Here is a 144,179-nt window from a genome sequence, read left to right on the forward strand (position 1 = left end):
GGTGCCGGGTACTCGTATCTGTGCACACCTGTACCTCGGTATGGTGAGGAACCGACTCTGTCCTGCTCCTCGGTGTGCCCCCTACGCACACGGGTAGCGTACCCCAGGACCTCTATGGGATTAACAGAGTGTTCCTGGGCTGGATGTCTGGATCCTGTGACGCCGACAGGGTTCACAGTCTCCTGATCCGAGTGACGTTTAACTCGGTCAGGCTCCTATTAGTTTCAGAGCCACCCAGCTCTGTACCTTCCGCCTAACCTTCGGGTTGCCAGCAGCTCCTTTGTCACCTGGAGCACTGTGGGCTCCGACTAGCGATTGGGATATATACCACCTTATTCTAATGTGCCAGCCCCCCTGTAACACTGGGGGTGAAGTCTAGTGAGTTGGGGACAGAGTAGCGTGAGACAGTTGGAAGGAGCAGTGGAGGAGAAAAGACCTGTGGTCTGGAGCTGGTGCAGCTCGACCCAGGCACGAGGCAGAAGGGGTCCTAGAGACCACGGGAAGTGCGCCATACTCCCGTGGCCTCATTTCACATACAGCATCAGAATGGAAGGACTTGGCCGCAGAACGGGGACTGGTCCCTAGGCTATTGTAGAAGAACCAATGTGCTCCGCAAGTAAAACCAGAGGCTGAGGACACATTTAGTACCAAAGCCAACTCCGCACATGAATCTGCTGGAAGGTGACCACATAGGGCCACAGGATAGTGCTTCAAGCCACCCGACAGGGCCCTCGGACACTTGCTCAGGGCACTGGCGGGAGAGAAGTCAGCACAGGAAGATGACCAGGGAAGGTACACAAGAAAGGTGTACCGGACTTGACCTCTGAACTACCCGGGTTTGGCTGAGCCCTTCACAGTTAAACTCCAGCAGTCCAAAGGTGGTCACTGATGTTGTTACCTTGGAACCTGCTACAGTGAGTAAAAACCTTGAGACTACAGCCCTGTGTCCCGCCGTTATTCGCCTGCGCCTCTGGCCTGCACCTACTACTACACCCATCCGCCCTGGGGCCCAGCTCTACCTGTGGAGAGCTATACCAACCAAGCTGCCTCACCATCTGTCCCGAGTGTCCCCATCCCTCAGCGGCGGCACATATCTGGCCGCATATCACAGGTGGCGTCACGAATAACTATCATCATCCCCTTTATATTTAAATGACACCACCGGGGTCACGGAACCGGGCCTTGCCACCGCAGCATCCCATAAACAGAACCATGGCCCGGTAACGAGTGCCCCACGGCCCCGGCGCGGGCGTGTCATATACTTATATCAACTTGCAAAAACTTATTACAGTGCACTCAAGCAATTTCATGTGTGATGTTAGAATAAAGAGAGGAAACATCTAATGTAAGAAATATGTAAAAGTCCAGCCCTTCTACCTCTTGAAGGATGCAAAAGAGCTGCATGAAATCCCTTATATGACTAGGAACATTAACAACATGAATATTCATGATTTCGTCAATATTGGAAGACAAGTTAGTTGCTCGTTAGGGATCTGATACCCGAAATGATGGGGTGGCCCAGTGGATTTACAAGTTTTTTATGGATTTTTAGTAATTGGAACAAAAAAGGGATGGTGGGGCACATGATAGTCAAAAATGTCTTCTCTTTTTTATTTAGAATATTATTAACACACTGCATCCAAAGCGCTGTTAACCCTGATCGTGGGCACGCAGACTTACATACATCCCCCATGGACATGTAGAGATACAGTACAGAGACGTGTACACATACACAGACATGAACACCCACACAACATAGACGAGCACACACAGATACAGACACGTGCACAGATATAGTCACATAGAAGCATCTACATATTTGAAGACATTCGCATACATATAAATATACCCATACATAAATAGACACAATCATATACACACAGACACACACATACTTGGGGGGTGCTCCTTTTACTGCTGATGATGGAGGACACTTCTTCTCTTATCTCCCATGCGGCCCACAGACTTGTTTGATGATAGAGGCTAAATCTCAGTGGGCTAAAGGACCTTGCTGACATCATGCCCATGTGATCAGAAGGGGTAGGGCCTCAGCCAACATAGCTGATACCAAGAAACAACTCCATGTGGTCCTGGAGTTGTTTATAATATAAGCAAGGGTCTGAGCATAAGACCCCCCAACTGTGAAGGGGTGCGAAGCCCCCTTTCCGTGATTATAGTGGACGGTAAGAAATATGGCCACGCCTACCAACCAAGCTGGACAAGCCCACTAACCAAGCCGGTGACATCTACTAACCAGGAAGGTCCTTCTAGCCACTGGGATTTAGCCTTGTTTGATGCATTTCTTCGGCGGGATGGAGGCAGCGCGCGCTGTATGACGCCATTATAACACACATGGCCACGCATTGTGAATTGCGCACGTCCGTATTTCCTGTAGTATCATGCGGCCTGCCAGCTTTGTCTGCCCCTTAAATGTCAGTGTATTGACCCTGCTGCTTCACAGTACAGGAGACACGACCGCACGCAGTTCACTGTGCGTGGCCATGTGTGTTATAATGACATTATGCAGCAGGCAGCCGACCCTCTACAGCAGCTGGGAGAAAAGACCGGGAGGCACTTACCCTCCTGCCTCCCGGACCAGTCCATGCCTGCTAAGTAGTCACATAACAGTAAAAGGAAGTGGCTAATCCATAACCAATTGACACCCTGGCAGAAAAATGTTGCACATAAAGTAATTGTGAGACCAGCAATGATATTTGCCTCCACTTCACATAATACTCGGGCTGATGAAAAATTTAGTGAAAGCAATGAACAAGGAAGCAGGAGGTTTTTGTTACATTAAGACAAATGTTTCCAAGAATAATCAATGCCAATATAAAGAAAGGCATTTTTGTTGGTTCAGAAATATGACACATCATGAATGACAGAAAAAAAGACTAACGGCTTACCCAAACATGCAGTGTGAACAGGTGCATAACTGAACATTACATACTATGGTAGAAAGACAGTTGCACTCTGTAATGCTAAAGCATGCAAACCATGAATGTACAAATATAGACATGCATTACTGTTAATAGAAATCTAAGAAAAAAATGAGATAGCATACAAAAATGGCCATTTCTATTTCTGTACTCAGAACTGAAGCTTCTCTCGGGGCTTAAAAACCCTCATGTGTATGGGCGAGTAGGACCCTGCTATAGAGAATAAAATCACCTGTGTCTAATGGGGGTATCTTATGGGTCTGACAGTCAACAAGTAGGCATTATTTTATTTTTACTCTATGAAGATCCACAGGCCTGAGCTTTTTATTTGCCTGAGGATTCTCTGGAGTTGGCCTCTGAAGAGGTATTTCTCTCGGCTCCTGGACTTATTTATGACGACCCTGATAAAGTTGCCTTAGCTGAGTCTAATATTCGTAGATTGGTTTAGGGAGGTCATAAAGTGGAGGACCACCACTCACAGTTTAGATATTGGGCTGTAGAGACCTCTTGGAATAGCCATGTTCTTTGGAGTCCATTCTGTCACGGACATTCTGATCAGATTAAGGACAAAATAACTTACAATTTCTCTCCGAAGTCTTTGCACCGGAGCTTTTGGAGTCAATCCCTTGCCCATGACTATTGCCCCGCAACAGCCTACACTTGTATATGTGATTCCCTGGACTATCAGGTCATCACAGGGTATTGTGCAATTTGCCCTTCTGTCCAATATCCACCTCCTCCTTGGTTATGGGTCCCCAACTATATGGTGTTGCTAACATCAGCCAGTTAAAATCCTAGGTACACTCTGCACCAGACACACCAGTGGACGGCCTGAGTGGAATAGAGTCACCCACTTGGGGGGTTGGTTGGGGAGGTCAGGAGTATCAGTCAGTGAGTAGTGAGTAGTGAGTTGGAGAGTGAAGGGTGAAGTGTAGGAGTGAAGGAGAGAGGAGGTCAGGAGCTTGGCTCCTTGGAAGCAACTAAGTAGCAGATGGTGGTCGGGGCCTAGTAGAAGCTGGAATCCCGGTAGCAGTGGATCATGACAAGGGGCACGGAACTGTCGACGAGGACAGCCGGCGGCCTTGTACCATCACCAGGCTGGGAACAGGGCACGACGGGGTACATGGACCCTAGGTCAGGGAGTAGCTTCAGGCAACCTGGCAATTTACCCAACAAGAACGGAGCCTTCAAGATCCGTTCTCCACCTGCTCCAAAATCGGGGTACTAGCGCAACGAGGGGGATAGGACTTTCCACAAAAACGGTCTAGAAAATCCCAAGCGTGACCCCTGAGAGCAAGCTCCCACAGCCACACTGGGGAGCGGGACCCAACTAGTTTTATGCTACCGGGACTAACAAAGAAGTGAACTAAGTGCCAGGAGGAAGGTCACAGATCATCAAGTAGCACCATCGGGGACGGGACCCAAACTAGCTCCCCTCAGCGGCAGTGGTGTACAGAACTTTGGTTTATCTAGTCGTCGGTGTCAGCTTTATGGACTGTGTGAGTACGAAAGTGTCTCTCTTTGCTCCCCACGGCACCCCCAACTCCCATCACTGAGTCCCGGTGCGTCCCCCCTACCCGTGGAGGGTTCTAACATCTGGCTGCCTCACTCCATCGCCCCAGGTACTCCCAACTGCAGTGGTGGTACTCCACATTACCACACACCACGGGTGGCGTCACAAACTCTAAACATAACCCCCTGTAAATACCCCCTTCATTTGAGTGGCCGCACGACCCCCGGGTCCGGTCGCTCCTTGATCCACCGCGGATCTGGATCCGAGCAGCCTGGCTGAGGACACGGGGGCAGCACATATACAGAGATCCAATTTATTTAGCAACACTGTAGAAGACTCTCATTTCAAACTTTCCTTAATCTCACATACCAACAAGTCTTTGTATGTGTTTATGATTGGTACCCCATCATAAGAGAAAAATGATGGTTGATCTTACCAATTTCTACAGTATCAGTTCCAGTTCCAATGTGAATGGTGATCACTCAACTATCACCTGCTGGCAAATATATAGGGAATTAAAGTTCAGGTTGGATAGATTTTAACATGCCTGGTCCTTTGTTCTTATGGTAGATAAAACTTATGCCCCTCTTCTCAAAAAAAGGCATGCAAGCATATCTGAACCAAGCATCTATGTCTATGGGGCAGTCAATAGAAATAACTGTTGGCTGAGTGAGTGGGCAGTGAACTTTGAGAAAATCGGGGGATTCACTCAAAGATGAGATCACTGAAAATGCACATTTTAAACAAAAATAATTGGTTGTAAGTTTGTTGTTCAAAGGCGTCTTAAGGCCGCTTTACATGCAACGACATCGCTAACAAGATGTCGTTGGGGGTCACGGAATTTGTGACGCACATCCGACCTCGTTAGCGACATCGTTGCGTGTGAAACGCAGGAATGACTGTTAAAAATCAAAATTACTCACCTAATCGTTGATCGTTGACCCGTCGTTCCTTTCCCGAATAACGTTGCTGTTGCAGGACGCAGGTTGTTCGTCGTTCCTGCGGCAGCCCACATCGCTATGTGTGACACCGCAGGAACGAGGAACTGCATCGTACCTGCGGCCGCCGGAAATGAGGATGGAAGGAGGTGGGTGGGATAGTCCGCCCGCTCATCTCCGTCCCTCTGCTTCTATTGGATGGCTGCTGTGTGACGTCGCTGTGAAAGGAGGCGGTTCGCCGGCCACAGCGATGTCGCAGGGAAGGTAAGTCCGTGTGATGGGTGTATGCGATGTTGTGCACCACGAGCGGCGATTTGCCCGTGACGCACAACCGACGGGGGCGGGTTCGCTCGCTACCGATATAGCAGCATGTAAAGCCCCCTTAGACACAAATTCATAAACTCATTTCCAACAAATCAGTAATTGAAGAAAAGAACAGATTTATTTTCTATTCCCTTACAATTTTAACATAATAAAATATTATTTCTACTTGGCAAATTTCACAGCTAATGACTAAGTCTCCTTAAATGAACTTGGCTAGCGTGTCAGGGCTGGTCTGAAATACAATATATGTCGTGAGATGCATACCGGAAAAATAAAGAAAAAGTCAATGACAGGCATCTGTCATTTTGGGGTATGTTTAATGAGAGACATTTGAAGTATCTAAATTGACCACGTCAACAATGTGTTGGTCAATATTGATAGCATATTCATGGCCTCCGGTGACTGAACACAACAGGAATGTGTCAAGGTTTTTACTTCCATTGCTCTGACAAGGTAATAACTTGTTAAGTGTTGGATGTACCTGATGGAAAGGGTAGATTACCAGACTGACTCAGTGAGGAAAATGTAATAGGTTGTGTTTCACTCAAATCCGAAACTAACCCCAATATATTATAGGGTTATCTTTAAGAGTGGTGCTGGTTTTGGAAAGAAAGCTTAGCAGATCCTAAATTCTAATGCCAGATGACTACTTTAAGCCTTTCATACAAATTAAAAATGCTGACATTGAGTTCAACACCCTGTGTTCATTCATTTACAATAAAGGTTAATTGGAGTTAGAGCTCCATTTTTCTAATACAGAGCCCCACAGCAATGTACAGGATCAGAGGGGATGTATCGCATGTAATGGGTAGATGATCAGATTAATTCAGTGAGAAAAGAAATGCAATATGTCAAATTTTACTAAAATCTACTACTAAGCAGAATATATAACTTAGCTGTATAGGAAAGTGGTGGTCTTCTTGAAAAGAAAATACAGTATTTTTTGTTTTATAAGATGCACCAGATTATAAGACGCACCCCAAATTTGGAGAAAAAAATGGAAAAAAAAATATATGGAGTCCGTTTTATAATCCGGCGGTGTTTTACCGGAGGGCGGGGGCGCGTTCAGCAGTGGTCATGTGAAGCCCCGCCGGTGCTGTGTCGGTGTCGGTGCATTACCTTCAGGGACTCCACGTTGCTGGATCTCCGTCACTGGTAGGAAATCTTCTGTTTTGATCGTGACGCCACTCTCAGTATTGCGGTCAGTGGGGACCGCCACTGCAGGTTAGGGGACGCCTGGGGCTGATGGTGTGTGCAGTTAGTTGGAATAGCCTCCTGAGAGTGAGGCAAGCCCCAGGGCCCGGTGTAGGTTTGTAGTACCACAAGGCGCAGAATAACTCCACACAGGCAGAATTGTCTTTCAAGGGCTTTACTCACATTTGATGGCAGGGTGAGTAGCCCGGGCGTAGCTGAGATGAACCAGACGGGAACCAGGTATCCTTCAGGCTGACTTTATGAGGGTGACTACTGACTCGCCTTCCTTAGCCCTTGGTGGTTTGGGGTGACCCCGACTTTGAGTCCCTATGGGGGTCACCCAGGGAAGATGCTCCAAGCCTCTCTCCCCTTCTTGTTTGCCGTGTGCTTGTTCCCCGGACCAGGCCACTCCAGCCTCTTGCCTCCTGTGACCTATGGGCCCTAACTTGCGGTTACGTGGCTGCGGCTTTTGTAGTGTTGTGGTGTGGGCTTTAAGAGCCCCACACCGGCAGGTTTAGCAGGGAAAGGTGAATCTATCCTCGCTTCGGGATCTGCCGCCCGGTTGGGCCTGGTGCTCTCTAGCAGTCTCCTTACTTCCCACTCCGTTGCACTCTCTAGCTGAAGCTGGCTTTCAGGCAGCACTCCTAGTTGACCGTTCTCCCCCGTCTGTAGCCACTGCGCGGACGCTGTCAGATTGCACAGCTCCAGGGATCTGCTCCTCACTTGAGCTCCCTGGACTCTACACTGAACTGGCTCACTGCTCCTCCTCTCCTGTTCTTGCCTACGCCACCTAGCAACCAGACTCTCCACCACACCCCTTGAGAGGAGATGGAGGCTCTACCCCCTCCACTATTCCAGTGAAGGTGAAGGCTTGCCCCCTCCTGGGATCCCCAGGGGTCCTCTCATGGGTACATGTGTGAGACCTGATCACTATGCGCCTGTGTTCCACACCCCAGTCAGCCTTCTGGATTACCTGTATTGTACTGTCCCCAGCATGGGTGCAGTACTCAGTGGTGCCTGACCAGGTCAGGGGCGCCACATTCCCCCTTAGTTATCACCAGCACGTCCTCGGGCTGCAAGACAACATTTTAAACGGCATAAAACATTAAAACATGTAAAACATTTTTAAAGCACCAGGTATCAGACATCACCACCCTCCACCCACAAGTCCGTTAACCCACCCAAAACCCTCTCAGGAGGCAGGTCACCGGTCCTTTTGGTAACCAGATCTGGGCCATCTACTTCCCCAGACCTTTCCTCCAATCTTCCTCTCCCGTTGGCCGCGACTTCAGCCACTTCTGGCAGGATGTAGAGGCGGCTTTCATGGGCTGGTGGTTTCAGGGTATACCTGGCCTGATGGATCCGCGCCGTCAGCCTCTTCTGGCAGGATTCAGAGGCGGCCTCCACAGTTGGTGCTGACCAGGTACCCTCTTTGTGGTGGTGAGCCAAGGCCCCATAAACAGGCGTGCTCTCTGGTCGCAGGTGAGCCAAGGCCCTTTTCTACGGACGGGCCCCCCTGGTTGCAGACGAGCCAAGCCTCTAAACAGGCTGGCCCTGGTGGTGGTGCCACTGGTGTAACTATTTACACTGCGAGAGTTTGTGGCTATAGCAAGTTCATAGCCTTAAGGTTTATGGTTTTCTCACAATAGTTTTTGTGGGCGCATTTCTTAAACGTTGCAAACAAAACTTGTCAAAACTTCAACTGGTAACTTGCTGTATTTCTTTACTTCTCTCTACTCTACTCCTCCGTTTCACCAGGGCGTGGGCATGTAGGGCACCGGCACCTGTGACTTTCTTGCTCTCCGTCGTCGTCCGTGGTTGTTTCATCTGTAGGATCTTTGTCTGTGGTTGTTTCATCTGTAGGTTCTTTATCTTTCCTTTCTTGGTCTTCGTCTGTTTCCTTTTCTGCATCTGTTTCTGTATCTCTGTCTTGTCTTTCTTGTCTTTCTTGTCTTTCTTGTCTTTCTTGTCTTTCTTGTCTTTCTTGTCTTTCTTGTCTTTCTTGTGGCATGGGATGGCTGTAGGGTTTGCTGGTACGTAAGGCTACGTCAAGTGCGTACAATCCCCTTTCACCTTGGTGCATGGTAAACTGTACCGAATCTCCCATTTTCAGATTTCTGCCAGGGTGTCCTCTAGGCAGGTGTGCGCTGACATCTCTCCTGTTAACAAATATTCCCTTTTTGATGCCAGGTGCTACAATAAATCCATAGCCGCTTCTCAGATTAAAGTCTTCCACTACGCCATAACACAGGGGTCCTCTAGCCTGGCTTTTGGCCCTTCTCAGGGACCGTTTCTCCTGTAGGTCTCTGGCGGTGACTTCCTTCTGCTCTGGAGACTGTGGGGCTGGAGCACACTGTGTTCTGTGTCGCCGTGTCTTGCGGGCTGGGTTCTGTAGAGGGCAGCTCACAAACTCCCAGGTGAGGTCTTGGGGCTGATCTTCGTCAACAGACGGTGTCGGGTCTTCCTCATCCCAGCGGGAGTATGGCAGCATTTCCGGCTCTGAATACACATCTGCCGCGGGTGGCACTGGAGTCGGAGTCAACCCTTCTGCTTCCTGGCCTCCTCTCCCCCTTAGTTCTTCCTGGCACTCCAGCTGTGGCAGTGCCGGGGATGGATGCTCTTCAGCCGGCCCAGGTGAGGGACTCCTTGGTGTAGCTGCTGCAGGAGTTAGCAGGAGACTCTTTGGGGTATGCGGAGGGGGTATGTACTGGCTCACCAACCATTGTGGAAATTTGGCCTCCAGGTCAGCCCTCATCTGCCAATATGCAGGGTCTTCACCCACCGTGGGCTGCCTATCAGGAACCTCTGTGGACCGGGGAGCGGTGTCTGCTCTGGCCTTACAGGCCGGGGTAAATGCTGAGGTAGCCTTTTCTTGGCGGGCCGCGCCCTGTATGGCGGCGGCCTGGTCTTGGCGGGCCGCGCCTTGTATGGCGGCGGCCTGGTCTAGCATCGCGGTTGCAGCTTGCGTTTCAGTGGGCATCACCACTGCGGCCAGTTCTTGGCGGGCCGGACTGGGCATTGCAGCCGCGGTCTCACTTAGCGTCGCAGCCTCGATGGGGTCCGTGCAGGCTGAGCCGGGCGTCGCTGCAGTGACCGTAGCTTGGCGGGCCGCACCCGGCGGGGCTGCGGCCTGGTTCAGCATATCACTTGCGGCGCGGACTAGCGTCGCTGCTGCGTTGGGGTCTTGGCGGACCGGGTTCAGCAGGGTGGCAGCCTGGGTCAGCGTCACACCTGCAGCACGGATGAGCACTGCCGTGGTGGTCGGAGCCCTGCGGGACAGGCGGGGCATGGCTGCAGCAGCCTGGATTTGGCGGGCCGCTTCTAGCGTGGCTGCGGCCTGGTCCAGCGTCGCCGCGCCGGGCGCCTCTTCGGGGACCGCGGGCGTGGCAGCAGGGGTCGGGGCACTTGCGCTGGCCGGGGCATCTCTGGACTCACCCACCGGTAGCAGCATCGGGGTCTGCGTCGTCGCCGCTCGGTCTGGCAGGCGTCGCGCGGCTCCCCCCTCGTAGGTCCGCACCGCCGCAGCCATCTCCAGGAGCTCCGTGCGTTCTTCTCTGATCTGCTCTATGACCCGGGTCTCCAGTCGGTCACAGAACTGGGCCAGCTCCCGATACCACCAGGCAGCGGAGCCTGGTTCTGGGTTCCTGCGGTCAGACGCCATTTCTTCTGCGCCGTCTTCTGCACGATCTCCCAGCAGTGGACTCTTCGCTGCCTCCTGTAACAAGCTGTCCAGTTTCTGCTCTGCCTCTTTCAGCAGCTCCTCTCCCAGCAGCAGGCTTGTGGCTCCCTTTCTGTTCCGCCGTTTCTCGACGCTTCCACACTCATAGCCGGCAAGGTCAGAACTCTGCAGGGGATCTCTGGGTAGCCACACCTCTTCGTGGGCGGTAACTTCTTCCAGCGCGGGCTGCTGTTGTTTTTCAGCGCGCTTTTCATGGTGGCAATATGGCGGCGCTTCCAATTTTTCAAGCGGACCGCCCAGGCACATGGTCACCTGTCTGAACAGGTCTAGTCCTTATCCTGTTCGTGACGCCAGATGTGAAGCCCCGCCGGTGCTGTGTCGGTGTCGGTGCATTACCTTCAGGGACTCCACGTTGCTGGATCTCCGTCACTGGTAGGAAATCTTCTGTTTTGATCGTGACGCCACTCTCAGTATTGCGGTCAGTGGGGACCGCCACTGCAGGTTAGGGGACGCCTGGGGCTGATGGTGTGTGCAGTTAGTTGGAATAGCCTCCTGAGAGTGAGGCAAGCCCCAGGGCCCGGTGTAGGTTTGTAGTACCACAAGGCGCAGAATAACTCCACACAGGCAGAATTGTCTTTCAAGGGCTTTACTCACATTTGATGGCAGGGTGAGTAGCCCGGGCGTAGCTGAGATGAACCAGACGGGAACCAGGTATCCTTCAGGCTGACTTTATGAGGGTGACTACTGACTCGCCTTCCTTAGCCCTTGGTGGTTTGGGGTGACCCCGACTTTGAGTCCCTATGGGGGTCACCCAGGGAAGATGCTCCAAGCCTCTCTCCCCTTCTTGTTTGCCGTGTGCTTGTTCCCCGGACCAGGCCACTCCAGCCTCTTGCCTCCTGTGACCTATGGGCCCTAACTTGCGGTTACGTGGCTGCGGCTTTTGTAGTGTTGTGGTGTGGGCTTTAAGAGCCCCACACCGGCAGGTTTAGCAGGGAAAGGTGAATCTATCCTCGCTTCGGGATCTGCCGCCCGGTTGGGCCTGGTGCTCTCTAGCAGTCTCCTTACTTCCCACTCCGTTGCACTCTCTAGCTGAAGCTGGCTTTCAGGCAGCACTCCTAGTTGACCGTTCTCCCCCGTCTGTAGCCACTGCGCGGACGCTGTCAGATTGCACAGCTCCAGGGATCTGCTCCTCACTTGAGCTCCCTGGACTCTACACTGAACTGGCTCACTGCTCCTCCTCTCCTGTTCTTGCCTACGCCACCTAGCAACCAGACTCTCCACCACACCCCTTGAGAGGAGATGGAGGCTCTACCCCCTCCACTATTCCAGTGAAGGTGAAGGCTTGCCCCCTCCTGGGATCCCCAGGGGTCCTCTCATGGGTACATGTGTGAGACCTGATCACTATGCGCCTGTGTTCCACACCCCAGTCAGCCTTCTGGATTACCTGTATTGTACTGTCCCCAGCATGGGTGCAGTACTCAGTGGTGCCTGACCAGGTCAGGGGCGCCACAGTCACAGGAGGCAGGGGCAGTGCTGGAGTACGGCAATGCTGTGGGTGGTGCAGAGGGGGCCCCAGAAATTCACTGTGGGCTGCGGCGCTGCTCTGTCCTGGCGCTGTAGCCTCTGCTCTGTCCTGGGGCACCAGGCTCTGCTCTGTCGTGCTGCACCAGGCTCTGCTCTGTCGTGGTGCACTGGGTGCCAGTTCTGTCCTGGGGCATCGGGTGCTGCTCTGTTCTGGGGCACCGGGCTCTCGGGCTCTGCTCTTTCCTAGTTCAATGGGCTCTGCTCTGTCCTGGGGCACCAAGCTCTGCTCTGTCCTGGGTCACTGGGCTCTGCTTTGTTCTGGAGCACCGGCTCTGCTCTGTTTTGGTGCCTTAGGTGCTGCTCTGTGCTGGGGTTTCAAAGAAATGGCGGCTGGAGTCGGTGCATGAGCTGATTAGAGCTTGAGCTGAGAGCTCCATCTGCGTATGCACCATTAGTTAAAGTGTCAGAATGACTCGTGCCTTGTTGCTGGCCACACAGAGCCACATGCAGGCCGGACAGAGCCCGGCCGCATACAGCCCCACTGCACAGAGCCTCGCCGCATGCCGCACTGAGCCTTGCAGCCTTGGCACAGAGCCTCGCAGAGCCGGCACAGAGCAGCACCAATGCATAGCCCCTACCTCCTGTGACCCCTTTCCACCACCCCCCGATAAGCTACATTCGGATTTTAAGATGCACTCCTCATTTTCCTCCCAAATTTTTGGAAGGAAAAGTGCATTTTATAATCCAAAAAATACGGTATATAGTGATGAGCGAACATGCTTGCCACTGCTCATTACTCAATCGAGCATTGGGGTTCTCAGGTGAAAATTGAGTACCGAGTATAATGGAAGTCATTGCGTTGCTCAATGGATGGGGAATGGGCGTAGCCAAGTGAGTAGCGAGCATGATTCTACTGTGTGCTCCCTGAGAAGACATAGAGCCAGGACTCAAGCATCCTGCGTTACAAGGAGAGGCAGAAAGAGGCTGGGATTAACCTTAGAAAAGGAGAAAACTTTCATTGGCCAGCACAAAAGGGGAAGGGAAGGGAATAGAGCATGGGACAACAGATAACCCTTTAGTGCCCTTCAGTGTGGACTAGGATGACTTTTGTCGGGTACTGTGATGCTAGGCTTGTTGAAGGAGAAAGGACTGGAGATACCAGGGAAAGTATCCACTGAGGAGTTGGAGAAGGAATTGTGTACCTTGTACTCTGGAAACTGAGCCTGCTATCTCACGTGTAAAGTTGTAATGGAAGATCTCTGCAAGTTGTTCAGTAAAAGACTATTGTTTAAGAACTTTTGACCAAGTGGCCAGCTAAAAATTATGACCTGCACCACACAAGTTCATGCACCTTGTCAGGATCTCAACCACCCTGTGAGGCGCCGGGGTAAACAAGAACTGTGCCATGCCTGCAGTGTCAGACTGAGCTGCCAAAGCCCCACCAGTAACACTGACTCACTGAGCCCACTGTTCAGCTAGCCTAATTAACACATTTATCTGTAAATGGCTCACTCCAGCACAGGGGCCCATTGGAGGATTCCCCTATTCCCCTATGGACTTTTCTGAGCCTGCTCACTGCGACTGCTGCCCCGTGCATCATCACACATAGGTATAGCAATGCATTTAAAATGCTAACAGTTCTGGCAGTACAAAAACAAAAATAAAGTTAAATAACAAAAAAGTTTAACAACCCCCCCAAAAACACACACAAATCAAGAGGATGTATAATATTGCAGTAATTATTAAAAAAGACACAAAAAGACAAAACAAAACCCATGCACATATTAAATATCATTTTTATAGCAATTAAAATAAATTTGAAACATATTTAAGATGTTTCAAGATTAAAAAAATAAACACATACAAGAGTTAAATTATTTATTTTTGTGAATCCTGCAAAATAAATAAGTAAATAAATAAATTAAGCAGATTTTAAGATTCATAAAAAACAAATAAACCTCCCACCACAAAGTCAGCAAAAAAATTGTGCCTTTTGAAATGTGTGAAGCAAATTAAAAAGTTATGCCTTATAGCCAAAATGATTTGCACATACAAATGGTGTAATAGTAGCTGCAGTAGATAAGAACATTGAACAGTCAAAATATTTGGCATCTAATGAGTTAACTTTTTTAAGTCCAAGTGGGTGTTTTCAGACAGCTTTCACTTGTGTTGTGTACTTATCCCTGTATGATGCTGACAAGTCATATATAGGCAGCAAAACTCAAAGGGAAGAGGAACACATCCCACTGTAGGTTAGAGGAGGTTTCTGGTGAGGGTGAGTTGTAATCAAACTTATATCTGTTGTGCTCATGGCAACTTGTAATCACTGTGCAGTGAGAGGAGAACAGGGTGACATTACTGTTCAGACAGGAGCAGTTTATTCTGGGCTACTGCTGTGTGAGATCTAATGAAACACTGCTTTGATCTCACTGCAGAGCAATTGCAAGTTGCCCCAAGGTTCAACAGTCAAAAGTCTGATTAGTGACACATCTTTGGATATACGGTGTGGTGGGGGGAGACAGTACTGCAGAAGTGACCATGCTAGGAAAGGAGAAATGCTGATAGAAGTGTTTGTAATGTGATACAACTAAACTCAGCTGCTGTACTTCCCCTACCCCAACAGGGACCTTATCTAAAAGGTGTCAGTCATCTGTGGTCTAATCATGCAGGAGATTAGACCAGGAGATTAAGGCTGTCATACTTCCTACAAACTGAGAAACCTGCTCTAGGCTATGATGGGGGCGTGTTCTTTCTCTAGTATGTTGCCACCTGCTTATGATTGGTCAGCATCATACGGGGGGAAAAAGTAAACGCCCCCAGTGAAAACTATCTGATGACACTCGGTCTTTAAAAAGACAACTCATTAGGTGCCAAATACTTTGATTTCTTATGTACCTGTAATGGAGAGGAGAATAAAAGTTTCATTCCACTTTTCAGCCAATATTATATTCAAAATGAAACATTTAATAGGTTCTCTTTAAAGGGAACCTGTCACCGGATGTTTATATTACTCACCTAATGGTTGGTGCAGAGCAGACTGGTCGGATGGGTGTCTCCGTTCTCCAGGTCCGCGCCTCCTCTTTCGGCCATCTTTGTCCTCCTCCTGAAGCTAGTGTGGATGATGCATTCTACGTCATCTACACTAGCCAACATTGAGGTCCTGCGCAGGCGCACTTTGATTTGCCCTGAGTAGGGCAGATCAAAGTATAGTAGTGCGTCTGCTCTGGAGCTCAATGTCGGCTAGTGTAGATGACGTAGAACACGTCATCCACACTATCTTCAGAAGAAGGAGGACAAAGATGGCCGAAAGAGGAGGCGCGGACCTGGAGAACGGAGACACCCATCCGACCAGTCTGCTCTGCACCGATTGTTAGGTGAGTATTATAAACATCCAGTGACAGGTTCCCTTTAAGATAACCAATTGGATAAAGTCTACACTCTGTAAATATTTAATGTTTTTTTTATTTCCTATTCAAAAATATTATATATGAATTCAATATAAATGTAATAAAAGTGGAAAGTAATTAAAAAAAATAATACTAAGAAAAAAAAGTAATAGAAAAAGTTACCAAGAAAATGTCACCAAGTTTCAGTAAAAAGACATTTTACTGTTGAAAATGAACCGATGTTAGTACGTGTACTGCCCGGCCTTTTCAGGCTGTAACAGATATTGTTAATACAAACACAAGGTGTTATAACTATCAAATTATCCGATAACATCTGTCTGCTTTCCGTGTCAGACTAAATCCTGTCTTCGTGATGAGGTAAGGGTGTCTGATTGGCAAAAGCCATTATCTGCATATTTGTGAGTTGTGGCATGCCATGCGCTCAGAGCCCTTCTTATCCACTTTAAGTAAATATTCATAAATCTACATTAAAGAAAATATAAAACTGAATCATAGATGCAGAAATAATGATTCGTGCTAATCCTTTTCTTCTTTTCCCAGACTAAAAAGATCACTCAGTACATGTTGTGAAGTAAGAATGTGTGGTATGTTAAACATGGTGACCACGATCTACCCTTTATATGAAACATATATCCTTGTTACCAGGAAATTTTTACCTGTATTATAAGCTTGTGATGTGTTTGTGTATGGTCAATTTGTCAATAAATATTTACCTTTTTTCAACATTATTTTCCAGCATAAAGGATTGTAGTATCAGCAAAGTGAATTAATTTCTGAAATGTTGTCAGACTCGGAGATGGTGAAGTCCGAATGTACCGTATGACACACGCGTTCAGACCGACAAGCATCTGACGCCCTACAAAAAACACCACAAACAAAGGGGGGGGGGCACCTGGGACACTATAACAACGGTGGGCCCTATTGCTAGGGAGACGGGTGAGGAGATGTGAAGGCCTAGGCTATGAATCGTTTGTCCAATATAATAATAAGATAATCTGTCCTTTGAATGCTTCATGTATTGCTTCTCCATATATACCTAATTGAAATATTAGCAGAATGTATAACCCAATCAAATTATGCTTAGGGCTAAGAAGAATAAGTTTTAGTTCATGAATAAGTAACTGACATTCATGAATTGAAGAGATGCTTGTCTGTGGTTTCAGATAGGTAACTAGCATTCTTCTATTCATAGAGGAATGCTTATCTGTAGTTTCAGATGAGTAACTGACATTCATGAATGGGAGAGAATAGGTAACTGACATTGTTCTATTCATAGACTCTCATCTATGTCTAAACACACTTGAATGTTTTGCTAATGAATGTTGCCAAGAATGTTCAAACAAGGAATGAACTATGCCCGGCTAGCTGGTTGGTTAATAGATAACGTGGAGGTATTGAGTAAGCTGTATATATATATATATATATATATATATATATATATATATATATATACACTATGTTTTCAATACAAGGGTCAGAAGAGCACTGTGCTTCCCCCGTATAGAGATATGTCTCTGTGTGGTCATTTCTCCTGATTCATATACATCTGCGCAGTTCTGATTCGGAATCATCCTCTGAGACCCGGGGGTCTCCCCCAACAGAGACACCTCCGGAACTCACCTCAAGCTGTTACTTGAGTTCCCCAGCATCCCTTTATGGGGTGTTTCAACCCATCGCCGATAATACCTAATACCTCACTAGCCCTGCAAACACACCTTGCTAGTGAGATGGCCAGCGGGAGACACTATTCCCACCGTTACACTAATAAACACAGAAGAAAAGGAAGGACAGACAGGGGGAATAAATAGAATAATATGAATACCAAAATCCACGGCAGCAGACAGACTCCAAAGTAGAAGATGGATAGGAACAGGGTAATTCCTCAGCAGCTCCTTCCACCAGGATGGCCAGAGTAGAATTAATTCTATCAACAGCAAGGAGTGCTGGGAAAACTCCATTGTTTAAATCTAAAGGGATGTGGACTCACATTAGCTACAGTTGGTCTGCACTGCTATGAGTTGCTGGCAACAAAACAGACATTAACTTATAAAGCACCAACAGAAAGGAAACTACTTTTAAATGAGTAGTCTAGATGGTAAAGAGAGGGTCCAGTCAAAAACCTGTCACAAGTCTCTAAAAATAGGGAGATGACCGTGACAGTTGTGCACACGCTGCTTTTTCCTTGCAAATTCTGACCAGCAAAGTGTTTTTTTCCCATCTTCAGCATGTCAATTCTTTCAGCGTTTTTTGTAACGTTTTTCACTCATTCAAATAAATGGGAAAAAATGCAATAACAACACACGCAAAAATGCAAGTGTTTCACTTGTTTTTCCTTATAAACCTGTTGCACTCACTGTTTGCACATATCTGTAAGAAGTTTGTATGGTCTCCCTGTGTTTGCGTGGATTTTCTCGGGTTTCCTCCCATAATCTAAAGACATACTGATAGGGAATTTAAATTGTGAGCCCCAATGGGGACAGTGTTGATCACATCTGGAAAGCACTATGAAAAAAATTGAGCTATATAAATGAATAAAATAAATAAAATATCCTTAAGGCCCCCTTCACACGTCCGTGAAACACGTGCGTGTTTGTTCCGTTTCCGTATATACCGGAGACACGGACAAACATGCACTAATGTTAATCTATGATTGTGGTCAAACGTGCGTTATTTCATTATGTCCGTGTGTGCGTGTCCGTGATCCGTATGTGTTTGCGTTTTGCACGGATGCATGTCCGTTATCTGCATGAGCACGCACACGTGGACAAAATGAAAGTCTATGGGTATGTGCACACACGTTAGTAAACACGTATGCATCTACCTATAGTCCGTGTCCGTTTGGTGTTTTTATTTCTAGTGATGTCGGCCATTCACTCTATTTCTGTGTATGTCGGTCAATCTCCCTGAGTCCGTCGGTCGGTCTTTCTGTCTCTCTATCGGTCTCTCTGTCTGTCTGTCCCTCTCTCACAGTCTGTCGGTCAGTTTCCCCCCCTCTCTCATACTTACCGTTCCCCGATCACCGGCCCGGCTCTGCACGGTATTCACACTGCTGCGGCGGCTTTTACTATTTTGAAAAAGCCGGCCGCTCATTAAACAATCTCGTATTCCCTGCTTTCCCAGCTCATCGGTGCCTATGATTGGTTGCGGTGAGACACGCCCCCACGCTGAGTGACAGGTGTCTCACTGCACCCAATCACAGCAGCCGGTGGGCGTGTCTATACTGTGCAGTAAAATAAATAAATAAATAATTAAAAAAACCGGCATGCGGTTCCCCACAATATTAATACCAGCCAGATACAGCCATACGGCTGAAGGCTGGTATTCTCAGGATGTGGAGCTCCACGTTATGGGGAGCCCCCCACCCTAACAATATCAGTCAGCAGCCGCCCAGAATTGCCGCATACATTAGATGCGACAGTTCTGGGACTGTACCCGGCTCTTTCCGATTTGCCCTGGTGCTTTGGCAAATCTGGGTAATAAGGAGTTATTGGCAGCCCATAGCTGCCAATAAGTCCTAGATTAATCATGTCAGGCGTCTCCCCGAGATACCTTCCATGATTAATCTGTAAGTGACAGTAAATAAACACACACACCCGAAAAAATCCTTTATTAGAAATAAAAAACACAAACATATACCCTGGTTCAACAATTTAATCAGCCCGAAAAAGCCTTCCATGTCCGGCGTAATCCAGGATGCTCCAGCGTCGCTTCCAGCTCTGCTGCATGGAGGTGACCGGAGCAGCAGAAGACACCGCCGCTCCTGTCACCTCCACGCAGCAACTGAAGACAGCCGCGCGATCAGCTGAGCTGTCACTGAGGTTACCTGGATCCAGCGGTGGTCGCGGGTAACCTCAGTGACAGCTCAGCTGATCGCGCAGCACTCTTCATTTGCTGCGTGGAGGTGACAGGAGCGGCGGTGTCTTCTGCAGCTCCTGTCACCTCCATGCAGCAGAGCTGGAAGCGACGCTGGAGCATCCTGGATTACGCCGGACATGGAGGGCTTTTTCGGGCTGATTAAATTGTTGAACCAGGATATATGTTTGTGTTTTTTATTTCTAATAAAGGATTTTTTCGGGTGTGTGTGTTTATTTACTGTCACTTACAGATTAATCATGGAAGGTATCTCGGGGAGACGCCTGACATGATTAATCTAGGATTTAGTGGCAGCTATGGGCTGCCATTAACTCCTTATTACCCCGATTTGCCAAAGCAACAGGGCAAATCGGGAAGAGCCGGGTACAGTCTCAGAACTGTCGCATCTAATGTATGCTGCAATTCTGGGCGGCTGCTGACTGATATTGTTAGGGTGGGGGGCTCCCCATAACGTGGAGCTCCCCATCTTGAGAATACCAGCCTTCAGCCGTATGGCTGTATCTGGCTGGTATTAATATTGTGGGGGACCGCACGCCGTTTTTTTGAATTATTTATTTATTTATTTTACTGCACAGTATAGACACGCCCACCGGCTGCTGTGATTGGGTGCTGTGAGACACCTGTCACTCAGCGTGGGGGCGTGTCTCACCGCAACGAATCATAGGCGCCGGTGGGCGAGGAAAGCAGGGAATACGAGATTGTTTAATGAGCGGCCGGCTTTTTCAAAATAGTAAAAGCCGCCGCAGCAGTGTGAATGCCGTGCAGCGTCGCGCCGGGGATCAGTGAGTATGAGAGAGGGGGGAAACTTCAGTCACTCGGGGGATTAGCGGTCACCGGTGAATCCTTCACAGGTGACCGCTAATCAGTACTCGACACAGACAGAGCCGCGGTATGAGGATGAAGTCGGGTGAAGTTCACCCGAGTTCATTTACATCGCGCAACTCTGTCTGCTGTCAGCCGACATTTATAAACAACATTGTGCATCACACACACGGACATTCCACGCGGATATTCCACGTACACATACACGTTAATTCCACACGCACACACGGACGTTCTACACACAAACACGCCTAGCATACGCAATTCACACAGATGCCACACGGACCATAAAAACGGACACAAAAACGGGATACGGACCCGAAAAACGGCCCGTAACACACGTGCGTGTTTTTCACGGACGTGTGAAGGGGCCTAAGGATGACTTTTTTTCTTTTGCGCACAAATGTTTAATTTCCGCTGCCCTAGAAATCTATAAATTCCTGGTGCCAGCGACATCTGGAGGCTTCTGAGGGATCATGGGCAGGTTATATGAAACTGATCATGTTAACATAGCAGCATGATGATCTAAGTTTTGTCAGCTACCCCTATCACCCAAGCCAACTTACAGGATTATGGTTGTATAGGGCTCTTCACATATCCCTAGTAGTTCGGCACCACTGGCCCAAAATGCCTGGGCTCAACGATTGCAGATATGGGGCTAATCTGTAGGTTAATAGTATTTGGAACCTGCTTGGCGACAACACATTGAACCCCGCTGCCTGGCGAAATGAACTTTAATCCTCAAAGCAGCATGCAGGTTATAATTGTGGGGGTGGCGCCACCGCCGGTGCGGATTCAGTCACTGCTCTGTGTATGGAGAGCGATGACTGAAGCCATGCCCCCAGCACTGATGAACAGATGCTCAGCATTGTAATTAGCTGTTAGACAGTGTGGAAGACGTGGTTACAGTCACCGCTCTCCAAACACAGAGCAGGGACTGAACCTGTGCAGGTGCCACCTCCATGAATGAAACTGGAATGCTGCCTGGAGCATTAATGTTCATTTCCTCCAGGCAGCAAGGTTCAATGTGTTGGCATCGGGCAGGTTTCATATACTGTTAACCTACAGAGTAACCCCATATCTGCAGGTTAATAGCGTTTTTACACATGACTGGTTCCCTTTAAATCCTGTCCTGTACAGTACCTTGTATCAATGTTCTGTTATGGTGTATCAAATAGTTCCCAAATTATACAATTATACAAAGTAAAAAAAAAAATCCCTACAATGCCCAAATAACATTGCCTAAAGGTGCCAATATAACACTTGCATGCAAAGTGAACCAGTTCACCCTCTTTAAGACTGTTTGTCTTCTCGGCGCACAGAAGTGTTACCTGCTTGGAACAGTACAGCAGGGGAAATAAGTATTGAACACCACTAATTTGCTAAGTAAATACATTTCTAGGTGCTATTAACATGGAATTCTCACCAGATGTTAGTAATATTCTACCCAATCCACACAGGCAAATCAGACCATAGATATCCATAAATTAAGTGACGTAATAATGAGAAATGATACCGGCAAAAAGTATTGAACACATGCAAAAAGAGATGTGCAAAAACTCATGCAAAGTCATCACACCAGCTAAATTCTATCAGTAATTAGAAAGCAATCCTGCCGCTTAGGCAAAAATAATATCAGCTGGTTCAACTGATGGCCAATAAAAAGCTGTCTCATTACCAAGGCGCCACACAAGAAACATCTCATGATGAGTAAAACCAATGAGCTGTCTCAAGACCTTTGCAGCCTTATTGCTGTAAAACATACTGATGGCATTGGTTACAGAAGAATATATAAACTACTGAAGGTTCCAGTGAGCACTGTTTGGGCCATTATCTGGAAGTGAAAGGAACATTATTTCACCATAAACTGGACAAGGCCAGGTACTCCCTACATGATTTTAGACAGTGGAGTGAAAAGAATTATCAAAAGTGTTGTCCAAGAGCTAAGGACCACCTGTGGAGAGCTACAGAAAGACCCGGAATCAGCAGGTACAATTGTTTCAAAGAAAACAATAAGTAATGCACTCAACCTCCATGGCGTGTATGCATGGTCACCACACACACACAAGACTCCATTGCTGAACAAAAAGCATGTTCAAGTGCGTTTATAGTTTGCTCAACAAGATGCCTGTGAAATACTATGAAAACATAGTCTGGTCATATGAGACCAAAATGTAACTTTTTGGATGCCACAATATACATCATGTTTGGAGGCCTTTAACACCATACGAACAGTGAAATTTGGAGATGGGAACACTATGGTGTGGGGTGTTTTCCAGTATAGGGCACTGATAAACTTCATAAATTTGAAGAAAGGATGAATGGGCACATGTACCAAGACATTCTTGATAAACATCTGCTGGCATCTACCAGGATGATGAAGATGAAACAAGGGTGGACATCTCAGCAAGACAATGATCTCAAACACACAAACTCAATTGGTTTCAGAGAAAGAAAATAAAGCTGCTAGAATGGCCCAGCCAATCACCTGAGCTGAATCCAATAGAAAATTTATGGAACGAACTAAAGCTCAGCGTTCATAGACAGAGCCCACAGAACCTTCAGGATTTGAAGAGTGTTTGTGTGAAAGAATGGGCCAAAATCACAGCAGAGCAATGCACAGCACTAGTTTATCCATACAGGAGATGTTTTGATGCTGTCATCACCAACAAAGCAAAGGCTTTTGCACAAAGTTTTAATTACTGTAAATATAATAAAATGTGTTCAATACTTTTTTCCCCTGTGTCATTTCTCATTATTACACATAACTTAATTTATGGACATCTATGATTTGATTTCTTTGCCTGTGTAGATTGGATGGGTTGTTGACCACATCTGGTGAGAAATTCATTTCAATAACATCTTTATAAATATATTTACTTAGAAAATTGGTGATGTGTTCAATACTTATTTCAGAACTTTTCTACAAACTGATCTTAAAGGGTCCAATCTGCAAACACCATGGTATTGAGCAGGGGGAACTGAATAAATTGATATATACAGTGCCTACAAGTAGTATTCAACCCCCTGCAGATTTAGCAGGTTTACACATTCGGAATTAACTTGGCATTGTGACATTTGGACTGTAGATCAGCCTGGAAGTGTGAAATGCACTGCAGCAAAAAAGAATGTTATTTCTTTTTTTTTTTTTTTTTTTTTAAATTGTGAAAAGTTTATTCAGAGGGTCATTTATTATTCAACCCCTCAAACCACCAGAATTCTGTTTGGTTCCCCTAAAGTATTAAGAAGTATTTCAGGCACAAAGAACAATGAGCTTCACATGTTTGGATTAATTATCTCTTTTATCAGCCTTTTCTGACTAATTAAGACCCTCCCCAAACTTGTGAACAGCACTCATACTTGGTCAACATGGGAAAGACAAAGGAGCATTCCAAGGCCATCAGAGACAAGATCGTGGAGGGTTACAAGGCTGGCAAGGGGTACAAAACCCTTTCCAAGGAGTTGGGCCTACCTGTCTCCACTGTTGGGAGCATCATCCGGAAGTGGAAGGCTTATGGAACTACTGTTAGGCTTCCACGGCCTGGACAGCCTTTGAAAGTTTCCACCCGTGCCGAGGCCAGGCTTGCCCGAAGAGTCAAGGCTAACCCAAGGACAACAAGGAAGGAGCTCCGGGAAGATCTCATGGCAGTGGGGACATTGGTTTCAGTCAATACCATAAGTAACGTACTCCACCGCAATGGTCTCCATTCCAGACGAGCCCGTAAGGTACCTTTACTTTCAAAGCGTCATGTCAAGGCTCGTCTACAGTTTGCTCATGATCACTTGGAGGATTCTGAGACAGACTGGTTCAAGGTTCTCTGGTCTGATGAGACCAAGATCGAGATCTTTGGTGCCAACCACACACGTGACGTTTGGAGACTGGATGGCACTGCATACGACCCCAAGAATACCATCCCTACAGTCAAGCATGGTGGTGGCAGCATCATGCTGTGGGGCTGTTTCTCAGCCAAGGGGCCTGGCCATCTGGTCCGCATCCGTGGGAAGATGGATAGCATGGCCTACCTGGAGATTTTGGCCAAGAACCTCCGCTCCTCCATCAAGGATCTTAAGATGGGTCGTCATTTCATCTTCCAACAAGACAACGACCCAAAGCACACAGCCAAGAAAACCAAGGCCTGGTTCAAGAGGGAAAAAATCAAGGTGTTGCAGTGGCCTAGTCAGTCTCCTGACCTTAACCCAATTGAAAACTTGTGGAAGGAGCTCAAGATTAATGTCCACATGAGACACTCAAAGAACCTAGATAACTTGGAGAAGATCTGCATGGAGGAGTGGGCCAAGATAACTCCAGAGACCTGTGCCGGCCTGATCAGGTCTTCTAAAAGATGTTTATTAACTGTAATTGCAAACAAGGGTTATTCCACAAAATATTAAACCTAGGGGTTGAATAATAATTGACCCACACTTTTATGTTGAAAAATTATTAAAATTTAACTGAGCAACATAACTTGTTGGTTTGTAAGATTTATGCATCTGTTAATAAATCCTGCTCTTGTTTGAAGTTTGCAGGCTCTAACTTATTTGCATCTTATCAAACCTGCTAAATCTGCAGGGGGTTCAAGACTACTTGTAGGCACTGTATATAGTTTTGCCAGAAAAAATTCAGTATAACTTATACTTTTTTATCATTTAAAACTCTGCTCCTTATAGGCTTTTACATCCAGTGGGCAGTCCTATCAGTGATTGACAACTTTCTTTGTATAAATGTGCACACAGAAATAGCTGTCAATCAATGATAGGACCTCCCACTGGACTGAAAATCCCAGATAGAGCAGATGTTTAAGTGATTAAAAAACAAAAGAGACTGAATCTGCTCTCACAAAGCTTTAGATCAATCTATTCCATTCTCTCCAGCTCTATAACATAATGCTTTCAGACTTAACTGCATTTTCATGGTGGAGGTTCCCTCTCATATAATAGTTGACAATTAAGCCTAGAGCCATGAGCTCAAGTATACATGAAAACCAGGACTCTACCTGCACTCTCTATATGATTATATATTATGTAGATCACGGGGGGAAGACTATTCTCCTTATAGAGACCTGACAGAGTTTGTCTCATTTCATGGAGAAACAATTTATACAGTACATACCAAAAGTTCTCTAGAACAACTGTTAAGAGGAGCCTTTGTGCAGCAGGCCTTCATGGTAAAATAGCTGCTAGGAAACCACTGCTAAGGACAGGCAACAAGCAGAAGAGACTTGTTTGGGCTAAAGATCACAAGGAATGGACACTAGACTAGTGGAAATCTGTGCTTTGGTCTGATGAGTCCAAATTTGAGATCTTTGGATCCAACCACCGTGTCTTTGTAGAAAAGGTGAATGGATGGAGTCTACATGGCTGGTTCCCACTGTGAAGCATGGAGGAGGAGGTGTGATGGTGTGGGGGTGCTTTGCTGGTGACACTGTTGGGGATTTATTCAAAATTTAAGGCATACAGAACCAGCATGGCTACCACAGCATCTTGCAGCGGCGTGCTATTCCATCCGGTTTGCATTTAACTGGTCTATCATTTATTTTTCAACAGGACAATGACCCCAAACACACCTCCAGGCTGTGTAAGGGCTATTTAACTAAGAAGGAGAGTGATGGGGTGCTACGCCAGATGACCTGGCCTCCACAGTCACCAGACCTGAACCCAATCAAGATGGTTTGGGGTTTGCTGGACCACAGAGTGAAGGCAAAACAAGTGCTAAGCATCTCTGGGAACTCCTTCAAGACTGTTGGAAGACCGTTTCCGGTGACTCCACAGTCACCAGACCTGAAACCAATCGAGATGGTTTGGGGTGAGCTGGACCGCAGAGTGAAGGCAAAAGGGCCAACAAGTGCTAAGCATCTCTGGGAACTCCTTCAAGACTGTTGGAAAACAATTTCCGGTGACTACCTGTTGAAGCTCATCAAGAGAATGCCAAGAGTGTGCAAAGCAGTAATCAAAGCAAAAGGTGGCTATTTTGAAGAACCTAGAATATAACACATATTTTCCGTTGTTTCACACTTTTGTAAGTATTTCATTCCACATGTGTTAATTCATAGTTTTGATGCCTTCAATGTGAATCTTAAATTTTCAGAGTCATGAAAATAAAGAAAAGTCATTGAATGAGAAGGTGTGTCCAAACTTTTGGTCTGTACTGTATATTATGTAGGAATTTGAGGATAGTGGTATCATTTGATAATTACCATAAGCAAGATTATATGCGTGCGACAAAGAAAATAGATTTATACTAATTAGAGTTGGGTAGGTACCTGCACATATTCGGGTTCGGCAGGTCCAGCCGGATTTAAAAAAAAAAAATCTGGTTCGGGATCTGACTTGAACTTGAACATCTGCCCAGATAGTTGCTGACTATCATCACTTCTTATGGCACACCGTTAGAGGAGGTGAGAAATCTGGGGTCAAATACCAAGAGTGTTTGCCATAGGAAGAGTGGCAACTCAAAAGAGTAAACAGGGCCTGGTCCGTTGTTAGATCCAAACAGTACGGATAGAGACAAGAGGGAAAAGGCAAAAGGATAGTCAAAAGCAAGGTCAGGCAGTAACAGATCAGAAAAGTAAAACGTGGCACACACTCCACAGAGCAAAGCTATTACCGTCACCAGCCAGCTAAATATCCGGGCAATCACGCTGAAAGGGGACATCTGGAGAAAGCCCAGCAGGTCCAGCTCAGGATTGGGCTGCTGGATGATCCAATCAATAATACTGAGAGCTCAGTACTCCCTTGCAATCTATTGGGCAGCTAAGCTAACACTCACTGCATCCCTAGGACACAGTGAGTGGCGGCTTCACGATGACATCAGGTTTAGTGAACAAAACATTAATATTTTGGGTCCATGGCCGATTCCCCAAATCTCAATTCGATTGAGAACCTGTGGTCCAACGTTTGCACCGGGCCCATCAGACTCGACTTACACCACTGGATGGTGAACTATCCTACATTGAAAACTGAAACTGAAAATTGATCTCCACAATAGCAGTGTGTTTTTCTCATGTGTGCATGGTTACATGTTTCCGTAACAGATTGCCTTCAGTATAGCACTGCGGTGTACATTCTTTCTGTGTATATAAATGTATCCATACTAATATAATTAGTGACATTAGAGAAACACTACACCTCGGCTGATCCCTGTGCTCAGCATTAGCCGACAAGCTGCAGCCTGTGTCATTGTTCTTATTACTGAGAATATATAGGAATAAGGTTCATTGTAAAGACAAACAATAGATGTCACATTAAAATGACTGAAGTACTAATACCGAGCTGTCACCCTGTCAGACTGCACTAATGTAAATACACTGGGGATAAGTGAAGCTGCCAGATTATACATTTATCAGGAATGCAGTGTTTATTTATAGATTTGACTCATATCCTTCTCTGTTATACAATAGGATGAAAATATTATCTATACAAAGAGCATTGCTACATTTATTTTATTAGTAATTATCCTGCAGATGTGGTATACATGTTCTGGATGGTAATATTCCTTTAACCGTATATACAGTGGTCCCAATTCATCAAGACGCTCCTGACTCACGAAGAGGCGCTCACCTCGTAATGTATCCGGTACATCTGAGAAGTGAAGCACCGACAAATTATGCGATTTGCATATAAAACCAACTTTTATTGAATATAAAACATTAAAAATGCCAAGATGTCTCTAGCAAACTGACCCCTCAAAGGGTAAATATGTATCAAAAAAAATATTTTTGTTGGGAGCACCAAGTCAAAGAATTATGCAAAAAATCACCCCGTATAGAAAAAAGAATAATATATATGTATAGATTAAGAGTAAAAAATGTTGGCACAAGTGTGCAGTTATAAATTTATAATGGCTACAATTAACCATAATCACAACAATATACCTACAGGTGAACAGTAGACAAAAGTAAATGGCGTCCCACACCCTCTCCAACGCACGTTTCGCACTTGTAGTGCTTCTTCCAGGAGAAGAAGTTGCCATCCACTCCTACTGAGTAGATAGCATTCTTCTCATCAGTATTCTGCCAGCACTATAAGTATAGGAACTTCCTTTACCTCAGTTCCAGCAGGGTATGCAATGGTTTGCCATTTCTATAAAACATCCTCCATGTTATGCTTATATTCAGTATTACAGACAGGAGAACAGCGGCAGAAAAATAAAGACATTTCCCCAATTCCTATAATCTGCTAAGGTGTCTCTGCTGCTACAGATGAATTACATTTGACAAAAGGCAGTGGATGGAAAATTATACAGAATGGAGTAAACCTGTGGTCAGCACTAAGGATGTGTGGATCAGGCAAAATAAATTCAAATTCGCCTTAAAATTAGATTTGCAGAAAAGTTATTCTCTGTTAATTGAATATTCTAATTACACTCTGGATATCCCTGAACATAATAAATGTTAGGTGTAAAAAAAAATACTTATACTCAAATAATCTCTCACCTCTCTAACCCTCCACTCCTGATCCTTGGCATCACGCTGTTCTGGTACTTCCAGCCCTAATGAGGCCTGGGAGGATTCTGCTGCATAAGTCTGCATCACATCATGGTTTGTGATTTTAATTCTCCATTTGCAGGTTTCTGTCCGCCCATAAATTGTAGGTTTTTTTAACCCAAAGAGAGACATTAGAGAAGGCAGGGACCCAACAATAACAGGTCGCCTTGTTGCTGGCTGTTGGGCTCACAAAAAACTGGCCATTTTTGTGTGCTAAGTATCTCAATGTTTACCTGTTTTTCATAGCAGTAATGCATGTCTATAGTCCTTTATTCATTGTTCCACATAACTTATCACTACAGAGTGCAGCTTTCTCCTTTTTATTACTATGGTTTGCACCATAAACTTGCATGCCCATGCGCAGAACTGTCCCAGAACCTCAGGATTCAATGCTCACAGAGACAATCAGAAGATGCAACAAGGCCTAGATGGAGGACAGTGAAGAGCAGAAGAGCCGAAGAGGTGACTAAGTTTATTTTGTTTTTTACCTTTTGATGTCACTTTACTGTTCAGCAAAATGATGGCTACCATGCGTCAATTTGCTGAATCTGCGTAGAGGTTAATTACAGAAAAAAAAATCTGCTTTTTGGAGAATGAGGAGTATTGGAAAATTCAAATAGAATTCAATTCCACTTGAATATACACTGGAGATCAAAATTAGAGAACAACATAATTTCCTCAATGTTCAGGTCATTGTGTTGTCCTATGTGATTATATCCTAACATGAGTAAACGCGCAGTATTTTACGCTTATTTCACATATTGAATTTATTCTAAAGTACATAATAAAAATGTAAGTGAGATAAATGAATAAAAACACTGATCAAAATTACAGATACCTGCAAGTCTTTGGTTTTAATCTGGCACCTGGTGCTAATTTTCTTAATTATCTATGAAACCCTATGTAACTGGTAGCCTTAAGCCTGCTTTACACCAGGCAATCTATCGTGCGATAGATCGTCGGGGTCACGGTTTTTGTGACGCACATCCGGCATCGCTGGCGATGCCGGCCTGTGTGACACCTCCTAGCGACGCAGTATCGCTCACAAATCGTGAGTCGGGTACTGCTCGTTAGGTTCCATAATATCGGTTACTTTAGTCGCCCATCGTTTCCGTGGTAGCACACGTCGCTCCGTGTGACACCACGGGAACGATGAGCAGCTCACCTGCCTCCCGCGGCCGCCGCCGTCTCTATGTGGAAGGAAGGAGGTGGGCGGGATGTTTACGTCCCGCTCATCTCCGCCCCTCCGCTTCTATTGGCCGGCGCCCGTGTGACGTCACTGTGACGCCGAACGTCCCTCCCACTCCAGGAAGTGGACGTTCGCTGCCCACAGCGACGTCGCACGAGAGGTAAGTATGTGTGACGGGGTTTAGTAACTTTGTGTGACACGGGCAGCGATTTGCCCGTGACGCAAAAAGGACGGGGGCGGGTTTGATCGATTGTGAAATCGCACAATCGGTCGTACCGTGTAAAGCAGGCTTAACTTTCAAGTTTGCACTGACTTTGCAAAAGTGGTGTGCTGTTCCAAAGTGACTGAAACCCTCTGGCAGCAAGTCGTTCAGACGAAGATCAAAGGGGTTACCTTATCAGCCATAACAAGAGACATTGGTCAGTACAAGTCTGTGATTTCGAGAATATTGCATCTTTACAACATCACATACTCTTTTAAGTTCCGCAAGAAGGCTGGTCGCCCTCGAAAGACAAAGACAGGACAGGATAATGCAGAGAATCTCCATGGGTAATCGTTTCAGCTGGAATTACTCACCAGTTCAGCACTGAACAGGGTAAGGATCTATCGGTTTGCTGGAAGGATGGCAAAGCGATCAGATGATGTGTCAGGTTCAAGGGCCTGAATCACATCACACATCAGCTAATTTTATAAAAGCTATTCATACAATCAGCTGATGCATCAGTGCAAAAAAAAAAATACACACACGTCCGTACTGACTCCCGTCCGATCACTGCAGGAGCTGCCGGTAATCAGCTGATGAAGTCTCCTGACGGCATCAGCTGATCGTTTAAGCTGACCGGGCGGTAAAAAGCCGGCGTCACTGAGAGACTTACGATCAGCTGATGCGTCAGGTGACCGCATCAGGTGATCACTGCCAGGTCCTGCAGCTGTCGGACGTGCCCGGGAGCACACAGACGGAGCCGGGGTGTCGGTACCGGGAGAGGAGCTGGGAGTGGACATGGCACCGGAAGTCTGCTGACAGGTGAGTATTATGACTTTTTTTTCTACTGTTCACTTTTGATTTCACAGCTGCCTCCACCTCCTGCCCGGACATGGCGCCCCACGGGAGTGGACATGGCGCCGGGCGGGAGGTGGAACCGGTGGTGGCGGTACCGGGAGGATACACGCTTCTGTGTTTATCAACAGAAGGAATCCTCTTCCTGTACACGTCACTGTACTACCCACCCCTTGCGTTTATAGCTGCGTTTTTAGTCATAGAAACGCAGCTATATTGCAATTTCCATTTTTGATTGCGTTTTTGAACATCCCATTGAACTCAATGAGTGAAAAACGCAGTGAAAAACGCAGAAATAATTGACATGCTGCGTTTTTGTGGTCACCACAAAAACGCAGCTACAAAAAAACGCTGTGTGCGGACAGCACTTATGAAAACCCATAGACATTGCTGGGGAAGCAATGTCACAGCGGTTTCTGCACAAAAATGTTATAAAAAACGCTGCAAAAAACTCAGCAAAAATGTCTAGTGCGCAGAGGGCCTAATTGTCAAGGGGCATGAAGTTCTAGATAATTTAACTTCTAGAGGCTGTCTTCACACTGTGTTCCATGGTATATCTAATGCTTGGGAAATATTTTTGTACTCTCTCCTGATTGATAGCTTTAGACAATACGATCCCTTTGCTGTGTTGTAAGCTGTTTAGGGAGTACCACTTTTGCTATAAAATGTAACTAAGGGAATGTCAGTAAAATCAAACTAGAACAGTTAAACTTTATGTGAGCTTAATAAGAATCATTGTGAATGATGGCATGAGTGTAAATGTGAGCAGCTAATTTTAAATACATCCATATCCCAATTATAATGGGGTGTTCACACTTGTACAACCACATTATTTTAGATTTGTTATTTATATTTCCCCTGGCATTTATTGTGTGCATCACATCAATTGACTAACACATCCTGGACCGCAATGGCATGAGCAGTTCATAGGTATCATTACACGATGAGATTATCTTTTAGGAATCTTTCACACTATCTGTCAGCATTTTTAAAACACCTGGAAAAAAAAGTAATATATTTCAAACTTTTTATGTAATTTTTTTACAAGCATTTCTGACCCTCTTATATATTTTATTAAAATATCAATTTTTATGAAGTTAGATCCCAATAAGAAGTCTACAGAAAAATTAACAAAACAAAAAATGCCACATGCAAAGTATTTTTTTTTAATAAATTGAAATTTCATGCTTAAAAAGCCAACAAAATGCCTCAAAACTGCTGTGTGTGAACCAAGTCTCAAGTACTTTGTGACTGAATTTTATCTTCAGCCCTAACATAACGCTCCAGTTACACCTCGGTGATATCATTTGTGTTCCATTTTTATTACTAAATTTATGATGTTGCTGTAATATGTTGATATAATCTGACAGAGCAGAGTGTTCTTGTAAAAAGCAAAAGACAGATTAAAGGAGAGAAATTCTGAACTTCGAGCATACCAGAGGCCACGAGAAAGTATTTGGAATTCAATAAACATTTCGGGGCTCTCGTGGCAGCTGTTTATAGAGAATGCTGCTGGTAACTATCTGTTAAAACGCCTCAGTACTGACATCAAAGGAAAACACATAGTAAGCGGCTTAATGTGGAATTACCTATGTACCGATTAGTCGTATTCCATTACTTATGTCCTCATCTTAATCTCATGTATTTTGGCTTATAACCAATGGATGAACAAAGAAAGTCAACTAATAAATTAATTTAGAATTTCACAATATTTTTTAAAGAGGTTGTCCGGGTCCAGGACTTGGTCTATACATAGGATAGGTCATCAGTATCTGATCGGTTGGGGTGCGAAACTAAAGCCAGTGCTATACTGGCTCTATCATGCTGATTCTAAACATGCCTTTATGTAGCACCCCTGAAGCCATCAGGGAGCTACAAGGTACTGCTTCCCCACCAGGATGCAGGGCCTGCCCCCCAGGGACCCAGAAGACCAGTGCCGGTAACAACCAAACATTCCAGTTAATCCCTGTTTTTCCCAAAATTCCCCAAAGCACTTGGGACAGACTAGGGTTGGACCCAGTGGAGGGCCACCCAGGGGTGGAGCTGATCCAGTCTACGAGATGACAACCAGGTTGGAGGGGACAAGGAGTTGGTCAGTGACCGTGAGAGTGAGAGGAAGCACTGACAGGAGTGTGACAGTGACCTTAGGGCCCAAGCGGTTGGTTGCCGGTGGAGTACAGTGGAGTACTCCTGGAACCATAGCACCAACGGGGTACAGAATCCTAGGTCAGGCAAATGCTCCAGGCAGACCTGATAAAATCTGCACAGTGAGGGGACCATCTAGGACCTCACTGACCTTAAAGTTCGGGACACAGTAGCAACAGGAGAACCGGAAAACAGGACCAAAGGAACCGACCCCCCAGGGTTCACGTGGAGGGCCCAACATCCAGGCTGCCACCAACACCAGCCCCAGTAGTGAGAACTATGCAGCGGTGGCTCCACTAAATAGCTGCAACCCGCAAGTGGCGTCACAATATAAACTTTTATCTAATCTCCTCTGTAAATATACCCCTCTTAAAAAGCATCCCCAGGGTCACGGAATCGGGCAACGGCCACCCAGTGACATCTTCCCAGCAAAACACCGCCTGGCACTGAATTTCCCATAGCCCTGGGTGACACATTTAGTTGTCAGCTTGGATGTATACTTTCTGAAATACAGGCAAGTAAAGTTTGTGAAACACACTGTTATTTGATTGATAGCAGCTACAGAATATCTAATAGGTGGGTTGGGTTTTGCTAGTTATTCCCGCCCTGTCTGCTGCCTGTCCTTCCACCCCCTGTGTCTGTTATTACAGGGGAGGAAGGAGGGAGGAAGGACAGGGGCGAGGAAGGACAGACAGCAGACGGGGATGGGAATAACTAGCAAAACCCGACCCATCTATTAGATATTCTGCAGCACCTATCAATCAAACAACAGTGCATTTCACAAGTCTTACTTGCCTGTATTAGAAATTTTACATCCGATCTCATAACTAAAGGTATGTATAGAATCAGCTTGATAACGCCGGTATAGCACATGGTTTAGTTTATATAGTAAAATCTCTCCCTGAGCTTCCCACTAATTGCTAACCCTTTTCTTTATCAAAACAATTGCAGCTCGCAATAGTTTTCACTATATACTCTATACATCAATGCAGCAACTTAGAAATGCATCAGCAAAGCACAATACAAATTTTATATGATATTTACTGGGTGCTGAAAATTCGCCCACTCTTTTCCGATATTCATACTTCTGGCCACAGTGCGACTAGATGTGTCCGCTCTTGCTAAATTTACCTTTATTGAGCGATGGCAGACACATCTTTTTGGCATGTGACTGCATGTATGCAAATTGCATACATGCAGTCACGTGCCTGCTCCTGGTGCAGACAAAGGAGAATCCTGACAGCATGTACACTGTGCACTGTTAGGATTCGCAAGTCTGTAGTAACATAAAGTAGACGTGTAGATGTTTGCAGCCCCTACTGTGGACGTTGCTTCCGTGCTTCCTGTATGTGTTGCAATATAGCCTTAAGGGACTGGCTAATCAGCAGGGGATAATGGTTTAGCCCGGACTTCCCCCCTGCTGCCTGAGCTAATTTGGTCTGATTGGGCTCTGGGAAATAACAAACAGGAAATGACTAGGAGAATTGCAAGTTCATGCTGAGAGAAGGCAGAGAAAATAGAGACAGAATCTGGCCTGCTAGAACTTCGTACCTGACGAACCCAGCTGTCCAGTGTGGTCGAGAGGAGAGTCCTTCATCGCCCTTCTGTAGCAGAGAGAGCACTTCCAGATTGTTTATGTGATGCCCTGGACTAGCCAGGTAGTCACAGATAGCGCCCCGCACAACACCAGTCCCTCACTAGGTAACACCAGCCAAACCATAAACCCTAGTAACCTCCCTCAGTGCTTGATGGACACACTAAGGGGGTGGAGCCAGACGGTTGGCCATGCCCACCGAGGAGTTCAGAGGGCCTGAGGCAGGAAACACAGAGTCTGATTAGTGACAGGAGTGAGTGAGGAGTGAAGGAGTCTGACAGGTGTTGGGGTTGGAGCCCGGGCACATTTGGCTAGGAGGCAGACGGTGGCCATAGCCTGCAGGAGCCAGGAAGATGGCTCAGTGGAACCGTGGTGGACCGGGACAGGGTAGTGGCCCGCCGGTACCGACCTGGGGAACCGACTGGAAACCGGAGCACACAGGGGGTACTCAGACCCCGAAACGAGGTTCAGAATCCACTGGACTGAGTTAATTGACTTATTGCGGTCTGGACTATAGGTCCTTTCCCACCCAAGTCCCAACTGAAGACAACAGCCCACCGAGGGGGATAGAAAGCCACCGCACAGGCAGAGAGATCCCATGGGCCAGCATCTGCGGTCAAACGGGCTCTCCCGACATATACACATATACTCCCATCACTGAAGCGCAGGCAGTGTACACATACACTACACGGTGCAGGAGAAAGGCAAAGACCACCGAACCAGGTGGGGGACCAGACGCAGCCGGCTGCGGGCACTGACCACCATCAACTTTGTTTACCAGAGACTTTTGTGTGTCAATAACAGTCAGTACAACAGTGCCATCCGGCTGCGCACCGCCCTGCACCACCCAGCTACTCTCTCTTTCCCCAACAGGTCCCGGGGCCATCATCCCTGCCCACGGAGGGTTTAACATCTTGCTGCATCACCATCTCCCCCGGGTGCCCCGTAAGTGCAGCGGTGGTATCTACACCTTCACCACATCCCGTGGGTGGTGTCGTGAACTCAAACACGGCTCTGCCGTACACCTACTTACCACCCCCCCTAAGTAGCACCCTTTCAGAGCGAAGTAACCCCAAGTACGGAGGCGCTCGAGCCACCCACCAACGAGCCTAGATCCGAGCGGCTCGGCTGCAGCCGAGCGCGGGGCGGTACACTTATCCTCGGAGCGGACGACCTGCGGACGGATACGTGTGTGAGTACCCGGGTTCGACGGTGAGAGAACCAGGATAGGCCTCCATAGTGAGAGTGCGGTATCCGCACGGCCTCTTTTAGTGGAGGCCAGTCACGTAGTGTATAGCGTAGTTTGTGTATAACGTTGTATTGCTAGTTGCATTTTCACTGTTTATTGTACTAGTTGTGGCAACCTAACCTTGCTGCCTCAGCTAATATATACAAGACTGTAATTAGAATCTTTGTTCTGAAGGCCCAGTCACACACAACGACTTACCAGTGATCCCGACAACGATATGACCTGATAAGAATCACTGGTAAGTCGCTGGGAGGTCGCTAGTGAGATGTCACACAGTCAGACCTTACCAACGACGCAGTAACGATGAGCGACTGTATAACGATCTCGGCGGATCGTTATATATCTTACGACCCTGTTAGGAGGTTGTTGGATAAGCGTCAAACACAGCGATTTGTCCTGCCCAGCAGGACATCGCCTTTGAAGAAAATAATCTGGATCATTCGGCATTGACTAGCGATCTCACAGCAGGAGCCTGATCCCTGGTAGGTGTCACACATAACGAGATCACTGGCAAGATCGTTGCTATGTGTCGCCAGGGGTTAAGGGGATACCCAGAACCGGGCCAAGGGGTTGCTTCTGGAAAGGGGATCACGGTGTCGTGACCCGGTCCGTGCTCCCTGGTTCCACAATAAAAAGGGGGGTTATGTTCGTGACGACACCTGTGGAATGTGATCAGAGATGACCACCGCTGCTGCAGAACCTCCGGGGGTGATGGAAGGCAGCTTGAGATGGGACGGCTCCCCACGGGTAGAGCCTTTTCCCCGGGGCAGTGTGTTAGTTTATGGGGGGAGTGCAGGACACGAGCACAATAAACAGGCAGACTCACGGTTTTTCAGTTTCTTTGTCCTTTACTGATGATGGTATTCAGCAGAGTACTGTCCACGGAGTCTGTGAGGGGTTCAGGGTTTCTCCCACCCAGCCGGGCCGTTTTGGCTTCCTTGCCTGCACTGTGTGTCTGTGGCCCTGCTGCTGTGTGAACTAGGCAGCCGGCTCTGCTCTGCTCCTAGGTACCGACCTGACAGGCAACTCGAGTCCTTCCTAGTATGTTCCTGAACTCTGCGTTTGTTGTTGTGTCTGTGGTACAGATAGAGAATGTGGAATCCTCACTTCTCTGGTGGTAACTGTACAGTATGTAACCTGCAGTCTCGGATCCAGCATCCGTTCTGTGTGCTCCACTGGGATGAGCTCTGCAATGCTCTGTCTCCCAGGAATGTTCCTCTGTGTCCTCTGTCTCCTTCCCTCAGACCCTCAGCTAGGCCTGGAATTGGTCAGTGGATCCTGAGGTGAGCTAAAGCCAGCTTCCAACCTGCAGAGATCCTTTCTCCTCAGTGCTCTGCACTGAACTCCCAAACTGAAACTACTGACCATTTCCGATACCCACAAGAATATACAGGGGAGCAGCTTGGTCTCCCCCTTCTGGCCAGGAGGTCTTGGTGTTGTGTGTGGGGAGTTAACCCTTTGTGTGGCAACCCTGGGGTGCCACAGCTACGTCACAGAAACCGTGACTCAGCAACAATCTCGTTAGCGATCTTGTTGTGTCTGACGGAGCCTTTACTCTTGTTTCCCTATTTTCCTTATCTTCAGCCGCCCGGCAGGGTATATCTGCCGCTCCATTCAATAAACATCCTTCTCTGGTTTACCCACTAGGTCCGTCTGATTCCGTGACTTGCTCGACAAAGCGAGGGCCCTCATTACATCACTTCAGACGTGTGCCCCAAACCTGGGAACTCCCATTAAGTCTCACTCCCCAATTTCCCTTCATAAAGCTGTATGAAAAAAATGATGGCTGTCTATATCTACCAAAAGAGGGAGCTCACTCCATATGGATTTGTACAAACATTGAACCATCTGGCAGCTCTCTAACCCATATGCAGTGTGCTCCCCCTAGTGGCTGTTGCAATTAGCACAAAATTTATGATTAGCTCCTTTAGCTCCAGCACTGGGACAAAGCTAAATATATTAAGGTATTGAATAATAACATGGGATTAAAATGATATTCAGAATTATTTCTGAGGGTCCAAAACAACAGCATTTTGGACCATGAGCAGTTGTAGGTTGATTATATATTAAGATTTAAGAGGAATAGTAAATGTATCATTAGAGTGAAGTTTCATGAGCTTTCAAGTACACAAAAAAAAATCTTTACTTCTTGACATGATCCCTATATTCTAAAAATTGTTTAAAAGAACAGAGAGTCCTCAGTGGTTGATACCTTTTAATGGCTAACTGAAAAGATGGTAATAATTGCAAGCTTTCGAGACTACTCAGGTCTCTTCATCAGGCATGGTATAACACAAAATCTGAAGAGTCACATATTTATACACAACAGGACTTAGAATAGTGCAGTAAAAAAAAAAAAAAAAAAAAAAAAAAAAAAGAACAAGTTATATGAAACAGAACTATCTCTATGGCAGGGGGACAAGCTGTTCTAGCCATAAATACTGCTGCAGTTCAGTGTGAAAGTTTTATTGTCCTTTGATAAGGGTCTGGTCCAGGGCTGTGACATGCTCGGATGGTCAGAGGAGCACATCTTTTAACTGATGTAAAAAGACATGAATCCATGAGACACATTCATTCCTTCTCTGAATGTGTCAAAGGTCATCATAAGTTTGTACTCCCATAGTCTCCTGTCTCTCTGGGACTTGAAGTTTCCTTTCAATACCAGCAATTTCATGTCCATGATGCTGTGGTCTGGGTTACAAAAATGTTTGGCCACAGGTAGATCCATCCTTTTTTCTCTAATTGTGTGGCGGTGAGAATTCATCCTTGTCCTGAGCTGTTGTCCTGTCTCCCCTACATACAGACCCCCAGTCAACTCTTTGTGATAAGTTTGGCAAATCAAATACATCACAAAGGAGATGCTGGGGCTTCTGTATATACATCACTTTGGAGACACTGAGACTGCTGTACATCACAGAGGAGGCACTGAGACTGCTGTATATATCACCTAGGAGACACTGAGACTGCTGTACATACATCCTATAGTAGACACTGAGACTGCTGTACATACATCCTATAGTAGACACTGAGACTGCTGTACATACATCCTATAGTAGACACTGAGACTGCTGGAAATACCTTATACGAGTTTGGTTTGGTTGCTGGAACTACTGCATATACATCCCATAGGAAAAGCTGGGACTGCTGTATACACTTCACAGGAGATTCTGGGGGCATATACAACATATGAGACATGGGGGCTATAGTATATACATAACAAGAGGGGCTGAGGCAAATTTAGAAGGGGAGGTTGGGGTGCATAGACATCATTACGTAGACTGGAGCATGTGTATCACTGAGGAGGATTGGGGCATAGGCATAACTACAAAGGCTGAAGCATGTACATTACTGGGAAGGTTGAGAGGCATAGACTCTAACGGGGTATGCGGCAGAGCAGTAAGGGACGCCAGGCCAAGGAACAATCCAAAGGGCTTTATTGGAACCACAAGATAAAGCACCAAACATAAATATAGATCCTTAAAGTCTGCAAGGAGTCCACAACAAAACAAAAGATCCAGGGGCGTCTCCCGGTATTCTAACGCCAGGGAAAATATGGCAATGGTCCTTATATGAGTTCCTTGAGTCCAACAGGGTGAGCAACAAAACACAATCCCACGTGGCCACTGATCTCCAGTCTGTAATAGTCCATACACAGGCCCTAGGATCCAGCCTCAGCTATAGATCCTAGTCCTTCTCCAGCCGAGATCCAACTAACTGAACTAACATGGGTCTCATTGTTCTTCCCTCCTGGGATCAGCCCCTTAGGTGGGCAGAAGAGTCCAACTCCGCCTGGACACTTGATACATGAATGGACTTTAGAAGTCCCATGCTGAGAAGAACAAACAATCCCCCACCAGTAGTACATACAGGACAGTCATGGAGAGATAGACTATTACACCATGAGCAAAGGCGGGAGAGGGACACTCTGTTACATAGACATCACTGCAGAGGCTGGAGCATTAACATCACTGAGGAGGCTGAGAGACATAGGCATCACTGAGGAGGGCTTGGAGGCATACCCATCACTGCGGAGGCAGGGGGCATATTCAGTTAGTTCCATATATATTAAGATAGAGACAACATTTCTCACATTTTTGCAGGCATAAACAGCACTGGGCGATAATGGGGCAGCTAATCCTCTATTCATCTGTTGCTCTCTGCACATGCACCCACCATTTTTACATAAGAAGAGGAGAAGGAGGGGCTGTGGAGCACTCAACGCTCATGATAGTACCGTGGGGGAGCTGGAGGTGGACAGGGAGTGACATGGAGTCAGATAGGGAGACCTGTGGAGGACTTTTGTATGTCAGATGTGAGAGAAATTAGAGGAGAAGGAGTGTTTTGGCGGGTGCCAAACTCATGCACCCACTATTTTAGAAGATAAGTAGGAGATGAGTGCCAGGGTGGGAGTTTGGCCACACCGGGAGGCCGGGGGGACTGGGGAAGGACAATTCTCTCCCATCTGAAATGTTTGACCATTTTTTAATGGTCCTATAATTTACTTTTACATTATCACCTTATATGATGTATAACGGCGAACACACGACTGGGGACTGGAAAAAATGTCAAGGATCGTGATCTCCTGGGTCTCAGCTGGGGGGCGCTATACACTTTTTTCTTATGGATGATGCATTGAACAGTGCTCCCTCAGATGTTCAGAGCTTGAACTATTTTTTTTAACCGTATCCTGGTTTACTCTTCTCCACAACTGTATCTCTGACTTGTGTGGTGAGTTCCTTGGTTTTATGATGCTGTTTGGTCCCTAATGTTCTCAAACAAACCTCTGAGGCGTTCACAGTGCAGCTGTAGTTATACTGAGAATAAATCACACACAGGTGGCATGAATTTACTAATTAGGTGACTTCTGGAGGTACAGTAAGTAGTCGCTCAGAATTTTATATAAGGGTAGCAGATTATACTGAATACATATATATGTCACAATTTTCAGATTTATATTTTTAAATTATTTAGAAAACCATGTGTCATTGTGTGTGCTTCACACTTCACAAATACTATATATAACTTACTATGTATTGTTGGTATATCACATAAAATCCCAAGAAAATACATTTATTTCTGTAGATGTAATGTGAAAAAATGTGGTAAAGTTCAAGGGCTATGAATACTTTTTCAAGACACTGTATATAGTAGTAATGGTAGTGGTCATGATGTGGCAGTATACTGGTACTCTTGGAATGTGCACATTATGGATTCAGACTGAAGGCAGCAAAACTAAGTAGGTGCACATATGGAAACAAGAAGAAAAGTAACACATGTGAAACATACCAGAATATGTTGTAAACATTAGATTCCTCAAAGCACTCTCCTTTTGCTTTGATGACAAATCTACACACCTTTGAAATTTTTTCGCAATCATCTTCATCAGGTAGTTACCTGGAATTACTTTCTAATAGGCTTGAAGGATTTCCCAAAAGTGCTGAACACTTGTTGACTGCTTTGCATTCACTCTGTGGTCAATTGGGTTGAAGTTGGGTGATTGTGGAGTGATTGTGATTTTCTTTGACAAAGCACCTCGCACCTTTATTCTTGGTCACATAACTTTTACATAACCTGACAGCAGTGGCGTATCCAGAGTCCCATGGGCCCCTACCCTGCATGTTGGTCAGATGTAAAGAGTCTTATAGCTGTCTAAATCCTATAATGAGATAAGTGTTTCCCCTCCTTCTGTTATGTAGTAATATCCCCAATCCTGTACTAATTTCCTCCATCCTGGGTCCCTTCCTGGTAAATATGTCCCCCATCCTAGTATTCACTACAGTTCAAAGGTTTTGGGTCACTTAGATATTTTCTTATTTTTGAAAGAAAAACACATTTTTTTTTCAATGAAGCTAACATTAAATTAAACAAAAATACACTCTATACATTGTTAATGTGGTAAATGGCTATTCTAGCTGCAAATGTCTGGTTTTGAATGCAATATCTACACAGGTGTATAGAGGCCCATTTCCAACAACCACCACTCCAGTGTTCTAATGTTACATTGTGTTTGCTAACTGTTAGAAGGCTAATGGATGTTTAGAAATCCCTTGAAAACCCTTGTGCAAGTATGTTAGCACAGCTGAAAACAGTTTTGCTGATTGGAGAAGCTATAAAACTGACCTTCCTTTGAGCTAGTTGAGAATCTGGAGCATTACATTTGTTGGTTCCATTAAACTCTCAAAATGGCCAGAAAAAGAGAACTTTAATGTGAAACTCGACAGTCTATTCTTGTTCTTAGAAATTAAGGATATTCCATGGGAGAAATTGCCAAGAAACTGAAGATTACCTACAACGGTGTGTACTACTCCCTTCAGAGGAGAGCACAAACAGGCTCTAACCAGAGTAGAAAGAGAAGTGGGAAGCCCCGCTGCACAACTGAGCAACAAGACAAGTACATTAGAGTCTTTAGTTTGAGAAATCAACACCTCACAGGTCTTCAACTGGTTGCTTCTTTAAATGGTACCCACAAAACGCCAGCATCAACATCTGCAATGAAGAAGTGACTCCGGGATGCTGGCCTTCAGGGCAGAGTGGCAAAGAAAAAGCCATATCTGAGACAATCAACGATTAGGTGAGTATTTTTGATCGTTAACAAACGTTCGTAGCTGTTACACGCAACGACGTCGCTAACGATGCCGGATGTGCTTCACGAAATACGTGTCTCCGACAACATATCGTTAGATATGTTGTTGCGTGTAAAGCACCCTTTAGGCAGAATATTTTTAAAGGAATATGCAAATGGAGTTTAGGGGACATGGGTGACCTGTCGGATCCCTTTCAAAGCAAATTATATCTACTTTACATGATGTTTAGCGCTAAGAAGGATTTTGCTATGCTAAATAATAATAATAACAACAACAGTTGTTAATCTATAAATCCACACAGGGCTAAACAGTATTTTTTTCCTAAGCTCTTGGAAGACTCAAGTGTGATAGTAGCAGAAACTAATAATACCCTGATTTACATTGCAATACACCAGTTCTATTGACTTGTTAAATTTTGAAGTGTTATGTGATGCCGCCCTCTACAGGTCATGTTGTGCACTGTTAGCCCGTCCAGAACACAAGAGAATTAAAACTATCTCAAAGGTGCAAGACATTTCAGCTCAGAGTATTTCAGATTACATAGACACATTTCTTTTTTTCAATTCTACACAATAAATAATTTTTACTTCAACACATTCTTGTCTTGATTTAATATTTGATTGATGCAGATCTATGACTGTAATTCTAGACCAGGGTTTGGGAATCTTTTTGGCTGAGAGAGCTATGAACGCCACATATTTTAAAATGTAATTCCGTGAGAGCCATGCTCACCAGGGAGAGCGGCGGTGGTGTAAGGTCCCAGGAGGCAGGGTAGGTGATGCTGTGGGCACGGAGGAGGGGTTGTCGCGGCTCAAGAGGGTCTGTGTGCGGAGGGTCGGCAATACTGCTGCAGGCTTGAGGGGTGTCACGGCGGCTGGCACCATTGATCTGCTGGTGGGTTGCTTTAAGTCTCCCGCATTTGACAAGATCAACTGCAAGAAAGTGGCAGTGGCGCGTGCGCAGATAGATGACATGGACTTCAAGAAAATAGCCGTGGAGTCCTACCTACGCACACGCCACCTCCATGGCCATTTGCTTGTAGTCGATCTTGTCAACTGTGGTAGATTCAAAGCAGCCCACCAACAGATCAATGGTGCCCGCCGCCGTGACACCCCACAAGCCCGCACCATTATCGCCGACCCTGTGCCTCCACTGCTGCCCTGGTAAGCCATATGCGGTTTGTAAGACGCACCCCCATTTTTCCTCTAGTTTTGGGGGAAAAAAGTGCGTCTTACAAACCAGAATATACGGTATTTTTTTATTTAAAGATTTTTCTGCAAGCCAGATGCATCCATCTAAGGCTACTTTCACACATCCGGTTTTTGTTCTGCGGCACAATACGGTGCTTTGCAGAAAAACCGCAACCGTTTTTTTGCTGCCGGTTGCGTTTTTTTTTGCATAGACTTACATTAGTGCCGTATTGTGCCACATGGGCTTGCGTTCGACCAGTTTTTGCCGCATGTGGCAGATTTAGCCGATGCCGCAGCCGGATGGAACGTTGCCTGGAACGTTTTTTGCTCCGGCAAAAAAAACGCATCGCGCCGCATCCGGCCGCTGCGGCGCATTTTTCAATGCATGCCTATGGACGCCGGATGCGGCGCGATGCGGAAAAAAATGCATCCGGCCGCCGCATGCGGTTTCTTCCACTGCACATGCTCAGTAGCATGTCGCAACCGGAAAAAAACGGACGGGCCGCATGTAAAAACTTATGCAAAGGATGAGGTGTTTTCGCCGCATCCGTTGCAAAGGTTTCACAGCCGGATTGAGCCGCACTGCTCAAACCAGATGTGTGAAAGTAGCCTAAAGCCATAAGTTCCCGACCCCTGTTCTGGACAGTTCCAGATCTACGTTAGAATTTAGTTATCACTAGAGCAGGTCAAACTTGCAAAAAACTGCGACTGGCGGGTCTCTGCAAAATTTAAAAAAAAAGCCGTATCTACTCCGGAATCCAGTACCCATACAAGTCTATGGGGACCAGAATTTGGAGATTAAAGATGTTGGTGGAAGGGATAGGGGGGTAGGAGCGCATACGGTGTACTCACCGAGGCTGGGTCATGGTAGCAAGCTGCTTCCGGGTCACGCTTTTGTAGCGCCCCTGTGGTTAGGCGCTACAGGGGAATACAGCACCTTAACATCAAGGTGCAGTGCCCTTTGGTCACAGGTGAAAGAGAGAGGAAATTCAGAGTCTTATATTAGATTGAGTAACATTGACTCAGCAGCCCCTACCTTCATATTCCTGGGACTGTTTATATAGTAGGTCCATAGGGGGGTGGAGCCTAGCTGAGCGTGAGACACGACGTGGTTGCCAGGACGACTGGGTGACAGTTAGGGAGTTAACAGTCAGTCAGTAAGGAGTGACAAGAAGAGATGAGAGTAAATTGATGACTGAAAGAAGGGCTAGAAAAAACATAGGCCCAACGTCCTGAGCGAGGGTACCCCGAAAGAAAAGAAAGACACTGGAAAAGGGGTAACCCAGACGGAAAGGGGACACTTTAGGTCTGGCGACAGCCGGCTGAAGAGTTCAGGACGACACCGGTATAATGGGACCGAGGAGGTTTGTCAGGTTTATCCCCAAAACCATTGACCGTTAACCTGGGATCTTAAATAAGAAGAGTCCCGGTACCCATCAAGAGTCTGACTACTAACCCCAAGCCAAGTCCACGACGCTGTTGCGGGATAGATAAAGAAATCGTGCAGCATCAGACCCCTGCGAAAACCAGTGACGAGACTAACGAGTGGGTTAAAGAGGGACTCACAGAGCCCTCAGAGCAGAGACCGAGAAAGACACAAAGAAAGGTTACCTCAGAGAGAGTCTCTGTCATCAAATCTCCTCCGACACTTGTGACCATTGGCCTTCTGGTAACCGAACTGTTGCTGCTGTGAACTGTGCAAAACAAACCAGATGCCAGTAAAAAGGACTTGTTTAAGCTGATGTGGACTCGGTGTTTCATCTCTCCGCTGTTCGACAGGACCCTGCGAAGTCAGAAAAGGCAGCCATCACCGCTCGGTCGCTTCCCTCCTGGTCAGCGACCCGCCACCCTGAGGTAAGAAATCTCCACCTGTGGGGAGCTGAGAGATCTTTAGCTGCCGTCACCATCACCTCAGAGGTTGGCGGCGGGCAGCGCTGGTATATCCCGCTTACCAGACACCACAGGTGGCGTCACGTATATCCCCAAAATAATCCCTGAACCCCATTCCACAGCCGCAGAGTGAGCGCCCAGGGCACGAAGCCGGGACCGACCACCTGTGATAACCCCATCGAGAGTAAAGTATCCATAGTCCCGGCGCCAGAGTACCCCTACCGAAAACCCTCATGGTCGACTCACTTTCCCTTCCACAGCTGACAATGGAATATTCATTACTTTGCCCACCCACCGACACTTGTAATTGGTTGCAGTAAGACGTGCTGTCACCCTGAGTGGCAGCATGTCAGCTGACTGCAACCAATCACAGGAGCCAGGACGGCTGGTGGGCAGGGAAAGCAGTGCAAGTGTCTGCGGGTCACTAGGGTGGTATAAAAATAAATATATAAATAAATAAATAAAACAATCGGCGCAGGGTCCTCATATTCTGATACCAGTATTAATTTTATTATTATTATTATTATTTAAATATATAATTAAAAAACAAATCACGTGCTGTCCCCCCCAATTTTGATACCCAGCCAAGATAAAGCCAGCTGTGGGCTGAGAATTCCAGCCACCAGCTGGCTTTATCTTGGCTGGGTATCAAAATTGGGGGGGGACAGCACGTGATTTGTTTTTTAATTATTTATTTAAATAATCCTGTTGCCCTGGTGTGGTGGCAATCGTGGTAATAGTATGGATTAATAACAGTGCACAGCTGCTACTAAACCCTAGGTTTGTGATGGCAGAGGCATTTATGAGATACCTGCATCATTAACCTATAAATAAAACTAAATAAGTACAAACACAGAGAAAAATCCTTTATTTGGAATAAAATACAAAAACACATCCTCTTTCACCACATTATTAACCCCCAACACACCCCTCCAGATTTGGCGTAATCCACACAAGGTCCCACGCCACTTCGAGCACTGCTACATCTCACAGTGAGCGGCCATAGAGCATGACCCCCGGCTGTGAGTGTAGACAATGACTGAGCCGCGATGAGCAATGACTGTAGGCAGACGCTGTCACAGTCTGGGGGCGCATCTAACTGCAACCAATCACAGACAACAGTACGGCCGGTGGGCGGGAAAAGCACGAAAAGCTGTGTGTATGTGATGAGCCTATTGCGTAGTACAGGAAGTGAATGTGCGACTCGGAAGCAGAAGAGAAGTTTGTCACCATGACACAGAGTCTCTGTAAGTATGAAACTCTCGCTTAATTCTTGTTTTCTTTTTTTTTTTTTAAATTCTTGTTTTCTTTATATTTTCTTTAATTTCCCCAGTGCTGGATCTGGATCATGCTCCCGGAATCCCGGGTCCGAGTCCAGCACTCAGACATCTTTGAAACCGCGCGGATCCAGACTATAACAGTCCGGGTCCATTCAGCACTAGTTATCACCTTTGAGTCATATTTTGTTTGTTTAATTTCACATTGGTTCCTAATAAACATGATCTAAATCAAAAGTTCTCCGATTGGCACTATTATCCTTTGAGGTCTCGAGTCAGGGGGGAGCGTAATACAGGTGGTTTTTTTTTAATTTTCTCAAAAAAGCTGTTTGCCATTTTGTTGGATATTTGTTAATCAAGTTCGCCAAAATCCCAATTTTTTTGGCAAATTCAAAACATATTAAGTTTATTACTGGTCAAATTAATCATCTCTCTTTGCTGACAATGATGGATACTCCTATATAGATATATACTGTATAATCTGAATATGGGTAGAACAACCTGTTTTAATTGTTTTTTATTGTAATATATGTATGTACAGTATATTTGGCACAATGATACAAAACATTGTATTGTCAAAATATTGACACAAAATACAGCAGAACTTTTACACATTTCACTTTACACTGTGTGCAGAATTATTAGGCAAATGAGTATTTTGATCGCATGATAATTTTTATACATGTTGTCCTACTCCAAGCTGTATAGGCTTGAGAGACAACTACCAATTAAGTAAATCAGGTGATGTGCATGTCTGTAATGAGGAGGGGTGTAGTGTAATGACATCAACACTCTATATAAGGTGTGCTTAATTATTAGGCAACTTCCTTTCCTTTGGCAAAATGGGTCAGAAGAGAGATTTGACGGGCTCTGAAAAGTCCAAAATGGTGAGATGTCTTGCAGAGGGATGCAGCAGTCTTGAAATTGCCAAACTTTTGAAGCGTGATCACCGAACAGTCAAGCATTTCATGGCAAATAGCCAACGGGGTCGCAAGAAGCATGTTGGACAAAAAAGGCGCAAAATAACTGCCTATGAATTGAGGAAAATCAAGCGTAAAGCTGCCAAGATGCCATTTGCCACCAGTTTGGCCATATTTCAAAGCTGCAACGTTACTGGAGTGTCAAAAAGCACAAGATGTGCCATACTCAGGGACATGGCCAAGGTAAGGAAGGCTGAAAAACGACCTCCTTTAAACAAGAAACATAAGATAAAACGTCAAGACTGGGCCAAGAAATATCTTAAGACTGATTTTTCAAAGGTTTTATGGACTGATGAAATGAGAGTGACTCTTGATGTGCCAGATGTATGGGCCAGAGGCTGGATCAGTAAAAGGCAGAGAGTTCCACTCCGACTCAGACACCAGCAAGGTGGAGGTGGGGTATGGGCTAGTATCATCAAAGATGAACTTGTGGGACCTTTTCGGGTTGAGGATGGAGTGAAGCTCAACTCCCAGACCTACTGCCAGTTTCTTGAAGACAACTTCTTCAAGCAGTGGTACAGGAAGAAGTTGGTATCATTCAAGAAAAACAGGATTTTCATGCAGGATGATGCTCTATCACATGCATCCAACTACTCCACAGCGTGGCTGGCCAGGAAAGGAAGAGGTAAAAATAATGACATGGCCCCCTTGTTCACCTGATCTGAACCCCATAGAGAACCTGTGGTCCCTCATAAAATGTGAGATGTACGGGGAGGGAAAACAGTACAGCTCTCGGAACAGTGTCTGGGAGGCTGTGGTGGCTGCTGTACGCAATGTTGATCGTAAACAGATCAATCAACTGACAGAATCTATGGATGGTAGGCTGTTGAGTGTCATCATAAAGAAAGGTGGCTATATTGCTCACTAATTTTTTGGGTTCTGTTTTTGCATGTCAGAAATGTTTATTTATCAATTTTATGCAGTTATATTGGTTTACCTGATGAAACTAAACAAGTGAGATGGGAATATATTTGGTTTTTATTAAGTTGCCTAATAATTCTGCACAGTAATAGTTTCCTGCACAAACAGATATCCTCCTAAGATAGCCAAAGCTAAAAAAAAAAACCACTCCAACTTCCAAAAATATTAAGCTTTGATATTTATGAGTCTTTTGGGTTGATTGAGAACATAGTTGTTGATCAATAATAAAAAAAATCCTTTAAAATACAACTTGCCTAATAATTCTGTACACAGTGTATAAAGAGTTATATTTTCTAGATACATAACACATGCTTTTTAGTGAAACTATGGTCAATCTGTCATCTGATTCCAGAATCTCAGGGAGAACAGTAAAATGTTCTGCTGACATGAAATGAACTTTTGCAATAAAATATATTTAATATATTTAGTTTATTAAAGCAGGATTTAGTAAAGTAATTAGATTTCCCCTTCATATTCCCAACCTTTGATGAATATCAGAATTATAAGACATCTTCCTACGCATCTGCAGTATATCACAAAAGTGAGTACACCCCACATATTTTTGTAAAAAATGTTTTATATCTTTTTATGGGACAACACTGAAGATCTGACACTGATACAATGTACAGTAGTCAGTGTACAGCTTGTATAACAGTGTAAATTTGGTGTGACCTCTAAATTATTATTATTATTTAATATTATAGCGCCATTTATTCCAGGGAGTTTACATGTGAAAAGGGTATACATAAAAATAAGTACAACAATCATTATTAATACAAGGCACAGACTGGTATAGTAGGAGGGAGGTCCAGTCTCACAAGTGCTCACAGTCTACAGTGGATGGGTGAGGATTCAGTAGGTGAGGTCAGAGCTGGTCATGTATAGTGGACTTCAGGTTGTAGGCTTGAATCTTGTATGCCATTGTGAGAAGAGGAGATAAGATGGGAGGAGAGAAGGCGATCATGTGAGGATCAGAGGTTGCATACAGTTAAGTACAGGGAGACTAGGTCACAGATGTATGGAGGAGACAGGTTGTGGATGGGTTTGTAGGTCATGGTTAGGGTTTTGAACTGGAATTTTGGGGCAATGGGAAGCCAGTGAAGGGATTGGCCGAGTGTCGAGGCCAGGGAATAGTGGTGGGAGAAGTGGATTAGTCGGGCAGCAGAGTTTAGGATAGATTGTAGGGGTGCAAGAGTGTTAGAAGGGAGGCCACAGAGCAGGTGTTTGCAGTAGTCAAGGCGGGAGATGACTAGGGCATGCGCTAGAGTTTTTTCAGAATCTTGGATAAGAAATGCATGAATCCTGGAAATATTTTTGAGTTGGAGTCAGCAGGAGGTGGAAAGAGCTTGGATATGTGGCTTGAAATAGAGAGCAAAGTCAAGGATTACACCAAGGCAGCGGGATTGCGGGACTGGGGAGAGTGAGCAGCCATTGACTATGATTGATAGGTTTGTTGGATAGGTTGAGTGAGATGGGGGAAAAATGATAAATTCTGTTTTATCCACATTAAGATATAGAAATTGAGCAGACAAAAATGATGACACAGCAGACAGACATTTTGGAATTTTGGTTAGTAAGGAGGTGATATTGGGTACAGAAAGGTAGATCTAGGTATCATCAGCTTAGAGATAATACTGAAAGCTGTAGGACTCTATGAGCTGTCCCAGGCCTAAGGTGTAGAAGGAAAAGAGGAGGGGTCCAAGAACAAAACCTTGGGGGACACCGACAGATAGGGGGTGAGATGAGTAGTTAGTGTAGTAGTGTGAGACCTTAAATTTCTTGTTAGTTAAGTATGAAGAGATCCAAGATAGGGCCAAGTTTGTGATGCCAAGAGATGAGCGAATCTTTAATTGGAGGGAATGGCCCTGTGTGTCGAAGGCAGAGGACTGGTCGAGGAGGAAGAGGGCAGAGTAGTGTCACTTGGCTTTAGTGGTTAGTAGGTCATTAGTGACTTTAGTTAGGGCAATTTCAGTTAAATAATGTGGTCAGAAGCCATATTGTAACTGGTCAAAGATGGAGCATCAGGAGAGGCGAGAGGACAGTTCAAGATGGAAATGTTGTTCCATTAGTTTTGACGTGTAAGGGAGAAGTGATATGGGGCTATAACTTGACACAGGGGATGGGTCAAGGGACGGCTTTTTGAGGAGGGGTGTGATCAAGGCATTATTAAAGCATGAGGGGAGGACACCATTTATTAGTGATAGGTTGAAGAGATGGGTTAGGGCTGGGATGAAGATTATAGTGTGCGGTTGGGGATGAGGTGCGATTGGAGTGGGTCAAGTGCACAGGTGGTGAGATGTGGTTGATACAGTAGAGAAGATAGTTTCTCTTCTGTAATGGCAGAGAAGCTGGTTTTGGATGAAGAGGGCTGTGTATTTGAGGAGGGGCTGTGGGGACTTTAGGGCAAAGCTTTCTCTGATGATGTCAATCTCTAAATAGTTCATATAGCCATTAATGTGAAAACCGCTGGCAACAAATGTAAGTATGTGACGCCCTGGACTAGCCAGGTAGTCACAGATAGCACCCTGCACAACACCAGTCCCACATAAGGTAACACCAGCCAAACCATAAACCCTAGTCACCTCAATCAGTGCTTAATGGACACACCAGGGGCCGGAGCCAGGCGGTTGGCCCAGCCCACCGAGTTCAGAGGGCCTGAGGCAGGAAACAGACAGTTCAGTTCAGTTGTCAGTCAGATTAGTGAGAGTGGAGGAGGACAGGCCTGTGACAGTCTGACGGGTGCCTGGGTCGGAGCCCTGGTACCTTGGCTAGGAGGCAGACGGTGTCCTAGCCTGCAGGAGCCGGGAAGACGGCTCGGCGGAACTGGGGTGGACCGGGACAGGGTAGTGGCCCGCCGGTATCGACCCGGGGAACCGACTCGGAAACCGGAGCACACAGGGGGATACTCAGACCCTGAAACGAGGTCCAGAATCCACTGGACTAAGTTAATTCACTGATTGCGGTCTGGACTATAGGCCCTTTCCCACCCAAGTCCCGACTGAAGACAACAGCCCACTGAGGTGGATAGAAAGCCACCGCACAGGCAGAGAGATCCCATGGGCCAGCGTCTGCGGGCAAACGGGCTCCTCCAACATACACAAAGCCAGGGAGCGGACTTCCGTCGCAGAAGTGCAGGAAGTCTACACATACACTACACGGTGCAGGAGAAAGGCAAAGACCACCGAACCGGGTGGGGGACCAAACGCAGCCGGCTACGGCACCGACCACCATCAACTTTGTTTACCAGAGACTTGTGTGTGTCAATAACAGTGATTACCACAGTGTCATCCGGCCGCGCACCACCCTGCACCGCCCTGCACCGCCCAGCTACTTTCCCCAACAGGTCCCGGGGCCATCATCCCTGCCCATGGAGGGGTTAACATCTTGCTGCATCACCATTTCCCCTGGGTGCCCCGTAACCGCAGTGGTGGTGTCTACACCTTCACCACATGCCATGGGTGGTGTCACGAACTCAAACACTACTTCGGCCGTACACCTACCTACCTACCACCCCCCTAAGTAGCGCCAGCACCCTTTCAGAGCAAAGTAACCCCGGGTCCGGAGGCGCTCGAGCCACCACCAACGAGCCTGGATCCGAGCGGCTCGGCTGCAGCCGAGCACGGGGCGGTACAAGTACACCCTTAACTAAAATGACCAAATTGTGCCCAAAGGGTCAAGATGTTGTGTGGCCACCGTTATTTTCACACACTGTCTTAACTCTTTTGGACATGGAGTTCACTGAAGCTTCACAAAAGCCACTGGATTCCCTTCCATCCTCCATGATGACATCATGGAGCCAGTAGATGCTAGAGACTGTGCACTCCTCCACCTTATGTTTCAGGGTGTGCAATAATGTTGACCAGCACCTTTACTGTTACTTTTCAATTTCTTTAACAAGGGAGTGGTCATCTTGGAGGTGTTTGGGGTTGTTATCATGTTGGAACACTTTCCACCTTTAATTTCACCTATCTGTACAATTCAACAGATAAAAGAAATCTTAAAAGGACGAAAAAGAATAGTAAAAAACTACAGTAATGTGGTTGCAAAAATTTGCCCACCCTTAGGCCGGGTCACATAAGCGTTGATTCTCTCATGTGAGGGAATCGGATCAGTTATGGTAACGATACTCCGTTCAAACTGTGATCAGGGCTTTACTAGAGTGTCAGCTTAGTGTGATCCGATTCGCTCGCATGAGAGAATTGGAGCACATTGTCAGGCAGGAGATAATGGAGAACAAAATTTATCCATCTTCTCTATTCTGTGAGTCTGCGGAAATTGTCATCATCCGAGTGCAGTTCGATGAATACCACACACTCATAGACTTGAATGATTGAGTGCCATCGGATTTGCAAATCTGATTTGTAAATTGCAGCATTCAATGCTTTTTTTCATGCAAAAAAGGCATTAGAAAAATTGCTGATCGGCACTGCCCCATAGTTAAATATTGATCCGAGTACAATCTAATAAAAATTCAGACAGCATTCATCCAAGTTATATGAGTGTTAGTGAGCCCTAAAACTCATACTTTGTTGAGGTAGTCTTTGAATTTATGACAGCAGTCAGTATTTTGATTGGGAGTCTATCAGCATGGCGCATCTATAATAGTAAGGCTTTGTCTGCTCTTCCATGCAGTAGCTCCAAACCTGTCACATTTAGAGCAAATTACCTGTATACAGGGCCTTCAGGTCAACCCACAGATTCTTATTTGGATTCAGGTCTGGGCTCTGGTTAGTCATTACAAAACTTTAATCCTGAAACTATTATTTCATTCTTCATCAGTTTTTTAAGAAAGGCCTGAAAATTATTTTTTTTTAAATTTATCTTAGAATGGTATCTATAATGTAGCGGGGTGGGGGTCCCCCAGGACTACAAAGACCCCGTGACTCAAATAGTCCGATCCAAACAGCTTTATTGTCCTTGCTGTACATGTAAAGTCACCCGGAACACAGCCGGGTTATGCACCGTCCATACGGGTCCCCGTCACACAGGCACCCCTTGCCGTAGGAGACGGTCTTACGGTGCCCCGTTCGGCTGTTCCAGGAGGACTCACAGACTTATAATCGCTCCACGCAAACCTGGAGCTTTTCCAGGCTTCATCCTCTGCAGCTTACAGAGCAGACTCTATTACAAGTTCATAGAGGAAGTTTAACCACTTTCCTCACTCTCTGACACCTGCCAGAAGACACCTCTAGCTGAGGTTCCTTCTCGGCCCCAGGGCCCTCTGCAGACCACTGGGTCTGTGTCTCCTCCAGGAGAGGTTCGGCCCTACAGCCCTGGTCTGGCTGCACTCACCTCAGTCTCGACTCGGACTTAATATTGGAGCCCTGTGCTCAGCCTCCACACAGGTTGCTCCATGCAGAGCTCTCGGCTCTGCTCTCACTCTCTCCCAGCACACACGCTGGAAGTCTAGAGCTAGTCTCTAACTAGACTGCCCTAGACACACTCCACCCAGGTTCTGAGACTGGATTGCTTTAACCCCTCGAGCTACACCCACAGGTGGAGGTCTGTGATTCTCAGCCCTGCACAGCACCTTGGGATTATTAAAGGGAACCTGACCCTTATGTGCAGCAAGAATCCTTTGTGGACTACAAGTCCCATAGCAACCTCTTCCGTTTAGATATCGCAGGTACCTTCTCCACTGTGACATATAGCGACCATTTACCACATTGGTGGTCGCTACCTCACAATATATTTTAATCAAGAAAGATAGCTTAGAAGTAAAATCGTGAAAAATTATAAGCAAAAAACTCCTAAAATTACCAATTTTATTTTTATATACGTCTTAAAAGGGAATATCCCAACATTAATTTATAATATTGCCAAAAAAGTACAGGGGAGGGGCCTGACCCTTAATTCACCCTATAGATTGCCCCTTCCTTGCCGCGGAGGTCGGCGCCCTAGAGGCCTGCGCAATTGGCGCCCCCGCTCAACGAAGACTATCCCTCCGGGCCCTAAATGACCCTAACAAATTCGGTGATAGTACTACGAGGATTGATTTACAATATTTGAACCAACAATAATGACACAAATATGCATAAAAATAGATACACTGTCACCAATATAATTAGACCAGAAACAGTGATGGGGTGCAATGACCCAGAGGAAAACCATTCAAAGATGAACTAGTGGTTCAAAACCAAAAAAACGCCCGACGCGTTTCCCCTCATCCATATGAGGTTCTTCAGGGGTGGAAAATTTAGTCAGTTCAAAATTACCACAATAGAAAATCAAATGTTGGTAGTCCCGTTTCACACTGAGAACCAATTGCCCCCACAAAAACATACACCGTCCCAACAAACATGAGATAGACCTGTCGACTCACACCTGTCAGGTTAAAGAGTCCACCAGGATGTTCAATTGCATATATAATGCTGGGACAGGGAGCAAAAAACAACAACAATAGTTCAAATATACAGCATTAAATACTTAGCTTAAGCCTCAGTGTGTAATAGATAAGGACAATCTCCACTGGACTCCCTAGATAAAGAGCAGGTCCATTATCCCCATATCAGCAGCAAATATGTTCCTCTGTCTGCCATCCTCCGGTCTAGAGGCAACCACAGTGCTATGATGCAAATTCAATAGGGGAGAGAGGAAGCCCGCATATTGTTCACCTTTTTATAAAAGTACCTAAACACCCTCTCACCTGTGATGAGGCCAATGGTTAACCCCTTCTGGCTCGTGCACTGGGGGCACACGCTCAGGCGGATTGCAAAAGCCCTGGAGCCACTACTTCCGCATCTCCACGTGCCGCGGTCACGTGATCGGGATTCCCCGATGACGTCAATCGCGCACAGCGCCGCAACTCCCGCCCACTGCCAACCAACAGATCGGAGGGAGAGGATGCGGTCACGTGAGCGGGTTACCCCATGACGCGCACCCGCGCGTGCGCATCCCATGCGTCCCACAATGGAACGCTAATGGAGATCTGCACCACCAGCCACGCCCCCTCCTCTCTCCAGCAGACAGAGAGAGGAGAGAAGAAACTCTAGATAAAGGAGTGTGCTGCGGACAAGACATTCTTATATATAATGTAAACAACTCAGATCAACCATTAAAGAGGGGATAAGAGGATTAAGGTGAGACAATAGAAAGGATTGTTTCTTTTTACAAAATGGAGTCCCTATCCCATTAAAGATCACTATGATAGGAATTAGATAACAAAATTATAAAACCCAATATTAGGTGAATAGTCAAAGCCAGATCCTTTGCGGAATAATAGGCATGGCAGGAAAATAGGGGCTAGACAGAATAGGGCAGATCTAAGGGCAAAAACAGAGGGGGACAGCCCATTTAACACTGTTGGACTAGTAGGCATGCAAGGAGGGAAGCATTATAAAAAGCATCCAAAATGTAATTGTTCATTAAGTCCAGATGGACTCACAGTACAAAGCCTGTGAATCCATCGGGCCTCCTTCTGCAGGATGAGTCTGTCCCAATTCCCGCCCCTACCCGGCGGCGGGACAACCTCGATGGCATTAAAGGTAAAGCCATCCAATCCACCTCCATGCTCCATCCTAACATGCCTTGATATTGGAGTATCCCTGGCATTCCTTATATCTCCAATATGGTCTCCTATTCGTTTCTTAAATTCGCGTTTAGTTTTCCCTACGTATTCCTTCCCACAATCACACCTAAAGCGGTAGATCACACCCACCGTGGTGCAATTAGCAAATTGTCTATTGAAGTATGTTCTCCCTGTTACTTCACTGAGGAACCGATCTCCCCGTTTGACAAATCTACAAAAAATGCATCTCCCGCACCTAAAAGTGCCCACTTTTCTGGTGTCCAGCCAGGTTGATCCAGATGGAAAGCTATAATCGCTATGGACCAACCTGTCTCTGATGGTTCTACCTCGTCTAAATGTGATAGAGGGGGAGGGAGATATAACGTCTGCTTATAATTTTTCACGATTTTACTTCTAAGCTATCTTTCTTGATTAAAATTTACACAACTGATGGCAGGATTTTTGTCAGGGCCTGTGAACCGGGAGCAATGGGCATTGGAGGCAAGGGATGCCTTTTCTGACTGTGTGACTGGTATTGACACACCAAGAACCTCAAATATTAGGAACATCTTCCAAGAACTTACAGGCTGTTATAAGGATAATTTAAAATCTTGGTGGGAGATACAGTCCCTGGAGAACTATATTAAAAACAAGATTGTTCCCAGGGGCTTAAGAATTAACCTCACTCCTTCCAAACGATCTAGATCCCCGGAATTAGTGATAGCCTGGGAGAAGGAATTGACGGAGAGTTCTTTACGTTTGATGGGTGTGCTCCTTAAGGAGGAGAGGAGCATATTTGATTATACCTCAAGGAGGTTAACCTCACTAACTGAGGAGGCTCTCAAATTCAAAACCGACGTAGACTTCCCAAGAAAGGAAGCTGCTTTGCAGTTTGAAATAGAAAAATTTCAGAATTCCATCAAGGATCGCAAGCAAAAGCAGTTCAGCAGGGATCTACTGGAGTTTAGGGAGGGTAGGGTTTACCCTGTGCTCCAGGGTGACCCTGTTGAGATTCCAAGAGACAGCTCTACATCAGATACAGATACGTCCGATACTGAGAAGTCTGACACGGCATCTGCAGACATTGAGAGGGGAGCTAGACTTAAATCTAGTTATCAAACTAGTGGTACATCGAAAAAGGGAAGATGGGGAAAATTCACAAGGAAAAACACAGGGCAAAGAGTGGATTCTTCACCTTTCCCTCATACCTCCTCCTCTACAGCCTCAGCCTCGGGTGTGCCCTCTTCCTCTTTTTTAGAGCAGAGAACCCATCAGAACTTTTACAATCTACGGAACAACTCTGCAAGAGTAAATTACAGATAAGTTCTGGAGATGACGATTGCATCATTAATCTGACTTCTCGTTGCCTTACCCCTTTTGAGCGCCAAGTTTTATCTAGGGGTCTCTCGTTCGTCCCTACAAGCTCATTTGATGAGTTTGGTTGGATAAAGGATGTTAACCTCTTTTCACGGAAACTCAAGTGGAGGCGTTTCTTTAAATGTAATGACAAACAGGAATGCCTGAGACTGGGGATATCTGAGGAGGATCTCCCGGACTTTAGGACTCTAAGTGACCTTTGGAGCGAGAGTCTTGCAGTCCCGGGACATGGTCCTTTCACAGACTTAAGACCCAAAAGTCAAAAAATGCCACCAAGTTCTGAGGTGACTAGTATCGATATATTCACTAAATTGGTGACGGACGAACTTGGTCAACTTAAGAAAAGGGATTGGACCCCTAGAGGCAATCTGAGGGGTGAGGAGAGGGAGGCATTGGAAACCCTAATGAAGGATGATGCAATCGTCATAAAGCCATCCGATAAGGGTGGAAACCTGGTGGTTATGACCCACAACCAGTATAGGAGGATGTGCTGTGACATTTTGGATAATAGGGATACATATGGAGTCATTAGGAGAGACCCGACTGTAGGGTTTAACCAGGAACTCCATTCACTACTTGAGGAGGCCCAGTCTCGGAGACTGATTTCAAAAAATGAAATGGACTTTATGTACTCTAAATTTCCGGTTTTACCGGTTTTCTACTCCCTACCCAAGGTGCATAAAGGGGTCGACCCCCTACGTGGGCGCCCGATAGTGTCGGGGGTCGACTCCTTTACACAAAATAGCAGCATCTATGTTGACAGGGTGTTGAGGGGTTTTGTCACAGCGCTACCTTCATACTTGCGTGACACTTCGGATCTGCTTTTGAAATTGGAGGATGTAGCTATAGAGGACAATGTCTCCTTTGCCTCAATTGATGTGGAGACCCTCTATAGCTGCATCCCGCATGATCTGGGGGTTACTGCGGTGGAGTACTTCCTCAGCACAAGAGGCACACAGTTCTCTGCACACAATCAGTTCATCATAGCCATCCTGGACTTTGTCCTTAAACACAATGTCTTCAGATTCGATGGGAAATTTTTCCACCAGCTCAGGGGTACAGCGATGGGGAGCCCATGTGCTCCCACTTACGCTAACCTTTACCTGGGCTGGTGGGAGGATACCATCGTGTTTGGAGAGGATACGTCCTGGTGGAGCCCCCATATAACATTCTGGGGGCGTTATATTGATGACGTGCTGGTGCTGTGGTCGGGTGGAGAAGCACAGTTTAGGAGATTCGTGGGAGATCTAAACAAGAATAATTTGGGTTTGAGGTTTACATCAGATTTCCAAAAAGACAAGATTGATTTTTTGGATATATCAATCTTTAGGGATGCCCAGGGCAAGATTCAAACCAGGACTTTTCGTAAACCCACGTCAACTAACAGCTTTCTCCACTGGCAGAGCCACCACCCCCTGAGTCTTAGGAGAGGAATACCGAGAGGGCAATACCTTCGGATGAGAAGGAACTGTTCCTCTAATGCTGATTTTTACCATCAAGCGAGTGATCTCAAGAGGAGGTTCCTTCACAGGGGTTACCCTGAACAGGTATTAAGTGCAGCATACAAGAACGCGGTCATGACACCAAGAAGTACCACCTTGCAGACAAAGACTAGGGACACCACACAAGTGATGAGGATTATCGGAAATTTTGATGACCGGTCGGAGGATGTTCGCAGGATTCTTGGAAAATATTGGGATATCCTGAAGGCAGATCCGGTCCTTGCAGACGTTATATCTCCCTCCCCCTCTATCACATTTAGACGAGGTAGAACCATCAGAGACAGGTTGGTCCATAGCGATTATAGCTTTCCATCTGGATCAACCTGGCTGGACACCAGAAAAGTGGGCACTTTTAGGTGCGGGAGATGCATTTTTTGTAGATTTGTCAAACGGGGAGATCGGTTCCTCAGTGAAGTAACAGGGAGAACATACTTCAATAGACAATTTGCTAATTGCACCACGGTGGGTGTGATCTACCGCTTTAGGTGTGATTGTGGGAAGGAATACGTAGGGAAAACTAAACGCGAATTTAAGAAACGAATAGGAGACCATATTGGAGATATAAGGAATGCCAGGGATACTCCAATATCAAGGCATGTTAGGATGGAGCATGGAGGTGGATTGGATGGCTTTACCTTTAATGCCATCGAGGTTGTCCCGCCGCCGGGTAGGGGCGGGAATTGGGACAGACTCATCCTGCAGAAGGAGGCCCGATGGATTCACAGGCTTTGTACTGTGAGTCCATCTGGACTTAATGAACAATTACATTTTGGATGCTTTTTATAATGCTTCCCTCCTTGCATGCCTACTAGTCCAACAGTGTTAAATGGGCTGTCCCCCTCTGTTTTTGCCCTTAGATCTGCCCTATTCTGTCTAGCCCCTATTTTCCTGCCATGCCTATTATTCCGCAAAGGATCTGGCTTTGACTATTCACCTAATATTGGGTTTTATAATTTTGTTATCTAATTCCTATCATAGTGATCTTTAATGGGATAGGGACTCCATTTTGTAAAAAGAAACAATCCTTTCTATTGTCTCACCTTAATCCTCTTATCCCCTCTTTAATGGTTGATCTGAGTTGTTTACATTATATATAAGAATGTCTTGTCCCCAGCACACTCCTTTATCTAGAGTTTCTTCTCTCCTCTCTCTGTCTGCTGGAGAGAGGAGGGGGCGTGGCTGGTGGTGCAGATCTCCATTAGCGTTCCATTGTGGGACGCATGGGATGCGCACGCGCGGTGTGCGCGTCATGGGGTAACCCGCTCACGTGACCGCATCCTCTCCCTCCGATCTGTTGGTTGGCAGTGGGCGGGAGTTGCGGCGCGTGCGCGATTGACGTCATCGGGGAATCCCGATCACGTGACCGCGGCACGTGGAGATGCGGAAGTAGTGGCTCCAGGGCTTTTGCAATCCGCCTGAGCGTGTGCCCCCAGTGCACGAGCCAGAAGGGGTTAACCATTGGCCTCATCACAGGTGAGAGGGTGTTTAGGTACTTTTATAAAAAGGTGAACAATATGCGGGCTTCCTCTCTCCCCTATTGAATTTGCATCATAGCACTGTGGTTGCCTCTAGACCGGAGGATGGCAGACAGAGGAACATATTTGCTGCTGATATGGGGATAATGGACCTGCTCTTTATCTAGGGAGTCCAGTGGAGATTGTCCTTATCTATTACACACTGAGGCTTAAGCTAAGTATTTAATGCTGTATATTTGAACTATTGTTGTTGTTTTTTGCTCCCTGTCCCAGCATTATATATGCAATTGAACATCCTGGTGGACTCTTTAACCTGACAGGTGTGAGTCGACAGGTCTATCTCATGTTTGTTGGGACGGTGTATGTTTTTGTGGGGGCAATTGGTTCTCAGTGTGAAACGGGACTACCAACATTTGATTTTCTATTGTGGTAATTTTGAACTGACTAAATTTTCCACCCCTGAAGAACCTCATATGGATGAGGGCAAACGCGTCGGGCGGTTTTTTGGTTTTGAACCACTAGTTCATCTTTGAATGGTTTTCCTCTGGGTCATTGCACCCCATCACTGTTTCTGAACAAAAAGATAAGGTGACAGATGGAAAATCAATGCAAGATAGAGGGCCACTCAAAATAGCAATGAATAAATATAGAGAACTGAGTTTTATATGGCCAAGCATAATTCCAGAAGGAAAATTAATAACTAGTACACCCATATAGATAAACAGGTATTTATTACAAAATTCCACATACAAAGCAGGGGTACTGTTAATAAAAAACAGGTTATCAAATATAAGAAGGTGAAGGGTTAAAGAACAATCAGAGATCACCCTTCCAAGGGCCCGGACAGCGTTAATCAAGTATTCTGCATAGGTGAATGTACCGCACACCCCAAAGGGAAAAGTCACATTGTATGGCCTACCAATTATGTCTAGAGGCACAGGGAAAAGCCCATGGGTTGTGCAGGGGTTAGAGCAACAGCTTACCCATATCAGGTTCCTATGCAGTAGCCGTGTCCAGGGTCCAGTAAAGAGGGGGAGAAACGCCCCGACGCGTTTCGCTTAGTTGCTTCCTCGGGGGGCGGTGTGACCCTATCTGGTGTATCCCATCTATTTATATTCATCATGATTGTTTGCAGACCGCCGCCGTCTGATTGCCGCATGCGCCGTGACTGTGCCTGTCACGCGCGCGTCACTTCCGGGTCTCCCGGCGGAAGTGACGTTCACAAGGGGAACGTCACTTCCTGCCGATCGGAGCTCCTCAGTGCGCGCGCGCATGCAAGGCAGCACAGGGCATGCGAAGCGCGCGCGGCCATCTTGAGTGAGGGTAGGAGCCCTTTTATGAATACCGATGTTATTTGCCCGGAGTGGGGGGAGATATAGCGTCATCGTCAGGACGTATCAAGTCAGGGCGGCCACCCTTAGGATGCTGGTAACATCCCAGTATAAAAATCGGCACATGTCCAAAGTTACAGACGGGGGGGGGGGGGGGGAGGAGAGATAAGTCTGTTTCTGGTCTAATTATATTGGTGACAGTGTATCTATTTTTATGCATATTTGTGTCATTATTGTTGGTTCAAATATTGTAAATCAATCCTCGTAGTACTATCACCGAATTTGTTAGGGTCATTTAGGGCCCGGAGGGATAGTCTTCGTTGAGCGGGGGCGCCAATTGCGCAGGCCTCTAGGGCGCCGACCTCCGCGGCAAGGAAGGGGCAATCTATAGGGTGAATTAAGGGTCAGGCCCCTCCCCTGTACTTTTTTGGCAATATTATAAATTAATGTTGGGATATTCCCTTTTAAGACGTATATAAAAATAAAATTGGTAATTTTAGGAGTTTTTTGCTTATAATACCTCACAATATATATAATTGCCTTAGGCTAAGTTCACACTTCCGTTGTTTTGCATCAGTCACAATCCGTAGCCTTGAGGAATTACGGTATCCTGCAAAATATTTTGCAGGAATCCTGTTTTTGCCCATAGGCTTCTATTAGTGACGGATTGTGACTGATGATGCTGCGTTGCATCCGCTGCGTCACGGTCAGTCGTTTTTTAACTGACCGCCGGGCGGGAGCAATGCAGCATATAACGTTTTTTGAGCAGCGCGATCCGTAGGATTTCGCTGCGCATGCGCTCTCTGGTTCCCTGCCCCTGTAACCAGGATAAACATCGGGTAACCAAGCAATGCGCTTTGGTTAGTTACCCGATATTTACAGTGGTTACGGGTGTAGGGAGCCCGCGCTAAGCTGGTATCCAAGATAAAAATCGGGTAACCAAGCAAAAAGTGCTTTGCTTTTACCCAATATTTACCCTGGATACAGTGTGCAAGGAGGCCGACACTTCACCACTCGGCTCCGCCCCCTCCCGCACTCCGCATGTGTACACACAAACTCACACACACACACTCACACTTACACACACACTCACACACACTCACTCACTTGTCCCCAGCCCTGCAGTCCCCGCGGCACTGACGTCCTCAGCTCCACGGCTCCGCTCGGCTCCGCCCCCTCGCGCTCCACCCCCTCCCGCACTCCGCATGTACACACGCATGTAGACACACACACACACACACTCACTCACCTGTCCCCAGCTATGCAGACCGCGGCACTGACGTCCTCAGCTCCGCCCCCGAACTCCGCCCCCCAAACTCCGCCCCCCGAACTCCGCCCCCCGCACACAACGGAGTCCGACAAAGAAATTCTTTTCTTTGTCACCGTTGTCATCCGTTGTACAATACATCAGTCACATGCGTCAAGCAACGAATGTGACTGATGCAAAATAACGGAAGTGTGAACTTTGCCTTATTCTGTCTGTCTGTCTGTCTTGCTCCAAAATTGTGTTACCGTGACAGTGTCACCGTGACAGTGTCGTTAGAGTGACAACTGTCGGATTGGCTGCTGGGCTCGGCCTGGTTCCGCCCCCCACATGGATTAGCCACTCGCCCCGGCCCTCCGCACGCATCGCCCGCTCCAGCGTACACCGGCTCCCTGTACACATGTGCAGGGAGCCGGCATATGCTGACGCCTCGCCCGCTCAGCCCCGCTCCAGCGTACACCGGCTCCCGGTACACATGTGCAGGGAGCCGGCATACGCTGACGCCTCACCCGCTCAGCCCCGCTCCAGCGTACACTGGCTCCCGGTACACATGTGCAGGGAGCCGGCATACGCTGACGCCTCGCCCGTTCAGCACCGCTCCTGCGTACACCGGCTCCCAGTACACATGTGCCGGGAGCTGGCATACACTGACGCCTCGGCCGCTCGCCCCCGCCACACGTTGGCACGCTCGGCCCCACTGGGATCGTGACTGAGCAGGTGTACGCTGGCAACCATGATACACATTGCATAACTATAGGAAGCGCTTCCCTTAGTTACCCGATGTGTATCATGGTTACCAGCGTACACCGGCTCCCGGTACACATGTGCAGGGAGCCGACATACGCTGACGCCTCGCCCGTTCAGCCCCGCCCCCGGCACACGTTGCCACGCTCGGTCCCGCCCCCGGCGGCCCCAGCATGGGGGATGGAGCACGATGGGGTGTGTGCAGCATGGAGGATGGAGCACGATGGGGGCGTGCAGCATGGAGGATGGAGCACAATGGGGGGTGTGCAGCATTGAGGATGGAGCACGATGGGGGGTGTGCAGCATGGGGGATGGAGCATGATGGGGGGGTGCGCAGCATGGGGGATGGAGCACGATGGGGGGTGCGCAGCATGTCGGATGGAGCACGATGGGGGGTGCGCAGCATGTCAGATGGAGCATGATGGGGGGTGCGCAGCATGGGGGATGGAGCACAATGGGGGGTGTGCAGCATGGAGGATGGAGCACGATGGGATGTGTGCAGCATGGGGGATGGAGCACGATGGGGGGTGCGCAGCATGGGGGATGGAGCACGATGGGGGGTGCGCAGCATGTCGGATGGAGCACGATGGGGTGTGCACAGCATGTCTGATGGAGCACGATGTGGGGTGCGCAGCATGGGGGTTGGAGTACGATAGGGGGTGCGCAGCATGGGGTATGGAGCACGATGGGGGGGCGCAGCATGGGGGAGGAAGCACGATGGGGGGTGCGCAGCATGGGGGATGGAGCACGATGGGGGTGCGCAGCATGGGGATGGAGCACGATGGGAGGTGCACAGCATGGGGGATGGAGCACGATGAGGGGTGCGCAGCATGGGGGATGGAGCACGATGAGGGGTGCGCAGCATGGGGGATGGAGCATGATGGGGGGTGTGCAGCATGGAGGATGGAGCACAATGGGGGGTGTGCAGCATGGAGGATGGAGCACGATGGGGGGTGTGCAGCATGGGGGATGGAGCACGATGGGTGGTGCACAGCATAGGGGATGGAGCACGATGGGGGGTGCGCAGCATGTCGGATGGAGTACAATAGGGGGTGCGCAGCATGGGGGATGGAGCATGATGGGGGGTGCGCAGCATGGGGGATGAAGCACGATGGGGGTGCGCAGCATGGGGGATGGAGCACGATGGGGGGTGCGCAGCATGGGGGATGGAACACGATGGGAGGTGCGCAGCATGGGGGATGGAGCACGATGAGGGGTGCGCAGCATGGGGGATGGAGCACGATGAGGGGTGCGCAGCATGGGGGATGGAGCACGATGGGGGGTGCGCAGCATGAAGGATGGAGCACAATGGGGGGGTGCAGCATGGAGGATGGAGCACGATGGGGGGTGCGCAGCATGGAGGATTGAGTACAATAGGGGGTGCGCAGCATGGGGGATGGAGCACGATGGGGGGTGCGCAGCATGGGGGATGAAGCACGATGTGGGGTGCGCAGCATGTGGGATGGAGCACGATGGGGGGTGTGCAGCATGGGGGATTGAACACGATGGGAGGTGCGCAGCATGGGGGATGGAGCACGATGAGGGGTGCGCAGCATGGGGGATGGAGCACGATGAGGGGTGCGCAGCATGGGGGATGGAGCACGATGGAGGGTGCGCAGCATGGGGGATGGAGCACGATGGGGGGTGCGCAGCATGGGGGATGGAGCACGATGGGGGTGCGCAGCATGGGGGATGGAGCACGATGGGTGGTGTGCAGCATGGGGGATGGAGCACGATGGGGATGCGCAGCATGGGGGAAGGAGCACGATGGAGGGTGCGCAGCATGGGGGATGGAGCACGATGGGGGTGCACCCCTCCCCCCAAAACACACACACACCGCCACACGTGCACCGCACAACACACCACACACACACTGGGAACCACAAACACCGCCCTACACAGACACCCACACACACACAGACAACGCCGCACACACACAACACCCAACACACAAACACCGCGGCATACATAAATATACGCACATACCGCGCAACACACACACTGCACAAAACATACCTCCCCCCAAAACACACACACGCACTCCACACCCACACAAACTGCGCAACACACACAGCACCACACACACAGAACGCTGTAGACACACAGCGCTCCATAAACAACGCAACACACAACGCAACACACATACAACACCGCTCTCACACACCCCCACCCAGACAACAGCGCCCTACACAAACACTTGGTAACTACACACAACAACATCTATATATATATATATATATATATATATATATATATATATACAGTGTATATAAAACAAAAATCATACATTAACTACACAATACGTAAATTCTAGAATACCCGATGTGTTAGAATCGGGTCACCTTCTAGTTTTTTATAATTCTTTCCACATAGGCTACAGCCCCAGTTACGTTTGATGAAAAACAGCCTAAAGCATCATGCTGCCTCAACCATGATTCGCTCAGGGTATAGTATTCTTTTGGTGATGTGCAGTGTTGGCTATGCACTAAACATTCATTTTGGAATTATGGTCAAAACATTCAACCTTGATTTCATCAGACATAACATATTTCCCACATAGTTTTGGCAGACTTCATGTAGGTTTTGACATAATATAGCTTGGATGTATTATATTATAAGAAAAGGCTTCCATCTTGACACTACACCCAACAGGCCAGACATATAAAGCATACTGGAGATTGTTGTCATATGCAGTATACAACTACACCCAACACACAAACACCGCGGCATACATAAATATACGCACATACCGCGCAACACACACACTGCACAAAACATACCTCCCCCCAAAACACACACACGCACTCCACACCCACACAAACTGCGCAACACACACAGCACCACACACACAGAACGCTGTAGACACACAGCGCTCCATAAACAACGCAACACACAACGCAACACACATACAACACCGCTCTCACACACCCCCACCCAGACAACAGCGCCCTACACAAACACTTGGTAACTACACACAACAACATCTATATATATATATATATATATATATATATATATACAGTGTATATAAAACAAAAATCATACATTAACTACACAATACGTAAATTCTAGAATACCCGATGTGTTAGAATCGGGTCACCTTCTAGTTTTTTATAATTCTTTCCACATAGGCTACAGCCCCAGTTACGTTTGATGAAAAACAGCCTAAAGCATCATGCTGCCTCAACCATGATTCGCTCAGGGTATAGTATTCTTTTGGTGATGTGCAGTGTTGGCTATGCACTAAACATTCATTTTGGAATTATGGTCAAAACATTCAACCTTGATTTCATCAGACATAACATATTTCCCACATAGTTTTGGCAGACTTCATATAGGTTTTGACATAATATAGCTTGGATGTATTATATTATAAGAAAAGGCTTCCATCTTGACACTACACCCAACAGGCCAGACATATAAAGCATACTGGAGATTGTTGTCATATGCAGTATACAACTACCATTTGCTAGAAATTGCAGCAGCTCCTTTAATGTTACTGTAGCCTTCTTGGCAGCCTCCTGGAACAATTTTCTTCTTGTTTTTTTTTCACTAATTTTTGAAATATGTACAGTTCTAGGTAATATCCCAGATGTGCCAAATTTAAACCAATTCTTGATGACCTTCTTCACAGTGTTCCATAGTATGTCTAATGCCTTTGAATTTTTGTGTACCCTTTTCCTGACTGATAACTTTTAACAATGAGATCCCCTTGCTGTGTTGTAAGCTGTTTATAGACCAAGACTTTTGCTGTGAAATTCAACTAAAAAAGGTAAGAAAAATCCTTCTAGAACATCTAAACTTTATATGGTTTAATCATAATCACTTTTCCATGTTGGAGCAGGAGCTGACAAGCTGTCTTCTGCTCTGCGCCAGTCCAGACACTTATGTTTTAAAATGTATTTGCGTCTAAGAGATGCAAATACATTGGAATATTACAAACAGTGAGCGGCGTCTGTAAGACAGGTCTTTGGGCTGCAGCTAACTCTTTGTTGGGCTGAATAATGTGCAGGCCTGGCATAGACCTATACCTCCAAATTTATACACCTTTAATGCAAATGAAAGATACCAGGTGTGAATAGATGCTTGGAGCCACAGGGTGAAAAGGCGGCGAATCAAAAAGAGGTATGTACTATGTGAGAGCAGGAAACAGCGTGCTAGTTACACAACAGAGAATGAAAAGACATACCAAAAATAGGCAGATATCCAGGTGTGAACTGGAATCAATAGATCTAAAATTAGTATTCCAGTCTACTGACCATCTAGTGTTAATATTGAGTAACTTGTTGAAGGCACTATTTTGGGAGCATAACACTATATTTCCATTCATGTGATTGTAGTTTAGTGTTTGCATGTTTCTAGTGGTTTTCTATTTAGTAAAAATGATCTTTAATGTCTAGCCTATTTGAGTTTACATTAAAGGGAACCTGTCAGGTGCAATATGCACCTAGAATTTCGAGCAGTTCTGGGTGCATATTACTAATCCCTGCCTAACTGTCCTAGCCTGTAGTGGCAAAGATAAAGAGATCTTTAGAAAAGGTATTTCTAAAGATCCCAAATGATATGCTAATGAAGCCAGTGACTAGTCCCAAGGGTGTTAGTTCCCTTGGCTAGTCGGCCCCCTTTGCATGTAAGCACGCCCCTATTGAAGTGCTAACATGCAAATGAATTTGCAGCATCAGAGGATGGTCGTGCTCACCTCTATGCTGCCATCGTGTCTGAGTCCGGGATTTTGGCTCATTGCGCATTATCCCGGAGCATTATGAAGCTGGGTGTATGAGTCCTGGCTTCAAACCCATATAGTGCACATGATCAAAAGTCCGGGATCATGTGCACTGAGCCGAAATCGAGCACTAGGACACGATGGCAGCAAAGAGGTGAGTGTGACCATCCTCTGACACTGCCCATTCATCAGCATGTTAGCACGCCCACAGGGACGTACTAACATGCTAAAGGGGCTGACTAGCCAAGGGATGTATCGGCCTTGTGAATAGTCTCTGCTCTCATTAGCATATCATATGGGTTCTTTAGAGATACTTTTTCTAAAGATCTCTTTATCTATGCGAGTGTATACAGGGACAGGCAGGGATTAGCAATATACACCCAGAACTGCTTGTGGTCCTGAGTGCATATTGCACCTGACAGGTTCACTTTAATATGTAGAATTGAAAGTGTACAACATAGTCTCTGAAATTTTGCACCTAAAAACACTTATCACTGCCCTATGATTGCCAGTTAGCAATAGCTAGTCCAGACCTAAAACATGTTGTAAATGTAAGTTATTCGAAAAAATTAAATAAAACTGGTTGCTTTCAGCATTTATGGAATCTGACTCTAAGGGGCACTTTGCACACTGCGACATCGCAGGTGCGATGTCGGTGGGGTCAAATTGAAAGTGACGCACATCCGGCATCGCATGCGACATCGCAGTGTGTAAAGTCTAGATGATACGATTAACGAGCGCAAAAGCGTCGTAATCGTATCATCGGTGCAGCGTCGGCGTAATCCATAATTACGCTGACGCGACGGTCCGATGTTGTTCCTCGCTCCTGCGGCAGCACACATCGCTGTGTGTGAAGTCGCAGGAGCGAGGAACATCTCCTACCGGCGTCACTGCGGCTTCCGTAGGATATGCGGAAGGAAGGAGGTGGGCAGGATGTTTACATCCTGCTCATCTCCGCCCCTCCGCTCCGATTGGCCGCCTGCCGTGTGACGTCGCAGTGACGCCGCACGACCCGCCCCCTTAACAAGGAGGTGGGTCGCCGGCCACAGGGACGTCGCACGGCAGGTGAGTGTGTGTGTGAAGCTGGCGTAGCGATAATTTTCGCTATGCCAGCTATCACCACATATCGCTGCTGCGACGGGGGCGGGGACTATCGCACTCGGCATCGCAGCATCGGCCTGCGATGTCGCAGTGTGCAAAGTGCCCCTAAATGTCGGGTGTAAACTCCAGGATAGATTATTAAAGCCAATGCCAGCAGCATGGTTGAGAAAAGATTTAAATACAGGGGGTTGAATTAAGGGGGGATGGATAAGCAAAATTGATCTGATTGCAAAGGCAACGTTTTAGTTGCTTATTTGCCATTGTTACGGAGCGATTCCTCCCTATACCTTAATACGTGTCTTGGATGCAACTTTAGTGACTGTCTCTCTCGTGTAAAATAAATAAATGCTTTTATAAATCTCCTATACTTTCACATGGCTCCTGCTTTCTGAGCCAATCTTACCAACAAGAATACAGTCACGGTATGTTCTCCCGCATTCGCTAAATAAGAAAAATGAACCTATGGCCGGGTTAGGACAGAGCACGTAAATGGTATTTGATTCCATTACACTTCATATCCCATGTGACATTTAAGTCAATGCACTTCAATTACTGAACAAAAAGAGTTCACACGTTCATGTTTAATGATTTTCTTATCCACATCCTTGAATCGAGTATCTGTACAAACTCAAGAAAGGTTCTCATTTCATAAGCACTGATTGTACTTTCTTTTATCTTGCTTTACATTTACAGAGAAGTGTCTGAAGCTAGACCTTATGCCCAAAGCTGCTTTAGGACTCCTTTTTGTATAAATCCTTAATAGGGCAGCCATAGATACAAAGATATAATGGGATTTTGTGGGCAATATGACAATCACACCTGAAACCAGATAAAAAGTGGAGATGTTGACTAAATATTTGCATTGTGTGTCTCTGTGTGCAGCACTAAGAAAGGAGAACAGAAAGAGGAGAGGAGAATTATGTGAGGTTTTGAGAACCAAAATTGTTGAAAAATATCAACAATCTCAAGATTACAAGTTCATTTCCAGAGATCTTGATGTTCCTTTGTCCACAGTGTGTATAATCAAGAAGTTTACAACTCATGACAATGTAGCTAATATCCCTGGATGTGGTCATCAAAGAAAAATTGATGAAAGGTGGAAACGCAAGATAGTCCAGATGGTAGATATGCAGCCCCAATCAAGTTCCAAAGAAATTCAAGCTGTCCTGCAGGCTCATGGTGCATCAGTGTCAGTGCAAACTATACATTGATATTTAAATGAAATGAAACGCTATGGCAAGAGATCCAGGAGGACCCTGCTGCTGACACAGAGACATAAAAAAGATAGAGTGCAATCTGCCAAAATGCATGTGCGTAAGCCAAAATCCTTCTGCAAATGCGTCTTGTGGACAGATGAGCTCAAGATAGAGCTCTTTGGTAAACACATTATTCTACTTTTTACTGAAAACCAAATGAGGTCTAAAAAGAAAAGAACATAGTACCTACAGTCAAATATGGTGGATGTTCAAATAGGTATTGGGGTTGTTTAGCAATTTCTGGCACTGAGTGTCATGTCTGTGTGCAAGGCATCATGAAATCTGAAGATTACCAAAGTATTTTTGGTTGCAATGTAGTGCCCAGTGTCAGAAAGCTGGGTTTGTCTCCTAGGTCATGGGTCTTCTCTTCAAACAGGACAATGACACCAAACATAATTCAAGAAACCCCCAGATATGGATGGAAACAAAACGCTGGAGAATTCTGAAGTGGCAGCAATGAGGTCTGATCTAAATCCCATTGAATGCCCGTGGAAAGGTCTTAAAATTGCTGTTGGGAGAAGGCACCTTCAAATAAGAGAGCTCTGGAGCAGTTTACAAAAAGAGTGGTCCAAAATTCCAGTTAAAAGGTGTAAGGAGTTTATTGATGGTTAAAGGAAGTCATTGATTACAGTTTATTATTCCAAATGGTGTGCAACCAAATATTACGGTAAGTTGATCGGGCAACAATTTTGACTGGCCCATTTTTGGACTTTTGTGTGAAATTATGTCCAATTGCCTTTTTTTTTTTCTTGTGTTGTTCGAATACACACAAAGGAAATAAACATGTGTAGGACAAAACATGCATAATTGCAATAATTTTCTTGAAGAAATATTTCATTTTCTGGAACAATTTCAAGGGTGCCAACACTTTCAGCCATGACTGTAATTGTCTTAGCGTGAATTCGCTTCAGCGAAACCTTCATACAGCTGCTCACAGCCTTTGTTGAGAGGTGCCAGGGTTGCGAATACAACTATAGCACATCTGACCGCTGCAACCAATCACTGGGACCAATGACTCGATTGATGTACATGGCATGAGCCATCAAGCCCATTAATTTGCTGCAGAGGACACTTTAGCTGTAGTCAACAAAGACTGAGATCAGCGGTGGAGAGGCTTTGCTGGAGCAGAAGAAGAATAATGCTGAGTTTATTATTGGTAACATGAACAAGCTCATAAACATTTAAAAATGTTAAATGGAAAAAAACTTTAACCCCTTAATGACCTGTCATGTACATTTTTGTCACAGACAACGCACAGGCTATATAAAGAAAGTTAGGAACTGAGTCCACTCTAAACCAAGGAGATGTTGACTGTGTTACACAGGCAGCATCTACTGTATGTCTAACAGCAGTGACTGGAGCTTTTTCCGATCCGTGTTGTTTAACTCTAAATGCTGCGGTCAATCACTGACAGCGGCACTTAAACAGCCTTTTTGCAGTTGCATACTGACTCCTATTTGCTCCCTCACAACTAGAGATGAGCGAACCGGTCCCGGTTCGGCTCGAGGCCGGTTCGCCGAACGGGGGTCCCGTTCGAGTTCGGTTCGTCGAACGTTCGACGAACCGAACTCGAACGTATAGGCTAGAATGGGAGGCAATCACAAACACATAAAAATGCATTATAAATGTACACAAACAGTTAATAAACATTGCCATAACACTTACCGGTCCTCGCGATCCCTTCTGCACTCTGTCTCCTGCCGCTATTCCATCCGATGATCGCTGAATCCTCCCGGTGACCTGCACTGCCAGCAGAGAAGCAGGACCTATCGTGACGTCAAAATAGCCATGTGACCAGTCACGTGGCTATTATCTCATTGGCTACAGACTGGTCACATGACTATGACACGTCATGTAGGACCTGCGAGTGCATCTCTCCGGTACACGGTGCACATATGTGTATCGCCGTGTACCGGCGACATGCTCTAGCACACGGTCGACTCCCCGTTCCGTTAGGGACCGGCTGACACAGCCGGTCATTAACGGAGATCACCGTTGCCATAGCAACGCAGTTAGCGGTGACGTCACCGCTAACCGCGGCTCCGGGAGCACCGTTGCTATGGTAACGCGTCTGTCAGCGTTACCGCTAGCAGCCAGCAGTGATCACTCACGGAGTGAAGGCTGCACGCTGCTTCCCGATTGTAGTGAGCATTGTAGTTAGGATGGAGGTTCCCCAGCCCCAAGTGATGCCCCTCACTACAATCGTCACTACTACTACACTAGAAAGAAAGCAGACAGAAGAGCAGGATCGTGGATGGCTGACAGGGGGTAATAAAGATGGAGTCTCTAATGTGTCTGTGTATTTATTTCTATTAAAGTATTTTTTCTCTGTGTGGTGTCTTTTTTTAACCCTTTATTGGAGATTCTTAATGGCCGGGTCAAACGTGCCTGACATTAAGAATCTCTGGCTTAATACTGGCTGGTAAAACAAAGCCAGTATTAACTCATGATTACCCAACAAGCCACCCGGCTCCAGGGCTGTTGGAAGAGTTGGATACAGCGCCAGATGATGGCGCTTCTATGAGAGCGCCATTTTCTGGGACGGCTGCGGACTGAAATCCGCAGCAGAGGCGCCCAGAAACCTCGGGCTAACCTGTGCTGCGGATTCCAATCCCCAGCTGCCTAGTTGTACCTGGCTGGACACAAAAATAGGGCGAAGCCCACGTCATTTGTTTTTTAATTATTTCATGAAATAAGTGAAATAATTAAAAAAAACGGGCTTCCCTATATTTTTGGTTCCCAGCCGGGTACAAATAGGCAACTGGGGGTTGGAGGCAGCCCGTGGCTGCCAGCTGTACCTGGCTAGCATACAAAAATATGGCGAAGCCCACGTCATTTTTTTGGTGGGCAAAAAACTTCTGCATACAGTCCTGGATGGAGTATGCTGAGCCTTGTAGTTCTGCAGCTGCTGTCTGCTCTTCTCCATACAGACAGACAGCAGCTGCAGAACTACAAGGCTCAGCATACTCCATCCAGGACTGTATGCAGACGTTTTTTGCCCCCTGAAAAAATTATGTGGCTTCGCCATATTTTTGTATGCTAGCCAGGTACAGCAGGCAGGTACGGCTGCCCCCAACCCCCAGTTGCCTATTTGTACCCGGCTGGGAACCAAAAATAAAGGGAAGCCCTTTTTTTATTATTTCATGAATTTCATGAAATAATTAGAAAACAAATGACGTAGGCTTTGCCCCATTTTTGTGTCCAGCCAGGTACAACTAGGCAGCTGGGATTGGAATCCGCACCACCGGTTGGCCTGAGCTTTCTGGGCCCCACTGCTGCGAATTGCAGTCTGCAGCCACCTCAGAAAATGGCATTTTCATAGAAGCGCCATCTTCTGGCGCTGTATCCAACTCTTCCAGCACCTGCCTGCTATACCTGGATAGCATACAAAAATATGGCGAAGCTCACGTCCTTTTTTTGTAGCTTTTTGGCAAAAAAAAAAAAAATGCTTCCCTGGATTTTCCATTGCCAGTGAAGGTAACACCAAGCAGTGGGGGTTAGCAGCCAGTAGCTGCTTGGATTACCCTTAGCTAGCAATACAAAAAATGCAGTGGGAGCTAACATATATTTTTTTTAATTATTTATTTAAATAACTAAAAATAAAATGGGCTTCCCTGTATTTTGATTGCTGGACATCACAGTGCTGTAAAAATAAATCTTTAAAAAAATGACGTAGCGCTCCGCGGTATTTTTGATTCTCAGCGCAGATAAAGCAGACAGCTATGGGTTGCCACCCCCATCTGCCTGCCGTTACCTTGGTTGGCAATCAAAATACAGGGAAGCCCATTAATTTTTTCTATTTAAAAAATAGTTAAAAAAAAAAAATTACGTTGGGTCCCCCCATTTTTTATAGCCAGCTAGGGTAAAGCAGACGGCTGTAGCCTGAAAACCACAGCTGGCAGCTTTACCGTGGTTGGGGATCCAATGTGGAGGTCCCCTCAGGCTCTTTTTTATAATTATTTTATAAATATTAATAATTACACAATAAAAGTAGGGGACCCCCCAAATTGGATCACCAGCCAAGGTAAAGCGGACAGCTGTGGTCTGGTATTCTCAGGGTGGGAAGGTCCATAGTTATTGGGCCTTCACAGCCTAAAAATAGCAGGCCACAGGCACCCCAGACGTGGCGCATCCACTAGATGCGCCAATCCTCGCGCTTCACCCCAGCTCATCCCGTGCCCTGGTGCAGTGGCAAACGGGGTAATAAATCGGGTTGATACTAGCTGTAAAGTCACCTGAGATCAAGCCCAGCAGTTTGTGATGTCATGGCGTCTATTAGATACCCAACATCATAAACTGTCAGTACTAACAAAAACAAAAAATCGACAAAAGAAATTTATTTGAAAAAACAGTCCCCAAAACATTTCCTCTTTCACCAATTTATTGTAAGAAAAAAAATAAAGGGGTCCCACGACGACTCTGGACCGTCTAGAATATGGGGGGGAGACACTCAGGGAACGTATCCCCCATTTTCTAGGAGTGCGGACCCTTCATGTGAGGAGTGTGGGTGCAATGAATCTGCACTCACTCTCCCCGGGTCCACAGCAGCAGAGTCCATGTCGTAATGGTTGCTACCAAAGCTGCAATGCCCTGCTCATGAGGTAAGGGCATGCCTAATCAGGAGAACTACTGTAGAGGAAGCTCTGCTCACTGGTATATAGGTGCTCAGAGGTAATAATAGATAAAATTAGTGAGTAACCTCGGCACTCTATATCTCCCAGACTAAGTCAGTAAGTCACAACGGATAGTAATGCAAAATCACTCTTTATTGGTCCGTATTAAGAAAATTTTTTTTTCATAAGCATATATGTTTTTGTCCAAAACAAGTTACAAATGACGTTTCGGCCTGAGCCTTCGTCAGATTGGACTTATCTGCATGTAATCATGAAAAATGACAATAATCAGTATCACATAAGAGTGAGAGAACAATAACATAAACTCGAACAATGTAGAGGTACAATTGGGATGCAGCAAAAAAATTGCAACACAGCAAGAAATGAAACACATGATACAAATGTCATAATACAGTACAAGGACAATATAGTAATGACAAATATGGGGTCAGAGTAGACTTAGACAGCTCTGGTACGAAAGAGATGTCAATCATAAAGTAACATGTGCAGTAGGTGTAGAGCTACACTATGCATGGCAGAGCTAATGGGTAGACCGACCATAGAAAAAGTAGAGAAAAAGTGGAGAAAAAGTGGAGAATAAGTGGAACATAAGAGGAGAAAAAGTGGAGAAAAAGTGGAGAAAAAAGTGGAGAAAAAGTGGAGAAAAAGTGGAGAAAAAGTGGAGAAAAAGTGGAGAAAAAGTGGAGATTAAGAGGAGAAAAAGTGGAGAAAAAAGTGGAGAAAAAAGTGGAGAAAAAGTGGAGAAAAAGTGGAGCATAAGTGGAGAAAAAGTGGAGAAAAAGTGGAGAAAAAGTGGAGCATAAGAGGAGAAAAAGTGGAGAAAAAGTGGAGAAAAAGTGGAGCATAAGAGGAGAAAAAGTGGAGAAAAAGTGGAGAAAAAGTGGAGCATAAGAGGAGAAAAAGTGGAGAAAAAGTGGAGAAAAAGTGGAGCATAAGAGGAGAAAAAGTGGAGATTAAGAGGAGAAAAAGTGGAGAAAAAGTGGAGCATAAGAGGAGAAAAAGTGGAGAAAAAGTGGAGAAAAAGTGGAGAAAAAGTGGAGAAAAAGTGGAGCATAAGAGGAGAAAAAGTGGAGATTAAGAGGAGAAAAAGTGGAGAAAAAGTGGAGAAAAAGTGGAGAAAAAGTGGAGCATAAGAGGAGAAAAAGTGGAGAAAAAAGTGGAGAAAAAGTGGAGAAAGTGGAGAAAAAAATGGAGAAAAAGTGGAGAAAAAGTGGAGAAAAAGTGGAGAATAAGAGGAGAAAAAGTGGAGAAAAAGTGGAGAAAAAGTGGAGAATAAGAGGAGAAAAAGTGGAGAATAAGTGGAGAAAAAAATGGAGAAAAAGTGGAGAAAAAGTGGAGCATAAGAGGAGAAAAAGTGGAGAAAAAGTGGAGAAAAAGTGGAGCATAAGAGGAGAAAAAGTGGAGAAAAAAGTGGAGAAAAAGTGGAGAAAAAGTGGAGCATAAGAGGAGAAAAAGTGGAGAAAAAGTGGAGAAAAAGTGGAGCATAAGAGGAGAAAAAGTGGAGAAAAAGTGGAGAAAAAGTGGAGCATAAGAGGAGAAAAAGTGGAGAAAAAGTGGAGAAAAAAGTGGAGAAAAAGTGGAGAAAAAGTGGAGAAAAAGTGGAGAAAAAGTGGAGAAAAAGTGGAGATTAAGAGGAGAAAAAGTGGAGAAAAAGTGGAGAAAAAGTGGAGCATAAGAGGAGAAAAAGTGGAGAAAAAAGTGGAGAAAACGTGGAGAAAACGTGGAGAAAAAGTGGAGAAAAAGTGGAGAAAAAGTGGAGCATAAGAGGAGAAAAAGTGGAGAAAAAGTGGAGAAAAAAGTGGAGAAAAAGTGGAGAAAAAGTGGAGAAAAAGTGGAGATTAAGAGGAGAAAAAGTGGAGAAAAAGTGGAGAAAAAGTGGAGCATAAGAGGAGAAAAAGTGGAGAAAAAAGTGGAGAAAACGTGGAGAAAACGTGGAGAAAAAGTGGAGAAAAAGTGGAGAAAAAGTGGAGAAAAAGTGGAGCATAAGAGGAGAAAAAGTGGAGAAAAAAGTGGAGAAAACGTGGAGAAAAAGTGGAGAAAAAGTGGAGAAAAAGTGGAGCATAAGAGGAGAAAAAGTGGAGAAAAAAGTGGAGAAAAAGTGGAGAAAAAGTGGAGAAAAAGTGGAGATTAAGAGGAGAAAAAGTGGAGCATAAGAGGAGAAAAAGTGGAGAAAAAAGTGGAGAAAAAGTGGAGAAAGTGGAGAAAAAAATGGAGAAAAAGTGGAGAAAAAGTGGAGAAAAAGTGGAGAATAAGAGGAGAAAAAGTGGAGAAAAAGTGGAGAAAAAGTGGAGAATAAGAGGAGAAAAAGTGGAGAATAAGTGGAGAAAAAAATGGAGAAAAAGTGGAGAAAAAGTGGAGAAAAAGTGGAGCATAAGAGGAGAAAAAGTGGAGAAAAAGTGGAGAAAAAGTGGAGAAAAAGTGGAGCATAAGAGGAGAAAAAGTGGAGAAAAAAGTGGAGAAAAAGTGGAGAAAAAGTGGAGCATAAGAGGAGAAAAAGTGGAGAAAAAGTGGAGAAAAAGTGGAGCATAAGAGGAGAAAAAGTGGAGAAAAAGTGGAGAAAAAGTGGAGAAAAAGTGGAGAAAAAGTGGAGATTAAGAGGAGAAAAAGTGGAGAAAAAGTGGAGAAAAAGTGGAGCATAAGAGGAGAAAAAGTGGAGAAAAAAGTGGAGAAAACGTGGAGAAAACGTGGAGAAAAAGTGGAGAAAAAGTAGAGAAAAAGTGGAGAAAAAGTGGAGCATAAGAGGAGAAAAAGTGGAGAAAAAAGTGGAGAAAACGTGGAGAAAAAGTGGAGAAAAAGTGGAGAAAAAGTGGAGCATAAGAGGAGAAAAAGTGGAGATTAAGAGGAGAAAAAGTGGAGAAAAAGTGGAGAAAAAGTGGAGAAAAAGTGGAGAAAAAGTGGAGCATAAGAGGAGAAAAAGTGGAGAAAAAAGTGGAGAAAAAGTGGAGAAAAAGTGGAGAAAAAGTGGAGATTAAGAGGAGAAAAAGTGGAGCATAAGAGGAGAAAAAGTGGAGAAAGAAGTGGAGAAAAAGTGGAGAAAGTGGAGAAAAAAATGGAGAAAAAGTGGAGAAAAAGTGGAGAAAAAGTGGAGAATAAGAGGAGAAAAAGTGGAGAAAAAGTGGAGAAAAAGTGGAGAATAAGAGGAGAAAAAGTGGAGAATAAGTGGAGAAAAAAATGGAGAAAAAGTGGAGAAAAAGTGGAGAGAAAGTGGAGAAAAAAATGGAGAAAAAGTGGAACACCCTTTGGTACCTTTCATGTGGCACTAAGGGGTGCTTAGCTTTGTATTTAGCCAAAAAAATGAAAAAAAAATGACATAGGGTTCCCCCTAGTTTTGTAGCCAGCTAGGGTAAAGCAGACGGCTGCAGCCTGCAGACCACAGCTGGCAACCTCACCTTGGCTGGTAATCCAAAACTGAGGGCACCCCACGCTGTTATTTTAAATTAAATAAATAATTAAAAAAAAAAACACGTAGGGGTCCCCCAAAATTGGATCACCAGCCAAGGTAAAGCAGACAGCTGGGGCCTGATATTCTCAGACTAGGGAGGTCCATGGTTATTGGAATCTCCCCAGCCTAAAAATAGCAGGCCGCAGCCGCCCCAGAAGTGGCGCATCCATTAGATGCGCCAATCCTGGTGCTTCGCCCCAGCTCATCCCGCGCCCTGGTGCGGTGGCAAACGGGGTAATATTTGGGGTTAATACCAGATGTGTAATGTCACCTGGCATCAAGCCCTGGGGTTGGTGAGGTCAGGCGTCTATCAGATACCCGACATCACCAACCCAGTCAGTAATAAAAAAAAAATACACGACAAACACATTTTTATTTGAAAAAACACTCCCCAAAACATTCCCTCTTTAACCAATTTATTAGATTGAAAAACAAATCCAGGTCTGGTGTAATCCAAGGGGTTGCCATGACGATGCACACTGTCCCAGTCAATGAAGAGCAGGATGTTCCCCATTGGCTGGGAGAGCAGTGCAGTGACCTGAGATAACATCAATGGGTCAGCCCAGGTCACTGCAGGGGGGTGACAAGTGCTGCTGTCAGTGAGGTACATTACCTGCGCTGATCTCCAGCACACTGACAGCCCCTGTCACTGAGGTCAATGACCGGCGCCTTCACATCAAGTATCGCGAGAGGTCCGTGACGTCACCGCCAGTGTCAGTCTCGGGTCGGAAGCGATAGGTGATGTGACAAGCGGCGGCCATGGAGGACAGTGACAGCGCTGAGGTCGGGATGGCGGGACTTCATCACCGCAGGTAAGCCGAGCGAGCGAGCGAGCGAGCGGGGCGGGCGGGCGGGGGGGGGGGGGGAGTGGATGTGTGTGTGTGTGTGTGTTTGTGTATGTGTATGTATGTGTACATGCCGCGGGCAGGAGGGGGTGGAGCGAGCTGAGCGGGAAAGTGTGGGCTTCCTGCACGTAACTAAGATAAACATCGGGTTACTAACCAAAGCGCTTTGCTTGGATACCCGATGTTTATCTTGGTTACCAGCTTGTGGCAGGCTGCCAGCGATGGCTCCTGCTCACTGTAGCTGTAAAAAGCCCTGCTTTTTGCTGCTAGAACCGTTCTCGAACGTATCTAGAACTATCGAGCTTTTAGCAAAAAGCTCGAGTTCTAGTTCGATCTCGAACAGCCCAAAAATCACTCGAGCCTAGAACTGGAGAACCACGAACCGCGCTCAACTCTACTCACAACCCAGGATTCTTATGGTAGCCAGGAGTCTATGACTGCCATTGTAGCTCTCCGGTGAAGTTAGGTTTCCGGCTGGACTTCATAAATGAATGCCAATTGAATTACATTTGTGAACATTGAAATTGAAACACCAAGAAGGAAAAATCATGGAGTTATGGAAATTACAGAATAAATAAATATGTTAATGATATGCAAATGATGAAAAAATGGAAACAATATTTTCAAAACATTAAGATTTATTCAGTATCATGTATGAGAGTCACACACACAGAAATACACATCCTTATATAACTGGTATGATATTGGTGAGGTTATTCATGTTTGCTAAAGGAATGTTCTGGGACACTGAATGCACTTGAGGAGCAAATAATCAAGATCCTCTGCTGGCAGCTCCTTTTACAATTGCCGTCTAATGATGTCCCACATGTGATTGATGGGTATACAAGTCTGGAGATGCTGCAGATTATGGTAGACCATTAAGGCTATGTAGGTTGCTCACAGTAGCATGAGCAACATGTGGCCAAGTGTTGTCGTGTTGAAAAATGGCTCCTGGGTAACTTTTTGCAGAAATCACCATACCACTGGTTCCTCAACCATATTAATGTAACACTGACTTGGCAGTGCACCTGAAATGAAAACAAGAGAGGTCGAGTTTCCATACATTATGCCAGCGTGTACATAACCATGAATGAAGCCTGAAATAACCACTTTTGTAGCTCCTTGATTGTGTCCCCAAATTTGTAAAATTCATACATAAGTATTCTGTATATACATTTAGTACGATTGCCCGAAATCAATGTATCGTAAATGCACAATTGCAACAGGAAATAAAGTCTCAAGTGTATAATGTAATAGTATAATGGCAATTCTTCCGGTATAATCTTGTTGGAGTGTATGATACAGTTCTTATATATTCTCATGGCACACAACGAAGGACAATACCTTTTTTAATCTTCTTTGTAGAATCACGGATTGATCTAATACATTTTTCTTTTGTGATCAATAAAAGGCCTTTATAAAGTAGAAGGATGGTACACGTCTGTAAGAACCGTGGCTTTATCTTGGAGGATTAATTTAAATTAGAATGCGCCATTGACAAAGGAATTCATTTTCTGGATTCTTCTCTCCGCGGTTAGGTTTGAATCTGTAGTTCTATTAATTCACTTTAATCTCCCTGTTCCTTTTGCTTCTGTGGTCTTACAAAGATAATATCTGTCAGGTTCTCTCCACTGAGTATCCTTAGTGTGTCTTAGCCCTGGGGCCATACAATGCAGTAATGTGCATGTAGTATATTTCTGGATCTATCCGTTCAGATGATGGCAGCTCTCAGGGACTTGGCTCACTTTATGTATGTGTAGTTTTACAGAACTATTGGGATTACAGCATCTTCAGTTCTGTTGTGATTCTTTTTTGCTTGATGAAACATTAATGTGAAAAATTTTGCAAAACGAAAGCTATCGCAAACTACTCCATTGCCTCGTCATTTTACTTATATGAGATTGGAGGTGAAAGACAATAGTGGTTGTCATCTGACAGTTTAGCATAACGCTCTCCAGACTGATTTGATAGTTTTTAAACATAGTGAGAGAAGTAAATATGAGCAAAATGTTGCAAATCATTGTGCAAATATGGTGTGTGCCATTAATTGTTATTTTTCAATGTTTGAGGTGTAAATCAGAATAAATTCCCACCTATTTCTATGAAAATCACATTGCCAAAAAATGTACTTAAGAGGGTTCTCCGTTCTCATGATATTGAGAACCTATCCTGCACCATCTCCAAGATCCTATCCCCATATGTAGTAGGTGTAATAATAATAATATTGGCAAATACCTCCAATTAGAAATGTAGTATAGTTTTCCTGATTCCCTATGTTGCTTATGTGACGCCCTGGACTAGCCAGGTAGTCACAGACATAACATCACACACACCCCCTCCCCTGGACATTTCACACCAGTCAAACAAAACCCTTGTTGCCTCCCTCCAGGGTCTGATGTCCACACCAGGTGGGGCGGAGCCAGGTGGTTGGCTCCACCCACCGAGGAGTTCACAGGCCTGGAGGCAGGTAAAGTGACAGATTATGTTTGGAGGTGGAAGTGTGAGGAGCAAAAGTCTGTGTGTGTCTGGGTCGGAGCCCAGGCACAATCAGCAAGGTTGGCAGACGGTGGTGGCCGTCTGCAGGAGTTAGTGGATCTCTGCGGAACCGTAGGACTGGGGTCGGGCGGTGGCCCGCCGGTACCGAACTGGGGAGTGGAGTGAAGCTAAGCGCAAAGGCAGGGCCATCGGACCCCGACTAGGCTTGGAGCCGCCGACAACGGTCAAATCCGAAAGTGACCGGAACCCCAGGGGTTTCCTAACAACCAAGACCCGACAGAAGGCAACAGTCCACCCTGTGAGGATACACAGCCACCGCCATAGGCTGGAGATCCAAGGGCCAGCGCCTGCAGGCAAAACGGGCTCCTTTGGTACCTATACGTCGGGGAGCAGACTACCGGTGGGCAACCACAGGAGTCAGAACATTCTAACAAGGTGCAGGGAAAGACAGCCACCATCACCCTGTCTGGGGAGAGCACAAACACTGCAGCCGGCTACAGGACCCGTCCATCCAGCCGTTTGGTTCACCAGAGACTCTGTGCATCTGTGTCTGAGTGAGTACAACAGTGCCATCTGGCACCGCGCCGCACTGCCCCTGCAACCCTGCACCCCAGCCATTCAGCCTCCCTGTACCACCACCGGGCCCCGGGATCACCAACCCCTACCCACGGAGGGGACAACATCCTAGCTGCTCCCTACCATCGCTTCCGGGATCCCCGTCACCAGCAGCGGTGGTGCCCATTATCACCACGACCCGTGGGTGGCGTCACGAACTATCTCCCAAAACAAACCATCCCCTTTTCACTCGTGGACGAGGAGCGCTGCTCGAGTCCCCGGGTCCGGCCCACCGCTCGAGCCACCGAGCAGCAGCAGAAGCCCCGAACCCGAGCGTGGTGAGCGCGTCCCCTCCGCCCGCGACACTTACCTCATGTTCAGGGCATTGCAGGACCTTAGGTATCTATAGCTATGTCCACGAGAAACTAACTAAATAACTAACTGTTAAGGCCCTGTCACACACAGAGATAAATCTTTGGCAGATCTGTGGTTGCAGTGAAATCATGGACATATTGTTCCATTTGTACACAGCCACAAACCTGGCACTGATTGTCCACAATTTCACTGCAACCACAGATCTGCCGCAGATTTATCTCTGTGTGTGTGACAGGGCCTTTACTATATGCATGGTTGTAACCATTAATAGAAATCAACAGTATCAAATACAGCATGGTGACCAAAAATGGTGACAGACCATATGTAATGCCCTAAAAACATGCAAAATTAATGGATCTGGGAAAATCACTTACATGAACACTAGCAGGAGGACATGACCGCGATCAGACACCCATGTACTGAAACAAGTGATGACCTTTATTAGAGAAGTGAACAATGGTAGCAAGTAATACAAACAAACAAGAAGGAAGCGCCATTGCACAAGGGTGAACCTAAATATTAGATACCGTCAATGCTAGACAATAGTAAGTAATGACCCCAAAGTGTACTTAGTCTGTGCACTCACGTAGGGGGGAATCTTGAAGGTCGATTTAGAAGTAAAAATACTTGCATAGGGGACCATCTAAAGTATTAAACACTCACCTATATGGAACAGGGTGAACCGGTAGGAATGGCGTAACTATGGATACCTAAGGTCCTGCAATGCCATGCTAATGAGGTGTAGCAGTGGCGGTGGTGGTGACACTGCACTATACCTTGCAGTGGGCAGAAATATTCTGATTGTTAGCTAAGAATCACATGTTCAGCTTTCTAAATTTTGCTTAGCTGTAGTAGATCAATGTGTACTATTTCGATGTGCAATTCATGTCTTTTTCTGCAGTTATTATGTTACGGTAATAATTGATATCATGGATAGTGATGGGTGAATCCAAACGGTCCACACTAGATACCTAGTATCCAACCATGGACTTCGAAAAGTTACATGGAGTTCCCTGGGAATTCTGTGTTCGAATTCAAGCACTTGGATAATTAAAAAAAAAAAAAAAAAAAAAGGAAAAAGAAAGTAAACAAGGAATAAAGCAGGACTGTTATACTTACCAAGTCTCCTTCATGGCTGTAAGACTACTTACGGGTCTGGTCATTCACCCTCATACATATTCACTTCTTCCTCTGCCCACCATCAGTCCCTGTGTGTGAGATTGGTTGCAGTCAGACTGTGCACTCACCCTGTATGACAGCGTCTGTGATTGATTGAAATCACACACGCTGTCTGCATCCCTAGAATGGTATAGAAATAAATAATTGGCATAAGGTCCCCCCATGTTGTGATAGCCAGTGCAGATAAAGCATACGGGTACAGGGCTCAGCCCCCAGTCGTGTGCTTATCTTGGCTATGTATCAAAATAAGAGGGCTTTTTTAAAATTATTTAAATAAATCATTTTAAAAAATGGCGTGTAGTTCCCCCAGTTTTGATACCCAGCCATGATAAAGCCGAAAGATGGAAGTTGGTGTTCTCAGGCTGGGGATGTGCATGGTTATTGGATGCCCCAGCCTAAAAACAGCAGTCTGCATTCAACCAGAATTGTTGCATCCATTAGGTGTGACAATCCCGTTACTTTACCCGGCTCATCCTGATTGCCCTGGTGCAGTGGCAATTCGTGGAATATAAAGGGTTAGTGACAACTCACAGCTGCCACTAAGCCCTAGATTAGTAATGGAAGGCATATATGAAACCCCCCATTACTAATATTGTAAGTGAAAAGAAATAAACACAAACACTGAAAAAAATCCTTTATTTGAAATAAAATGCGAACCCCCCTCGTTCTGGAATTTATTAACTTGAAACTCTCAGTTCTGATATAATCCACACAAGGATCCACAATGATTCAGGCTTTGTTACATACTGAAGTTGCAGTGTGCAGGCACATTAGAAAACGTGACTGCCCTCTGCGTCTTCAGGCAGAGACTGACTGAGCTGCAGCTGTGAGTGGTGACATCACTGAGGTTATCTGTGGTCACAGCTGGAGGTTTCCACAGTACCCAACCTGTGACCGCAGGTAGACTGAATTCAGTTGACCTCATTGAACTCAGTGGCCTCACCTCAGGTGAACTCATTCAGTCAATAAGGCCTGCATCTCCTGGCAGAAAACCACTTTTTTTGCGAAGAGATGCAGATATGGTGCTGAAATTTATACACCAAATTCCTGCACTAATACTGCATCTCCTCGCAAAAAAAAAAAAAAACCAACAAAAAAACACATCAAAACGTGATTAAGTTTTGATGCGATATTTTACCAGGATCTGCACCAAATCTGCATCTTCTTACAAAAAAAGCACATCAATATCTCATCAAAACTACCAAGAAGCAGAGTCAGTGCAGAACTTTGGTGTATAAATTTTATCCCAAATCTGCATCTTCGGGCAAAATATTGCATCAACACTGCATCACGGTTTGATGCGTTTTTTTGCCAGAAGATGCAGTTTGGTGCAGCAATTTTACAGTATGTATAAATTTCAGCCCCTATCTGCATCTCTTGGAAAAAAACCCATGGTGTTCTGCCAATAGATGCAGGTCTGATTGAACTGAATGACCTCCCCTGACATGAAGTCACTGAGTTCAATGAGGTCACCTGAGCTCAGTGTACCTGCATTCCCAGGTGGGGTACCGTTGGAACCCCTAACTGTGACCGCAAATAAACTGACTAGCATCACCGCTCACAGCTGTGGCTCTATTAGTCTCTGCCTGAAAACACAGTGGGCAATCACGTTTTCTGATGGATCATTCTCCATCCAGCATTTCGGCTCTTAAAGAGTTTTTTCTTGAAGAATGGAAAAGTGTAGATGTTGCAACTAGTGATGGGCGGACCTGGACTGTAAAAGTCCGGATGTGCGCGTTTTCAAAGGTACCCGAGTGCCGGACCCGGGCCCTGGTTTCCAGATATTGATCCGGATCCGGCACTCAGGATTGAAAAATAAAGAAAATAAGAATGAAGTACGCGCTTCAGACTTATAAAGGCTCCGGCGCAGCAGTACACTGCTCCTGTGGCTTCTTTCACTTTCTGGGCCACTCATCATTGTTCAACTATATGCACTGCTTTCCCCGCCCACCAGCCGTCCTGGCGTCTGTGATTGGCTTCAGTCAGATGCGACACCAGCCTGTGTGACAGCATCTGCCTGCAACCAATCACAAACCTTGTCTGCAAGTCAGTATCGTGGTAAAAATAAATAAATAAATAAAACAATTGCCATAGGGTCCCCCAAATTATGATACCCAGCACAGGTAAAGCCCACAGGTTGCAACCCCCAGCCATGCTCCTATTTTGGCTGTGTATCAAAATAAGAGGAACCGCATGCGGCTTTTTTTAAAATTATTTAAATAAATAATTAAAAAAAAACTTTAATACTTTTGATTCCCAGCCATGGAAAAGCCCAACAGTTGGGGGCTGATATTCTCAGCCTGGGGTGTCCTATGGTTATTGGGACCCCCCGGGCTAAGAATAAAAGCAATTGGAGTAATAGGGGTTAATAACCGTGCACAAATGTCATCAAGCCCAGAATTAGTGTGAGACCCCCCATCACTAATCCTATAAGTAAAAAGAAATAAACTTAAACAGAGAAAAATTTCATCACCAAATCTACAATTCTTGTCCTAAAAATGCCAAAAAAAAAAAAAAAGTTTAGGTGCAGTTTTCTGCCAGGAGGTGAAAATTTGGTGATGAAATTTCTGCACCAGATTTCAGCACCAAATTTGCCCCTACTGGCAGGACAAAAGTTTTTGCATTTTTATACAAGAGATGCAAATTTGGCGATTAATTTTTTACACCATATTCATGCACCTAATCTACACCTCCTGGCAACAAAAAGGCATCAAAACCGCATGCGGTATGATGCGGTAGTGATGCGGTTTTTTTTGCCAGGAGGTGTACAATGAGTTCAGGAATATGATATAAAAATTTCAGCACCAAATCTCTTGGCAAAAAAAATGCGGTTTTCTGCCAGCAGATGCAGGTGAGTTCACGGAGATTAATTAGGTCACATGAGGTCCTCTTTGGTCAGGTTACCTGTGGTCACAGTTGGAGGACCGTGGGAACCTCCAGCTGTGACTGCAACTAACCTGAGTCATGTCACCGCTCATTCATTTTCTACCTGAAAGTCACAGCAGGCAGTCATGTCCCTCGATCGTGAGCAGTCAATTCAGATGTAGCAAAGCTGGAATCATCGTGGGACCTCATGTGGATTATGTTGGACCTGCAGGGGTGTTTTGGGGTAAATAAAGGGGTGCTGGAGTGTTTTGTTTTGTATTTTATTTCAAATAAAGTTTTTTTCGGTGTTTGTGTTTATTTTATTAGTAATGGGGGGTCTCATAGATCTACCCCATTCCTAATCTAGGGCTTAGTGGCAGCTGTGTCCTATTATTAACCCCTCATTACACCAGTTGCCACCGCACCAGGGCAATCGGGAAGAGCCGGGTAAAGTATTGGGATTGTCGCATCTAAAGGATGTGACAATTCTGGGTGGCTGCATGCTGCTATTTTTAGGCTAGGACGGCCCAATAAGCATGGGTCTCCCCAACCTGAGAATACTAGCCCCTAGCTGTTGGGTTTTATCATGGCTGGGTATTAAAATTGGGAGGAACATATGTCTTTTTTAAAATTATTTAGTTAATATTTAAATATTGTTTTAAAAATAGCCACATGCAGTTCCTCTTATTTTGATACACAGCCTAGATAAGCACACGGCTGGGATTTGCAGCATGTAGCCGTATGCTTTATCTGTGCTGGGTATCATAATGATGGGGACCCTAGACCAATTGTTTTTTTATTTATTTTTATACCACGATAGACGCGCTTAGCGTCTGTGATTGGAAGTAGTCAAACACGCTGTCACACAGGCTGGAGGCGAATCTGACTACAGCCAATCACAGACGCCGGTGGGCAGGGAAAGAAGTGTATATGGATGAAGGCTAATGCGCAGCCCCGGAAGTGAATTAGTGGCCTGGAAGCTGTGTACAACCACACTGGAGCCTCGGTAAGTATGAAGCGCTTGCTTCTATCCCCCATCCCTTCTACCACTATTTTTAATTGCCGGATTATGGTCCTTGTAAACTTATATGGGGACCGACATCTGGAACTGAATTGGATTTTTAAACAAATTCAGTTGGACCCATGTTGCGGGCGGGGGCCGCCGCTTCTCTCTCTCCCGGGGGGCATGCTCGGATCTGGGTTGCTGCTACGGCTCGAGTGGTGACCGGACCCGGGCTCCCACGGCCGCCCATCCTCACAACCGTCGCAAAGGGGATATTTACAAGGGAGGTTGTCTGTGACGCCACCCGTGGGTTGCGGTGAAGGATGTTGGCACCGCCGCTGCCTGTTGATGGGGCGCCCGGGGCTGATGAAGCAGGGGGGCAGCAAGATGGGATCCCCTCCACGGGTAGGGGAGGTGTAGTCCCGGGGCCCACGTGTTACGAGGGGGACCCGGGGAAGCGTGCCAAGATGGGAAATGGACTGCTTCCGCCGGTCAAGGTCCACTGTGCGGTGTAAGGGACCGCCGCTATGGTGGGTGAAGAGTGAGCGGGTTGCTGCTAGCGATCGTCTGGAATGTCACAGACGATCTATGTACACCGATCTGCCCTAACCCCTGAGGGTTGTATGGCACAGATCTCATGGCTCGGTGTACCTGTTGCACGGGGAAGCACAGAGGTGCCCACGCACGTGTGCCAGTGGAAGTCACGAGAATATGGCACGAGGGTAGCACAGAGGTGCCCACGCACGTGTGCTTTCAATAACCAGGTGAGTCCAATGGAGACTTGAGGAGCTCACCTGGGACAGGAACACGGCCTGTTGACGGGGGTACTGCCGGAGCAGCAAGGCAGGAACACGGCCTGCAAACGAGGTACTGCCGGAGCAGCAAGGGCCAAGCCCACAAGAGACAGTAATGCCTGAGCAGTGGCGTGGCAGCACGCTGCCAGACATCCAAACATAGAAGGACGGTCGCGCGCCGCCATGATGGCAGGGGGAGCTTTTAAGGAGGTGCAGCTCCACCCGAGGGCGGGCGCGAGGCGGAGATGACGGACTTGACCCAATCAGGGTCCACGACGTCCCAGCCTGGCCAGTCAGGATTCACCACGTCACCAGCCTTGTCATCAAGCCGTGTGACGTCAGTGAGCGAATCAGGACCCACCACGCATTGCACATGCTCACCCTCCTGCCTCTGGGAAATAGAGGCGGGATCCTCGGTCTCACAATGTGCAGAGATAACGGGAATCTCACTGCTTCCCTGAGCAGTAAACCTCTGCACATTGCGCAGCCTCGCAGACCTTCGGGGCCGCTGAGCAGGAGAGTCTGCGGCAGGCCAGGAATGGGAGACCGCTTCACTCCTTGTAACAGGAGAACCACTAGGTGTCACCCTTCTGCTGCCTCTCTGAGAAGGTATCTCCTGCACACTGCGCAGTCTGGCAGACCTTCGGCGCTGCTGAGCAGGAGTGCTCGTGGCAGGCAAGGAATGGGAGACTGCCTCAGTCCTTGCCTCAGGAGAGCCACGAGATGTAACACCCACGGGTCGAGCACGGGAGTGATGGCTGCTGGAGCTAGCGCACCGGACCGGGCCGGGGGACAGTGGTGTACTCACAGTTCAATAATTTCACACAAGTCCAGTAGTAAACCAAGTTGTCAGTGGCCGGCTGTCCTTGGAGGGTGCATTCGAGTCCTGCACCCAGATTGATGAACAGATATCCCTTCCTCCTGCACTTTGTGTTTCCTTCTTTTTGGACAACTTTGCATGGAACAGAGAAGTCCACTCCCGGTTCTATTTGTGTTGGGAGCTGTGGCCAGCAAAACCCTTGGGATTTCAGTGGGTTCTTAGCGGACACCCTATCCCCTGCGTTGGACTTCCATTTCGCTCTATCTGGGCAGTTAATTGGAACACTGTCTGGAACCTTGTCCCCGGCTGGTTAATTGGAGAGGGTCTTGCAACCTTCCTTGCCCTAGGGTCCAGGCACCCCAACTGTGCATGGCCTCCGGACTGGATTCTTGCTGTTGGTACCGGCGGGCTACAACCCTGCCCCGGTCCACTTTAGGTCTCCCGTGACCGGATCTCCGTCGCCTGTGGCTCTGCTCACCGTCTGCCACCTAGCCAAGTAGTCCAAGGGCCACTACCCCTGACTACCACTGCACAGTCTGCACCTGACTTCTTCTTCACTTCAACTCCACTCCACTCCACTTTACTGAACTCACTCAACTGACTGAACTGAACTTAACTCACGTATACCCACCTCTGACACCTCAGGACCCTAGGTGGGCGTTCTCATCCGCCTGATCCCGCCCACTGGTGTGTCCCTATTATCATGAGGGGGTAGCTAGGGTTTAATGGCTGTGTGTTATTCCTAAGTGCGGGTTTTTGATGGTAACAAGGAGAATGTACACATCTGTGACTACCTGGTTTTGCCAGGGTGTCACACCCAGCAGTCCCAATTATCTGAGTCCGCCCATCACTAATCAGCACTATTTGTGAAACATTTTTTATTAGGAGGGTTATAAGTGTGGAGACACGGGGCTCAGTGGGTGCTCTCGTCCACTAAAACCCACCGCCTTTAGAAACACAGCGTGGCTCAGGGCTCATCCCAACTGAACGCCGGCCTCCTTAACCATGGGCGTAACACTACTCAGACAACACAGGGTGAGGGAACCACAATAATTAGACTTTATTGGATCCCCAAACAATTAACGGCATATAACACATAACCAGCAAAACACACAAATGTAACAGGCAACAGAGTCTCACCCTTCCGCTGGCTCACCAGGGATTTAGAATGTCCATGCCTCAGAGGTTCCAGGGCCGCTTACTCCAGTCCAGCAGCACCCCGCTTTTGGCGGGCACCCACCGAGAAAGGAATAACGCCAGATTTAGGAAGCTGTGTGAGGTCTGCAAAGTCTGTAACAGGTGACTGAACTGTCCCAACCTGAGTGTCCTCCTTAGGTAGTCCTGGTATGATGTTACAATCCTGGCAGCCGGAGTCGAAATCCCTAGGCTGTGGATATGGTCTCCAACCGGATCCGGAGTCCCTAGATTGAAGCCATAAGATATCCTGATCCTCTAGTCAGCTCCAAAGAGCTTAGACTGGATCCATCAGCATCCATCAACCTTCATCAATCCTGGTGGCTTAAAGAAGTCCCTTTTATAGCCATAACCTTCCCTTAGGATACACTGCGTCCTCATCGATTGGTTGGACAAGATTGCTTTTCCCATTGGATGAATTTCAAGCTGCATGGATAATGTTCATTTAAATGATGTGCATAGAAAGACTCAGTATATCTACATGGAGTCGGCAAGTCACCGACTAGACAATGGCTACTAAGGTAATTACATTATCAATACACAACTACAATACAATGGTTACTGGAAATGTCTGGAGAACAATACGTCTGGCTTTCAGTGGCCAACACAATTACATTGAGTCAACAAGAGTCTTGTAAAAACAATGAGGGACTTCTCCCCCGTCTATAGACAATCTATCATGCTGTGTGGCTGGATTTTAAGAAACTTTAACCCATGAGAGTCCATGTCGTCACATTCCTCCCCCTTCTTAATATTAGCCAGACACGATAGGCTTCCGATCATCCTTCTCCTCTTGACGGCATTGTCCTTTTTAATGGTGAGGTCAGCAACAGAGGCTTGCATCTATACACCTCCCCCTGATTACCTCCCCCAAGTTGAGCAGCCATATTGTGGACAAGCACTAAGGTGGGGTCCATGAGTTGGGCCTGCACAAATCTCCCACTATCAATCCTGCCCCAGTCAATAGCCACAGTGTGGTTAGGCATACTCACGGTTCTTGGCTCAGAAGTGGATGATGGAGACCGGGAATGCAAACCATCCCTGGAAAAGATGTTAGAAAGATCCACATCAGGGTCCTGCTTGGCTTGGAGGTGGGTGATGGCTTCTTCAAACTAACTGGATAGTCCTTGTCCTAGGTCATTCTCCAAAATGACTGGTGTGAGCAGGTAATTCACAAGCCCCACTTTCACTTCCCTTTGAGTGGTATCCGAAACAACAGGCTTGGTGGGGCCATCTATGAACCCCACTTCAACTTCATCCTGGCTAGTCCCTGAAACAACAGGTGTGGGGAGGCTGTCCATAAACTCCATATGGGCCTCTTTCTGGTCAGACCCCAAAGTAACTGGTGTGGGGATGGTGTCCATAAGCTCCACATCAGCCTTGCTCTGATTAGTCTCCACAATGACAGGTGTGAGGAGGCTGTTCACAAGTCTCACATCAACCTCTCCCTGGTCCTTTCCTGAAATAACTGGTGTGGGGACGGTGTCCATAAGCTCCACATCAGCCTTGCTCTGGTCAGTCTCCACAATGTCAGGTATGGGGAGGCTGTTCACAATCCCCACATCGATCACTTCCTGGATGGTCCCCAAAATATCAGGTGTGGGGAGGCTATCCACAAGCTCCACCTCGACCTCTCCCTGGTCGGTTTTTAGGTCCAACTGCACACATGCCAGAGGGACGTCTGAGCGCTGGCCCTCAGCCAGGGAGATGGATAATTGGGAATCTGGTACAGGGTCTTCTGGAGAAACAATAACTGGGCTTACCAGAGTGATGGAAGATCCAATGTCTCGAAGTCCCTGAGCCTGTATATCACCGACCTTGACCGTCTGGATGTGGGGATGGATGTTGGCTGGTGTACGGTGTCCGGCCTGCCGTAGGGTGTGGACTGGATAAACCACTTCCTCAGCTATTGGTGTTTCTTGGGAGTAGCATTCCTCAGGTCTCGGTTCATCTCGGCATATGTTGACTGGTTGGAGTGGCAGACGGGCTCCAAGCATGCGGCCTCGGTTTTGGAGACAATCTTTATCTATATGTCCATTGCGTCCACATGTATAACAGCGCCATAGATTGGGCGAGTCACAGGCCCTGTTTGTAGTCCTTTGTTTTGGCGCAGCTTCTGCTGGGTAGCGGGACCATCCTTCTCGACCGGCTGGTGTTAGCAGTACTGCAGCTGGAATCCCATAAACATATTCCAGAACATAAGCCCTCTCTTCTCTTGAGGATCTAGGCCCCAATGCATCCAACAACGCTGTGGCTTGGGCCATTTTGGACAAAGTTGATTCCCAATTGTCACTAGATCCATGATGTGGCACATAGTTTAAATCCTCTGGGTCAATATCGGCGGGATCCTCATCATCCTCTGCATCATTCTGGGCATCCCAACGGACTAATTTGTGGATCAAGGCTGACCGAGTCTCAGCGTTCCAGTAGATAATCTTTCGCCTCTGGCACAGATCCTGTAGCATCCATTTACTGCAGCGGTCGTAACTCCTCTCTTGTCCTTGTCCCATGGCTGAGCTGGTGGGGTTGGACATGGCAGCGTCCGAAACCTGAATGCCTCCCCTATGGCCTGCTGGGTATGCTTATGTGCCTCCCTGGTTGTTGAACCCTGGACGGTGTCCGAAAACACCAGTCCGCTGCAGCTCCCCTGGGTAAACCAGGCTTAGTAGTATCCCACTGCTGCCACCAATTGTGGAGACACGGGGCTCAGTGGGTGCTCTCGTCCACTAAAACCCACCGCCTTTAGAAAGACAGCGTGGCTCAGGGCTCATCCCAACTGAACGCTGGCCTCCTTAACCATGGGCATAACACTACTCAGACAACACAGGGTGAGGGAACCACAATAATTAGACTTTATTGGATCCCCAAACAATTAACGGCACATAACACATAACCAGCAAAACACACAAATGTAACAGGCAACAGAGTCTCACCCTTCCGCTGGCTCACCAGGGATTTAGAATGTCCATGCCTCAGAGGTTCCAGGGCCGCTTACTCCAGTCCAGCAGCACCCCGCTTTTGGCGGGCACCCACCGAGAAAGGAATAACGCCAGATTTAGGAAGCTGTGTGAGGTCTGCAAAGTGTGTAACAGGTGACTGAACTGTCCCAACCTGAGTGTCCTCCTTAGGTAGTCCTGGTATGATGTTACAATCCTGGCAGCCGGAGTCGAAATCCCTAGGCTGTGGATATGGTCTCCAACCGGATCCGGAGTCCCTAGATTGAAGCCATAAGATATCCTGATCCTCTAGTCAGCTCCAAAGAGCTTAGACTGGATCCATCAGCATCCATCAACCTTCATCAACCCTGGTGGCTTAAAGACGTCCCTTTTATAGCCATAACCTTCCCTTAGGATACACTGCGTCCTCATCGATTGGTTGGACAAGATTGCTTCTCCCATTGGATGAATTTCAAGCTGCATGGATAATGTTCATTTAAATGATGTGCATAGAAAGACTCAGTATATCTACATGGAGTCGGCAAGTCACCGACTAGACAATGGCTACTAAGGTAATTACATTATCAATACACAACTACAATACAATGGTTACTGGAAATGTCTGGAGAACAATACGTCTGGCTTTCAGTGGCTAACACAATTACATTGAGTCAACAAGAGTCTTGTAAAAACAATGAGGGACTTCTCCCCGTCTATAGACAATCTATCATGCTGTCTGGCTGGATTTTAAGAAACTTTAACCCATGAGAGTCCATGTCGACACAATAAGTATATCAGCAATTTCTCTTTTTCCCCACAAAATTTACAAAACCAATTTTTTTAAGGACCTTTCAAGTGACTTTTTGTGAACTATGTGACAGAAAGTACCCCAAATTTACACCATTTTAAAAACTGCACCCCTCACACTGCTCAAAACCCACATTTAAGAAATGTATTAACCCTTTAAGTGCTTCAAAAAAATTAAAGCAATTTGAAAGGAAAAAAATAAACATTTGACTTTTACCCCACAAAAATGTTACTTTAACTCCAAATTTTGCATGAGAAAATGGACTGTACAATTTGTTGTGCAATTTCTACTAAGTTCGTTGATACCTCAAATTTTATGGTACACTAACGGCAGGGCTTGGAAGGGATAGAGCACCATTTTGGATTCCAAAAACTGACTGTAAAAGATAGCAGACAACATGTCGTTTTTACAGAGCCCCATGATGTGCCTAAACAAGTGACACATTTAGGAAAATACACCCCTCAAGGAATTTATCTAGAGGTATGATGAGCACTTTGATCCCCCAGGTGCGTCACATAATTTTATAAAGTTGAGCTTTGAAAATAAAAAATATTTTTCCTCAAAAAATGTTGCTTTTCAATTTTCACATGCGTAATGAGAGAAAATGGACCCTAAAATGTATTGAACAATTTCTCCTAAGTATGGCGATACCCCATATGTGATGGAAAACTACTGTTTGGGTGCATGACAGGACTTTGAAGAGAAGCAGCACCATTTGACTTATGGAGTCTAAAACTGTCTGGAATAAATAGTGGACGCCATGTTGTGTTTGCAGAGCCACTAAGTTGCCTAAACATTGCAAACAACCCCAAGTGACCCCATTTTAGAAATTACACCCCACAAGGAATTTATATAGAAGTGTGGTGAGCACTTTGAATCCCCAGGTGCTTCACAGAATTTTATAATGTTGAGCCATGAAAATGGAAAAATACATTTTTCACTCAAAAAATGTTATTAGCTCCAAATTTTTTATCTTCACAGGGTAACAAAACAAAATTTGCTCTGTAGAATTTGTTATGCATTTTCTCCTGAGTATGCCGATACCCCAAATGTAGTGGAAAACTACACTTTGAGCGCACAGTAAGGTTTAGAAGAGTAGCGCCATTTGACTTTGCAAACGTGAAATTATCTGGAATTGTTAGCGGACGCCATTTCGCGTTTGCAGAGCCCCTGATGTGTCTAAACAGTGGAAACCCCACATAGGTGGCCCCATTTTGGAAACTGCCCTTTGAGGAATTTATCTAAAGGTGTGGTGATCATCTTGAACCCACAGGTGTTTGACAGAATTTTAAAACATTGGACTGTGGAAATTAAAAATTGCTTTTCCCCAAAAAATGTTGTTTTAGCCTTTTATGGCCCTAGTTGGACCCATAAAATTAAAATGTGTACATTAAGAATAGACAGCCATTCTGACAAGGACTTTCAAAGTGCTGTAAAGCAGATAGTATCACGATGTGCGGGCTGCTCTCACGAAAAGGAGGAGATCCTAAGCAAGTGTAGCGCCCCTGAGCCACTCAGGGCGCTACAGGGAACTGCACCCTCTTGGGGATGTAGGACCTACCCCCTGGGACCTGGAGTACCAGTGCTGATACCACCAATGCACAACCAAAATCCTAGTTCTCCACTCCACACCAGGCATAGAGGGTTAACCATGTAAGGGGATGGTTGCCATGGAAAGGAACGACTCCCTGGGATTAGCCAGCCAGGTGGGAGGGGTCAGTAGTCAGTCAAGGGTCGAAAGAAGTGTAGCACACAGGAGTGTGTGTGGACGTGCCTGAGCTGGGTCCATGCAACGGTGACCCAGGGGCACAGTAGAGAGGTCGCCAGGTCGTGTACCGGAGATACCGCTGGGACCGGAGCACGAACGGGGCACAGGGCCCTAGCTCAGGTGCCAGTTCTACATGGCTTGATAAAACCTGCCCGGTGAGGACACCTTAATGGACTTCACCGAACCAAATAATGCGGGGGCATAGGCAGTAAACTAGGATCGAGGTTTGGACACTTACCTCCCCACAGGGTCCGCACTGCCCACCGTACGGAGAAGGAGACTGTACCCCAAAAGGGACATTCGGGTCCTAAACGCTCCACGCTACGGGGACCCAACCAACAGAGAGTGTCAGGGACAGAGCAACCTGGGTCACTACATTGGCACTGATGCTCCATGGGACCTGAACCAGCAATCCCTGGGTCCGAGTGAGTAGAGACTGTTAAAGACAACCTGGTGTGGTCTCCGTCATTACCCTGTTACATCTCCCAGGCACAGCCCTACCTGTGGAGGGCCTAACACCATTGCTGCAATCACCACCAGCCCTGGGAGTACCCACATTTAGCAGCGGAGGTTCTCCATCCTTAACCGCAACCCGCAGGTGGTGTCACATTACGTTAACTCTTATCACCCCTGTAAATACCCCCTTTTACAAAAGAAGCCCCAGGGCACGGGACCGGGCAACGGCCACCAGAGTGACATTCCCATTTGTTACAGCCCGGGACCGAGCACTCCCTTCCCTGGGCGACACACATGTTTTTTTATTCACTCCAATGCTGGACCAACGCCATTCTCAAGGTAAAATACCAAATGTGACCTTTTTTTACCTTGAAAAAAGGTGCTGATCCGGTACCGAAATGCATTTGAGTGTATAAAATATTTACTTATACTCCTTTCCGTTAGCACAGCCCGCACATCGGGATAATGCTTTGCTTTACCAAACTGCTATCTGGACAATACTCTTCTCCAGTTGCAGCATTGTCATCTACGGATTTGCAGCGCTCGGTCTCTGTACTGTACCCCCACACGCTCCCACTCTTGGGGGTGCCGTTTTTCTCATGCTCCCAGGCGTTCCGTTCCTGCCCTGGGGTCTGCCGCAGCCTCTTACTGCTTCCAGACCACACTCAGGCCTTCTGGGAGTGCCCAAAGGGTGCGCACATGGCCATGCCCCCTTTCTTAAAGGGCTGTAGTCTTATTACCCGGAAGTGACCCCTGAGATCTGCAATCATCCTCTAAGTATTTAAGTAATTCTCTCCTTAGGGTTGATGCGTGAGCAATGTTGCCTATCCTTAGTGCGTTGCTAGTTGTTAGTTCCAGGACCTGTTACTGTGTCTAGTCCTGTGTCTCGTATCCTAGTACCAGTTACCTGGACCCGCTAACTTGTGTTTCTTCCTTGAGCCTGCAGTTGCTGTCACCACCATGCTGTCACGTCTGAAATACCTCCACTTCCGTGCTGACATGTCTGAGTCACCATCTCCGTCCTGGATATCATGTCCAGTTGCAACGTCTGAGGTTCCTGTCCAAAAAGGTCGATACCACAGGTCCTGGCTGTCCATTTAGGTCCCTGGGGCTGCGCCTGACAATCCTATTATAGGGATTAGTTTTAGGTAAGCTTCTCCAGGGGAGTTCGGTGTACGGCCCAGTGGGTCCACCCCTGGACGCTCGCCTCTCCTCGGTGACCGTAACCGGCTTCTACAAGTGTTGTGTCCTTACACAACCCCTCCAGGTGAACTCTATCACCCTCACCCCCTTTTTTTTTTACTTATGGTACTGCCCTATCTGTGGGCCTTTTTCCCTATCCAGATCTTCCCGGATTTTCAAAGTAAGCATACCAGCCGCATCAGGTCTAGGAGATCTAATTAGAAATGTATGCAGTTTGCATAGTAAAAGTCTGATGCCAGATCTGCTTCAAAGAAATGAAAAGAAATCTAAATGATGCTAAATATTACAATTTATATGTGCATGTCTGGATTTTGCACATTTCCATATAGAACGGAGTGTAATTTTGCTACATGTCACACTTCATTTGCAGAGATTGTCTTTCTCAGCGCTTCCTATCTATAGATGTGTTAATTAGTTACACTTGCAGAGACCGACCTTTGATTCTACAAAGGCTGTAAGATGGGATCATTTGTATGTTTAAGTTATCCGTTGCCGCAATTTCTGACAATTACTATATGCTGATGATGTTTGGTTTGGTATAAATTGTGTATTCGCAGGAGGATTGTGCTCGGCGCTGGGATATCTTAGGCTGTGTCACATGCATGACTGATGTTTTACAATGAATAATTCATATTCATAGTTTTTCCACACAACGGTGTCATATTTGATCACAGTTGCCATGACGATGCTTATTTGGACAATTTCATGAAATATCACATAGAGTTGTGTTTAGTCAAACAGTCTGACCTTACGCATTTGTGGAGCTATAGTCATAATGTGCCTATCAAAGGGAAATGTCACTCTGGCACTTATGCCATGAGTAGAACTTATATATACAGTATATTTATAATTTGTTTTATATTTAGATTCTTATGGTTGCTTGGTAGTATTTTGTGAACAACATTTTGCCCTGGCTACATGAGCCACATAAGAGAAGGTATGATGTCTGCAAAACACTCCTGTCAGGCTGATTATCAGCCCTTCTAAACCCCAAAAAAGAACCAAATGCTTGTTCGTCAGGTGAGATGATTTTTAAAGGGAACCTGTCACCAGGTTTTTCCCATATGAATTGCGGTCACCACCAGTGAGCTCTTATATACATCATTCCAGAATACTGTATATAAGAGCCTAGGCTGCTCTGTAGAACATAAAAAAGACCTTTATAATACCTAGGGGGAGGTGCGGTCCGATGGGTGTGCTGCTCTTGGTATGGTGCCTCCTATCTTCCTTCCATCGCCATCCTCCTACATCATCCACACAGGCCGGCATTGAACTCCTGCGCAGGCGCACTTTCATCTGCTCACTGAGGACAGATCAATTTATTGTAGTGCGCATGCGCGGGTGGTCTTTGACATTTCCTTGCACCTGTGCATTACAGTATTTTGCTCTGCTCTCAGAATGCAGATCAAAGTGCACCTGCACAGGAGCGCAATTGTGGCCTTTGTGTGAATGACATAGCATGCGTCATCCACACTAGGCTGGGAAGAAGGATGATGGCAAACGTAGCAGAGAGGAGGCACCGGAGGCACCCATCAGACCGGACCGCCCCTTAAGTGAGTATCATAAAGGTGTTTTTAATGCTATATAATGCAGTCTGGGCTCTTATATACAGTACTAGAAGGTGGCCCGATTCTACGCATCGGGTATTCTAGAATTTACGTATTGTGTAGTTCATGTATGATTTTTGTTATATATATAGATGTTGTTGTGTGTACTTACCAAGTGTTTGTGTAGGGCGCTGTACATGTTCTGGGTGTTGTCTGGGTGTGGCGGGGGGTGAGAGCGGTGTTGTATGTGTGTTGCGTGTGTTGCGTTGTTTGTGGAGCGCTGTGTGTCTGCAGCGTTGTGTGTGTGTGTGTGTTGCGCGGTTTGTGTGTGTGGTGTGTTTTGGGGGGAGGTATGTTTTGTGCAATGTGTGTGTTGTGCGGTATGTGCGTATGTTTATGTATGCCGCGGTGTTTGTGTGTTGGGTGTTGTGTGTGTGCAGCGTTGTCTGTCTGTGTGTGTGTGTGTCTGTGTAGGGCGGTGTTTGTGGTTCCCAGTGTGTGTGTGTGTTGTTCAGTGCGCGTGTGTGTGTGTTGGGGGGAGTGCACCTCCCATCGTGCTCCATCCCGCATGCTGCGCACCCCCCATCGTGCTCCATCCGCCATGCTGCGCACTCCCCATCGTGCTCCATCCGCCATGCTGCGCACTCCCAAACGTGCTCCATCCGCCATGCTGCGCACTCCCAAACGTGGTCCATCCGCCATGCTGCGCACTCCCAAACGTGCTCCATCCGCCATACTGCGCACTCCTCATCGTGCTGCATCCCCCATGCTGCGCACTCCCAAACGTGCTCCATCCGCCATGCTGCGCACTCCCAAACGTGCTCCATCCGCCATGCTGCGCACTCCCCATCGTGCTCCATCCGCTATGCTGCGCACTCCCAAACGTGCTCCATCCGCCATGCTGCGCACTCCCAAACGTGCTCCATCCGCCATGCTGCGCACTCCCCATCGTGCTCCATCCGCTATGCTGCGCACTCCCAAACGTGCTCCATCCGCCATGCTGCGCACTCCCAAACGTGCTCCATCCGCCATGCTGCGCACCCCCCATCGTGCTCCATCCGCCATGCTGTGCACTCCCAAACGTGCTCCATCTGCCATGCTGCGCACTCCCAAACGTGCTCCATCCGCCATGCTGCGCACTCCCAAACGTGCTCCATCCGCCATGCTGCGCACTCCCAAACGTGCTCCATCCGCCATGCAGCGCACTCCCAAACGTGCTCCATCCGCCATGCTGCGCACTCCCAAACGTGGTCCATCCGCCATGCTGCGGACTCCCAAGCGTGCTCCATCCGCCATGCTGCGCACTCCCCAACGTGCTCCATCCGCCATACTGCGCACTCCAAACATGCTCCATCCGCCATACTGCGCACTCCCCATCGTGCACCATCCGCCATGCTGCGCACTCCCAAACGTGCTCCATCCGCCATGATGCGCACTCCCAAATGTGCTCCATCCGCCATGCTGCACACTCCCAAACGTGCTCCATCCACCATGCTGCGCACTCCCAAACGTGGTCCATCCGCCATGCTGCGCACTCCCAAATGTGGTCCATCCGCTATGCTGCGCACTCCCAAACGTGGTCCATCCGCCATGCTGCGCACTCCCAAACGTGCTCAATCCGCCATGCTGCGCACTCCCAAACGTGCTCCATCCGCCATGCTGCGCACTCCCAAACGTGCTCCATCCGCCATGCTGCGCACTCCCAAACGTGCTCCATCCCCCATGCTGCGCACTCCCCATCGTGCTCCATCCCCCATGCTGCGCTCTCCCCATCGTGCTCCATCCCCCATGCTGCGCACCCCCCATCGTGCTCCATCCCCCATGCTGCCCGCAGCATCAGCCTCTCTGCCCGCAGCATCAGCCTCTCTGTCCGCAGCATCAGCCTCTCTGTCCGCAGCATCAGCCTCTCTGCCCGCAGCATCAGCCTCTCTCCTCCCAGCATCAGCCTCTCTCCTCCCAGCATCAGCCTCTCTGCCCGCAGCATCAGCCTCTCTCCTCCCAGCATCAGCCTCTCTCCTCCCAGCATCAGCCTCTCTCCTCCCAGCATCAGCCTCTCTCCTCCCAGCCTACCCTAGCCTCAGCCTCCCCCAGCATCAGCCTCTCTTCTCTCAGCCTCCCCCTCCCAGCCTTCCCCAGGATCAGCCTCTCTCCTCCCAGCATCAGCCTCTCTCCTCCCAGCATCAGCCTCTCTCCTCCCAGCATCAGCCTCTCTCCTCCCAGCATCAGCCACTCTCCTCCCTGCATCAGCCTTTTCTGTCCCCAGCATCAGCCTCTCTCCTCCCAGCCTACCCCAGCCTCAGCCTCCCCCAGCATCAGCCTCTCTTCTCTCAGCCTCCCCCTCCCAGCCTTCCCCAGGATCAGCCTCTCTCCTCCCAGCCTCCTCCAGCACGCCGTGCTCCTCTGCCGACACAGATCCGATCGCATACACTCACACACACCCGATCGCATACACTCACACACACCCGATCGCATACACTCACACACACCCGATCGCATACACTCACACACACACTGACGATATTGCACATACGCGCTCACACTCACAACATCCGGAGATACCACATGCTTCTGGCCATGTGATCCTCCGGCAGATCCTGGAAGTTCACTGCACAGTATCGCCGCCGAGAAGCAAGCGATATCCCAGGATGTTGTGAGTGTGTGGATGCGATGTGATGTGTGTGTGAGGTGTGTGTGAGAGTGAGTGTGATCTGATGTGTGTGTGCGTTTGTGTATGTTCCACCGCTGCAGGACCTTGATGCGCTGGTAACTATGCTACCATGGTTACCAGCATATCCCGTCCCCCGCTCGCATGGGAGCCCACACCAGCATACGGCGGCAACCCCAGCAATGCGAGGGTATGTGTCGGCTGGGTTGGCGGCGTATGCTTATGTGGGCTCCCGGGGGTACAGTACTCACCTGGGAGTCGTGGCTCCGTGTCGTTCGGTTCGGGGAATGCGTGCGGGGGGCGGGGCCAGAGCGAGCGTGCTTTGCGTGAGGGGGGCGGGGCGTGGGCGAGTTGCCTGGGCGAGCGGCCAATCCGTGCGGGGGCCGGGGCCATGGCGAGCCCAGCGGCCAATCAGCTTTGTGTCACCGTAAGGACACAATTTTGGAGCAAGACAGACAGACAGACAGACAGACAGAATAAGGCAATTATATATATAGATTCTAGGATGCCGTATATAAGGGCTCACTGCTGGCGGATGCAGGTCATAAGGGAAAAGCCTGGTGACAGTTTCCCTTTAAGAAAGTTTAAAAATCATCATTTTTGGAAGCTCATCAATCTGAGGAACCAGAAATGCACTGCCTGTATGTGAAAAAAAGCACAGCACTGAAATATATTATAATAACTAGCTATAATACCCGACATTGCCTGGGAAAGTAACAGTCTCTCTATCCCTCTCCCTGTCTCTGTGTCTCTCTCTGTGTCTGTCTGTCTGTGTGTCTGTCTCTCTTTCTCTGTGTCTCTTTCCCTGTCTCTGTCTGTATGTTTGCCTGTGTCTGTCTGTCTGTCTCTGTCTCAATTCGTGTCTGTCTCTATCTGTCTGTCTGTCTATCTCTCTGTCTGTTTGTTTCTGTATCAGTCTCTCTCTTTCTCTTTGTCTGTCTGCCTCTGTGTGTCTAATTCTGTGTTTCTGTCAGTTTCTTTCCCTGTCTGTCTGTCTATTTCTCTATCTCTCTCTGTCTTGGGTTGTCTCTCTCTATCTGTCTCTCTCTGTCTGTCTCTATCTGTCTGTTTCTTTCACTGTCTGTCTCTTTCTCTGTCTGTCTCTTTCCCATTCTGTCTCTTTGTCTCTTTCCCTGTCTTCCTCTGTCTGTCTCTTTGCCTGTCTGCCTTTGTCTGTCTCTTTCCCTCTCTGTCTCTTTCCCTGTCTGTCTCTTTCCATCTGTCTGCCTCTCTGTCTGTCTCTTTCCCTGTCTGTCTCTTTCCCTCTCTGTCTATTTCCCTGTCTATATATTTCCCTGTGTGTATCTTTCCGTTTGTCTGTCTCTTTCCATCTGTGTGATTCTTTCTGTGTCTGTCTCTTCCCTGTCTGTCTCTTTCCCTGTCTCTCTCTTTCCCTGTATGCCTTTATCTGTCTCTTTCCCTGTCTGTCTCTTTCCCTATATGTCTCTATCTCTCTGTCTTTCCCTGGGTGTCTGTCTCTCTCTATCAGTCTCTCCATAGAAATCATATTACTTCACACCGAAGCTTCTTATACTAAGAATGTTCTTTGTTTCTATAGCAACCAATCACAGCTCCTATTAATGACCTGTAGCTCCAAGCTCCATAAACTTTAATGGAGGCAGTTTTTTGGAGAGTAACTGTAAAGCGTGGGGTTAAATTTTCCCATCAAAACATAGTCTATGATGTTCCCTGAGTCACATGAGGCGTCCGTGCAAAATTTCGTGATTGTAAATGCGATTGTGCGGATTCTTTTTGGTGGACACACAAACATATTCAGTCAGCTTTATATATTCGATATATATGTATTATTTACTAAAAAAAATATAAAACATAAGGAGATCAGGCACAAATGGCTAAAAATACACTGCCACCATGGTAATGAACCAGAATGATTCAATAACAAAAAAAAGTTAATTGCTATAAACACATATTATCCAACAGGAAAGTACAATAAATTAGATAATAATGTAGCACCCCTGAGGTACCAGGTGCCACAAATGTAACCCATGGAAATCCAAACCTCAGAATATCTGTGCCAGAGTAAACACACCAGCACCTTCAGGCCACACACACACAACCCCAACACCAACCTGGGAGACTGCCTAGTAACAGGTAAAAGGGGAGGGCACTGATTGGATAGTACCACCCAGCCTGTAGGGAGAGACCCAGCGAGGGGGAGGGGACAGTGGTCAGTTGAAAAAGGCGGGAGGAAGTGGTGTGCAGTCAGTCAGAATGAGGGAAAGAAGGAAGCAGTCTCTGTCAGGAGATTCTGTTAGAAAATCAGGGGAAGTGAAGGAGAGAGGAGGAGAGGAGTAGTAGCCAGACGTAGTAGAAAGTGGAAAGTACCGAAAAGACCTGCAGTGAGAACGGAGAGCTGTAAAAGGAGTGAGAACTGTGGAGTACGGAACGGGACTCCAGGCACCGTGGGTTACGTGTGGAAGTAGCAAACTCCAGGTACCACGGAGGGCCTGTGGAAGTTCGGAACCAAGGCTCACAGGACTCAGCACAAGGCGGGGTGCAGACACTTTATGGTCAGCTGTTAACTCTGCCAGGCGAGAAGATCTCCAGGGTCCATTGCCAACCCAAAAAGTCTGAAGCAAAAGCAGCAAAGAGGGAACCGGGGACTGAACCCCTTAAATAGTCCAGGCTTATGCAATAAAACCAAGACAGAAACCGAGGGGTTCCCAAGTAGCTCTAGGCCACGGGAGACAATCAACAACAAATGTGCACGGAGGACAGCCAACCCAGGTCACAGTTGGCACGGAGAACAAGGGGAGCGGGTACACTTGGGACAGGCACCCGTGGGTTCAGGTACCACCACAGCAAAGTAAACAAGGCAAGTTAAACTACAACACTGGTGTGAACTGTTTCCTTGATGGCGTGCACTCACAGACTGTTTTCCCACTACAACCCCCATCATCCACTGCTGGGGCCTTTAACCCCTTCACGACCATGGACGGAAAGATCCGTCCTTGTGCCCTGGGCCTTAACGACCAAGGACGGATCTTTCCGTCATGGCGGAATCGCGGCACCGGAGCCTCCGGTGACTGCAATATGTTAACATAAACCGCAGATTCGGGGAGGAGGGGACCTGTTCCTGACCTTAGGAGGGGTGGTGCCTCCTCCCCGGACCTACGGAGGCTGTGATTGGCTGACGAACGCCGCTCAACCAATCACAGCCACTGTAATGTTCCAGCCATTTAAAATGACTGAAACATTGAAACCCAGCCCTGGCCAGTGCAGCTGTAGCACTGGCCATTGGCTGGAGCTGGGTGACCTCACTGGATCACCCTCCCCCAGCTCCAGTAGCTCTGATTGGAGAGATCGGCCTTGTGACCGATTTCTCCAATCACAGTGGACCTGTTGCCGGTGACCGCCCCCATCAGCTTCACTTGTCGTCCCTGCAGCATGCCAGAACACTGAGCACAGTGAGTGTACACAGTGCAATGGCAGGGCGACAAGCTCCGGTCCCATGCTGTTATGAGATCGGAGCATGGGACCCGGAAGTTGCCGCGCTGCCATTGCACTGTATGAAACCGTTGAAAAGCGTCCCGATCCGCTGCCGCCGCTGCCCTCCGCGATCTGCCACCTGTCTCCCCGATCTCCTGCCCGCACCCTCACCCCCACACCTCCCGATCCGCTGCCGCCGCCGCCCTCCATCTGCCACAGTGCCACCGCTCCCCCCAATCTGCTGCCCGGCCCCTCACCCCTTGTGATCGTTGCCCGGCCCCTCACCTCTGTGATGTGCTGCACAATCCCTGTCCTCCTCCATCTGTCATAGTGCCACCGCTCCCTCCGATCTGCTGCCCGGCCCCTCCCCCTCCGTGATGTGCTGCTCGCCCCCTCCCCTCCGTGATGTGCTGCTCGCCCCCCTCCCCTCCGTGATGTGCTGCTCGCCCCCTCCCCTATGTGATGTGCTGCACGCTCCCCCCACCTCTCACCCCCGTGGTCAGCTACCCGCCCCCTCCCCTGTCACCCCCGTGATGTGTGCTCCCTCCCCTGTCACCGCCGTGATGTGTGCTCCCTCCCCTGTCACCCCTGTGATCTGTGCTCCCTCACCTGTCACCCCCGTGATCTGTGCTCCCTCACCTGTCACCCCCGTGATCTGTGCTCCCTCACCTGTCACCGCCGTGATGTGTGCTCCCTCCCCTGTCACCGCCGTGATGTGTGCTCCCTCCCCTGTCACCGCCGTGATGTGTGCTCCCTCCCCTGTCACCCCCGTGATCTGTGCTCCCTCACCTGTCACCCCCGTGATCTGTGCTCCCTCATCTGTCACCCCCGTGATCTGTGCTCCCTCACCTGTCACCCCCGTGATCTGTGCTCCCTCACCTGTCACCCCCGTGATCTGTGCTCCCTCACCTGTCACCCCCGTGATCTGTGCTCCCTCACCTGTCACCCCCGTAATCTGCTGTCCGCTCTCCCTCCACCTCTCACCCCCGTGATCTGCGCTCTGCTCACCTGTCTCCCACGTGATCTGCGCTCTCTCACCTCTCACCCCCGTGATCTGTGCTCCCTCACCTCTCACCCCCGTGATCTGTGCTCCCTCACCTCTCACCCCCGTGATCTGTGCTCCCTCACCTGTCACCCCGTGATCTGTGCTCCCTCACCTGTCACCCCCGTGATCTGTGCTTCCTCACCTGTCACCCCCGTGATCTGCTGTCCGCTCTCCCTCCACCTCTCACCCCCGTGATCTGCGCTCTGCTCACCTGTCTCCCCCATGATCTGCGCTCTCTCACCTCTCACCCCCGTGATCTGTGCTCCCTCACCTCTCACCCCCGTGATCTGTGCTCCCTCACCTCTCACCCCCGTGATCTGTGCTCCCTCACCTGTCACCCCGTGATCTGTGCTCCCTCACCTGTCACCCCCGTGATCTGTGCTCCCTCACCTGTCACCCCCGTGATCTGTGCTCCCTCACCTGTCACCCCGTGATCTGTGCTCCCTCACCTGTCACCTCCGTGTTCTGTGCTCCCTCACCTGTCACCCCCGTGATCTGCTGTCCGCTCTCCCTCACCTCTCACCCCCGTGATCTGTACTCTGCTCACCTGTCTCCTCCGTGATCTGTGCTCTGCTCACCTGTCTCCTCCGTGATCTGCGCTGCGCTCCCTCCCCCACCTCTCACCCTCCCCGATCTGCTGCCTCCTTCATCTCCTGTGATCCAGCTGCCTAGATCCATCCTGTAGGGTAATTATCCCCAATCTCACCTCCCACTCCCCTTCCCACCCATCCTCCCCACACCCCCCTCCCCCCACCCTCTGCCGCTTCTGCATCCACTGCGCCCTCTCCCATCCGCCCCCACCCTATCCCAGCCGCCGTCTCACAATCACAGATGCTCCCTTTATATGCCGCTGCCCCCCCCATCTGCTGCCCCCCCCCCATCTGCCGCTGTTTTTTTTTTTTCCTATGCCATGGGGGTCTAGTTTCCAAAATGGGGTCACATGTGGGGGAGCTCCACTGTTTCGGCACCTCAGGGGGTCTCCAAACGCAACATGGAATACGCTAATTATCCCAGACAATTTTGCGTTTGAAACGTCAAATGACGCTCCTTGCCTTCCGAGCCCTGCTGTGCGCCCAAACATTTTATTTCCACCACATATGAGGTGTCTGTGTACTCAGGAGAAATTGCACAATACACTTTATGGTGCAATTTTTCCTGATACCCTTGTGAAAAAAAAGCTACCTGGTTGAAGTAACAATTTTGTGGTCAAATTTTTTTTTTCTATTTTCACAGCTCAACTCTATTAACTTTTGTGAAGCCCCCAGAGGCTCAAAGTGCTCAATAAACATTTAGATAAATTCCATGAGGGGTCTAGTTTCCAAAATGGGGTCACATGTGGGGGAGCACCACTGTTTCGGCACCTCAGGGGCTCTCCAAACGCAACATGGTGTGGCTAACGATTCCAGCTAATTTTCTGTTCAAAAAAGTCAAATGGCGCTCCTTCCCTTCCGAGTCCTGCCGTGCGCCCAAACAGTGGTTTTTCGCCACATATGAGGTATCTGCGTGTTCAGTAGAAATTGCCCAACAAATTTTGGGGGTTCATTTAATCCTGCTACCCTTGTGAATATGCAATATTTGAGGCTAAATTAACATTTTTGTTGCAAAAAGTAAAATGTTCATTTTTTCCTTCCACATTGCTTTAGTTACTGTGAAGCACATGAAGGGTTAATGACCTTCTTGAATTTGGTTTTGAGTAGCCTGAGGGGTGCCGTTTTTGGAATGGTGTCACTTTTGGGTGTTCTGTGTCATGTAGACCTTTCAAAATCGCTTCAAATGTGATGTGGTCCCTAAAAAAAGTGGCTTTGTAAATTTTGTTGTAAAAATGAGAAATTGCTCATAAACTTTGAACCCCTATAACTTCCTTAAATTTTATTTTTTTTTTCCCATTGTTCTGATGTAAAGTAGACATGTGGGAAATGTTATTTATTAATTATTTTGTGTCATATGTCTCGTTGGTTTTAGAGCATAAAAATTCAAAGTTTGAAAATTACAAAATTTTCGCGAAATTTCCGTTTTTTTCACAAAGAAATGCAAAAAATATCGGCCTAAATTTACCACTAACATGAAGCCCAATATGTCACAAAAAAACAATCTCAGAATCACCGGGATCCGCTGAAGCGTTCCAGAGTTATAACCTCATAAAGTGACACTGGTCAGAATTGCAAAAAATGGCCTGGTCTTTAGGGTCAAAATAGGCTTGGGGCTGAAGGGGTTAACTGCTTGCAGAGGGCTCTAACCATCCAGGCTGCATCACTCCATCAGCCCCAGCAGAAACCTGCAGCGGCGGCCCCAAATAACCTGGCCGCACACCGCAAGTGGCGTAGTCGACAAAAACCTCTTTTTCTTTTCTTTTATTTAAAACCCCCTTTTATTTACTCTAAAAGATACCGCCAGGGTCACGGAACCGGACTCCGCCACCGCTGACATCACCAGACTAGTCCGGCCCGATTCTGAGTCCCTGGGGTGGGCGTGTCAATATATAATAATATATACGACAGAAGAAGGGACTTATCAATAAATAAATATAGGTACTACATATAAATAAATCTAATATACTAGCAATGTCTCTTTTTTTGTTTTGTTTTATTTATTTTCCTGCTTTTTATTTAGTTATTTATTTTTTCATTTAGTTAACACACTGTGTCCCCCATAAAGTTTTAAAAGCCATTTTGAGGGGCATTTTAACACATAACTACATTTTTTTTCTTTGCTGGTTTTCACTGTAAAGTAAAATAATTTTCTTGTTCGGATATTCAGATACATTTTGTATCTTTTTTCACAACATGTGAAACATAACATAAAAATTATCTCCTTCTTTGTTTTTTTGCTAGTAATGGTGGGAAAATAAGGGGAATGTGTAATTTTTTTTATTTTTTGTACAACCACAAAGGACCACTGAAATACATTTTAAAAATGTATCCCCTTTTTTTTATTTATTGGATTTTTTTTGAGGGGTGGGGCTAGTAATGATTTGATGTGCCAGCATCTTTTAAATTTAATTTATTTCTCCTTTTTTTATTTATTTATGCATTTACTTTTCTTTTATTTCACATATTGCGCCCCTCATAAGGTCATAAAAGACCTTTTATGGGCATTTAAACATTGAAAACGCTTTTTCCCCCTGATTTCTACTGTAACTTGGGAAGTTATTAGCCACAGTTGCAGGTGAAATTCACTATTCTGCTTGTATAGCAGACCTTCTCTGTGGGGATTCTGGCTACAATTGTGAGTATTATTATTTTTTTATAACCACAAATGACTACTGAAATACATTTTTAAATTTGTTTTCCTTTTCATAGTAAATTTTATATACTGTAATATTTATTCTTTTTACTTTTTCCCTTTTTTTATTTATTTATTTATTTTTAATTTATTTCTCATACTAGGCCCCCCATAAGGCATTATTATTATTATTATAAAAGACTTTTTGCAAGCATTTAAGTTCTTTTTTTACCTCATTTTTCATGTAACTGGGACTAGCATATAAAGCCTGCTTTACACGTTGCAATTTCGCATACGATATCGTATGCGATTTGCAACGCCCCCATCGTATGTGTGGCACGTTCAATTTGTTGAATGTGCCGCACAAACGATTAACCTCCGTCACACGTACTTACCTTCCATACGACCTCGATGTGGGCGGCGAACGTCTACTTCCTGGAGTGGGAGGGACGTTCGGCGTCACATCGACGTCACGCGGCAGGCAGACAATAGAAGCAGAGGGGCGGAGCTGAGCGGGACATAAATATCCCGCCCACCTCCTTCCTTCCGTAATGTGGGCCGGGAGCCGCAGGACGTAGGTAAGATCTGTTCATCGTTCCCAGGGTGTCAAACACTGCGACGTGTGCTACCCCGGGTATGATGAACAATCTGACATGCAATTCTAGAGAAAGGTACGATGTGTATGCGATGAACGTTTTACCATTCAATTGCAATCGCACGTACCTGTCACACACTGCAATGTACTTACAATGCCGGATGTGCGTCACTTACGACGTGACCCCGCCGACACATTGTAAGATACATTGCAGCGTGTAAAGCAGGCTTTAGTCTCAGTTATTCAGCCTTCTGGGAGCATAGCAGAGTTGACTATGTCTTCTAGAACTGAACAGATCCTACTCCGTCCCTACACCCAACAATTACATGACCACTGTGTCCGGAGGATGAAGTGCAATTAGCGCTTTCTACATGCCCTGTACGTAGTGCTTGTTTAGGACTGAGTATACAGTGAACATAATTTACTACCACCTGTACATTCACTATAAGGAATCCATCTGTGTCTGATGAACAGCTCCCAGTTCTAGGAGCACTGCGGTTCCCGGAACTTGCCAAAGAACTGATCACCGCCACTGGCAACGTCGATTGGGCCACTCAGCTGTCCAGACCCCTGGCAATTGCCTGAGTGCGTCGGCTGCTGATGGCGTACCTGATTACAAAATTTCTTATCTTCACATGTTTTACTGATTGATGAAAAAAAACTAAAAACTAAAATATGCATATGGAAACATGAGAAGCAATGGAACTAAACTGAAAGGGAGAAAATACAGATTAGATATTAGAATAAACTTTTTGACAGTGAGAGTGATAAACGAGTGGAACAGGCTCCCATAAGAGGTGGTGACTCTGAGTTCTCTTTCAATGGAAGTCTTCATTCAGAGGCTGGGCAAACATCTGTTTGAGATGGTTTAGTGAATCCTGCTTGAGCAGGGGGTTGGACACCATTACCCTGGAGGTCCCTCCCAACTCTGATTGTCATGCACAAGACTAGCAGGGTTTACCTGGTACTAGGTAAACCCCCAGAAGATGTTACAATACACAGAGAACATAGGGTTCACAATACATTGGAGGTGCCTGCCGCTAGAGAGAGGAGTGAGGGGACACCTCCTGCACTCACCTCCACCAGACTTCTGAGCTCACTAGCATCCCTATACAGGTTCTTGCAAGCTGTTGCCGAGCCTGATACCTTAGGCCCTCAGCTACCCCTCCACTCACTCTGGCTAATGAGGAGACCAACAAGATCACTATGCTCACCGCTACAATACAGACACACAAGGGAAGGAATATAAATAGGGGAAATAGACATGGAAGGAAAAACACTCCAGACGGCTTCAGTGCAGCAAACAACACAGCTGCCCACAAAATTACAAAATTCTTCCAGAGCATGCTCCTTCCAAAGTGGATCACATAGAAATGAGGATTCAATTTCTATCACAGGCATCATTTGATCAGATCACATGACTTAAATAGGGAAGGGGCGTGATTCCAAAAGAGCTACATCTGAGATTGGCAGCTACAGCCCGCAGCCAGGCAGGAAAGGGTGTTTAACCCTTACAGCACCACAAGCAAGGAGATGTTATTAAATAACAGTAGTAAAACTGCCAGCGGCAAGGCGCTGTGACCTTCTGACTCCAGATTCACCCGGGGTCTCCCTAGAGTGAGATACACTTGTGACACTAATGTAGTGCCTATCAGACCCTCAGGGCACTACAGAAAGCTCCATCCTCTTGGGGATGCAGGACCTACCCCCTGGGACCTAGAGTACCAGTGCCGATTCCATCAAAACACAACCAAAATCCTAGTCCTCCACTCCACACTAGGCATAGAGGGTTAACCATTTAAGGGGATGGTCACCTCAGGAACAAATCCCTGGGTATAGCCAGCCTGGTGGGAGGGGTCAGTCAGTCAGTCAGTAGTGGGTAGTGAGTCGAGTAGCACACAGGAGAGGTGTGCAGACGTGCCTGAGCTGGGTCCGTGTAATGGTGACCCCAGGGGCACAGGAGAGAGGTCGCCAGGAAGGGTACCGGAGATACCGCTGGGACCGGAGTACGCACAGAGCCCTAGGTCAAGCATCAGTTTCAAACGGTTTGATAAATACCTGTCCCCGGGAAGGATACCTTCACGGACTTCACCGAACCAAATAATACGGGAGCATCAGCAGTAAACTAGGATCGGGGTTCGGACACTTACCTCCCCGCAGGGTCCGCACTGCCCACCGTACGGAGAAGGAGACTGTACCCCAAAGGGACAGAGCAATCTGGGTCACTACATTGGCACTGGTCCTCCAAGGGACCTGAACCAGCAACCCCGGGGTCCACAGTGAGTAGAGACTGTTAAATACAACCTGGTGTGGTCTCCATTATTGCCTTTGTTACATCTCCCAGGCACAGCCCTACCTGCGGAGGGCCTACCATCACAGCTGCTACTACCACCAGCCCTGGGAGTACCTACATTTAGCAGCGGCGGTTCTCCATCCTTAACCGCAACCCACAGGTGGCGTCACATGACAAAAAAGCTCTTAACTCCCCTGTAAATACCCTCCATTACAAAAGGGGCCCAGGGCACGGAACCGTGCAACGGCCACCAGAGTGACATTCCCATTTGTTACTGCCCATGACCGAGTACCTCATATCCCTAACATTCTTTGATTACTATGAATCGATGGTTACTCTTTAAAGTAAATGTCCATCATAAAAGACATTTTGTTTTGCATATAAATAGGCTAAAATCAAATAAGTTGATATCTAAATATCTTGTTCTAACAGAGAAAGCTCCATTTTGTTAATATACAGCCTCAAATTCCTTCGCCCGATACAGAACCTGAAAGGAAATTTATGTTGCTCAAACCACAGACAGGAGTCTCTCGGTGCTCATGGGGCCTCGGGTGGGGTGTACGGCATTTACTTGTTTCTTTAGGCCAGTGTCCGTCACCCTGCTGGTAGTCCTCATCGTAGGCAGTCAGAGACACATGCGACTCTAGAGCTCGCTCAGCCAACCACAAAGTTCACTTTATTCTTCACACCATTATGAAAGACATGGCCTTCCTTTTCTTCCTTCCTCTCAGTGTGGGGTACTTCCTCTCGACCTGTCCCCCTTCGCTATCTTGGATCTTGTACTCAAGGTTTGTGGTCTGTGTCTCCTTCCCCCTGACTCCATTCACCTTTGTCCGATGCTGGGTCCCAGCTGCTCTCTAGCAGGAGAAGCCCGCCAGAGTGAGCCATAGGCTCCAGACCACTTGAAAATACTTCAGGGTTCCCTGACTGGTCCTAGCACCAAGGCTATGTCTTCTCACACTTGAACCCTAGCCTAGCCTACCTCCTCTCAATACTTCCCAACCAACCTCTTTCCCACATCTGTCACTTCCCCTTTAACCCTTTCTCTTCTATACTGCTGCCACTCAGCCCACTAGGTAGCACCTATGGTAACAGTCCCGCTCTACTGTATCCGGAACCTGCTCAAAGCTAGCAGCATGATATATCAACTTACACATTTAGCAATAGGCATAACACACTGCACTCTACATAACCATATATTTTATATTGCAAGGCTTGACCACCTCCTACACGCTCTGGTGCTGCATGCAGAAATTTGCCTCTGCAGAATTGGAGGAACACAATGGCACTTTTGTTGGCTGGATCAAGCAATCTGACAAGCTTCAGGGCAGCGCTTTAAAAAAGAGCTTGTAAGCACTGCACTTGTAGGCTAGGAACTGAGGCAATATATCTAGTAAACAAAATTATTAAAAATCCTGTTTTGGAGAAAAGAGGGAATTTTTAATTTTTAACGACTATATTACAAAGTTGCATGTTTTTACTAGCACATTTCAGTTTTTATCATCAGGAGAATAACCCTTTAAACACATTCACCGCCTAGAACACCACAATAAAAAGATCCAGAAATCCAGAAGTTAAAAATACCCTGAAAACCTGTTCTTGGCAATCTATTTAATTACATAATTAGAATTAGTTCAAGCTGCAATAACATATCCCCTGTTGTGCAAGTGGCCTGTGGTCCTGGCTGTCTAGATTGGATCATGAGCGATGAGGTCTCCTTTGCATTTAGATTTATTTTGGAAAGTGCTTTTTTGTTATGTGTTTAGGTATACAGATCAATTCTTGTGTGTTTAGGTAAAATTTACAAAAATATAAACTGGTAACATAGCAACAAGAAAAGGAAAGACAAACAGGCACTGTAACATTTTGCTCTTATTAAAATATTCATATTGTAATAAATAATGCATTTAATTGAAATGGTCCCGAGTACGCTCATCATCGAGTAGACCTACATCTTACAGTGTCAAGATCCCAACTGGGAAAACAATTTCCTGATGTACATAGTGGTTTAGAAACAAGCAGGGAAGATTTTACTAAATAGACAAGTACAATACCTTGTATATGTAGAGCGTTGTGGTGCAGTAGTTGAAGGCAAGGGATTGACTACAGACGCTTGGCATGCTACATGAAACACCTGGTCCTAGCTGGATGGAATTTGGTTCTGTGGGTTGGGAACCCATGTAGGACACATACTGCCATTTGTGTCGGCTACCCAAGATCGGAAGACAACTCACACTCACAATGAGACCAACCGTTCACTTCAAACCACAACTCTTTACTGGACGGTTCATCGTCATTCACAACTATACATTCCAGATAGCAGCACATATCTTCTAGAATGTTACATTTCACTTTTCATTAACAGACAAAGTTCAACTTCCCACTGGGTTGCGATCGATCTAACTGGGCTGGTGAGTCCCTCTGCAACCCAGTCCAGCGTTACAGTGTACACTGTGGCAGTCACCTTAACATCCTGCAGTCCCACGTCTGGTCTCCTCAGGGGCTCCATAATGATTGGAGTAAAGCTTTGCACACCGGGACATGAAGTGGAACATCAGTAGGTTGGTTGGCAATGTCACACCCCAGTAGAGGTTAACCCTGTACCTTGATGGTTGGGGGCCTGGCCCCTATAGTCCCACTCCAGTAGAAGTCACTTGCTATCTTCACAGTTAAGGAGCCAGGATGTAAGGGTTCCATTCTCTGGCTCCGATAACCTGGAGCCACTTCATTCAAGGTTCAGTCTCTAGTTACAATGCTGTTGACACCCTGTGTCGCAGGCCTCTCTTCAGTTTCACTCTGTCTTGCGATCTCTCTAATTTGCTCCATTGCCACAAGCCACCCATTGTATGTGACCTTCAAGACCGACTGACTATATGTCTGTCACATTTGTTCACTAGGCTATCATTGTCTTCTAGAATGAACCATCACTTTCACTGTCAGCTGACCCCTCCCAGGGTGGGCTATCCCAACACTTAACTGTTTCTGTCCTTGTAGTCTGTTGCTGGGCAGATTTAACCTTTTACCTACATTTCTATACAAACATTCTACACCTTACATTACACCGTATCCTAATACACATACATTATACCATGTTAAAATTTGCATTACACAGGAACATCACAATATAAGACAATACATTGACGTGATTGGTGTCTTCAGAGTAGAGTAGAAATGTGCCCACCATTGTCTACACCCTTTTACATATATATGAATGATAGTGCGTCGTTTAATGCCATTGATAAAAAATTAAACAAGGGAGCGCATGTGAAGGTTCTGGGAGATGGCGGTGAGAAGGAGAAAAGGAATCTGCTCACCTGATGTGGTTGTGCAGCCCTCGCACAACCACGGTATGAGGCAGGAGTGTGGAGTCAGTAATCTTCTAACCTGTTAGCCCACGATGTCCATCCAGGGAAGCAAATTCCTGAAGAGCTGGTCACATGACAGATCACTGGGCGTCTCTGGTAATCTGACCTCCGTATCAAGCAGCTCTTGCCGTGAACCCACAGAGGGAAGATCAGCAGTAAAGTAAAGAAGCACGGTCTGATAGAGCGCTAAGGAGGCCACAGTATTAGATTAATTTTTTTAGAAATTATTGTTTTCTATCAGCCACAACGCGTTTTGATATACACAATATCTTCATCAGGTGGATATTCTTTACTTTACTGTTTAATGCCATTGACTCACATTGATAAGATGTATCCTCCCAGGAATAGTATTTTTTTATGATCATGAAGTAAAATGGTTTTCCAAAACGTAAACATTTTTTGAAAAAGGTCTCTCACCAGCTGATGCTAAAAAACTGCATAGAGATATTTTTCTAATTTTCTTTCCTTAAAGATCCAGTTGTGATGCCAAAGACCCAGATGTAATGAGACACTACACCACTAGGTGTTGCCAGACACACTAGTGGAGGATATTTGCAGGGGGTGTAAACTAGGTGTCACTAGACACACTAGTGAGGGATAGTCGAACAAGCCAGGAGTCAGAAGATAATGTCAGTGACGGAGGGAGAAAGACAAGCTGAAGTCTAAGTGAGAGCCAAGAGTCTATAAACCATAAAGTCGCGTCAACAACCAGGAGGAAAGCGGAGCCGGAGTCAGGGGCTGAGCCAAGGTTGGGAAGCCAAGAGGACAAGTCGGGTACATGGGAGTGAGAGGAGCTGGGGTCAGGAAACTAGCCAAAGGTCAGGGAGACAGGGAGTCAGGTCAGAGTAGGGGAGGAGACAGGATGAGGTATGAGGAACTAGGTAGCGGGACAAGATCAGGACAATCACTTACAGGGACCAAAGACGTACACTGCCGAAAAGGAACAATCACTGGCGGCATTCCAGGTGAAAGAACTCCCAGATAAAGCAGAGCAATCACCTGGAACGAGGCTCCCACACAACACAGGACTAGACTGGGAACCAGAGGTAAATATAAGGCCCAGCATGGGCTCTGCAGGATGACAGAGCATGACTAGCCAGAATCATAACACCAATTCTCCTGTCCTTTTGTTTGAATGCTTCACCTCTGCTGTGCGCCACTTTCTTGGCCGTGTAGGCTACATCTCCCAGCTTGGATATCACTAACATCTCAGTAAGGACCAGATTTGTTCAGCACACCTTCTTAATACTCATACCTTTCCCTCCTCACCTCTCAGTGCCATCTGTACAAGCACAGTTTTAAAAATTCTATCAGTTAATTTGCTAAAATGACAACTTGCACTTAGAGCAAATCATGAGTTGTAACATCTTTGGCAGGCCCAGGCTTATCTCCGCTGTTCTGCATCAGTACTTAATTCTTTCTCTTCCCGAACATTTCTAGATACAAGTCTTCTTTCCAGTGTTGTAAAACACGACTTTAAAATCAATCTGAACCTGCATTTCTGAACTGCTTACTTCACTGATTACATCCTTTTGTCGTTCTCCGAGAATCATAACCACTCAAGCTTTACATCACAAACACTTCTTCTTGGAAAACTAACCAGCCACATTCCGTTTTCTGTATATCCAGCATTTATGATTAACTACTGCAAACAAATTGTCTACTGAGAACAAGTCAAGAAGTTTAATTTCATGATATTGCAGGCACAATGCCTTTGCTTATTGTTCCACTATCAAAGGCAATGTCTATTCATGAACTTACATTTAATAAGCTTATTGGGGAATCCTGAGTAAATAGAGCCACAAATTCTCAGAATCTTAGTTTTTTAGGAGGTATCTCAAATCAATATTATGTCAGAAAAATACCTATTCACTTTGAGTGACAAAAAGGAGTTTTTTTAAAAAAAATTATTAACTTTATTTGGATATATTAAAAAGGAGTTCTTTGACCCAGACAAATGTCGCGGGCGGGGAGGAGGGTGTCAGCACACCGCGCTCACCCCTTCTGCTCGGGTCCGGCTGCTGCTCAGTGGTGGCCCGAGCTGTGGGCCGGATCCCGGGGTGTCTCGAGCGGCACTCCTCGCCCGTGAGTGAAAGGGGTTTGTTGGGTGTGGGGATTGTTATAGTTCGTGACGCCACCCACAGTTGTGGTGATTGCACCACCGCTGCTTTGGATGGGGATCCCGGGGATGGTGATGGGAGCAGCCAGGTGTTGTGTTGCCCCTCCGTGGGTAGGGGTTGGTGATCCCGGGGCCCGGTGAAGAGATGTGAAGTGTAGGGCCTGGTGGGCGCAGGGACGCGGGGGCAGCACTGTGCCTTGCGGCACTATGGTACTCACTCAGCCTGAGACTCGGACACAGTTTGTACGGTAAACCAAACGGCTGGTAGGACGGTCCCACAGACGGCTGCTTTGCTTCCCCGGTAGGTGACGGTGATGTCCCTCTTCCTTGCACCTGTATGTACGGATGGTTGCGATGGGTCCCCACCGGTAACCCGCTCCCCGGCTTCAAGCTGGGCCGGAGGAGCACTACACTTTGCCCGCAGGCGCTGGCCCTCAGAGACTGGTGCCCTGGCGGTGGCGGTGCCTCTGTTGTACAGGTTGGACTGTTGCCTTCTATCGGGACTTGGTTGTTGGGGGAATCTACGTCCCCTTCACTGACGGATTCAGCAAATTTGGCGACTCCTAGCCTTGCCGGGGTCCGAGAGGCCCCTGCCCTGGTGCTGACTGTCTTTCGGAACACTGCTCCAGACCACCGGGCACACAGCCAACGGGGTCCTTCCAGGAACTTCCAAACGGTCCCCCTCCGGACAGTCACCGCCGTCGCTGACCTTGCTGTTCTAGCCCTACACACAGCTGGGCTCTCAGGCTTCTCCTTCCCTCTGCTCTGTCACCACTTCTTGCTTTCCTCCTTTTCCACTTTGCTTTCCTTCACTTTCACTTGTTGTTTGTTTACTCTAGCCCTCAGCTAGACTGCACTCTTCCCCTGCCCGGGGCTATCTGCTGTTCACTCCTTCATGTCTCTGACTCGACTCCTGCTCCTCCCTGAGCTTTCTGCCTGATAACTTCCTGCCTCCAGAGTTGTGAGCTCCTTGGTGGGCGGAGCCAACCGCCTGGCCCACCCCCTGGTGTGCATCACAGACTCCTGGAGGAAGGCAACAAGGATTTCTGGTTAGCAGATGTGCCTACCTGGGGTGTGGGGTGTGGTGGTGTTGTGTCCTGTGTCCCCTGGCTTGCCCAGGGCGACACATTCCCCCTTAGCAAAACGCAGACCGTCCGCGGGCTGCCGTCCTACACCGGTTTTATTTTTCTGTAAAAAGGGGATAACAGGGTTAAACAAACATCAATACATTTTTAATAACTTCTTCCCAAGACGGGAGGCACATTTTACTTTTAACGTTTCAACGGTATACGGTTACGGTTTCCGCTCTCTCCCACCCAAGTAACCTGGCCCTGATGCTGCCCCTAAAACCCAGGCAGCACCCCTTGACCCACAGTCCAGCACACGGTACCCGAGCGGGATCTGTCCTTCCCTCCAGAGGGTAGCCACCGGTTCCTTTGGTGGCTGGGCCCTGGCCTGCTCTGCTCAGGGCCCTCCCTCCAACCTGCCTCTCCGGAGGCGGCCTGCGGAAACGGTAACGGTACCCAACATTTTTACAAGCCACTAACGTTTGTGGTTGCCCTGCAGAGTTCACGGGCTTGTCCATGGATAGTTCCCATGCAAACTTTAAACGGTCCCCGCGGGGACAACGGTGCCGGCTCCAGCCGGTTGCAAATCAACAACAAATCAGGTTACTTCTTCGGATCATTTTCATTATCTTTTTCAACTTTCAAACTTTTTCAACAGACACACAACACTCTTTTACATTTGCGGACCCCTTTTTCTCATAGAACGGTCTCCCTGTACCTAAGTGGGGGTCTACCTAGGTTGGAACGGGTGGACCTTCGGGGCCCGGTGTCAGTGTTGCTGGACAGTGGGGTAGAGGGAACAATCGGTTCCTCCTCCCTGCTATAGTGTGGGGCAGGCGGAGGTATAGGGGGGCTGGGTACAGGTTCATCCCTGGGCACTGGCACTGGTTCTGGCTCACGGTTAACCACTTCCACTACTTCTTCATCCACGGGTTGTGGGAACAGTATCACTGGAAGTATCACCGCGCCGTTCTGTGTAGGCCAGTTTGCTGGGAAGTCACCCATTACAGTGTGGATTACCTCTGCTGCCTTCTCCACGGGTGGAGGAACCGGTACTTCAGCCTCTGCCTTCAACGCTGGGGGGCATTTTTTTAGATGGTCCCGGGAAACAGTGGCCAGGGTGCCCCCTTGGTCACGACTGATCTGGTAGGTCTTCCCATCTTCCCAGGCTGTGGGTTGTATGACGTAAGGGACCTGCTCCCACTGATCATCCAGCTTGTGGGCTTTTCTCTTCCGTTTCAGCACCACATCTCCTGGCTGGAAAGGACCTGCAGGCGCCTTCTGATTGAACCGGTGCTCTTGCTGTTCTCGACTTCGACCGAGGTTTTTCTCCACATACTCCTGGATTTGCCGGTACTGTGCCCTCCTCCGACTTTCCCACTCTGCCGTTGAAGGGAGTGCTTCCGGGGCCTCCAACCCCATCTCCAGATCCACCGGCAGGCGGCAAGGCCGAGCCCTCATCAGATACGCTGGGGTGCACTTCGTCGAGCTGGACGGGATATTATTGTACATGTCAACCAAGTCGGGCAACTTTTCCGGCCACATGTTCCGTTCTTCCAGCGGCAGCGTCTTGAGGAGCCCCAGGACCAAGTGATTCATTTTCTCGCACATGCCGTTGGTTTGGGCATGGTACGGGGTGGTCCGAATCTTCTTACAGCCGTACAACTGGCAGAATTCGTGAAACACCTCTGCTTCAAAAGCCGGGCCTTGGTCTGTCAGCACCTTCTCGGGGTACCCGTGGGGTCGGCAGAAATAAGCCTGGAACGCTCGAGCAGCGGTTCGACCAGTTAGTTCCTTAACAGGGACGACCACCATAAATCTTGAATAGTGGTCTACCATGGTCAATGCATAGGTGTACCCACTTCGGCTAGGGGTGAGCTTGACATGGTCCAGGGCGACCAGCTCCAGCGGCTGATGGGTAACGATGGGATGTAATGGTGCCCTCTGGCTAGTCTCGTCCTTTCTCCTCAGTGTACAAGGACCGCACTCTCGGCACCAGGCTTCCACCGATTCCCGCATCCCACTCCAATAGAACCGCTCCCTCAACAGCATCTCCAGCTTTTTCCACCCGAAGTGGCCAGCACCATCATGGTATGCCCGCAGGACGGTAGCGACCTCAGCTTGAGGAACGATCAACTGGCATATTTTCTCATGGGTCTTTGGGTTGATCAGCTCACGGCACAGCCTCCCTTGGTGTAGGTAGAGCCGTTTTCGTTCTTTCCACAAGCGTTGGGCTTCGGCTGGAGCGCTAGGGTCCATTCCCATGGCGCCTTGTTCCACCAGAGTCTTGACAAGGCGGACAGCCGGCGCTTGGTCCTGGGCGTCCTGCCACTCGTGACTGGGCCGCGGGTCCAGATCCACCCTTTGCTGACACACTTGTACCCTCTCAGGAGGCGGCTGGTGAAATGCAGGCAACTCAATCTCCTCGAGGTCGTCATCCTCGCACCCCTCTTCTGACAAATGGGGCATCCGGGAGAGTGCATCTGCATTGATGTTGACACGACCAGCTCGGTACTTTATGGTGAAATCATAGTTGGCTAACCGGGCTACCCACCGCTGCTCTAGCGCGCCCAACTTGGCCGTGTTCAGGTGAGTCAGCGGATTGTTGTCCGTGAATGCGGTGAATTTTGCTGCCGCCAAATAGTGACGGAACTGCTCCGTGATAGCCCACACCAACGCCAGTAGCTCGAGCTTGAAAGAGCTATAGTTCTCAGGGTTCCTTTCAGTCGGACGGAGTTTTCGGCTGGCGTAGGCGATCACCTTCTCCTTTCCATCCTGGACCTGGGAGAGGACCGCTCCTAGCCCCACATTACTGGCGTCCGTGTGGAGGATGAACGGGCGCCCGTAGTCAGGGTACGCCAGGACCTCTTCTCCGGTCAGGGCCGCCTTCAACTGGCAAAAGGACTCCTCATGCTTGTCCTCCCACGACAGTGGGGCTCCGACGGGTCTGCCACCCTTGGTCTGTCCCACGAGGAGATCTTGCATGGGGGCGGCCATCTTCGTGTACCCCTTTATAAAGCGCCGATAGTACCCCACCAGACCCAAAAACTGCCTTACCTCCCTCACGGTAGCGGGCCTCGGCCAGCTTTGGATAGCAGTGATCTTCTCAGGGTCGGGGGCGACACCATCCGCACTCACCACATGCCCTAGATATTGCACCTTGGGTTTCAGCAGGTGGCATTTTGAGGGCTTCAACTTCATCCCGTACTTAGCAAGGGACGCGAACACCTCGGCCAGGTGCTCCAGATGGGCTTCATACGTCTGGGAATAAACAATCACATCATCCAAATACAGCAGGACGGTCTCGAAATTTAAATGTCCCAAACAGCACTCCATCAGCCGTTGGAAAGTCCCGGGGGCATTGCACAGCCCAAACGGCATGCTATTGAATTCGCAGAGTCCCATCGGGGTGGTGAAGGCGGTCTTCTCCCGGTCCTCCGGGGCCACGGCCACTTGCCAGTATCCGCTGGTGAGGTCAAGGGTCGAGAAGTAGTTTGCAGTTCTCAGTGCAGCCAAAGACTCTTCGATACGAGGCAACGGATAGGCATCTTTATGGGTTATCTGGTTGATCTTCCGGTAGTCCACACACATCCGCATGGTACCATCCTTCTTCTTGACCAGTACCAACGGAGCGGCCCAGGGACTACAGCTGTCCCGAATAACCCCTGCCTCCTTCATATTTTTCAACATATCTTTGGCACACTGGTAATGTGCAGGGGGTATAGGTCTATACCTCTCTTTGATAGGGGGATGTTCTCCCGTAGGAATGTGGTGTTGGACCCCCTTAATCTGCCCAAAGTCTAGGGGGTGCTTACTGAAAACCTGTTCGTACTCCTGCACCACCCTGTGTACCCCTGCCCTGTGATGTGTAGGGGTATCATCAGTGCCCACATGTAGCTGTTGGTGCCACTCCTTGGTGTCCCCCTGGGGTGGGGAAGTGCTGGTGGTAGGTGGGAGTGTGGATGGACTGGCTTCCTGGATAGTGTGAGGGTCTAGGGTGAGCAGCTTGGCAATGGTGGCATACCGGGGGAGCCTGACTTCTTCCTCCCCACAATTCAACACTCTCACAGGCACTCTCCCTTTCTTCACATCTACCACCCCTCGGGCGGCCACTACAGTGGGCCAGTGCTCGGAAGGCATGGGCTCCATCATCGCAGGGTAGTCACGCCCCTGAGGCCCTACTGCTGCCCTACACCAGATCATCATCTCACTCCTAGGGGGCACAGTCAATGGAGCAACATCCATCACTCTCACTCCACCAATCTCCCCTCCGGTTGAGCTTACATGCTGGCGGTACATCAGGGCACGGATTTCACGCTGCACAGCCCTCTGCCGGCTCCCCGCCGCCGTGGCGGCTAGCTGTTGCAATAGGTTCAACACATCAGCCATGCAGTGTTCCATCACATTGGTTCCCAGCACTATTTTCGGGTTATGATCACTAGGCTCATTCATGATCACAATCATACCCAGGTGTTGCAGTTCAGCTTGCCCCACTGTCATAGCCACCTGTTTATACCCCACTTGGGTCAATGGAAGTCCATTAGCGGCAATCAAATTTATACTGTTGTCTGGAGGCGCCAGCTCGTCTGTGGCCCAATATCGCTGATACAACGTGTACGGTATGGTCGTTACCTGTGATCCAGTGTCCAAGAGAGCCATCACCGGTATGCCGTCCACAGCCACAGGGATGATAGGGCGGGCCCCGACATATCGGTCTCGCCAGTCCGGGGGGCCACGGTGTTCTACTCCTGAGGATTGGCCCGGGGCCCCAGGGGTTGCTCGTTTAACGGGCACTGTCGGTAATAATGGCCCGGCTTACGGCACTTGTAGCAGATTGGAGGTCTGCTCCGCGGGTTGTTAGCGCTTCTCCGCTGCATCCAGGGAACATCTTCGGGACTGTCAGCAAGCTGTATCTGTGCTGGGGGCTGAGATCTGGTCAGTGGTTGTAGCGCAGCAAGGATTTTGGCAAGGTCTCCGTCCAGGCGACGGACCTGGGCTGCCAGTTCTTCCACTGTGCTGCTCGAGGCTGCAGGTATTAAGGAGGTTGGTTTGGCTGGGGCGGCCACAACGGGAGCTGTCTCGACGGGCCACGGGATGGGTTCCAGAGCTTCAGCAGCTGGGGGCTGTAGTGCTTTAATAGCCCGCTCCTTTAACACAGGAAAGTCCACATCCGGGTGTTCCAGGGCCCACAGCCGGAGTTGTTTACGATCCTCAGGGGACCTCATCCCCTGCGCAAATTGCTCCACTAACATCTTGTTGCTATCCGCCTCATTAATAGGGTTCACCCGCTTCAGCGTGCGGAGGGCGGTCTGCAGACGTAGAGCATAGTCCCGAATGCTATCCCCAGCTCGTTGCCGGCACTGGTAAAACTGCATCCTCAGCTCAGCTTCAGTCCGGGTCTCGAAGGCAGTCTGTAGCTTCTCGAAGATGGTGGCTACAGAGAGCCGGTCCCCCTCGGCCCAGGTCTCCGCTTCCTGCTCCGCCGCACCGGTTAACTGGCCTAGCACTATCGCTGCACGTTACTTATCAGTCAGGGGGTACAGCTCTAGCAACGGGTTAAGCTTTTTCCGGAAGGCCTGTAAGGCATCCGGTTTCCCGTCATACTGCGGTAGCCAGGCAGCTCCGGGCGCATAGGGCAAGGAAAACGGCATGACCTGAGCAAGCGCGGGGGCCGCGGCACCTCCCGCCAGTACGGCCGGGACCTGGGCAGGCCCATTCCCATCCGCGGGTGCCGCTGCGGCTGCGACCACCGCTCCTCCAGTGGCTCCGTCGGGCGCAGACATCTTGTTTCCGTCCCCCTTAGCTCTTTCCGGCCCCTCCTCTCTCGGGGCGGGGTTTTGACCTTCGCGCCTCTACTGCTCGAGAAGACGCTCGAGCGGGAACTTTTCGCGCCAAAGATGGCGGCTTCTGAAATTTTCCTGCCGGACACCTCCGGCGGTAACAAGGCGCACCTCTACCAGACGGCAGAGCAGTAAGATCCTGTTCGTGACGCCAAGTTGTCGCGGGCGGGGAGGAGGGTGTCAGCACACCGCGCTCACCCCTTCTGCTCGGGTCCGGTTGCTGCTCAGTGGTGGCCCGAGCTGTGGGCCGGATCCCGGGGTGTCTCGAGCGGCACTCCTCGCCCGTGAGTGAAAGGGGTTTGTTGGGTGTGGGGATTGTTATAGTTCGTGACGCCACCCACGGTTGTGGTGATTGCACCACCGCTGCTTTGGATGGGGATCCCGGGGATGGTGATGGGAGCAGCCAGGTGTTGTGTTGCCCCTCCGTGGGTAGGGGTTGGTGATCCCGGGGCCCGGTGAAGAGATGTGAAGTGTAGGGCCTGGTGGGCGCAGGGACGCGGGGGCAGCACTGTGCCTTGCGGCACTATGGTACTCACTCAGCCTGAGACTCGGACACAGTTTGTACGGTAAACCAAACGGCTGGTAGGACGGTCCCACAGACGGCTGCTTTGCTTCCCCGGTAGGTGACGGTGATGTCCCTCTTCCTTGCACCTGTATGTACGGATGGTTGCGATGGGTCCCCACCGGTAACCCGCTCCCCGGCTTCAAGCTGGGCCGGAGGAGCACTACACTTTGCCCGCAGGCGCTGGCCCTCAGAGACTGGTGCCCTGGCGGTGGCGGTGCCTCTGTTGTACAGGTTGGACTGTTGCCTTCTATCGGGACTTGGTTGTTGGGGGAATCTACGTCCCCTTCACTGACGGATTCGGCAAATTTGGCGACTCCTAGCCTTGCCGGGGTCCGAGAGGCCCCTGCCCTGGTGCTGACTGTCTTTCGGAACACTGCTCCAGACCACCGGGCACACAGCCAACGGGGTCCTTCCAGGAACTTCCAAACGGTCCCCCTCCGGACAGTCACCGCCGTCGCTGACCTTGCTGTTCTAGCCCTACACACAGCTGGGCTCTCAGGCTTCTCCTTCCCTCTGCTCTGTCACCACTTCTTGCTTTCCTCCTTTTCCACTTTGCTTTCCTTCACTTTCACTTGTTGTTTGTTTACTCTAGCCCTCAGCTAGACTGCACTCTTCCCCTGCCCGGGGCTATCTGCTGTTCACTCCTTCATGTCTCTGACTCGACTCCTGCTCCTCCCTGAGCTTTCTGCCTGATAACTTCCTGCCTCCAGAGTTGTGAGCTCCTTGGTGGGCGGAGCCAACCGCCTGGCCCACCCCCTGGTGTGCATCACAGACTCCTGGAGGAAGGCAACAAGGATTTCTGGTTAGCAGATGTGCCTACCTGGGGTGTGGGGTGTGGTGGTGTTGTGTCCTGTGTCCCCTGGCTTGCCCAGGGCGACACACAAACAAAACACCAAAACATATAGTTAGCAATGACACATATAATAAAAGACAATAGGTAGTCTCAACCACTTTGTTGGAGACAAATAGAGAGGTTTAAGGCCCCGTCACACTAAGCAACATCGCTAGCAACATCGCTGCTAACGAACAACTTTTGTGACGTTGCTAGTGATGTTGCTGTGTGTGACATCCAGCAACAACCTGGCCCCTGCTGTGAGGTCGTTGGTTGTTGCTGAATGTCCTGGGCCATTTTTTAGTTGTTGCTGTCCCGCTGTGAAGCACAGATCGCTGTGTGTGACAGCGAGACAGCAACAACTAAATGTGCAGGCAGCAGGAGCCGGCTTCTGTGGAGGCTGGTAACCAATGTAAACATCGGGTAACCAAGAAGCCCTGTCCTTGGTTACCCGATATTTACCTTTGATACCAGCCTCCGCCGCTCTCACTGCCTGTGCTGCCGGCTCCTGCTGTGTGCACATGTAGCTGCAGGACACATCGGGTTAATTAACCCGATGTGTGCTGTAACTAGGAGAGCAAGGAGCCAGCGCTAAGCAGTGTGCGCTGCTCCCTGCTCTGTGCACATGTAGCTGCAGCACACATCGGGAAATTAACCCCAAGTGTGCTGTAACTAGGAGAGCAGGGAGCCAGCGCTAAGCAGTGTGCGCTGCTCCCTGCTCTGTGCACATGTAGCTGCAGCACACATCGTGTAATTAACCTGATGTGTGCTGTAACTAGGAGAGCAGGGAGCCAGCGCTCAGTGTGCGCTGCTCCCTGCTCTGTGCACATGTAGCTGCAGCACACATCGTGTAATTAACCTGATGTGTGCTGTAACTAGGAGAGCAGGGAGCCAGCGCTCAGTGTGCGCTGCTCCCTGCTCTCTGCACGTGTAGCTCCGTGCAGTGGTAACCAAGGTAAATATCGGGTTGGTTACCCGATATTTACCTTAGTTACCAAGCGCAGCAGCTTCCACGCGGCGCTGGGGGCTTGTCACTGGTTGCTGGTGAGCTCACCAGCAACTTGTGTAGCCACGCTCCAGCGATCCCTGCCAGGTCAGGTTGCTGGTGGGATCGCTGGAGCGTTGCAGTGTGACATCTCACCAGCAACCTCCTAGCAACTTACCAGCGATCCCTATCGTTGTTGGGATCGCTGGTAAGTTGCTTAGTGTGACTGGACCTTTAGAGTGGATGACTACCAGCACTTCCACCCGGGATAACGTCAATAGTCAAAGAAACGGATAGGACTATATTCTATCCTTAGTCTTCCCCTCAAAAAATGTCCCTGCCTGTCAATGGAGCACATCCTTAATTAAACGATGCCCCCATTCCTCGGCGGCTCGCCCTTAAAGGTCCCTTCTCTATCCCTCTCAAATAATAATATAAGCGTCTCAAAATGTGGTGAGTACCACCATTATCTCTGGCACATACAAATTACAAGGGTTGGATTAGTAAAGACAAGCAGTAGTTATGAGGAAGGAGCTATCCCTCAATAATCTATCACCTGCCTAGCAATGGAGTACACCCTTATTTTTACGGTGCCCCCATTCCTCGGCGGCTTGCCTTAAAAATGACCCTACACTCCTGAAATATACATATATATATCGGCTCATAAATCTCAGGAAGAGTACTATTAATTCAAAAAAATGGGGCTTATCCACTTATCTCCAAATCTGTCTCCTATGTGCCTAGAGACCTCCAACAATTTCTTTTAACCGAGTCCATATGATTACATTTCATCTTCACATGATCTCGTCAAATCTTGCCCATCATATTCTTTATACAGAGTCCATATGATTTTATTTCATCTTTTCAGGATCTCCTCATGTCTCATCTCAACGCGTTTCACTCCATACAAAATACACGACGGAGCTCATCAGGAGATTTTTTTCATTTTTCAAAGAAGCATAATAGCCTAAGGTGTTAGAGCCTCCAGGAATCAGAGCGGTGTCACACACACATCAGATCACACTCACTCTCACACACACCTCACACACACATCACATCGCATCCACACACTCACAACATCCTGGGATATCGCTTGCTTCTCGGCGGCGATATTGTGCTGTGAGCTTCCAGGACCTGCCGGAGGATCACATGGCCGGAAGCATGTGGTATCTCCGGATGTTGTGAGTGTGAGTGCGTATGTGCAATATCGTCAATGTGTGTGTGCGTGAGTGTTCGCGATCGGGTGTGTGTGAGTGTATGCGATCGGGTGTGTGTGAGTGTATGCGATCGGGTGTGTGTGACTGTATGCGATCGGGTGTGTGTGAGTGTATGCGATCGGATCTGTGAGTGTCGGCAGAGGAGCACGGCGTGCTGGAGGAGGCTGGGAGGAGAGAGGCTGATCCTGGGGAAGGCTGGGATGGGGAGGCTGAGAGAAGAGAGGCTGATGCTGGGGGAGGCTGAGGCTGGGGTAGGCTGGGAGGAGAGAGGCTGATGCTGGGGACCGAAAAGGCATCAGCTGGGGACAGAAAAGGCTGATGCTGGGAGGAGAGAGGCTGATGCTGGGAGGAGAGAGGCTGATGCTGGGATGAGAGAGGCTGATGCTGGGATGAGAGAGGCTGATGCTGGGGACAGAGAGGCTGATGCTGGGAGGAGAGAGGCTGATGCTGGGGACAGAGAGGCTGATGCTGGGGACAGAGAGGCTGATGCTGGGATGAGAGAGGCTGATGCTGCGGGTAGAGAGGCTGATGCTGGGAGGAGAGAGGCTGATGCTGCGGGTAGAGAGGCTGATGCTGGTGCAGCATGGGGGATGGAGCACGATGGGGGGTGCGCAGCATGGGGGATGGAGCACGTTTGGGAGTGCGCAGCATGGCGCATGGAGCACGTTTGGGAGTGCGCAGCATGGCGGATGGACCACGTTTGGGATTGCGTAGCATGGCGGATGGAGCACGTTTGGGAGTGCGCAGCGTGGCGGATGGAGCACGTTTGGGAGTGCGCAGCATGGCGGATGGAGCACGTTTGGGAGTGCGCAGCATGGCGGATGGAGCACGTTTGGGAGTGCGCAGCATGGGGGATGCAGCACGATGGGAGTGCGGAGTATGATGGATGTCTGCTATCTGATGTGTAAAGTTGTTAATGAAGATGAAGTAAAATACTGTTGTTTAAAATGAACTGGTGTTCTCCTAGAGGAAATGAGACATCATCTGGTCCTGGTCAGCCAACCTCAGCGTCAAAATGCGGTCTGCACGGGAAAACTATATGGAGATAAGGTATGCACACCAGTGACTATGCAAGGGGAATACATGTAATCATATATTCATGGGAGTAATGCAGGCTCCATTTTTCACCTTTCATTCTTACATATAGCTATTGAATTTTTCATGTCAGTATTCACACAGCAGTTTCTGCTATTACATGTATTCCCCTTACATAGTCACTGGTGTGCATACCTTATCTCCATATAGTGATTTTTTTTTAGGTTTTTGAACCCAGTTCAGACATAGAATGGAGTTCCAAACGTTATTCCTTATTTGCACGGGAAAACGGCCCAACTACACAAGTCCACACACTAAGCCGGGACCAGCTCTTTAATGTATCTGGAGCCAAACCTTCACCCATGACTACCCCCCCCCCCGCACCACTCTACAAGGATACCAAACTGAATATTCGAGGAAGGAAAAGAGAAACATATTTAAAGGCAGTCATTGCTTCCTAGTGCCAGGAGGGAAGATATAGGGAAACAACAAGTAAATAGGAAATATTCAAAAGCAAAAAGTATTTCTAACCAAACTTGAAAGTTCATGACCATTTCAGAAGTGCGGCTTTTCATAAGATTTCATGACTAGGCTGAATAAGTAATGTTTATAGTACTAGTGAAAGCACAAATGGCATCCAGCAGGACTGCACACAAGTGATAAATGAAGCGGCTCTGGTGCCTGTGAAGTAGGGAAGCCTGGAACAAATGCTTTATTCTTTGGCCGGGGCCTTGAGCGAAGAACTTCATAGAGAATTCTAACGAAACAAAATAATAATTCCAACCATAGCTCCTTGTGCCGCCAAGCTCTTTTGGATACTCTCTCTAATGCATTAACCATCGATTGCCTTTTCAGAACATTTCCTCATGGTTCCTCGATCTCAGACGGCCTAGACCCATCCTCCATACAGTTTTTGCTGCTTTGTATCCATATAACAATGTGTATATTTTCATCCATAGGGTATCTATTATTAAATGCAACAATGCACATGACGGATATTATTATATCTGGTGATTTAGGATATTAAGGTCTATATGGCTGTCTTATAACAATGTTAAGGTACCGTACCACTAAGCGACGCTACAGCGATCCCACCAGCAACTTGACCTGGCAGGGATCGCTGGAGCATCACTACACGGGTTGCTGGTGAGCTGTCAAACAGGCCCCAGCCAGCAGCGACGCGTGGAAGCGATGCTGCGTTTGGTAACTAAGGTAAATATCGGGTAACCAACCCGATATTTACCTTGGTTACCAGCGCACACCGCTTAGCGCTAGCTCCCTGCACACCTAGCCACAGTACACATCGGGTTAATTACCCGATGTGTAGTCTGGCTATGTGTGCAGGGAGCAGGGAGCCGGCACTCTCCGCAGAAGCCAGCTCCCTGCTCACTGCACATTTAGTTGTTGCTCTGTCGCTGTCACACACAGCGATGTGTGCTTCACAGCGGGACAGCAACAACTAAAAAATGGTCCAGGACATTCAGCAACAACCAACGACCTCACAGTAGGGGCCAGGTTGTTGCTGGATGTCACACACAGCAACATCGCTAGCAACATTGCTGTTATGTCACAAAAGTTGTGCCTCAGCAGCGATGTTGCTAGCGATGTTGCTTAGTGTGACGTGGCCTTTAGGGGGAGCTTGGATATGACTGCCAATATTATATGGGGATACTGAATATGACTATGAATGCTATGGAGACACCAAAGTTTGCTGACAATTTTAAAAGTCTTTGTGACTGTAGATGCAATGTATGAAGGTAATAATGGTGGCTACTAATGATATGTTTCCATTTACTGATATGAGGCACTCACTGTAGCTGATATTATAAGAGTCCTAGATTAGGATGACAATGTTATGGAGGACTGATTATCACTGGTAATACTAAAGTCGCACAGAATGTGGTTGATAATAATATGAGCATGGTAAATTTAGCTGGCAATGATGGCATTTACTGTTTGACAATGTTATTGGAAGTCTATATTAGGCTGAAATGGTATGGTGGGACTCAATATCGCTGAGTACTAGGTTGGCATATGGAGACCTATAGGTCACGCAATGCTGCCCTGGTAAATTAACTATGCAAATAGTCTATACATGGAAGAAGAGCATAGAGTCTCTAAACTCACCTATTGGAATTAGTAATCCTAAAAGTTAATATCAACCCTATAAAGAGCTTTGTCATGTTACTTAGGATATAAAGCCAAACTAGAAGATGCTTTTACAGACACTTGTTTCTAGATTTTTCAGTGCAAAGCATGATAACTAATTGACTAGGTTAGTGGCCTTTGATAGGGATCTCAGGGGTAAACCTATACATCTCCCTATGCCAACTTGTCCTCCATTAGAGAAAACTTTTTTAAATAGCTTCAAATGCCTGACACCCAGTCAACCAGTTCTCTTTGTTGCACTGATGAGGTGAAAAACCCCTGAAACATGTATCTCTAATTAAAGCTTCTGGTAGTGATTTATATCTTGGGTCATCTGGCAAGGTCCTTTAAAGGGTAAATACTGACTCTTAAGATTGACTGATGTTTGCAATAGGTGGAACTAGAGCTGCTGCACTCTTCCTACCATATTCAATATATTTGATAATGTTGTAGATGCATCAAATGTAACTGACAATTTTATGGTTTTAATGATTGTAATTGTCAATGTATGAAGGCAATTAAGGTGGCTCCCAAAAGCATATAGGCATTTCTTGTGGTTAGCGATGTTGTGGGGTAGTGAGTGTGGCTGACTACATCATGGCAGACTTAACAAGTGGTGAGGTCACTCTGATTTTTTCCTTAGAGGGTGCAATTTTACTTGTAGCAAAACTAGGGAAAAATTTAACTTTATTTTCAGAAGAAAAGGAATTACACTTCATTGCTGAGGATCCTTAAAGAGATTGGCCACTAATTTAACATTGATGGCCTAACCCTAAGCTAGGCCATCAATATCTCATCAGCCGGGGTCTTACACCCGCACCCCTGCCTGGCTGTGGCAGCTGAAAATGCTCAGTTCTGGAGTTGCACCTTCAACTGATAGTAGCAGTGGCCATGTACTGCACATCTACCTCGTATTCAAATAAATAGGATTCGGACGTGCAGTACCTGGCCCGGGCCGCTATCAGAAGATGGGTCAGCTGCAGAACTAAGCATTTCCAGCTGCCTGCGGATCAAGAACAGCTGATCGGTAGGGTGCGGAGTGTAAGAGGTACTTTGCACACTACGACATCGCAAGCCGATGGTAGCGATGCCGAGCACGATAGTCCCCGCCCCCGTCGCAGCTGCGATATCTTGTGATTGCTGCTGTAGCGAACATTATCGCTACGGCAGCTTCACATGCACTTACCTGCCCTGCAACGTCGCTCTGGCCGGCAAACCGCCTCCTTCCTAAGGGGGCGGGTCGTTCAGCGTCATAGCGACGTCACACGGCAGGCGGCCAATAGAAGCGGAGGGGCAGAGATGAGTGGGACGTAAACATCCCGCCCACCTCCTTCCTTCCGCATTGCCGGAGGGACGCAGGTAGGAGATGTTCCTCGCTCCTGCGGCTTCACACACAGCGATGTGTGCTGCCGCAGGAACGAGGAACAACATTGTACCATCGGTCCTTCAGAAATTATGGAAATGACCGATGCTACACCGATTATACAATTTCGACGCTTTTGCACTCGTTAATCATAGTAAAAACGATTCACATACTGCGATGTCGACAGCGACGCCGGATGTGCGTCACTTTCGATTTGACCCCACCGACATCACACGTGCGAAGTCGTAGTGTGCAAAGTACCCCTAAGACCCCGGCTGATCAGATATTGATGACCTATCCTAAGGATAGGAAAATAATGTTAAAGTACTGGTCAACCTCTTTAATTAACACTCTGTTCCTTTCAACATTACATCTCATGTAGTTCCGGGAGACGTGGACTCATCAAGAACAACTGGAATGAGAAAACCTGTTGGAGTTTCCATCAAAGAAGCTTGCAGATTATCTATGTTGTAGTGGTTGTACAGTAAGTACTTTGCAATAATGACCGTTGTGCAACTGAGAGTTAATGCTACACACAGTCGTCTAAGGTTATTTCCATTCATGTTTTATTCAATCACCATTTAAAATCAATTAGCGCCTTTTAGCGTATCTGGCAACTAGTGATGTGAGTACTGAAAAGCCTCAAGCCGACTGTAGATCAATTTATAAGAGAAAATCACAGGTGGCAGCTGTCAGATTTCTTGGCAATATCTGCTGTCTATCTACTAGCCAGTAACGTAAGTAGACTGATGGGACAACATTTACAGAAGAAAATCCCATGAGCATCCCAATATGGAAATGAATGGAAGATGCAGCCTCACATTACATTACAGTAGCAAAACCCTACAGCAGGTGAAATAGTGAGGACTTGATCTATGAACAAATTCTTACTAATGCACATTTATAATTAAAGAAATTATCTAATGCAATCATTAATTTTATAATTTTAGCATTTAGCCATATAGTGCAGTGTACAGAGAGAAAAAAACAGCAGTCATGTCAAAACATTACCTTAGTGCCATAGTCGATAGGTCGGTAGACTCCATTGCCTTGGAACAGTTCCATACAATGTTTTATCATAAAATTATGTAATGTAATGTTATATGGGGTCATGTCACACAGTTATAGGACAAAGGACAGCCAACTAATTCTTAACAAATGTCTTAAAAATGCTTTCAAAAAATGTCCTAACTCCTAAACCAATAAATTGGTGCTTTATCCTATATGTAGTTCATATAACAAATATTTTACTTATTTAATACAGATTTTTGTTTTTTTAAAAAACTTTTTAAGTCATTAATTATATATATATATATATATATATATATATATATATATATATATATATATATATATATATATATTTATATGCAGTAAACATAAATATATAACTCCTACACTACACTATACTATAGTATATTACCTAAATAATTATCACTTAGCTATTAAATGGTCCCAACTATTATTCCTAATATTGAGGATGATACAATTTTAATGGAGTCAAAGAAAGCTGTAGCTAAAAATCCATTAGTAATGGGACAGCACCAAACCAACTGGTGGAGCAAAATCGCTAACTTGACATTCTAGTTTAGTGAAGGCATTAGAGGAGACAGTCTACTTCTAGACTTCTTATAGTTTAAAGAGGTGGTCCACTACTCAGCATTAGTGGCCACATTGATGTAAAGGTCATAGAGAAGGCTTTTCTTAAATACCTTGTGTAGAAAGTTCTGACTCTGAGTGGCGCTATTGCGGTCCGCTCATCCTCATGCAGTGACCCCCAGGCTAAGTGACCTCAGATCTGGTGATGTCACGTCAACTTTCAGTTGACCCTACATCACCGAGGTGGCCCCAGTCTCCCTGAGAGACTGGGTTATGGGTGGAGTTTCACCGCTCATCACAGTCCAGCATCAGCTTGCAGCGAAGGAGAGATGTGAGAGATGCTGGGCAGTGATGAGCGGTGAACGTCCACCCACAGCCCAGTCACTTAGGAAGACTGGGTGCTGCTTCGGTGATGTCAGGTCAACTGGAAGTTGACGGGACATCACCAGATCTCAGTGGTCACTTAGCCCGGGGGTCACTGCATGGAGATGAGCGTACCACAATAGAGCCGCTCAGAGTCAGAATTTACTACACAAAGTATTTGAGAAAAGCCTTCTCTATGAGCTTTAAATCGATGTGTGGCCACTATGCTGAGTAGTGGGCCAACACTTTAAATGATTTGGATACCTTTGACATGGAACACATAATTTTACATGTGAGTGTTACCTGCAATTTTTGGACCCCTTGATTTGCAGTTTGCAGCCTAATGCAAGTTTCATCTTTTTCTTTTGTTGGAGTGTTTCTCCCAGTAATACGGGCTCGATGTTAGATCTGTATGTATCCAGGGTGATGCTGCCTTTTTTTTCTGTGCTTACCAAGATCTTCTTTCCTCTGTCCAGTACAGATCTGTATACAATTCTGTCCCCTAGCCCGGGACTATGCGAGCAGAAAGTGGCCAGGACCAGCTAGATAAATGACAGTCATGTGATGTCTGTAAATAGAAGGTCAGAGCGTTTGGCTGCGCAAAATGCTCCCTGACTTTCTATTGTTCCTGCTGTTAGTATTCATTGTTCTAGGTGGCTTTCCTGCTGGATTTTCATCTCTCCACCTTTGGGATCCAGGGGAGCCTTCCTTCCATCCAGCTGCTGCTTATCAGTATGCCCCTTGTGCTTAAATACTCCCATGTTCCCTGAACTGGTGCTGGTGAGAATATTCAGTTCATACAAGCTCTGGTTGCAAGCAGGCGGCTTGTACTCAACTGTGGTATCGTTTCTGAAACTTTGCTGAGTCACCGGAGTCATCTGTGGATAAATAGTTAATTTATTTTCCACTGTGTGTCCCCCCTTGTGTCTTTCTTTAGTGTTTAGTGAGTTTGACAAAGAGCTCATCCCACCAGTTCACTATTTAGGGTCCAGCACTAGGGTCAGGTATCCGGCTCGGTGCACAGGTGCAGAATCTATCTAGGGTGGTGAGGGATGCCAGGGATCAGCAGTAGATTTGGTCAGGGGTCACCATCTTTCTCTTCCCTAGACACAGGGTTTCCCTTCCCTTTCGCCATTTTCTTGGTACTTCCCCGTACCTAGCATGACAAGACTATTCAGTTACTAAGTTACTAAACTCTGCTTTTAGGAAACAAATAACAGAAAAAATTCTGTGCAATCCTTCACCAGCCAAAGAGGGATGGGAACAGACTGCACACTGGTGACAATGTATCCATAGCCCATGCTCTAAAAGCTCAACACTGTTGTGCTGGTAGGTGCACCCCCATCGGTCTTGTCTAATGTAAAGGGTTAAAAGGCACCTGAACTTTCAGAAAACTCCAGTTTGTTTTAAGAATATAAACTGTGCTTTACTCACCCTCCCCTGGCCCAGTGCTGTCTCTGTCACTGCTCCTGGTGTCTATTATCCGCATTGCTGTTATTAATGCTGCCACCAGTTAGTGAACTCTGCAGTCGCTGAGACTGCTGAGACCCCAACAAACCCACAACCAATCGTCCCATGTAATGAAGAATCAGACTCAGGTATATAAATCAGAACTCTTTTATTTGGAGATTGAATAACCAAATCTCATCTTTTAGTGGATGGTGGTCGGTCACAGCCCAAAATATCAAAATAAAAGTACTGTAATAAATCACAGTAAGCCAGTACAAAGCGTTGCGCCGCAGCCGGACTCCCGGCGCGGGTTGCTTTTGTACCAAAAACCACCAACGTTGCTGAATTGACCGCTGCTGTGACTACATACGATATTATGAAATCCAAAACTTGTATAAATCATTGTGTAGCAGCCGGACTCCCGGCGCAGGAAAGCCAAAACTCGTACATATCATTGTGTGAGCAGCCGGACTCCCGGCGCAGGAAAGCCAAAACTCGTACATATCATTGTGTAGCAGCCGGACTCCCGGCGCAGGTCAGCTTTTTGCACCAAAACCATCACATCAAAACTGAAAAAGGGAGGGAGGGTGGGACAGCTGCCTCCGGGTCCCACAAAGTGGGGAGAGACCGGAAGAGGCCGGGAAGAGGTTTATAAAGGGAGGAAGCAGGAGAAGGAGAACAGAACCATTGGCTGCAACAAAACAGGGAGGAGGGAGAAATTACATGGGACGACCAGATTAACCCCTTATCACGGGGCACAGCAGTCAGGGGGCCCTCAGTCAAATACTGGGATGCCCCACAGTTTAGTGAGCGCTGCCCCAGGGGACAGGGGTTTTCCAAAAACTTGTTTTACACAATTTCTCCCTAATTTGGATCGTTCATAAACATTTCTCTGTACTGAATGCGTCTGGCTTCAGATTTCATCATATTTGGTGGATGAATATTTACAGAGCTTGTAAGAAAATGACTTTTTTATCCCATAGAGGGCGCCAATGATCTTCAAAGTATTTGTTTTAGTGCGTTTTACTTTTTGCCAATTTTTTCCTCTGAAAGAACTAAGCCGAAAGGAACACCTCAGAAGATTCTAAATAATAGGCCCTCGGTTGCCAGAAAAAATGAACAAACGGCTTTTCTAATTATTATAGTCAAAATGTTTTGTAGCTCACACAGCTGCGTAATGTCACAGAAGGGAAGTCTGTAAAGCAGCGTGAAAATGATGGAGGTTGGATGTGGCTTATTGTGTCCATAGAATGTATTGATCAAAAAATGCGGCAAAGATTTATCAAGCCGGGAAATAATTATTCCAAAACTTGTAGAAAAGCATTTTCCAGGTATGTAATAGGAAAACCCACCATGTCGCCAGGTCGTTTCCTTACACTATTATTCATATGCTTTATTAACAGTGCATTGTATATTGTTAGTGGTCTTGGAAAGGCTGTAATGCCAGGAAAGTTTCCAAAGGCGGAAGCCAGGAAAAAACTTCCATATATATATATATATATATATATATATATATATATATAGTATACAGTATATACCTAACTTGCAAAATATTTTGACAATTTAGAAATGGTCTTTTCCAAAAATTTGTGGATGCTTCCAAGGCCACTCCTGGATTGGGTTACCAAGTTAATGGTTATAGCTCCATACATCCAAAACTGACCCCCTAGAGATGCACCAAGACTACAAGTTGTCATCATCTATTTATAGGTTATATCTTACTGATCATTGGAGGTTTGAGGTCTGAGCACACATCAGTTTTAATGGAACGATGGACAAGCATGTGTTCCATTCATTGTCTATGCAATGAAAAATAAAAAAATAAGAGTGGAGAAAATAACTTTAGAAGCGCTGCTGGTCGGAGGCATTAGGAAACAATGCTGATGAAATTATAAATCCACAAAAAAACATTATTCGCACATCAGGCAACCCAGTTCAACATTGTATAGATGTAGGGGCGTACACAGAATCCCGCACCCCTCTTGGTGGACTAGGCAGAGTCGCGGCACATAGGAGGAGTTACAGAATGTTCCAGAACTTTTAACACTAGAAGTCCCAGAAATTTCGAGCTCCCCCCTGAAGTCCCGAAAGAGGGTCAAATGACACTATACAATAAACTGAATAGAACTAACTAGAAACTAAATGGCTAAACTCAATGGAAAACAACAACCTCCTGTGGTGCGACAGTAATGGCCTTAATTACAGAACAAAAGACGGTGATTATAGGATGTTAGCTAAAATCCTTCAGGTCATTCGACCCGTCTCTGGGTTCCAAAGGTAGAAATATTAAATGACCCCTCTCTGTGACTTCTAGTGTTAAAGAAAAGGGAGAGACAAGTTTTGCAGTATGTCAATAGTAAAGGGCTTCAGTGAGAACAAAACTTACCTTTTTCACCCACTACAAAAACCCCGTTCATGGGTGCATAGTGTCGCGGGTGCTGCGCTCTCCCACTGCTCGGGTCCGGCCGCCGCTGCTGCTGCGGCCTGCTGCTGCTCGGTGGCTCGAGCGATGGGCCGGATCCCGGGGACTCGAGCGGCGCTCCTCGCCCGTGAGTGAAAGGGGTTTGGTTTTTGGGATAGTTTATTGTCCGTGACGCCACCCACGGTTGTGGTGATTGTATAGACACCACCGCTGCTCTGTATGGGGATCCCGGGAGCGATGACAGGGAGCAGCAAAGTTGTTGGTTCTCCCCTCCGTGGGTAGGGGGTGGTCGTCCCGGGGCCCAGTGATGAGTTGGGGGATGAGGGATGGAGAGGCCGGTGCAGGGCTTGGTGGGGTGCAGGGACGCGGGGGCAGCTCTGTGCCTGACGGCACTGTGGTACTCACTCAGCCTGAGACGGGGACACAGTTCTCGGTAAAACACACGGCTGGAAAGACGGTTCCCACGGAGGGCTGCTGTTGCTTTTCCCCAGTAGTTGACGGTGATGGTCCCTTTTCCTGCACCTAAGTCTATGTTGGTAGCGATGGGTTCCCACCGGTAACCCGCTCCCCGGCTTGGATATGGGCCGGAGGAGCCCCTCTTTGCCCGCGGGCGCTGGCCCTGAGAAACTGGTGCCTTGGCGGTGGCGGTGTCTCTCTCTAACGGTTGGACTGTTGCCTTCAATCGGGACTTGGTTGTTGGGAGACCCAGAGGTCCCCTTCACTGACGGATGTGGCAAATTCACGACGACTCCTAGCCTTGCCGGGATCCGAAAGGCCCCTGCCAATGGTGCTGGCTTCTCTTCGTATACCACTCCGGTACCGCCGGGCCACCACCCGTCCACGGTCCTTTCGGCAACCTCCAAGCAGCCTCTCTTGCAGACGGTCACCGCCGTCTGCTAACCTTGCTGTTCTTAGTCCGGGGCACACACCCGGACCAACTTCAGGCTTTCTCAACTGTCACTTTCTCTGTCACTACTCCCAATGTCTTCCTTCTCCTTCCTCTCTTGATCCTCTACCACTTCACTCCTCCAAACTCTAACTCTATCTAAAACTCTTCTGCCTGGTTTTCCCGCCTCCAGGGCTGTGTACTCCTCGGTGGGTGGAGCCAACCGCCTAGCCCTCCCCCTGGTGTGGACATCAGCCCCTGGAGGAAGGCAACAAGGATTTTTATGTAGCTTTGGTGTACCTATCCGGGGTGTAGGGTGTGGTGGTGTCATGACCTGTGACCCCTGGCTTGCCCAGGGCGTTACACATAGCGTATAATGCCTCTAAAAATGCACCTAACACACGATACCCCTGCATGTACTGTATTATGACCCCAGTGTCTCCAAAACAGTACATTGTTTTCACGATCGGAGTGGCTAGAGTCCAAATACATTGCATGACAGTTACGCTCAGACCTACGGTCATCTGAGGCACTTCACAACACACAAAGAACAAGGGGGTCACAATAACAATGATGGGCTCTGGCTCTACGGAGAGGGGAGCGGGGATACCTCATGATCTCACCTGAGGCTGATCCATGCACTCCTAACATCCCTATACAGGTTCTTTCAACCTGTCGCCGAATAGGATATCTTGTACCGCATCTAGTCCTGCACTCACCCTGGCTAGTGAACAGGCCCACGAAAACACTAGTCCCACCACTACAAATAAAACAACACAGTTGTAGACAGACATACAGGGGAACAAAGACACAACATAAACTTGAAAGTTGTAACAACACAGCTCCAACAACTGAATAAGCAGCAGCTCCTAGAGACGTGCAGTCACCAGGATGGTTAGGAACACAAGGTTCTGTTTCCGGTGGAAGCTAAAGGATGGGGAGACTGCATAAAGGAGATTGGAGGGGTCACAAACCGGCTGCACAAGAGGTGATTAGCTAGGAGCTGCTAACAGGAAGAAACTTACATTGGCTCCTGAAGTGCCAACAGAAAGCAAATGTTTACTACGCTGATCCAAACAAGAATGAGTGAAGCTCACATCACAAAACCATCACACATCTCTCACCCTCGAGAGACAGTCGTGACAGATGTTCCCTCAGTACATACCTCCACATATCATGATCCACCCCCACACAATATGTACAATTCACCCTCACACAGTATGAGCCCTCTCACAATTGACCCAGTCACCACAAAGTGTGACTGCTCTCTATAAGTACTGACTGACAAAAGAAAGCAAAAATACCCCTCACCAGCCAGTGGTATTTATGGGTGAAAAAAATGCTACAAAAATGCTGAAAGAATTGACATGTTGCAGTTTTCCTATTCAGTCAGGAAAAAAAAGAAGCGTGTGATTGAGATTTCAGAAATCTCATAGATTTTTCAGATATTGTAAAAGGCAGCTTTTAATTTGCATAAAAATGCAGCAAACACGCAACGTGTGAACATAGACTAGGAATCTGAGATGGGAGAAGAGCCATTTTCCTGTAATAAGATTTATTACAAAGTTTATCTTCACTTTTACTTTTCTATTAGTTTCTAAATAAAATTGAAATGTCTAATCTTTAAATTTAACACAATAATAGGAAATAAAAAATATTCACTTCTAACTAATGCAGCATACCAGCAAAGATCTAAGACCTGTGAGGTCATAAAAAGTGTTATTATACTTTATTTTAACATTTTCAATATGTTCCCCTTTCATCCATTAAACCCCACGTCTATTCAATGTACAGCTCCTATTAGAAGTGGTTTTAGAATAGGAGTACACGTTATTACCTCCTTTTTAAAATGACATTTTACTGAATGTAGTAAGTACATTTAGTTCTTGTTTGTGGCACTTAAAATGTTCTTACTTTTGAAAATGAACATTTCACTGTAATTCAATGTGTGACATTAGTCATTGTGACCTGTCTAAATTGACTTGCTGGCTGTGAAAATTTGTGTAGTATAAATAAAAGTATAAATTTGACAAAATCGTTTTCTAAAGCAAAATCTTATAGATGACGTTTTTTTCTTTTGTATGTAAGAAGTTCTATCACCAACCTATATTAGGGAATATTATTAAAAGCAATTACAACTTACAGAATGCTCTGGCTGCAGCTTAGAGTTCGCTCATATTGGAATATATTGTGTTTCCCTGAATAGTTTTAGAAAACTGCATGCGGTACCTTTCAATTTTGATACCCAGTCAAGATAAATCCCGACAGCTGGGGGCTGGTATTCTAAGGCTGGGGAGACCCACACAACACTTTACCTAGCTCTTCCTGATTGCCCGCTGTGGTGGCAATTGGGGTAACAAGGGGTTTAATGTCAGCTCACAGCTGCCATTAAGTCCTGGATTATTGATGGGTAGGGGTCTATGAGACCCTCCCACCACTAATTTTATTAGTATAAAGAAATAAACACAAAACACAAAAATATTGTTTATTTAAAAAAAATCCTTCCTCTTTCACTAGTGTATTAATCCCCAAAACACCCAGGTCCGACATAATCCACACAACGAGGTCCCACGACGATTCCAGCTCTGCTACATCTGAAGCTCATAGTGAGCACCATAGAACATGACCGAACGCTGTGAGCTTCCGGCAGAGACTGAGCCACAGCTATCAGCGGTGACATCACTCAGGTTAGTTGTAGCCATAGCAGGAGTTTCCCCACAGCCCTCCACCTGTGACTGCAGGTTACCTGACATCAGGTTTCAGCACTAAATCTGTACCTCCTGGAAGAAAATCCCACCAAAACAACACCAAAACCGGTTTTGTGCTTTTTTTGCCAAGAGATGCAGATTTGGTGCTGAAATGTTTACACCATATTCCTACACCCAATCTACACCTCCTGGCAAAAAAAAAAAAAAAAAAATCGCTTCACTACTGCATCAGACCACATACAGTTTTATGATTTTTTTTTTGCCAGGATGTGTAGATTGGGTGCAGGAATATGGTGGAACAATTTTAGCAAAGGAAAAAGAAAGAGTCCAGCTCACCGTGCAATAGACATCTTAGTCCCTGATGTCTGGAAACATGGAATATTGCTGCTGCGTCAGCATGTTGAACATGGTAAGGAATGAGTGATCCAGCTTGAGGCTTAATTTTTTTAAAATGACAAAGTTCAATCTGTCAAGGAAAATATGATAGACTTGGGAAAGGAGTGCTGACACCAGATTCATTTCAAGCGTCTGGTGTCTGCACTCCTTTCCCGAGTCTAGCATATTTCCCATGAGAGATTTGAACCTTATCATTTAAAAAAAAAAAAAAAATAATTAACAGATTACATTTTTTACTCAAGCAAGTCTGACAGAAGCTGGAATATTCATTCTTTACCATGTAAAAATGTTAGCACCAAATGTACATCTCTTTTTAAAAAAATTGCAGTTTTCTGTTTGTGGTTCCTCCTATTTTGATACACAGCCAAATTAAGCACACGGCTGGGGTCTGCAGCCTGTAGCCATATGCTTTATCTGTGCTGGTATCAATAGATGGGGGGACCCTATGTCAATTGTTTTTATTTATTTTTTACCACGATATAGACGGGCAGACAGGGTCTGTGATTCCAACCAATCACAGATGCAGTCTGGGGGCAGAGTCTGACTGCAGCCAATCAGAGATGCCAGTGGCCAGAGAA

Source organism: Anomaloglossus baeobatrachus, chromosome 2, assembly GCF_048569485.1.
Source record: "Anomaloglossus baeobatrachus isolate aAnoBae1 chromosome 2, aAnoBae1.hap1, whole genome shotgun sequence".
Lineage (NCBI taxonomy): Eukaryota > Metazoa > Chordata > Amphibia > Anura > Aromobatidae > Anomaloglossus > Anomaloglossus baeobatrachus.